This window comes from Oncorhynchus keta, unplaced genomic scaffold, assembly GCF_023373465.1.
Source record: "Oncorhynchus keta strain PuntledgeMale-10-30-2019 unplaced genomic scaffold, Oket_V2 Un_contig_3767_pilon_pilon, whole genome shotgun sequence".
NCBI classification, from domain to species: Eukaryota; Metazoa; Chordata; class Actinopteri; order Salmoniformes; family Salmonidae; genus Oncorhynchus; species Oncorhynchus keta.
Genome location: NW_026287419.1, coordinates 5001 through 141409, shown reverse-complemented (window position 1 = coordinate 141409; position 136409 = coordinate 5001). Strand labels below are relative to the sequence as shown.

The 136409-nt window shown below is 44.9% G+C and overlaps 3 protein-coding genes and 1 long non-coding RNA gene across 4 annotated transcripts; 3 read left to right on the top strand and 1 right to left on the bottom strand.

Moving 5' to 3' along the window:
• Positions 1 to 48869: 48869 nt before the first annotated feature.
• On the top strand, positions 48870 to 50037 carry LOC127924174 (C-type lectin BML-1-like). The gene has a single exon (XM_052508632.1). It carries the CDS (start codon positions 48983 to 48985, stop codon positions 49739 to 49741), a length of 759 nt encoding a protein of 252 aa, XP_052364592.1. The 5' UTR covers positions 48870 to 48982; the 3' UTR covers positions 49742 to 50037.
• Positions 50038 to 58063: 8026 nt separating this feature from the next.
• LOC127924175 (cathepsin D-like) lies at positions 58064 to 79812 on the top strand. The gene is given in 10 exon segments (XM_052508634.1): positions 58064 to 58232; positions 59614 to 59776; positions 67641 to 67751; positions 67753 to 67768; positions 69565 to 69683; positions 74040 to 74239; positions 74568 to 74690; positions 76849 to 76993; positions 78040 to 78138; positions 79064 to 79812. Coding segments are annotated over 10 exon segments (1200 nt in total). The 5' UTR covers positions 58064 to 58170; the 3' UTR covers positions 79226 to 79812.
• On the top strand, positions 62226 to 64523 carry LOC127924176 (uncharacterized). The gene is made up of 4 exons (XR_008117044.1): positions 62226 to 62597; positions 63046 to 63101; positions 63687 to 63910; positions 64301 to 64523. It is a non-coding gene; the product is annotated as an uncharacterized LOC127924176 (long non-coding RNA).
• An 8533-nt stretch (positions 79813 to 88345) lies between the features above and the next one.
• Positions 88346 to 123503, bottom strand: LOC127924173 (cadherin-related family member 5-like). The gene is made up of 12 exons (XM_052508631.1): positions 123301 to 123503; positions 106902 to 107074; positions 106431 to 106496; positions 104435 to 104524; positions 104228 to 104323; positions 100968 to 101054; positions 100656 to 100760; positions 99986 to 100171; positions 98159 to 98249; positions 92595 to 92693; positions 89026 to 89232; positions 88346 to 88597 (listed from the first exon to the last, which is right to left on the bottom strand). Exons 1-11 carry the CDS (start codon positions 123398 to 123400, stop codon positions 89144 to 89146), a joined length of 1182 nt encoding a protein of 393 aa, XP_052364591.1. The 5' UTR covers positions 123401 to 123503; the 3' UTR covers positions 88346 to 88597; positions 89026 to 89143.
• Positions 123504 to 136409: the final 12906 nt, after the last annotated feature.

The following is a 136409-nucleotide window of genomic DNA, read 5'->3' as shown; positions in this document are numbered from 1 at the left end:
ACTGTGGAGAGATGTCCATCAACGTTTTGGATGAAGTTCATTTTAGACTTGTCAGGCCATGAGATCTTCATTGTGTCTTTAGTATAACATTGCAAAAATCTGTTTACTTTCCTAAACTTCCAGGTTCCAGGTTGCACTGCTTCATTGTCTGTAAGGATTCTCTATTTAGTTAATTTGTGTGCAGGTAAAAACAGAAGATCTGTCTAATAACCAGCCAGTACGTACAGGTGGTGGGATGGGTATACAGGTGAGCTAAGGAAGCCTCTCTGATTGGTGGGATGGGTATACAGGTGAGCTAAGGAAGCCTCTCTGATTGGTGGGATGGGTATACAGGTGAGCTAAGGAAGCCTCTCTGATTGGTGGGCTGGGTATACAGGTGAGCTAAGGAAGCCTCTCTGATTGGTGGGATGGGTATACAGGTGAGCTAAGGAAGCCTCTCTGATTGGTGGGATGGGTATACAGGTGAGCTAAGGAAGCCTCTCTGATTGGTGGGATGGGTATACAGGTGAGCTAAGGAAGCCTCTCTGATTGGTGGGCTGGGTATACAGGTGAGCTCTGATTGGTGGGATGGGTATACAGGTGAGCTAAGGAAGCCTCTCTGATTGGTGGGATGGGTATACAGGTGAGCTAAGGAAGCCTCTCTGATTGGTGGGCTGGGTATACAGGTGAGCTAAGGAAGCCTCTCTGATTGGTGGGATGGGTATACAGGTGATTGGTGGGATGGGTATACAGGTGAGCTAAGGAAGCCTCTCTGATTGGTGGGATGGGTATACAGGTGAGCTAAGGAAGCCTCTCTGATTGGTGGGCTGGGTATACAGGTATGCTAAGGAAGCCTCTCTGATTGGTGGGCTGGGTATACAGGTGAGCTAAGGAAGCCTCTCTGATTGGTGGGCTGGGTATACAGGTGAGCTAAGGAAGCCTCTCTGATTGGTGGGATGGGTATACAGGTGAGCTAAGGAAGCCTCTCTGATTGGTGGGCTGGGTATACAGGTGAGCTAAGGAAGCCTCTCTGATTGGTGGGCTGGGTATACAGGTGAGCTAAGGAAGCCTCTCTGATTGGTGGGCTGGGTATACAGGTGAGCTAAGGAAGCCTCTCTGATTGGTGGGCTGGGTGTAGAGTGGAGATAAGGAAGCATCTCTGATTGGTGGGTTGGGTGTAGAGTGGAGTGGAGGAAGCATCTCTGATTGGTGGGTTGGGTGTAGAGTGGAGCTAAGGAAGCATCTCTGATTGGTGGTTTGGGTGGAGTGGAGGAAGCATAGAGGTGAGGGGAGGGGCCAGGATGAGGTAGTTTGTAGTAATAAGAGCAGCGACAGGCTCAGCTCCACTACACACTGACTGAGTACTGGGACATCATGCAGAGGAAGAGCAGCTTCACTGGGCTCCTCATCACTGCTCTGTGTGCAGTGGTCTCCTGTTGTCTGAACAAACAGTTCCACTTTGTGGAGGAAGGAGGAAAGACCTGGGAAAAGGCTCAGCAGTACTGCAGAGAGAAGTACATTGACCTGGCCTTCATCAGCAACCAAGACGAAGTAGATGAGGTCAATGACATATCAACAACGGATGATGTTTGGATTGGCCTGTACAGAGATCCCTCTCCCCCAACAGAGTGGAAGTGGTCCGGAGGGTGGAACTCATCATTCAGGTTTTGGGGGAATGACCAGCCAAACAATAAATTTGGCAACCAGGACTGTGTCAGTGTGTGGAAGAATGAGATGAATGATTATCAATGCACTGAAAAATATCCCTTCTTGTGCTTTGATCTGAACGTGGTGCTGGTGAAGGAGAACAAGACGTGGGAGGAGGCTCTGGATCACTGCAGGAAGCACTACACTGACCTCACCAGCCTGCTGTCTGAGAATGAGCAGCTCCTCGTCCAGAGAATGATGAATTCTAAGGGGGCCCAGACGGACCATGTGTGGACGGGACTGCGCTTCCTGGCCAGCGAGTGGCTGTGGGTGAACGGGGACCCCCTGGAGTACCAGGCCTGGACCGGGGGGAGGCTGCCCCACTGCCCCGCCCAACACCTCCGCTGTGGGACCCTGGCCAGAGAGGGAGAGCTCTGGGGAACCAGGGGCTGCGAGGAGAGGAGGAACTTCCTCTGCTCCACATGACTGACTCCTAGAGGAGCAATGCTTTTATACCTTTGGTGATAACTGAAGTAAGAACGTATGAAAGATCAATATTTACTACAAGCAATACGTTTGTATTTAAACATGATTTAACCAGGAAGACCTCTTTACAACAGTGTGTTCTCTGTTGACAAAAAAAAAAAACTAAATTTGTCATGAAACCTGAGAGTAATTTAAATATTGAACATTTTACTCTATACTGTTGTAGCAAATGTAGAATAGTTAGCAGGTACTGTACAACCAACTCTGTTATACTGTAATACTGAAATAAACACTGTTAGGAAGAGTCATCTTTCTGTCTTCATCATTTGATTCATAGCTAAGGAATACTGTAATACACACTGTTAGAAAGAGTCATCTTTCTGTGTCTTCATCATTTGATTCATAGCTAAGGAATACAAAATCACCTTTTAGAAAGTCTAAAGTATATATCTTTCTGCATGTTCCTGTAAGAGATGAGTTTAGGACGATGATAAAGGAGGAAACCGGTACTAAGTCGTGTCAGGCAGTTAAACACAGAGTCCTAAAACCACGAGGAAATCAACATGATGGCTAAAATATTAGGTCTACATCTAGTCATAGTTCCTTCAATTACTGACAGTATGTTCAACATCAACACAGAGTCCTAAAACCACGAGGAAATCAACATGATGGCTAAAATATTAGGTCTACATCTAGTCATAGTTCCTTCAATTACTGACAGTATGTTCAACATCAACACAGCAGCACAGATCCCCCTTTGGAGAGAGTATAAGGTATATATGGTTGTTACGGATACAAGTATCCTGTGTGTGTATCCTGTGTGTGTGTTTCTTTTCTCTCCTTCTCCCCTCACAGGTGAAACTCATCACTCCCCAATCAGTCACCAATCAATCATCAATCATCAATCACACCTCCTGTTTCCTACCCAATCACACCTCCTCCTGTTTCCTACCCAATCACAGTTCCTTTCCCTTGGTTTAAAAACCCTGTCAGTTGTTTGCTCTGGAGCTCATTCTCTCTGTAAATGCCATCTCTGTAGTTCACTCTCTCTTTGTGTATTGACCTCTCTTTTGTTTGAGCACCTCCATAGCACTTTGTCGTCACCTGTGAGTATTGTTTTTGGTTATGGTGTTTGCCTGTGGGAAAAGGGGGAACCAAGACAAGTCACCCATGGGCATACACTACCCGGAGGTAGACTTTGTTAAATTCACTAGTTAGAACTGGGCGGAACCACCCACTGTATTTTTGGTTAGTTAGTTAGCTGTTGTTAAAGTAGGCTAGTCTAGCTTAGGGGTGTTTTTGAATACTTATTGTTTTTTCCTTGGGTCCAGCTCAGACCCTTTTCCTGCTCCCCCAATTACCGTGTGTTTTACAATAAACCCTGAGTTTGACGGTTGATTTCAGTAGTCGTGGTTATTTCGTTCTCCCTTTTACTTTGTCACTATTATAAATTGCATGAGTTATGTTACGCGTCTCATTACCATCCCCCTCTAGACTGTCGGGCCAAAAGGGATTCAGTAACAATGGTGGTCATAAGAGCAGCAGCAGCAGGGGACTCAGCTCCACACTGACTGAGTACTGGGACATCATGCAGAGGAAGAGCAGCTCCACTCCACACTGACTGAGTACTGGGACATCATTCAGAGGAAGAGTAGCTCCACTCCACACTGACTGAGTACTGGTACATCATTCAGAGGAAGAGCAGCTCCACTCCACACTGACTGAGTACTGGTACATCATTCAGAGGAAGAGCAGCTCCACTCCACACTGACTGAGTACTGGGACATCATTCAGAGGAAGAGCAGCTCCACTCCACACTGACTGAGTACTGGGACATCATTCAGAGGAAGAGCAGCTCCACTCCACACTGACTGAGTACTGGGACATCATTCAGAGGAAGAGTAGCTCCACTCCACACTGACTGAGTACTGGTACATCATTCAGAGGAAGAGCAGCTCCACTCCACACTGCAGCTCCACTCCACACTGACTGAGTACTGGGACATCATTCAGAGGAAGAGCAGCTCCACTCCACACTGACTGAGTACTGGGACATCATTCAGAGGAAGAGCAGCTCCACTCCACACTGACTGAGTACTGGTACATCATGCAGAGGAAGAGCAGCTTCACTCCACACTGACTGAGTACTGGGACATCATGTAGATGAAGAGCAGCTTCACTGGGCTCCTCATCACTGCTCTGTGTCCAGTGATCTCTGATCTGACCAAACACTTCCACTGTGTGTAGGAAGGAGTAAAGACCTGGGGAAACATCCAACTGTTATACTGGGAATAGCTAACGGGTACATCCACTCCGTTATACTGGGAATAGCTAACTGGTACATCCTACTGTTATACTGGGAATAGCTAACTGGTACATCCTACTGTTATACTGGGAATAGCTAACTGGTACATCCTACTTTTATACTGGGAATAGCTAACTGGTACATCCTACTGGTACATCCACTCCGTTATACTGGGAATAGCTAGCTGGTACATCCTACTGTTATACTGGGAATAGCTAGCTGGTACATCCAACTGTTATACTGGGAATAGCTAGCTGGTACATCCACTGTTATACTGGGAATAGCTAACTGGTACATCCAACTGTTATACTGGTATTAGCTAACTGGTACATCCACTCCGTTATACTGGGATTAGCTAACTGGTACATCCACTGTTATACTGGGAATAGCTAACTGGTACATCCAACTGTTATACTGGTATTAGCTAACTGGTACATCCACATCCAACTGTTATACTGGGAATAGCTAGCTGGTACATCCACTCTGTTATACTGGGAATAGCTAGCTGGTACATCCACTCCGTTATACTGGGAATAGCTAGCTGGTACATCCACTCCGTTATACTGGTAATAGCTAACTGGTACATCCAACTGTTATACTGGGAATAGCTAACTGGTACATCCACTGTTATACTGGGATTAGCTAATAGCTGGTACATCCACTGTTATACTGGGCTGGTACATCCACTCCGTTATATTAGCTAACTGGTACATCCACTCCGTTATACTGGTAATAGCTAGCTGGTACATCCATTCCGTTATACTGGGAATAGCTAGCTGGTACATCCACTCCGTTATACTGGTAATAGCTACTGCTGGTACATCCACTCCGTTATACTGGGAATAGCTAGCTGGTACATCCACTCCGTTATACTGGGAATGGCTGGCCGGTACATCCACTCCGTTATACTGGGAATAGCTGGCCGGTACATCCATACTGGGAATAGCTGGCCGGTACATCCACTCCGTTATACTGGGAATAGCTGGCCGGTACATCCACTCCGTTATACTGGGAATGGCTGGCGGTACATCCTGGGAATGGCTGGCGGTACTTATACTGGGAATAGCTGGCGGTACATCCACTCCGTTATACTGGGAATAGCTGGCGGTACATCCACTCCGTTATACTGGGAATGGCTGGCGGTACATCCACTCCGTTATACTGGGAATAGCTAGCTGGTATATCCACTCCGTTATACTGGCAATAGCTAGCCGGTACATCCACTCCGTCATACTGGGAATAGCTAGCTGGTACATCCACTCCGTTATACTGGGAATAGCTAGCCGGTACATCCACTCCGTTATACTGGGAATAGCTAGCCGGTACATCCATTCCGTTATACTGGGATAGCTGCCGGTACATCCACTCCGTTATACTGGGAATAGCTAGCCGGTACATCCACTCCGTTATACTGGGAATAGCTAGCTGGTACATCCACTCCGTTACTGGGAATGGCTGGGGTATAGCTGGGAATGCTGGCGGTACATCCATTCCGTTATACTGGCAATGGCTGGCCGGTACATCCACTCCGTTATACTGGGAATGGCTAGCCGGTACATCCACTCCGTTATACTGGGAATGGCTGGCCGGTACATCCACTCCGTTATACTGGGAATGGCTGGCCGGTACATCCACTCCGTTATACTGGGAATAGCTGGCCGGTACATCCACTCTGGGAATAGCTGTTATATACTGGGAATAGCTGGCCGGTACATCCACTCCGTTATACTGGGAATGGCTGGCCGGTACATCCACTCCGTTATACTGGGAATAGCTGGCTGGTACATCCACTCCGTTATACTGGCAATAGCTGGCCGGTACATCCACTCCGTCATACTGGGAATAGCTGGCTGGTACATCCACTCCGTTATACTGGGAATAGCTACTGGGCCGGTACATCCACTCCGTTATACTGGGAATAGCTGGCCGGTACATCCACTCCGTTATACTGGGAATAGCTGGCCCACTCCGGTACATCCACATCCACCCGTTATACTGGGAATAGCTGGCTGGTACATCCACTCCGTTATACTGGGAATAGCGTATACTGGGAATGGCTGGTACATCCATTCCGTTATACTGGGAATGGCTGGCCGGTACATCCACTCCGTTATACTGGGAATCTGGCACATCCACTCCGTTATACTGGGAATGGCTGGCGGTACATCCACTCCGTTATACTGGGAATGGCTGGTTATACTGGGAATGGCTGGTACATCCACTCCGTTATACTGGGAATGGCTGGCGGTACATCCACTCCGTTATACTGGGAATGGCTGGCCGGTACATCCACTCCGTCATACTGGGAATGGCTGGCGGTACATCCACTCCGTTATAATGGCTGGGAATGGCTGGGCCGGTACATCCACTCCGTTATACTGGGAATGGCTGGCGGTACATCCACTCCGTTATACTGGGAATGGCTGGCGGTACATCCACTCCGTTATACTGGGAATAGCTGGCCGGTACATCCACTCCGTTATACTGGGAATGGCTGGCGGTACATCCACTCCGTTATAATAGCTGGGAATCCACTCCGCTACTGGGAATAGCTGGCGGTACATCCACTCCGTTATACTGGGAATGGCTGGCCTGGCCGGTACATCCACTCCGTTATACTGGGAATAGCTGGCGGTACATCCACTCCGTTATACTGGGAATGGCTGGCGGTACATCCACTCCGTTATACTGGGAATGGCTGGCCGGTACATCCACTCCGTTATACTGGGAATAGCTGGCGGTACATCCACTCCGTTATACTGGGAATAGCTGGCGGTACATCCACTCCGTTATACTGGGAATAGCTGGCCGTATACATCCACATCCACTGTTATACTGGGAATAGCTGCTGGGGACATCCACTCCGTTATACTGGGAATAGCTGGTACATCCACTCCGTCATACTGGGAATGGCTAGCCGGTACATCCACTCCGTTATACTGGGAATATACTGGGAATAGCTGGCCGGTACATCCACTAGCTGGCGTTATACTGGGAATAGCTGGCCGGTACATCCACTCCGTTATACTGGGAATAGCTGGCCGGTACATCCACTCCGTTATACTGGGAATAGCTGGCCGGTACATCCACTCCGTTATACTTTTCCCGTTTGATTCGATATACAGTTTGTTCAATCTGAGAAATGCAATGTTTCAAAGGCATAGTAATTAACAAGAGAGATCAGTCCAATTAACAGTATTTTCAACATGTGGATAGACTCGGCAACATGTGGAAAACATAATGTAGCAGGAAATGTGCTGTATGTGTGGAATTGGTTGCAACATGTGGAAAACAGGTTCAACAGCAGTGTAGCCTGTGATGAGCCAGGCCCTCTATTCAAAGACAGGCCCTTGATTCTGTCAGCATATAAGGACTTGATTGGTCAAAATATCGGGACTTCATTGGTCAGCAGATTTTAATCTCGGAACCCAGGACTAAGTCTCAGTTGTCTGTCACGGTAACTAGGCCCTAGACTTCATTGGTCAGCAGATTTTAATCTCGGAACCCAGGACTAAGTCTCAGTTGTCTGTCACGAGTAACTAGTATAGACTTCATTGCTCAAAAGGCATACTTGCTTTCTTCTCGAAATATTTGCAGAGTGAGAGAAAGGCTTTTTAAGGAAGTGAGCCACGTTTGTTGAGTCATTGAGGCTAATTTACAAGACATAATGTTCCCAAATGTTTTAGCTATTGATTGTGTAACATCTATTCAAACCACAGGTTCTAGGTTCAATTCAGGGTCGTTATTGCAGGGTCGTTATTGCAGGGTCGTTATTGCAGGGTCGTTATTGCATGATAGAATTGCAGGGTCGTATTGCAGGGTCGTATTGCAGGGTCGTATTGCAGGGTCGTATTGCAGGGTAGTATTGCAGGGTCGTTATTGCAGGGTCGTATTGCAGGGTAGTATTTTGCAAAGTTTCAGAATGAGAGCAGGATATCTTACCATTATTACCAGTAACTGTAGACGTTAATGGAAATTCTAAGTTAAACAAAAAGGTATACAGCCTCTTTCACTTAGAGGTAGTTGAATATCTCTGACAAACAGTTGTCTGTTCACATCATTAACAGAATATCTCTGAGAAACAGTTGTCTGTTCACATTATCAACAGAATATCTCTGAGAAACAGTTGTCTGTTCACATTATCAACAGAATATATACAGGTGGGACCAGTACAGAGTCAATGTGGAGGCTATATACAGGTGGTACCAGTACAGAGTCAATGTGGAGGCTATATACAGGTGGTACCAGTACAGAGTCAATGTGGAGGCTATATACAGGTGGGACCAGTACAGAGTCAATGTGGAGGCTATATACAGGTGGTACCGGTACAGAGTCAATGTGGAGGTTATATACATGGGGTACCGGTACAGAGTCAATGTGGAGGCTATATACAGGTGGTACCAGTACAGAGTCAATGTGGAGGCTGTATACAGGTGGTACCAGTACAGAGTCAATGTGGAGGCTATATACAGGTGGGACCAGTACAGAGTCAATGTGGAGGCTATATACAGTACAGAGTCAATGTGGAGGCTATATACAGGTGGGACCAGTACAGAGTCAATGTGGAGGCTATATACAGGTGGTACCAGTACAGAGTCAATGTGGAGGCTATATGGGACCAGGTCAATGGGAGGCTATATACAGGTGGTACCAGTACAGAGTCAATGTGGAGGCTATATACAGGTGGTACCAGTACAGAGTCAATGTGGAGGCTATATACAGGTGGTACCAGTACAGAGTCAATGTGGAGGCTATATACAGGTGGTACCAGTACAGAGTCAATACAGTGGGAGGCTATATACAGGTGGGACCAGTACAGAGTCAATCAATGTGGAGGCTATATACAGGTGGTACCAGTACAGAGTCAATGTGGAGGCTATATACAGGTGGTACCAGTACAGAGTCAATGTGGAGGCTATATACAGGTGGTACCGGTACAGAGTCAATGTGGAGGTTATATACATGGGGTACCGGTACAGAGTCAATGTGGAGGTTATATACAGGGGGTGCCGGTACAGAGTCAATGTAGGGGTTACCGGTACCGAGTCAATGTGGAGGCTATATACAGGGGGTACCGGTACCGAGTCAATGTGGAGGCTATATACAGGGGGACCATGATAGTTTGTTGGTGATGTGGACAACAAGGAACTTGAAACTATCGACCGCCAGGGTAGCCTAGTGGTTAGAGCGTTGGACTAGTAACCGGAAAGTTGCAAGTTCAAATCCCGAGCTGACAAGGTACAAATCTGTTGTTCTGCCCCTTGTCCAAATGATATCGGTTTTACTGGTTGTTAGGAAAAATAACGCGTTTCTGATAAGAATTCAGTTCGGCTTCGATACACATTTTTGTGGACGAATTACTATCAGCTTTTATGGTGCTTTTATGATGAATCCAGAACATTTACAGATATCTGACTGAGCATTGCATTCTCTCAAGATGCAGAAACAAACCAATCATATTTGTCCTTTTCCCAGGTCCTAATTTTGTCTACATTATGTGTATCGTTTTACTGCTTAATGCTGCAGGAGTTATTTTAAAGGCTATGCGAGAGGTTATAGACCTACAATCAGTCCAGATTTCAGTTTCCATATAGCATATCTAAACAGTATAGGCTACAGTTCCCTTGAAATGCCATAGGCCTATTTGATGTCCAGTCATCTTGTGACTCGAATTTGTATAGTGCCTCACAATGATCACAGGGAAAGTAGCTGGCACTGCTACCATCCTCTTTTAATTTCCCTAATGGTCTTTGAAGCATGTCTACATATCCTACATTACTCATCTCGTATGTGTATACTGTTATTTTATACCATCTGCTGCATGTTGCCTCCACGGACATCGCTCATCCATATAATTATATGTGCATATTCTCATTCATCCCTTTACATTTGTGTGGATAAGGTTTTGGTTGTGAATTTGTTAGAATACTTGTTTAGATATTACTGCACGGTCGGGAACTAGAAGCACAAGCATTTCATAACACGAGCTTTAACATCTGCTAACCATGTGTATGTGACCACCTTTTCCGAAACATTATTTTTCTGGGCCTCCCTTCTCTTCATTTTCAACTCCTCTTTTTGTAATTCTTATTGAATTACATTTTGACAGTGTCATTTTTGCCTCCGTGAATTGCTGTTAACTTTATCTACCAGTTTCCAAAATCATTATTTGGCGATTGGCTGTGTAGGCTATTTGGTGCGTACAGCTAAGCCCTAAAGTTTAGGTTGATGCAGTAAGACCAGAAATCCTGAAATAACGAAAGAACAATCTCTGTGTAAAAGCAGCACTTGTTATGACACAGCTCTGGCCAGGGGCCTAACTTTGGTCTCAGAGGTGTTATCCTGTCACTACAGTGGTTTCAGAGGTGTTATCCTGTCACTACAGTGGTTTCAGAGGTGTTATCCTGTCACTACAGTGGTGTCAGAGGTGTTATCCTGTCACTACAGTGGTTTCAGAGGTGTTATCCTGTCACTACAGTGGTTTCAGAGGTGTTATCCTGTCACTACAGTGGTTTCAGAGGTGTTATCCTGTCACTACAGTGGTTTCAGAGGTGTTATCCTGTCACTACAGTGGTTTCAGAGGTGTTATCCTGTCACTACAGTGGTTCCAGAGGTGTTATCCTGTCACTACAGTGGTGTCAGAGGTGTTATCCTGTCACTACAGTGGTTCCAGAGGTGTTATCCTGTCACTACAGTGGTTTCAGAGGTGTTATCCTGTCACTACAGTGGTTTCAGAGGTGTTATCCTGTCACCACAGTGGTTTCAGAGGTGTTATCCTGTCACCACAGTGGTTTCAGAGGTGTTATCCTGTCACTACAGTGGTTTCAGAGGTGTTATCCTGTCACCACAGTGGTTTCAGAGGTGTTATCCTGTCACCACAGTGGTTTCAGAGGTGTTATCCTGTCACCACAGTGGTTTCAGAGGTGTTATCCTGTCACCACAGTGGTTTCAGAGGTGTTATCCTGTCACTACAGTGGTTTCAGAGGTGTTATCCTGTCACCACAGTGGTTTCAGAGGTGTTATCCTGTCACTACGGTGGTTTCAGAGGTTATCCTGTCAGAGGTGTTATCCTGTCACTACAGTGGTTTCAGAGGTGTTATCCTGTCACTACAGTGGTTTCAGAGGTTATCCTGTCACTACGGTGGTTTCAGAGGTGTTATCCTGTCACTACGGTGGTTTCAGAGGTGTTATCCTGTCACTACAGTGGTTTCAGAGGTGTTATCCTGTCACTACAGTGGTTTCAGAGGCGTTATCCTGTCACTACGGTGGTTTCAGAGGTGTTATCCTGTCACCACGGTGGTTTCAGAGGTGTTATCCTGTCACCACGGTGGTTTCAGAGGTGTTATCCTGTCACTACGGTGGTTTCAGAGGTGTTATCCTGTCACTACGGTGGTTTCAGAGGTGTTATCCTGTCACCACGGTGGTTTCAGAGGTGTTATCCTGTCACCACAGTGGTTTCAGAGGTGTTATCCTGTCACTACAGTGGTTTCAGAGGTGTTATCCTGTCACTACAGTGGTTTCAGAGGTGTTATCCTGTCACTACAGTGGTTTCAGAGGTGTTATCCTGTCACTACAGTGGTTTCAGAGGTGTTATCCTGTCACTACAGTGGTTTCAGAGGTGTTATCCTGTCACTACAGTGGTTTCAGAGGTGTTATCCTGTCACTACAGTGGTTTCAGAGGTGTTATCCTGTCACTACAGTGGTGGTTTCAGAGGTGTTATCCTGTCACTACAGTGGTTTCAGAGGTGTTATCCTGTCAGAGGTGTTATCCTGTCACTACAGTGGTTTCAGAGGTGTTATCCTGTCACTACAGTGGTTTCAGAGGTGTTATCCTCCTGTCACTACGGTGGTTTCAGAGGTGTTATCCTGTCACTACGGTGGTTTCAGAGGTGTTATCCTGTCACTACGGTGGTTTCAGAGGTGTTATCCTGTCACTACGGTGGTTTCAGAGGTGTTATCCTGTCACTACGGTGGTTTCGAGGTGTTATCCTGTCACTACGGTGGTTTCAGAGGTGTTATCCTGTCACTACGGTGGTTTCAGAGGAGTTATCCTGTCACTACAGTGGTTTCAGAGGTGTTATCCTGTCACTACGGTGGTTTCAGAGGAGTTATCCTGTCACTACGGTGGTTTCAGAGGAGTTATCCTGTCACTACGTGGTTTCAGAGGTGTTATCCTGTCACTACAGTGGTTTCAGAGGTGTTATCCTGTCACTACGGTGGTTTCAGAGGTGTTATCCTGTCACTACGGTGGTTTCAGAGGTGTTATCCTGTCACTACGGTGGTTTCAGAGGTGTTATCCTGTCACTACGGTGGTTTCAGAGGTGTTATCCTGTCACTACGGTGGTTTCAGAGGTGTTATCCTGTCACTACAGTGGTTTCAGAGGTGTTATCCTGTCACTACAGTGGTTTCAGAGGTGTTATCCTGTCACTACAGTGGTTTCAGAGGAGTTATCCTGTCACTACGGTGGTTTCAGAGGTGTTATCCTGTCACCACAGTGGTTTCAGAGGTGTTATCCTGTCACCACAGTGGTTTCAGAGGTGTTATCCTGTCACTACGGTGGTTTCAGAGGTGTTATCCTGTCACTACGGTGGTTTCAGAGGTGTTATCCTGTCACTACGGTGGTTTCAGAGGTGTTATCCTGTCACTACGGTGGTTTCAGAGGAGTTATCCTGTCACTACGGTGGTTTCAGAGGAGTTATCCTGTCACTACAGTGGTTTCAGAGGTGTTATCCTGTCACTACGGTGGTTTCAGAGGTGTTATCCTGTCACTACGGTGGTTTCAGAGGTGTTATCCTGTCACTACGGTGGTTTCAGAGGTGTTATCCTGTCACTACGGTGGTTTCAGAGGTGTTATCCTGTCACTACGGTGGTTTCAGAGGTCACTACGGTGGTTTCAGAGGCGTCCTGTCACTACGGTGGTTTCAGAGGCGTTATCCTGTCACTACGGTGGTTTCAGAGGTGTTATCCTGTCACCACGGTGGTTTCAGAGGTGTTATCCTGTCACCACAGTGGTTTCAGAGGTGTTATCCTGTCACTACGGTGGTTTCAGAGGTGTTATCCTGTCACCACAGTGGTTTCAGAGGTGTTATCCTGTCACCACAGTGGTTTCAGAGGTGTTATCCTGTCACTACAGTGGTTTCAGAGGTGTTATCCTGTCACTACAGTGGTTTCAGAGGTGTTATCCTGTCACTACAGTGGTTTCAGAGGTGTTATCCTGTCACTACAGTGGTTTCAGAGGTGTTATCCTGTCACTACAGTGGTTTCAGAGGTGTTATCCTGTCACTACAGTGGTTTCAGAGGTGTTATCCTGTCAGAGGTGTTATCCTGTCACTACAGTGGTGGTTTATCCTGTCAGAGGTGTTATCCTGTCACTACAGTGGTTTCAGAGGTGTTATCCTGTCACTACAGTGGTTTCAGAGGTGTTATCCTGTCACTACAGTGGTTTCAGAGGAGTTATCCTGTCACTACGGTGGTTTCAGAGGTGTTATCCTGTCACTACAGTGGTTTCAGAGGTGTTATCCTGTCACTACGGTGGTTTCAGAGGTGTTATCCTGTCACTACGGTGGTTTCAGAGGTGTTATCCTGTCACTACGGTGGTTTCAGAGGTGTTATCCTGTCACTACGGTGGTTTCAGAGGTGTTATCCTGTCACTACGGTGGTTTCAGAGGTGTTATCCTGTCACTACAGTGGTTTCAGAGGTGTTATCCTGTCACTACGGTGGTTTCAGAGGTGTTATCCTGTCACTACGGTGGTTTCAGAGGTGTTATCCTGTCACTACGGTGGTTTCAGAGGTGTTATCCTGTCACTACGGTGGTTTCAGAGGAGTTATCCTGTCACTACAGTGGTTTCAGAGGTGTTATCCTGTCACCACAGTGGTTTCAGAGGTGTTATCCTGTCACCACAGTGGTTTCAGAGGTGTTATCCTGTCACTACAGTGGTTTCAGAGGTGTTATCCTGTCACTACAGTGGTTTCAGAGGTGTTATCCTGTCAGAGGTGTTATCCTGTCACCACAGTGGTTTCAGAGGTGTTATCCTGTCACCACAGTGGTTTCAGAGGTGTTATCCTGTCACTACAGTGGTTTCAGAGGTGTTATCCTGTCACTACAGTGGTTTCAGAGGTGTTATCCTGTCACTACAGTGGTTTCAGAGGTGTTATCCTGTCACTACAGTGGTTTCAGAGGTGTTATCCTGTCACTACAGTGGTTTCAGAGGTGTTATCCTGTCACTACAGTGGTTTCAGAGGTGTTATCCTGTCACTACAGTGGTTTCAGAGGTGTTATCCTGTCACTACAGTGGTTTCAGAGGTGTTATCCTGTCACTACAGTGGTTTCAGAGGTGTTATCCTGTCACTACAGTGGTTTCAGAGGTGTTATCCTGTCACTACAGTGGTTTCAGAGGTGTTATCCTGTCACTACAGTGGTTTCAGAGGTGTTATCCTGTCAGAGGTGTTATCCTGTCACCACAGTGGTTTCAGAGGTGTTATCCTGTCACCACAGTGGTTTCAGAGGTGTTATCCTGTCACCACAGTGGTTTCAGAGGTGTTATCCTGTCACCACAGTGGTTTCAGAGGTGTTATCCTGTCACTACAGTGGTTTCAGAGGTGTTATCCTGTCACTACAGTGGTTTCAGAGGTGTTATCCTGTCACTACAGTGGTTTCAGAGGTGTTATCCTGTCACTACAGTGGTTTCAGAGGTGTTATCCTGTCACTACAGTGGTTTCAGATGTGTTATCCTGTCACTACAGTGGTTTCAGAGGTGTTATCCTGTCACTACAGTGGTTTCAGAGGTGTTATCCTGTCACTACAGTGGTTTCAGAGGTGTTATCCTGTCACTACAGTGGTTTCAGAGGTGTTATCCTGTCACTACAGTGGTTTCAGAGGTGTTATCCTGTCACTACAGTGGTTTCAGAGGTGTTATCCTGTCACTACAGTGGTTTCAGAGGTGTTATCCTGTCACTACAGTGGTTTCAGAGGTGTTATCCTGTCACTACAGTGGTTTCAGAGGTGTTATCCTGTCACTACAGTGGTTTCAGAGGTGTTATCCTGTCACTACAGTGGTTTCAGAGGTGTTATCCTGTCACTACAGTGGTTTTAGATGTGTTATCCTGTCACTACAGTGGTTTCAGATGTGTTATCCTGTCACTACAGTGGTTTCAGAGGTGTTATCCTGTCACTACAGTGGTTTCAGAGGTGTTATCCTGTCACTACAGTGGTTTCAGAGGTGTTATCCTGTCACTACAGTGGTTTCAGAGGTGTTATCCTGTCAGAGGTGTTATCCTGTCACTACAGTGGTTTCAGAGGTGTTATCCTGTCACTACAGTGGTTTCAGAGGTGTTATCCTGTCACTACAGTGGTTTCAGAGGTGTTATCCTGTCACTACAGTGGTTTCAGAGGAGTTATCCTGTCACTACGGTGGTTTCAGAGGTGTTATCCTGTCACTAGTGGTTTCAGAGGTGTTATCCTGTCACTACGGTGGTTTCAGAGGTGTTATCCTGTCACTACGGTGGTTTCAGAGGTGTTATCCTGTCACTACAGTGGTTTCAGAGGTGTTATCCTGTCACTACGGTGGTTTCAGAGGTGTTATCCTGTCACTACGGTGGTTTCAGAGGTGTTATCCTGTCACTACGGTGGTTTCAGAGGTGTTATCCTGTCACTACAGTGGTTTCAGAGGTGTTATCCTGTCACTACGGTGGTTTCAGAGGCGTTATCCTGTCACTACGGTGGTTTCAGAGGCGTTATCCTGTCACTACGGTGGTTTCAGAGGCGTTATCCTGTCACTACGGTGGTTTCAGAGGTGTTATCCTGTCACTGGTCAGAGGCGTTATCCTGTCACTACGGTGGTTTCAGAGGTGTTATCCTGTCACCACGGTGGTTTCAGAGGTGTTATCCTGTCACCACAGTGGTTTCAGAGGTGTTATCCTGTCACTACAGTGGTTTCAGAGGTGTTATCCTGTCACCACAGTGGTTTCAGAGGTGTTATCCTGTCACCACAGTGGTTTCAGAGGTGTTATCCTGTCACTACAGTGGTTTCAGAGGTGTTATCCTGTCACTACAGTGGTTTCAGAGGTGTTATCCTGTCACTACAGTGGTTTCAGAGGTGTTATCCTGTCACTACAGTGGTTTCAGAGGTGTTATCCTGTCACTACAGTGGTTTCAGAGGTGTTATCCTGTCACTACAGTGGTTTCAGAGGTGTTATCCTGTCAGAGGTGTTATCCTGTCACTACAGTGGTTTCAGAGGTGTTATCCTGTCACTACAGTGGTTTCAGAGGTGTTATCCTGTCACTACAGTGGTTTCAGAGGTGTTATCCTGTCACTACAGTGGTTTCAGAGGTGTTATCCTGTCACTACGGTGGTTTCAGAGGTGTTATCCTGTCACTACAGTGGTTTCAGAGGTGTTATCCTGTCACTACGGTGGTTTCAGAGGTGTTATCCTGTCACTACGGTGGTTTCAGAGGTGTTATCCTGTCACTACGGTGGTTTCAGAGGTGTTATCCTGTCACTACAGTGGTTTCAGAGGTGTTATCCTGTCACTACAGTGGTTTCAGAGGTGTTATCCTGTCACTACAGTGGTTTCAGAGGTGTTATCCTGTCACTACAGTGGTTTCAGATGTGTTATCCTGTCACTACAGTGGTTTCAGAGGTGTTATCCTGTCACTACAGTGGTTTCAGAGGTGTTATCCTGTCACTACAGTGGTTTCAGAGGTGTTATCCTGTCACTACAGTGGTTTCAGAGGTGTTATCCTGTCACTACAGTGGTTTCAGAGGTGTTATCCTGTCACTACAGTGGTTTCAGAGGTGTTATCCTGTCACTACAGTGGTTTCAGAGGTGTTATCCTGTCACTACAGTGGTTTCAGAGGTGTTATCCTGTCACTACAGTGGTTAGAGGTGTTATCCTGTCACTACAGTGGTTTCAGAGGTGTTATCCTGTCACTACAGTGGTTTCAGAGGTGTTATCCTGTCACTACAGTGGTTTCAGAGGTGTTATCCTGTCACTACAGTGGTTTTAGATGTGTTATCCTGTCACTACAGTGGTTTCAGATGTGTTATCCTGTCACTACAGTGGTTTCAGAGGTGTTATCCTGTCACTACAGTGGTTTCAGAGGTGTTATCCTGTCACTACAGTGGTTTCAGAGGTGTTATCCTGTCACTACAGTGGTTTCAGAGTGTTATCCTGTCACTACAGTGGTTTCAGAGGTGTTATCCTGTCAGAGGTGTTATCCTGTCACTACAGTGGTTTCAGAGGTGTTATCCTGTCACTACAGTGGTTTCAGAGGTGTTATCCTGTCACTACAGTGGTTTCAGAGGTGTTATCCTGTCACTACGGTGGTTTCAGAGGTGTTATCCTGTCACTACAGTGGTTTCAGAGGTGTTATCCTGTCACTACGGTGGTTTCAGAGGTGTTATCCTGTCACTACGGTGGTTTCAGAGGTGTTATCCTGTCACTACAGTGGTTTCAGAGGTGTTATCCTGTCACTACAGTGGTTTCAGAGGTGTTATCCTGTCACTACAGTGGTTTCAGAGGTGTTATCCTGTCACTACGGTGGTTTCAGAGGTGTTATCCTGTCACTACGGTGGTTTCAGAGGTGTTATCCTGTCACTACGGTGGTTTCAGAGGTGTTATCCTGTCACTACGGTGGTTTCAGAGGTGTTATCCTGTCACTACAGTGGTTTCAGAGGTGTTATCCTGTCACTACAGTGGTTTCAGAGGTGTTATCCTGTCACCACAGTGGTTTCAGAGGTTTATCCTGTCACTACAGTGGTTTCAGAGGTGTTATCCTGTCACTACAGTGGTTTCAGAGGTGTTATCCTGTCAGTGTTATCCTGTCACCACAGTGGTTTCAGAGGTGTTATCCTGTCACCACAGTGGTTTCAGAGGTGTTATCCTGTCACCACAGTGGTTTCAGATCCTGTCACTACAGTGGTTTCAGAGGTGTTATCCTGTCACTACAGTGGTTTCAGAGGTGTTATCCTGTCACTACAGTGGTTTCAGAGGTGTTATCCTGTCACTACAGTGGTTTCAGAGGTGTTATCCTGTCACTACAGTGGTTTCAGAGGTGTTATCCTGTCACTACAGTGGTTTCAGAGGTGTTATCCTGTCACTACAGTGGTTTCAGAGGTGTTATCCTGTCACTACAGTGGTTTCAGAGGTGTTATCCTGTCACTACAGTGGTTTCAGAGGTGTTATCCTGTCACTACAGTGGTTTCAGAGGTGTTATCCTGTCACTACAGTGGTTTCAGATGTGTTATCCTGTCACTACAGTGGTTTCAGAGGTGTTATCCTGTCACTACAGTGGTTTCAGAGGTGTTATCCTGTCACTACGGTGGTTTCAGAGGTGTTATCCTGTCACTACGGTGGTTTCAGAGGTGTTATCCTGTCACTACAGTGGTTTCAGAGGTGTTATCCTGTCACTACGGTGGTTTCAGAGGTGTTATCCTGTCACTACGGTGGTTTCAGAGGTGTTATCCTGTCACTACGGTGGTTTCAGAGGTGTTATCCTGTCACTACAGTGGTTCAGAGGTGTTATCCTGTCACTACGGTGGTGTCAGAGGTGTTATCCTGTCACTACGGTGGTGTCAGAGGTGTTATCCTGTCACTACGGTGGTTTCAGAGGTGTTATCCTGTCACCACGGTGGTTTCAGAGGTGTTATCCTGTCACTACAGTGGTTTCAGAGGTGTTATCCTGTCACCACAGTGGTTTCAGAGGTGTTATCCTGTCACCACAGTGGTTTCAGAGGTGTTATCCTGTCACCACAGTGGTTTCAGAGGTGTTATCCTGTCACTACAGTGGTTTCAGAGGTGTTATCCTGTCACTACAGTGGTTTCAGAGGTGTTATCCTGTCAGAGGTGTTATCCTGTCACCACAGTGGTTTCAGAGGTGTTATCCTGTCACCACAGTGGTTTCAGAGGTGTTATCCTGTCACCACAGTGGTTTCAGAGGTGTTATCCTGTCAGTGGTTTCAGGGTGTTATCCTGTCACTACAGTGGTTTCAGAGGTGTTATCCTGTCACTACAGTGGTTTCAGAGGTGTTATCCTGTCACTACAGTGGTTTCAGAGGTGTTATCCTGTCACTACAGTGGTTTCAGAGGTGTTATCCTGTCACTACAGTGGTTTCAGATGTGTTATCCTGTCACTACAGTGGTTTCAGAGGTGTTATCCTGTCACTACAGTGGTTTCAGAGGTGTTATCCTGTCACTACAGTGGTTTCAGAGGTGTTATCCTGTCACTACAGTGGTTTCAGAGGTGTTATCCTGTCACTACAGTGGTTTCAGAGGTGTTATCCTGTCACTACAGTGGTTTCAGAGGTGTTATCCTGTCACTACAGTGGTTTCAGAGGTGTTATCCTGTCACTACAGTGGTTTCAGAGGTGTTATCCTGTCACTACAGTGGTTTCAGAGGTGTTATCCTGTCACTACAGTGGTTTCAGAGGTGTTATCCTGTCACTACAGTGGTTTCAGAGGTGTTATCCTGTCACTACAGTGGTTTCAGAGGTGTTATCCTGTCACTACAGTGGTTTCAGAGGTGTTATCCTGTCACTACAGTGGTTTCAGAGGTGTTATCCTGTCACTACAGTGGTTTCAGAGGTGTTATCCTGTCACTACAGTGGTTTCAGAGGTGTTATCCTGTCACTACAGTGGTTTCAGAGGTGTTATCCTGTCACTACAGTGGTTTCAGAGGTGTTATCCTGTCACTACAGTGGTTTCAGAGGTGTTATCCTGTCACTACAGTGGTTTCAGAGGTGTTATCCTGTCACTACAGTGGTTTCAGAGGTGTTATCCTGTCACTACAGTGGTTTCAGAGGTGTTATCCTGTCACTACAGTGGTTTCAGAGGTGTTATCCTGTCACTACAGTGGTTTCAGAGGTGTTATCCTGTCACTACAGTGGTTTCAGAGGTGTTATCCTGTCACTACAGTGGTTTCAGAGGTGTTATCCTGTCACTACAGTGGTTTCAGAGGTGTTATCCTGTCACTACAGTGGTTTCAGAGGTGTTATCCTGTCACTACAGTGGTTTCAGAGGTGTTATCCTGTCACTACAGTGGTTTCAGAGGTGTTATCCTGTCACTACAGTGGTTTCAGAGGAGTTATCCTGTCACTACAGTGGTTCCAGAGGTGTTATCCTGTCACTACAGTGGTTTCAGAGGTGTTATCCTGTCACTACAGTGGTTTCAGAGGTGTTATCCTGTCACTACAGTGGTTTCAGAGGTGTTATCCTGTCACTACAGTGGTTTCAGAGGTGTTATCCTGTCACTACAGTGGTTTCAGAGGTGTTATCCTGTCAGAGGTGTTATCCTGTCACTACGGTGGTTTCAGAGGTGTTATCCTGTCACTACAGTGGTTTCAGAGGTGTTATCCTGTCACTACAGTGGTTTCAGAGGTGTTATCCTGTCACTACGGTGGTTTCAGAGGTGTTATCCTGTCACTACGGTGGTTTCAGAGGTGTTATCCTGTCACTACGGTGGTTTCAGAGGTGTTATCCTGTCACTACGGTGGTTTCAGAGGTGTTATCCTGTCACTACGGTGGTTTCAGAGGTGTTATCCACTACAGTGGTCAGAGGTGTTATCCTGTCACTACGGTGGTTTCAGAGGTGTTATCCTGTCACTACGGTGGTTTCAGAGGTGTTATCCTGTCACTACAGTGGTTTCAGAGGTGTTATCCTGTCACTACAGTGGTTTCAGAGGTGTTATCCTGTCACTACAGTGGTTTCAGAGGTGTTATCCTGTCACCACAGTGGTTTCAGAGGTGTTATCCTGTCACCACAGTGGTTTCAGAGGTGTTATCCTGTCACTACAGTGGTTTCAGAGGTGTTATCCTGTCACTACAGTGGTTTCAGAGGTTTATCAGAGGTGTTATCCTGTCACTACAGTGGTTTCAGAGGTGTTATCCTGTCACTACAGTGGTTTCAGAGGTGTTATCCTGTCACTACAGTGGTTTCAGAGGTGTTATCCTGTCACTACAGTGGTTTCAGAGGTGTTATCCTGTCACTACAGTGGTTTCAGAGGTGTTATCCTGTCACTACAGTGGTGTCAGAGGTGTTATCCTGTCAGAGGTGTTATCCTGTCACTACGGTGGTTTCAGAGGTGTTATCCTGTCACTACAGTGGTTTCAGAGGTGTTATCCTGTCACTACAGTGGTTTCAGAGGTGTTATCCTGTCACTACAGTGGTTTCAGAGGTGTTATCCTGTCACTACAGTGGTTTCAGAGGTGTTATCCTGTCACTACAGTGGTTTCAGAGGTGTTATCCTGTCACTACGGTGGTTTCAGAGGTGTTATCCTGTCACTACGGTGGTTTCAGAGGTGTTATCCTGTCACTACAGTGGTTTCAGAGGTGTTATCCTGTCACTACAGTGGTTTCAGAGGTGTTATCCTGTCACTACAGTGGTTTCAGAGGTGTTATCCTGTCACCACAGTGGTTTCAGAGGTGTTATCCTGTCACCACAGTGGTTTCAGAGGTGTTATCCTGTCACCACAGTGGTTTCAGAGGTGTTATCCTGTCACTACAGTGGTTTCAGAGGTGTTATCCTGTCACTACAGTGGTTTCAGAGGTGTTCAGAGGTGTTATCCTGTCACTACAGTGGTTTCAGAGGTGTTATCCTGTCACTACAGTGGTTTCAGAGGTGTTATCCTGTCACTACAGTGGTTTCAGAGGTGTTATCCTGTCACTACAGTGGTTTCAGAGGTGTTATCCTGTCACTACAGTGGTTTCAGAGGTGTTATCCTGTCACTACAGTGGTTTCAGAGGTGTTATCCTGTCACTACAGTGGTTTCAGAGGTGTTATCCTGTCACTACAGTGGTTTCAGAGGTGTTATCCTGTCACTACAGTGGTTTCAGAGGTGTTATCCTGTCACTACAGTGGTTTCAGAGGTGTTATCCTGTCACTACAGTGGTTTCAGAGGTGTTATCCTGTCACTACAGTGGTTTCAGATGTGTTATCCTGTCACTACAGTGGTTTCAGATGTGTTATCCTGTCACTACAGTGGTTTCAGATGTGTTATCCTGTCACTACAGTGGTTTCAGAGGTGTTATCCTGTCACTACAGTGGTTTCAGAGGTGTTATCCTGTCACCACAGTGGTTTCAGAGGTGTTATCCTGTCACTACAGTGGTTTCAGAGGTGTTATCCTGTCACTACAGTGGTTTCAGAGGAGTGTTATCCTGTCACTACAGTGGTTTGTTATCAGAGGTGTTATCCTGTCACTACAGTGGTTTCAGAGGTGTTATCCTGTCACTACAGTGGTTTCAGAGGTGTTATCCTGTCACTACAGTGGTTTCAGAGGTGTTATCCTGTCACTACAGTGGTTTCAGAGGTGTTATCCTGTCACTACAGTGGTTCCAGAGGTGTTATCCTGTCAGAGGTGTTATCCTGTCACTACAGTGGTTTCAGAGGTGTTATCCTGTCACTACAGTGGTTTCAGAGGTGTTATCCTGTCACTACAGTGGTTTCAGAGGTGTTATCCTGTCACTACAGTGGTTTCAGAGGTGTTATCCTGTCACTACAGTGGTTCAGAGGTGTTATCCTGTCAGAGGTGTTATCCTGTCACTACGGTGGTTTCAGAGGTGTTATCCTGTCACTACAGTGGTTTCAGAGGTGTTATCCTGTCACTACGGTGGTTTCAGAGGTGTTATCCTGTCACTACAGTGGTTTCAGAGGTGTTATCCTGTCACTACGGTGGTTTCAGAGGTGTTATCCTGTCACTACGTCACCTGTCACTACGGTGGTTTCAGAGGTGTTATCCTGTCACTACGGTGGTTTCAGAGGTGTTATCCTGTCACTACGGTGGTTTCAGAGGTGTTATCCTGTCACTACGGTGGTTTCAGAGGTGTTATCCTGTCACTACAGTGGTTTCAGAGGTGTTATCCTGTCACTACAGTGGTTTCAGAGGTGTTATCCTGTCACTACAGTGGTTTCAGAGGTGTTATCCTGTCACCACAGTGGTTTCAGAGGTGTTATCCTGTCACCACAGTGGTTTCAGAGGTGTTATCCTGTCACTACAGTGGTTTCAGAGGTGTTATCCTGTCACTACAGTGGTTTCAGAGGTGTTATCCTGTCAGAGGTGTTATCCTGTCACTACAGTGGTTTCAGAGGTGTTATCCTGTCACTACAGTGGTTTCAGAGGTGTTATCCTGTCACTACAGTGGTTTCAGAGGTGTTATCCTGTCACTACAGTGGTTTCAGAGGTGTTATCCTGTCACTACAGTGGTGTCAGAGGTGTTATCCTGTCACCTACAGTGGTTTCAGAGGTGTTATCCTGTCACTACAGTGGTTTCAGAGGTGTTATCCTGTCACTACAGTGGTTTCAGAGGTGTTATCCTGTCACTACAGTGGTTTCAGAGGTGTTATCCTGTCACTACAGTGGTTTCAGAGGTGTTATCCTGTCACTACAGTGGTTTCAGAGGTGTTATCCTGTCACTACAGTGGTTTCAGAGGTGTTATCCTGTCACTACAGTGGTTTCAGAGGTGTTATCCTGTCACTACAGTGGTTTCAGAGGTGTTATCCTGTCACTACAGTGGTTTCAGAGGTGTTATCCTGTCACTACAGTGGTTTCAGAGGTGTTATCCTGTCACTACAGTGGTTTCAGAGGTGTTATCCTGTCACTACAGTGGTTTCAGAGGTGTTATCCTGTCACTACAGTGGTTTCAGAGGTGTTATCCTGTCACTACAGTGGTTTCAGAGGTGTTATCCTGTCACTACAGTGGTTTCAGAGGTGTTATCCTGTCACTACAGTGGTTTCAGAGGTGTTATCCTGTCACTACAGTGGTTTCAGAGGTGTTATCCTGTCACTACAGTGGTTTCAGAGGTGTTATCCTGTCACTACAGTGGTTTCAGAGGTGTTATCCTGTCACTACAGTGGTTTCAGAGGTGTTATCCTGTCACTACAGTGGTTTCAGAGGTGTTATCCTGTCACTACAGTGGTTTCAGAGGTGTTATCCTGTCACTACAGTGGTTTCAGAGGTTATCCTGTCACTACAGTGGTTTCAGAGGTGTTATCCTGTCACTACAGTGGTTTCAGAGGTGTTATCCTGTCACTACAGTGGTTTCAGAGGTGTTATCCTGTCACTACAGTGGTTTCAGAGGTGTTATCCTGTCACTACAGTGGTTTCAGAGGTGTTATCCTGTCACTACAGTGGTTTCAGAGGTGTTATCCTGTCACTACAGTGGTTTCAGAGGTGTTATCCTGTCACTACAGTGGTTTCAGAGGTGTTATCCTGTCACTACAGTGGTTTCAGAGGTGTTATCCTGTCACCACAGTGGTTTCAGAGGTGTTATCCTGTCACTACAGTGGTTTCAGAGGTGTTATCCTGTCACTACAGTGGTTTCAGAGGTGTTATCCTGTCACTACAGTGGTTTCAGAGGTGTTATCCTGTCACTACAGTGGTTTCAGAGGTGTTATCCTGTCACTACAGTGGTTTCAGAGGTGTTATCCTGTCACTACAGTGGTTTCAGAGGTGTTATCCTGTCACTACAGTGGTTTCAGAGGTGTTATCCTGTCACTACAGTGGTGTCAGAGGTGTTATCCTGTCACTACAGTGGTTTCAGAGGTGTTATCCTGTCACTACAGTGGTTTCAGAGGTGTTATCCTGTCAGAGGTGTTATCCTGTCACTACAGTGGTTCCAGAGGTGTTATCCTGTCACTACAGTGGTTTCAGAGGTGTTATCCTGTCACTACAGTGGTTTCAGAGGTGTTATCCTGTCACTACAGTGGTTCCAGAGGTGTTATCCTGTCACTACAGTGGTTCCAGAGGTGTTATCCTGTCAGAGGTGTTATCATGTCACTACAGTGGTTTCAGAGGTGTTATCCTGTCACTACAGTGGTTTCAGAGGTGTTATCCTGTCACTACAGTGGTTTCAGAGGAGTTATCCTGTCACTACAATGGTTTCAGAGGTGTTATCCTGTCACTACAGTGGTTTCAGAGGTGTTATCCTGTCACTACGGTGGTTTCAGAGGTGTTATCCTGTCACTACGGTGGTTTCAGAGGTGTTATCCTGTCACTACAGTGGTTTCAGAGGTGTTATCCTGTCACTACGGTGGTTTCAGAGGTGTTATCCTGTCACTACGGTGGTTTCAGAGGTGTTATCCTGTCACTACAGTGGTTTCAGAGGTGTTATCCTGTCACTACAGTGGTTTCAGAGGTGTTATCCTGTCACTACAGTGGTTTCAGAGGTGTTATCCTGTCACCACAGTGGTTTCAGAGGTGTATCCTGTCACCACAGTGGTTTCAGAGGTGTTATCCTGTCACTACAGTGGTTTCAGAGGTGTTATCCTGTCACTACAGTGGTTTCAGAGGTGTTATCCTGAGGGTGTTATCCTGTCACTACAGTGGTTTCAGAGGTGTTATCCTGTCACTACAGTGGTTTCAGAGGTGTTATCCTGTCACTACAGTGGTTTCAGAGGTGTTATCCTGTCACTACAGTGGTTTCAGAGGTGTTATCCTGTCACTACAGTGGTTTCAGAGGTGTTATCCTGTCACTACAGTGGTTTCAGAGGTGTTATCCTGTCACTACAGTGGTTTCAGAGGTGTTATCCTGTCACTACAGTGGTTTCAGAGGTGTTATCCTGTCACTACAGTGGTTTCAGAGGTGTTATCCTGTCACTACAGTGGTTTCAGAGGTGTTATCCTGTCACTACAGTGGTTTCAGAGGTGTTATCCTGTCACTACAGTGGTTTCAGAGGTGTTATCCTGTCACTACAGTGGTTTCAGAGGTGTTATCCTGTCACTACAGTGGTTTCAGAGGTGTTATCCTGTCACTACAGTGGTTTCAGAGGTGTTATCCTGTCACTACAGTGGTTTCAGAGGTGTTATCCTGTCACTACAGTGGTTTCAGAGGTGTTATCCTGTCACTACAGTGGTTTCAGAGGTGTTATCCTGTCACCACAGTGGTTTCAGAGGTGTTATCCTGTCACTACAGTGGTTTCAGAGGTGTTATCCTGTCACTACAGTGGTTTCAGAGGTGTTATCCTGTCACTACAGTGGTTTCAGAGGTGTTATCCTGTCACTACAGTGGTTTCAGAGGTGTTATCCTGTCACTACAGTGGTTTCAGAGGTGTTATCCTGTCACCACAGTGGTTTCAGAGGTGTTATCCTGTCACTACAGTGGTTTCAGAGGTGTTATCCTGTCACTACAGTGGTTTCAGAGGTGTTATCCTGTCACTACAGTGGTTTCAGAGGTGTTATCCTGTCACTACAGTGGTTTCAGATGTGTTATCCTGTCACTACAGTGGTTTCAGAGGTGTTATCCTGTCACTACAGTGGTTTCAGAGGTGTTATCCTGTCACTACAGTGGTTTCAGAGGTGTTATCCTGTCACTACAGTGGTTTCAGAGGTGTTATCCTGTCACCACAGTGGTTTCAGAGTGTTATCCTGTCACTACAGTGGTTTCAGAGGAGTTATCCTGTCAGTGTTATCCTGTCACTACAGTGGTTTCAGAGGTGTTATCCTGTCACTACAGTGGTTTCAGAGGTGTTATCCTGTCACTACAGTGGTTTCAGAGGTGTTATCCTGTCACTACAGTGGTTTCAGAGGTGTTATCCTGTCACTACAGTGGTTTCAGAGGAGTTATCCTGTCACTACAGTGGTTCCAGAGGTGTTATCCTGTCAGAGGTGTTATCCTGTCACTACAGTGGTTTCAGAGGTGTTATCCTGTCACTACAGTGGTTTCAGAGGTGTTATCCTGTCACTACAGTGGTTTCAGAGGTGTTATCCTGTCACTACAGTGGTTTCAGAGGTGTTATCCTGTCACTACAGTGGTGGTTTCAGAGGTGTTATCCTGTCACTACAGTGGTTTCAGAGGTGTTATCCTGTCACTACAGTGGTTTCAGAGGTGTTATCCTGTCACTACAGTGGTTTCAGAGGTGTTATCCTGTCACTACAGAGGTGTTATCCTGTCACTACGTGGTTTCAGAGGTGTTATCCTGTCACTACAGTGGTTTCAGAGGTGTTATCCTGTCACTACAGTGGTTTCAGAGGTGTTATCCTGTCACTACAGTGGTTTCAGAGGTGTTATCCTGTCACTGTGGTTTCAGAGGTGTTATCCTGTCACTACGTGGTTTCAGAGGTGTTATCCTGTCACTACAGTGGTTTCAGAGGTGTTATCCTGTCACTACAGTGGTTTCAGAGGTGTTATCCTGTCACTACAGTGGTTTCAGAGGTGTTATCCTGTCACTACAGTGGTTTCAGAGGTGTTATCCTGTCACCACAGTGGTGTCAGAGGTGTTATGCTGTCACTACAGTGGTTTCAGAGGTGTTATCCTGTCACTACAGTGGTTTCAGAGGTGTTATCCTGTCAGAGGTGTTATCCTGTCACTACAGTGGTTCCAGAGGTGTTATCCTGTCACTACAGTGGTTTCAGAGGTGTTATCCTGTCACTACAGTGGTTTCAGAGGTGTTATCCTGTCACTACAGTGGTTTCAGAGGTGTTATCCTGTCACTACAGTGGTTTCAGAGGTGTTATCCTGTCACTACAGTGGTTTCAGAGGTGTTATCCTGTCACTACAGTGGTTTCAGAGGTGTTATCCTGTCACTACAGTGGTTTCAGAGGTGTTATCCTGTCACTACAGTGGTTTCAGAGGTGTTATCCTGTCACTACAGTGGTTTCAGAGGTGTTATCCTGTCACTACAGTGGTTTCAGAGGTGTTATCCTGTCACTACAGTGGTTTCAGAGGTGTTATCCTGTCACTACAGTGGTTTCAGAGGTGTTATCCTGTCACTACAGTGGTTTCAGAGGTGTTATCCTGTCACTACAGTGGTTTCAGAGGTGTTATCCTGTCACTACAGTGGTTTCAGATGTGTTATCCTGTCACTACAGTGGTTTCAGAGGTGTTATCCTGTCACTACAGTGGTTTCAGAGGTGTTATCCTGTCACTACAGTGGTTTCAGAGGTGTTATCCTGTCACTACAGTGGTTTCAGAGGTGTTATCCTGTCACTACAGTGGTTTCAGAGGTGTTATCCTGTCACTACAGTGGTTTCAGAGGTGTTATCCTGTCACTACAGTGGTTTCAGAGGTGTTATCCTGTCACTACAGTGGTTTCAGAGGTGTTATCCTGTCACTACAGTGGTTTCAGAGGTGTTATCCTGTCACTACAGTGGTTTCAGAGGTGTTATCCTGTCACTACAGTGGTTTCAGAGGTGTTATCCTGTCACTACAGTGGTTTCAGAGGTGTTATCCTGTCACTACAGTGGTTTCAGATGTGTTATCCTGTCACTACAGTGGTTTCAGAGGTGTTATCCTGTCACTACAGTGGTGTCAGAGGTGTTATCCTGTCACTACAGTGGTTTCAGAGGTGTTATCCTGTCACCACAGTGGTTTCAGAGGTGTTATCCTGTCACTACAGTGGTTTCAGAGGAGTTATCCTGTCAGAGGTGTTATCCTGTCACTACGGTGGTTTCAGAGGTGTTATCCTGTCACTACAGTGGTTTCAGAGGTGTTATCCTGTCACTACAGTGGTTTCAGAGGTGTTATCCTGTCACCACAGTGGTTTCAGAGGTGTTATCCTGTCACCACAGTGGTTTCAGAGGTGTTATCCTGTCACTACAGTGGTTTCAGAGGTGTTATCCTGTCACTACAGTGGTTTCAGAGGTGTTATCCTGTCACTACAGTGGTTTCAGAGGTGTTATCCTGTCACTACAGTGGTTTCAGAGGTGTTATCCTGTCACTACAGTGGTTTCAGAGGTGTTATCCTGTCACTACAGTGGTTTCAGAGGTGTTATCCTGTCACTACAGTGGTTTCAGAGGTGTTATCCTGTCACTACAGTGGTTTCAGAGGTGTTATCCTGTCACTACAGTGGTTTCAGAGGTGTGGTTTCAGAGGTATCCTGTCACTACAGTGGTTTCAGAGGTGTTATCCTGTCACTACAGTGGTTTCAGAGGTGTTATCCTGTCACTACAGTGGTTTCAGAGGTGTTATCCTGTCACTACAGTGGTTTCAGAGGTGTTATCCTGTCACTACAGTGGTTTCAGAGGTGTTATCCTGTCACTACAGTGGTTTCAGAGGTGTTATCCTGTCACTACAGTGGTTTCAGAGGTGTTATCCTGTCACTACAGTGGTTTCAGAGGTGTTATCCTGTCACTACAGTGGTTTCAGAGGTGTTATCCTGTCACTACAGTGGTTTCAGAGGTGTTATCCTGTCACTACAGTGGTTTCAGAGGTGTTATCCTGTCACTACAGTGGTTTCAGAGGTGTTATCCTGTCACTACAGTGGTTTCAGAGGTGTTATCCTGTCACTACAGTGGTTTCAGAGGTGTTATCCTGTCACTACAGTGGTTTCAGAGGTGTTATCCTGTCACTAGAGGTGTTATCCTGTCAGTGGTTTCAGAGGTGTTATCCTGTCACTACAGTGGTTTCAGAGGTGTTATCCTGTCACTACAGTGGTTTCAGAGGTGTTATCCTGTCACTACAGTGGTTTCAGAGGTGTTATCCTGTCACTACAGTGGTTTCAGAGGTGTTATCCTGTCACTACAGTGGTTTCAGAGGTGTTATCCTGTCACTACAGTGGTTTCAGAGGTGTTATCCTGTCACTACAGTGGTTTCAGAGGTGTTATCCTGTCACTACAGTGGTTTCAGAGGTGTTATCCTGTCACTACAGTGGTTTCAGAGGTGTTATCCTGTCACTACAGTGGTTTCAGAGGTGTTATCCTGTCACTACAGTGGTTTCAGAGGTGTTATCCTGTCACTACAGTGGTTTCAGATGTGTTATCCTGTCACTACAGTGGTTTCAGATTGTTATCCTGTCACTACAGTGGTTTCAGAGGTGTTATCCTGTCACTACAGTGGTTTCAGAGGTGTTATCCTGTCACCACAGTGGTTTCAGAGGTGTTATCCTGTCACCACAGTGGTTTCAGAGGTGTTATCCTGTCACTACAGTGGTTTCAGAGGAGTTATCCTGTCAGTGTTATCCTGTCACTACAGTGGTTTCCTGTCAGAGGTGTTATCCTGTCACTACAGTGGTTTCAGAGGTGTTATCCTGTCACTACAGTGGTTTCAGAGGTGTTATCCTGTCACTACAGTGGTTTCAGAGGTGTTATCCTGTCACTACAGTGGTTTCAGAGGTGTTATCCTGTCACTACAGTGGTTCCAGAGGTGTTATCCTGTGTGTATCCTGTCACTACAGTGGTTTCAGAGGTGTTATCCTGTCACTACAGTGGTTTCAGAGGTGTTATCCTGTCACTACAGTGGTTTCAGAGGTGTTATCCTGTCACTACAGTGGTTTCAGAGGTGTTATCCTGTCACTACAGTGGTTTCAGAGGTGTTATCCTGTCACTACAGTGGTTTCAGAGGTGTTATCCTGTCACTACAGTGGTTTCAGAGGTGTTATCCTGTCACTACAGTGGTTTCAGAGGTGTTATCCTGTCACTACGTGGTTTCAGAGGTGTTATCCTGTCACTACAGTGGTGGTGTCAGAGGTGTTATCCTGTCACTACAGTGGTTTCAGAGGTGTTATCCTGTCACTACAGTGGTTTCAGAGGTGTTATCCTGTCACTACAGTGGTTTCAGAGGTGTTATCCTGTCACTACAGTGGTTTCAGAGGTGTTATCCTGTCACCACAGTGGTTTCAGAGGTGTTATCCTGTCACCACAGTGGTTTCAGAGGTGTTATCCTGTCACTACAGTGGTTTCAGAGGTGTTATCCTGTCACTACAGTGGTTTCAGAGGTGTTATCCTGTCACTACAGTGGTTTCAGAGGTGTTATCCTGTCACTACAGTGGTTTCAGAGGTGTTATCCTGTCACTACAGTGGTTTCAGAGGTGTTATCCTGTCACTACAGTGGTTTCAGAGGTGTTATCCTGTCACTACAGTGGTTTCAGAGGTGTTATCCTGTCACTACAGTGGTTTCAGAGGTGTTATCCTGTCACTACAGTGGTTTCAGAGGTGTTATCCTGTCACTACAGTGGTTTCAGAGGTGTTATCCTGTCACTACAGTGGTTTCAGAGGTGTTATCCTGTCACTACAGTGGTTTCAGAGGTGTTATCCTGTCACTACAGTGGTTTCAGAGGTGTTATCCTGTCACTACAGTGGTTTCAGAGGTGTTATCCTGTCACTACAGTGGTTTCAGAGGTGTTATCCTGTCACTACAGTGGTTTCAGAGGTGTTATCCTGTCACTACAGTGGTTTCAGAGGTGTTATCCTGTCACTACAGTGGTTTCAGAGGTGTTATCCTGTCACCACAGTGGTTTCAGAGGTGTTATCCTGTCACCACAGTGGTTTCAGAGGTGTTATCCTGTCACTACAGTGGTTTCAGAGGTGTTATCCTGTCACTACAGTGGTTTCAGAGGTGTTATCCTGTCACTACAGTGGTTTCAGAGGTGTTATCCTGTCACTACAGTGGTTTCAGAGGTGTTATCCTGTCACTACAGTGGTTTCAGAGGTGTTATCCTGTCACTACAGTGGTTTCAGAGGTGTTATCCTGTCACTACAGTGGTTTCAGAGGTGTTATCCTGTCACTACAGTGGTTTCAGAGGTGTTATCCTGTCACTACAGTGGTTTCAGAGGTGTTATCCTGTCACTACAGTGGTTTCAGAGGTGTTATCCTGTCACTACAGTGGTTTCAGAGGTGTTATCCTGTCACTACAGTGGTTTCAGAGGTGTTATCCTGTCACTACAGTGGTTTCAGAGGTGTTATCCTGTCACTACAGTGGTTTCAGAGGTGTTATCCTGTCACTACAGTGGTTTCAGAGGTGTTATCCTGTCACTACAGTGGTTTCAGAGGTGTTATCCTGTCACTACAGTGGTTTCAGAGGTGTTATCCTGTCACTACAGTGGTTTCAGAGGTGTTATCCTGTCACTACAGTGGTTTCAGAGGTGTTATCCTGTCACTACAGTGGTTTCAGAGGTGTTATCCTGTCACTACAGTGGTTTCAGAGGTGTTATCCTGTCACTACAGTGGTTTCAGAGGTGTTATCCTGTCACTACAGTGGTTTCAGAGGTGTTATCCTGTCACTACAGTGGTTTCAGAGGTGTTATCCTGTCACTACAGTGGTTCCAGAGGTGTTATCCTGTCACTACAGTGGTTTCAGAGGTGTTATCCTGTCACTACAGTGGTTTCAGAGGTGTTATCCTGTCACTACAGTGGTTTCAGAGGTGTTATCCTGTCACTACAGTGGTTTCAGAGGTGTTATCCTGTCACTACAGTGGTGTCAGAGGTGTTATCCTGTCACTACAGTGGTTTCAGAGGTGTTATCCTGTCACTACAGTGGTTTCAGAGGTGTTATCCTGTCAGAGGTGTTATCCTGTCACTACAGTGGTTTCAGAGGTGTTATCCTGTCACTACAGTGGTTTCAGAGGTGTTATCCTGTCACTACAGTGGTTTCAGAGGTGTTATCCTGTCACTACGTGGTTTCAGAGGTGTTATCCTGTCACTACAGTGGTTTCAGAGGTGTTATCCTGTCACTACAGTGGTTTCAGAGGTGTTATCCTGTCACTACAGTGGTTTCAGAGGTGTTATCCTGTCACCACAGTGGTTTCAGAGGTGTTATCCTGTCACCACAGTGGTTTCAGAGGTGTTATCCTGTCACTACAGTGGTTTCAGAGGTGTTATCCTGTCACTACAGTGGTTTCAGAGGTGTTATCCTGGTGTTATCCTGTCACTACAGTGGTTTCAGAGGTGTTATCCTGTCACTACAGTGGTTTCAGAGGTGTTATCCTGTCACTACAGTGGTTTCAGAGGTGTTATCCTGTCACTACAGTGGTTTCAGAGGTGTTATCCTGTCACTACAGTGGTTTCAGAGGTGTTATCCTGTCACTACAGTGGTTTCAGAGGTGTTATCCTGTCACTACAGTGGTTTCAGAGGTGTTATCCTGTCACTACAGTGGTTTCAGAGGTGTTATCCTGTCACTACAGTGGTTTCAGAGGTGTTATCCTGTCACTACAGTGGTTTCAGAGGTGTTATCCTGTCACTACAGTGGTTTCAGAGGTGTTATCCTGTCACTACAGTGGTTTCAGAGGTGTTATCCTGTCACTACAGTGGTTTCAGAGGTGTTATCCTGTCACTACAGTGGTTTCAGAGGTGTTATCCTGTCACTACAGTGGTTTCAGAGGTGTTATCCTGTCACTACAGTGGTTTCAGAGGTGTTATCCTGTCACTACAGTGGTTTCAGAGGTGTTATCCTGTCACTACAGTGGTTTCAGAGGTGTTATCCTGTCACTACAGTGGTTTCAGAGGTGTTATCCTGTCACTACAGTGGTTTCAGAGGTGTTATCCTGTCACTACAGTGGTTTCAGAGGTGTTATCCTGTCACTACAGTGGTTTCAGAGGTGTTATCCTGTCACTACAGTGGTTTCAGAGGTGTTATCCTGTCACTACAGTGGTTTCAGAGGTGTTATCCTGTCACTACAGTGGTTTCAGAGGTGTTATCCTGTCACCACAGTGGTTTCAGAGGTGTTATCCTGTCACTACAGTGGTTTCAGAGGAGTTATCCTGTCAGAGGTGTTATCCTGTCACTACAGTGGTTTCAGAGGTGTTATCCTGTCACTACAGTGGTTTCAGAGGTGTTATCCTGTCACTACAGTGGTTTCAGAGGTGTTATCCTGTCACTACAGTGGTTTCAGAGGTGTTATCCTGTCACTACAGTGGTTTCAGAGGTGTTATCCTGTCACCTGTCACTACAGTGGTTTCAGAGGTGTTATCCTGTCACTACAGTGGTTTCAGAGGTGTTATCCTGTCACTACAGTGGTTTCAGAGGTGTTATCCTGTCACTACAGTGGTTTCAGAGGTGTTATCCTGTCACTACAGTGGTGTCAGAGGGTGTTATCCTGTCACTACAGTGGTTTCAGAGGTGTTATCCTGTCACTACAGTGGTTTCAGAGGTGTTATCCTGTCACTACAGTGGTTTCAGAGGTGTTATCCTGTCACTACAGTGGTTTCAGAGGTGTTATCCTGTCACTACAGTGGTTTCAGAGGTGTTATCCTGTCACTACAGTGGTTTCAGAGGTGTTATCCTGTCACTACAGTGGTTTCAGAGGTGTTATCCTGTCACTACAGTGGTTTCAGAGGTGTTATCCTGTCACTACAGTGGTTTCAGAGGTGTTATCCTGTCACTACAGTGGTTTCAGAGGTGTTATCCTGTCACTACAGTGGTTTCAGAGGTGTTATCCTGTCACTACAGTGGTTTCAGAGGTGTTATCCTGTCACTACAGTGGTTTCAGAGGTGTTATCCTGTCACTACAGTGGTTTCAGAGGTGTTATCCTGTCACTACAGTGGTTTCAGAGGTGTTATCCTGTCACTACAGTGGTTTCAGAGGTGTTATCCTGTCACTACAGTGGTTTCAGAGGTGTTATCCTGTCACTACAGTGGTTTCAGAGGTGTTATCCTGTCACTACAGTGGTTTCAGAGGTGTTATCCTGTCACTACAGTGGTTTCAGAGGTGTTATCCTGTCACTACAGTGGTTTCAGAGGTGTTATCCTGTCACTACAGTGGTTTCAGAGGTGTTATCCTGTCACTACAGTGGTTTCAGAGGTGTTATCCTGTCACTACAGTGGTTTCAGAGGTGTTATCCTGTCACTACAGTGGTTTCAGAGGTGTTATCCTGTCACTACAGTGGTTTCAGATGTGTTATCCTGTCACTACAGTGGTTTCAGAGGTGTTATCCTGTCACTACAGTGGTGTCAGAGGTGTTATCCTGTCACTACAGTGGTTTCAGAGGTGTTATCCTGTCACCACAGTGGTTTCAGAGGTGTTATCCTGTCACTACAGTGGTTTCAGAGGAGTTATCCTGTCAGAGGTATCCTGTCACTACAGTGGTTTCAGAGGTGTTATCCTGTCACTACAGTGGTTTCAGAGGTGTTATCCTGTCACTACGGTGGTTTCAGAGGTGTTATCCTGTCACTACGTGGTTTCAGAGGTGTTATCCTGTCACTACAGGTTTCAGAGGTGTTATCCTGTCACTACGGTGGTTTCAGAGGTGTTATCCTGTCACTACAGTGGTTTCAGAGGTGTTATCCTGTCACTACAGTGGTTTCAGAGGTGTTATCCTGTCACTACAGTGGTTTCAGAGGTGTTATCCTGTCACTACAGTGGTTTCAGATGTGTTATCCTGTCACTACAGTGGTTTCAGAGGTGTTATCCTGTCACTACAGTGGTTTCAGAGGTGTTATCCTGTCAGAGGTGTTATCCTGTCACTACAGTGGTTTCAGAGGTGTTATCCTGTCACTACAGTGGTTTCAGAGGTGTTATCCTGTCACTACAGTGGTTTCAGAGGTGTTATCCTGTCACTACAGTGGTTTCAGAGGTGTCATCCTGTCACTACAGTGGTTTCAGAGGTGTTATCCTGTCACTACAGTGGTGTCAGAGGTGTTATCCTGTCACTACAGTGGTTTCAGAGGTGTTATCCTGTCACTACAGTGGTTTCAGAGGTGTTATCCTGTCACTACAGTGGTTTCAGAGGTGTTATCCTGTCACTACAGTGGTTTCAGAGGTGTTATCCTGTCACTACAGTGGTTTCAGATGTGTTATCCTGTCACTACAGTGGTTTCAGAGGTGTTATCCTGTCACTACAGTGGTTTCAGAGGTGTTATCCTGTCACTACAGTGGTTTCAGAGGTGTTATCCTGTCACTACAGTGGTTTCAGAGGTGTTATCCTGTCACTACAGTGGTTTCAGAGGTGTTATCCTGTCACTACAGTGGTTTCAGAGGTGTTATCCTGTCACTACAGTGGTTTCAGAGGTGTTATCCTGTCACTACAGTGGTTTCAGAGGTGTTATCCTGTCACTACAGTGGTTTCAGAGGTGTTATCCTGTCACTACAGTGGTTTCAGAGGTGTTATCCTGTCACTACAGTGGTTTCAGAGGTGTTATCCTGTCACTACAGTGGTTTCAGAGGTGTTATCCTGTCACTACAGTGGTTTCAGAGGTGTTATCCTGTCACCACAGTGGTTTCAGAGGTGTTATCCTGTCACTACAGTGGTTTCAGAGGAGTGTCAGAGGTATCCTGTCACTACAGTGGTTTCAGAGGTGTTATCCTGTCACTACAGTGGTTTCAGAGGTGTTATCCTGTCACTAGTGGTTTCAGATGTGTTATCCTGTCACTACAGTGGTTTCAGATGTGTTATCCTGTCACTACAGTGGTTTCAGAGGTGTTATCCTGTCACTACAGTGGTGTCAGAGGTGTTATCCTGTCACCACAGTGGTTTCAGAGGTGTTATCCTGTCACCACAGTGGTTTCAGAGGTGTTATCCTGTCACTACAGTGGTTTCAGAGGTGTTATCCTGTCACTACAGTGGTTTCAGAGGTGTTATCCTGTCACTACAGTGGTTTCAGAGGTGTTATCCTGTCACTACAGTGGTTTCAGAGGTGTTATCCTGTCACTACAGTGGTTTCAGAGGTGTTATCCTGTCACTACAGTGGTTTCAGAGGTGTTATCCTGTCACTACAGTGGTTTCAGAGGTGTTATCCTGTCACTACAGTGGTTTCAGATGTGTTATCCTGTCACTACAGTGGTTTCAGATGTGTTATCCTGTCACTACAGTGGTTTCAGAGGTGTTATCCTGTCACTACAGTGGTTTCAGAGGTGTTATCCTGTCACTACAGTGGTTTCAGAGGTGTTATCCTGTCACTACAGTGGTTTCAGAGGTGTTATCCTGTCACTACAGTGGTTTCAGAGGTGTTATCCTGTCACTACAGTGGTTTCAGAGGTGTTATCCTGTCACTACAGTGGTTTCAGAGGTGTTATCCTGTCACTACAGTGGTTTCAGAGGTGTTATCCTGTCACTACAGTGGTTTCAGAGGTGTTATCCTGTCACTACAGTGGTTTCAGAGGTGTTATCCTGTCACTACAGTGGTTTCAGAGGTGTTATCCTGTCACTACAGTGGTTTCAGAGGTGTTATCCTGTCACTACAGTGGTTTCAGAGGTGTTATCCTGTCACTACAGTGGTTTCAGAGGTGTTATCCTGTCACTACAGTGGTTTCAGAGGTGTTATCCTGTCACTACAGTGGTTTCAGAGGTGTTATCCTGTCACTACAGTGGTTTCAGAGGTGTTATCCTGTCACTACAGTGGTTTCAGAGGTGTTATCCTGTCACTACAGTGGTTTCAGAGGTGTTATCCTGTCACTACAGTGGTTTCAGAGGTGTTATCCTGTCACTACAGTGGTTTCAGAGGTGTTATCCTGTCACTACAGTGGTTTCAGAGGTGTTATCCTGTCACTACAGTGGTTTCAGAGGTGTTATCCTGTCACTACAGTGGTTTCAGAGGTGTTATCCTGTCACTACAGTGGTTTCAGAGGTGTTATCCTGTCACTACAGTGGTTTCAGAGGTGTTATCCTGTCACTACAGTGGTTTCAGAGGTGTTATCCTGTCACTACAGTGGTTTCAGAGGTGTTATCCTGTCACTACAGTGGTTTCAGAGGTGTTATCCTGTCACTACAGTGGTTTCAGAGGGAGTTATCCTGTCACTACAGTGGTTCCAGAGGTGTTATCCTGTCAGAGGTGTTATCCTGTCACTACAGTGGTTTCAGAGGTGTTATCCTGTCACTACAGTGGTTTCAGAGGTGTTATCCTGTCACTACAGTGGTTTCAGAGGTGTTATCCTGTCACTACAGTGGTTTCAGAGGTGTTATCCTGTCACTACAGTGGTTTCAGAGGTGTTATCCTGTCACTACAGTGGTTTCAGAGGTGTTATCCTGTCACAGGTGTTATCCTGTCACTACAGTGGTTTCAGAGGTGTTATCCTGTCACCACAGTGGTTTCAGAGGTGTTATCCTGTCACCACAGTGGTTTCAGAGGTGTTATCCTGTCACCACAGTGGTTTCAGAGGTGTTATCCTGTCACTACAGTGGTTTCAGATGTGTTATCCTGTCACTAGTGGTTTCAGATGTGTTATCCTGTCACTACAGTGGTGTCAGAGGTGTTATCCTGTCACTACAGTGGTTTCAGAGGTGTTATCCTGTCACCACAGTGGTTTCAGAGGTGTTATCCTGTCACCACAGTGGTTTCAGAGGTGTTATCCTGTCACCACAGTGGTTTCAGAGGTGTTATCCTGTCACCACAGTGGTTTCAGAGGTGTTATCCTGTCACTACAGTGGTTTCAGAGGTGTTATCCTGTCACTACAGTGGTTTCAGAGGTGTTATCCTGTCACTACAGTGGTTTCAGAGGTGTTATCCTGTCACTACAGTGGTTTCAGAGGTGTTATCCTGTCACTACAGTGGTTTCAGAGGTGTTATCCTGTCACTACAGTGGTTTCAGAGGTGTTATCCTGTCACTACAGTGGTTTCAGATGTGTTATCCTGTCACTAGTGGTTTTCAGATGTGTTATCCTGTCACTACAGTGGTTTCAGAGGTGTTATCCTGTCACTACAGTGGTTTCAGAGGTGTTATCCTGTCACTACAGTGGTTTCAGAGGTGTTATCCTGTCACTACAGTGGTTTCAGAGGTGTTATCCTGTCACTACAGTGGTTTCAGATGTGTTATCCTGTCACTACAGTGGTTTCAGATGTGTTATCCTGTCACTACAGTGGTTTCAGAGGTGTTATCCTGTCACTACAGTGGTTTCAGAGGTGTTATCCTGTCACTACAATGGTTTCAGAGGTGTTATCCTGTCACTACAGTGGTTTCAGAGGTGTTATCCTGTCACTACAGTGGTTTCAGAGGTGTTATCCTGTCACTACAGTGGTTTCAGAGGTGTTATCCTGTCACTACAGTGGTTTCAGAGGTGTTATCCTGTCACTACAGTGGTTTCAGAGGTGTTATCCTGTCACTACAGTGGTTTCAGAGGTGTTATCCTGTCACTACAGTGGTTTCAGAGGTGTTATCCTGTCACTACAGTGGTTTCAGAGGTGTTATCCTGTCACTACAGTGGTTTCAGAGGTGTTATCCTGTCACTACAGTGGTTTCAGAGGTGTTATCCTGTCACTACAGTGGTTTCAGAGGTGTTATCCTGTCACTACAGTGGTTTCAGAGGTGTTATCCTGTCACTACAGTGGTTTCAGAGGTGTTATCCTGTCACTACAGTGGTTTCAGAGGTGTTATCCTGTCACTACAGTGGTTTCAGAGGTGTTATCCTGTCACTACAGTGGTTTCAGAGGTGTTATCCTGTCACCACAGTGGTTTCAGAGGTGTTATCCTGTCACCACAGTGGTTTCAGAGGTGTTATCCTGTCACTACAGTGGTTTCAGAGGTGTTATCCTGTCACTACAGTGGTTTCAGAGGTGTTATCCTGTCACTACAGTGGTTTCAGAGGTGTTATCCTGTCACTACAGTGGTTTCAGAGGTGTTATCCTGTCACTACAGTGGTTCCAGAGGTTTATCCTGTCAGAGGTGTTATCCTGTCACTACAGTGGTTTCAGAGGTGTTATCCTGTCACTACAGTGGTTTCAGAGGTGTTATCCTGTCACTACAGTGGTTTCAGAGGTGTTATCCTGTCACTACAGTGGTTTCAGAGGTGTTATCCTGTCACTACAGTGGTTTCAGAGGTGTTATCCTGTCAGAGGTGTTATCCTGTCACTACAGTGGTTTCAGAGGTGTTATCCTGTCACTACAGTGGTTTCAGAGGTGTTATCCTGTCACTACAGTGGTTTCAGAGGTGTTATCCTGTCACTACAGTGGTTTCAGAGGTGTTATCCTGTCACTACAGTGGTGTCAGAGGTGTTATCCTGTCACTACAGTGGTTTCAGAGGTGTTATCCTGTCACTACAGTGGTTTCAGAGGTGTTATCCTGTCACTACAGTGGTTTCAGAGGTGTTATCCTGTCACTACAGTGGTTTCAGAGGTGTTATCCTGTCACTACAGTGGTTTCAGAGGTGTTATCCTGTCACTACAGTGGTTTCAGAGGTGTTATCCTGTCACTACAGTGGTTTCAGAGGTGTTATCCTGTCACCACAGTGGTTTCAGAGGTGTTATCCTGTCACCACAGTGGTTTCAGAGGTGTTATCCTGTCACCACAGTGGTTTCAGAGGTGTTATCCTGTCACCACAGTGGTTTCAGAGGTGTTATCCTGTCACTACAGTGGTTTCAGAGGTTATCCTGTCAGAGGTGTTATCCTGTCACTACAGTGGTTTCAGAGGTGTTATCCTGTCAGAGGTGTTATCCTGTCACCACAGTGGTTTCAGAGGTGTTATCCTGTCACTACAGTGGTTTCAGAGGTGTTATCCTGTCACTACAGTGGTTTCAGAGGTGTTATCCTGTCACTACAGTGGTTTCAGAGGTGTTATCCTGTCACTAGTGGTTTCAGATGTGTTATCCTGTCACTACAGTGGTTTCAGAGGTGTTATCCTGTCACTACAGTGGTTTCAGAGGTGTTATCCTGTCACTACAGTGGTTTCAGAGGTGTTATCCTGTCACTACAGTGGTTTCAGAGGTGTTATCCTGTCACTACAGTGGTTTCAGATGTGTTATCCTGTCACTACAGTGGTTTCAGATGTGTTATCCTGTCACTACAGTGGTTTCAGAGGTGTTATCCTGTCACTACAGTGGTTTCAGAGGTGTTATCCTGTCACTACAGTGGTTTCAGAGGTGTTATCCTGTCACTACAGTGGTTTCAGAGGTGTTATCCTGTCACTACAGTGGTTTCAGAGGTGTTATCCTGTCACTACAGTGGTTTCAGAGGTGTTATCCTGTCACTACAGTGGTTTCAGAGGTGTTATCCTGTCACTACAGTGGTTTCAGAGGTGTTATCCTGTCACTACAGTGGTTTCAGAGGTGTTATCCTGTCACTACAGTGGTTTCAGAGGTGTTATCCTGTCACTACAGTGGTTTCAGAGGTGTTATCCTGTCACTACAGTGGTTTCAGAGGTGTTATCCTGTCACTACAGTGGTTTCAGAGGTGTTATCCTGTCACTACAGTGGTTTCAGAGGTGTTATCCTGTCACTACAGTGGTTTCAGAGGTGTTATCCTGTCACTACAGTGGTGTCAGAGGTGTTATCCTGTCACTACAGTGGTTTCAGAGGTGTTATCCTGTCACTACAGTGGTTTCAGAGGTGTTATCCTGTCACCACAGTGGTTTCAGAGGTGTTATCCTGTCACTACAGTGGTTTCAGAGGTGTTATCCTGTCACTACAGTGGTTTCAGAGGTGTTATCCTGTCACTACAGTGGTTTCAGAGGTGTTATCCTGTCACTACAGTGGTTTCAGAGGTGTTATCCTGTCACTACAGTGGTTTCAGAGGTGTTATCCTGTCACTACAGTGGTTTCAGAGGTGTTATCCTGTCACTACAGTGGTTCCAGAGGTGTTATCCTGTCAGAGGTGTTATCCTGTCACTACAGTGGTTTCAGAGGTGTTATCCTGTCACTACAGTGGTTTCAGAGGTGTTATCCTGTCACTACAGTGGTTTCAGAGGTGTTATCCTGTCACTACAGTGGTTTCAGAGGTGTTATCCTGTCACTACAGTGGTGTCAGAGGTGTTATCCTGTCACAGGTGTTATCCTGTCACTACAGTGGTTTCAGAGGTGTTATCCTGTCACTACAGTGGTTTCAGAGGTGTTATCCTGTCACTACAGTGGTTTCAGAGGTGTTATCCTGTCACTACAGTGGTTTCAGAGGTGTTATCCTGTCACTACAGTGGTTTCAGAGGTGTTATCCTGTCACTACAGTGGTTTCAGAGGTGTTATCCTGTCACTACAGTGGTTTCAGAGGTGTTATCCTGTCACGACAGTGGTTTCAGAGGTGTTATCCTGTCACGACAGTGGTTTCAGAGGTGTTATCCTGTCACTACAGTGGTTTCAGAGGTGTTATCCTGTCACTACAGTGGTTTCAGAGGTGTTATCCTGTCACTACGGTGGTTTCAGAGGTGTTATCCTGTCAGAGGTGTTATCCTGTCACCACAGTGGTTTCAGAGGTGTTATCCTGTCACCACAGTGGTTTCAGAGGTGTTATCCTGTCACCACAGTGGTTTCAGGTGTTATCCTGTCACCACAGTGGTTTCAGAGGTGTTATCCTGTCACTACAGTGGTTTCAGAGGAGTGTCAGAGGTATCCTGTCACTACAGTGGTTTCAGAGGTGTTATCCTGTCAGAGGTGTTATCCTGTCACCACAGTGGTTTCAGAGGTGTTATCCTGTCACTACAGTGGTTTCAGAGGTGTTATCCTGTCACTACAGTGGTTTCAGAGGTGTTATCCTGTCACTACAGTGGTTTCAGAGGTGTTATCCTGTCACTACAGTGGTTTCAGAGGTGTTATCCTGTCACTACAGTGGTTTCAGAGGTGTTATCCTGTTGGTTTCAGAGGTGTTATCCTGTCACTACAGTGGTTTCAGAGGTGTTATCCTGTCACTACAGTGGTTTCAGAGGTGTTATCCTGTCACTACAGTGGTTTCAGAGGTGTTATCCTGTCACTACAGTGGTTTCAGATGTGTTATCCTGTCACTACAGTGGTTTCAGAGGTGTTATCCTGTCACTACAGTGGTTTCAGAGGTGTTATCCTGTCACTACAATAGTTTCAGAGGTGTTATCCTGTCACTACAGTGGTTTCAGAGGTGTTATCCTGTCAGTTATCCTGTCACTACAGTGGTTTCAGAGGTGTTATCCTGTCACTACAGTGGTTTCAGAGGTGTTATCCTGTCACTACAGTGGTTTCAGAGGTGTTATCCTGTCACTACAGTGGTTTCAGAGGTGTTATCCTGTCACTACAGTGGTTTCAGAGGTGTTATCCTGTCACTACAGTGGTTTCAGATGTGTTATCCTGTCACTACAGTGGTTTCAGATGTGTTATCCTGTCACTACAGTGGTTTCAGATGTGTTATCCTGTCACTACAGTGGTTTCAGAGGTGTTATCCTGTCACTACAGTGGTTTCAGAGGTGTTATCCTGTCACTACAGTGGTTTCAGAGGTGTTATCCTGTCACTACAGTGGTTTCAGAGGTGTTATCCTGTCACTACAGTGGTTTCAGAGGTGTTATCCTGTCACTACAGTGGTTTCAGATGTGTTATCCTGTCACTACAGTGGTTTCAGATGTGTTATCCTGTCACTACAGTGGTTTCAGAGGTGTTATCCTGTCACTACAGTGGTTTCAGAGGTGTTATCCTGTCACTACAGTGGTTTCAGAGGTGTTATCCTGTCACTACAGTGGTTTCAGAGGTGTTATCCTGTCACTACAGTGGTTTCAGAGGTGTTATCCTGTCACTACAGTGGTTTCAGAGGTGTTATCCTGTCACTACAGTGGTTTCAGAGGTGTTATCCTGTCACTACAGTGGTTTCAGAGGTGTTATCCTGTCACTACAGTGGTTTCAGAGGTGTTATCCTGTCACTACAGTGGTTTCAGAGGTGTTATCCTGTCACTACAGTGGTTTCAGAGGTGTTATCCTGTCACTACAGTGGTTTCAGAGGTGTTATCCTGTCACTACAGTGGTTTCAGAGGTGTTATCCTGTCACTACAGTGGTTTCAGATGTGTTATCCTGTCACTACAGTGGTTTCAGATGTGTTATCCTGTCACTACAGTGGTTTCAGAGGTGTTATCCTGTCACTACAGTGGTGTCAGAGGTGTTATCCTGTCACTACAGTGGTTTCAGAGGTGTTATCCTGTCACCACAGTGGTTTCAGAGGTGTTATCCTGTCACTACAGTGGTTTCAGAGGAGTTATCCTGTCAGAGGTGTTATCCTGTCACTACAGTGGTTTCAGAGGTGTTATCCTGTCACTACAGTGGTTTCAGAGGTGTTATCCTGTCACTACAGTGGTTTCAGAGGTGTTATCCTGTCACTAGTGGTTTCAGATGTGTTATCCTGTCACTAGTGGTTTCAGATGTGTTATCCTGTCACTACAGTGGTTTCAGAGGTGTTATCATGTCACTACAGTGGTGTCAGAGGTGTTATCCTGTCACCACAGTGGTTTCAGAGGTGTTATCCTGTCACCACAGTGGTTTCAGAGGTGTTATCCTGTCACCACAGTGGTTTCAGAGGTGTTATCCTGTCACCACAGTGGTTTCAGAGGTGTTATCCTGTCACTACAGTGGTTTCAGAGGAGTTATCCTGTCAGAGGTGTTATCCTGTCACTACAGTGGTTCCAGAGGTGTTATCCTGTCAGAGGTGTTATCCTGTCACTACAGTGGTTTCAGAGGTGTTATCCTGTCACTACAGTGGTTTCAGAGGAGTTATCCTGTCACTACAGTGGTTCCAGAGGTGTTATCCTGTCAGAGGTGTTATCCTGTCACTACAGTGGTTTCAGAGGTGTTATCCTGTCACTACAGTGGTTTCAGAGGTGTTATCCTGTCACTACAGTGGTTTCAGAGGTGTTATCCTGTCACTACAGTGGTTTCAGAGGTGTTATCCTGTCACTACAGTGGTGTCAGAGGTGTTATCCTGTCAGAGGTGTTATCCTGTCACTACAGTGGTTTCAGAGGTGTTATCCTGTCACTACAGTGGTTTCAGAGGTGTTATCCTGTCACTACAGTGGTTTCAGAGGTGTTATCCTGTCACTACAGTGGTTTCAGAGGTGTTATCCTGTCACTACAGTGGTTTCAGAGGTGTTATCCTGTCACTACAGTGGTTTCAGAGGTGTTATCCTGTCACTACAGTGGTTTCAGAGGTGTTATCCTGTCACTACAGTGGTTTCAGAGGAGTTATCCTGTCACTACAGTGGTTTCAGAGGTGTTATCCTGTCACTACAGTGGTTTCAGAGGTGTTATCCTGTCACTACAGTGGTTTCAGAGGTGTTATCCTGTCACTACAGTGGTTTCAGAGGTGTTATCCTGTCACTACAGTGGTTTCAGAGGTGTTATCCTGTCACTACAGTGGTTTCAGAGGTGTCATCCTGTCACTACAGTGGTTTCAGAGGTGTTATCCTGTCACTACAGTGGTTTCAGAGGTGTTATCCTGTCACTACAGTGGTTTCAGAGGTGTTATCCTGTCACTACAGTGGTTTCAGATGTGTTATCCTGTCACTACAGTGGTTTCAGATGTGTTATCCTGTCACTACAGTGGTTTCAGATGTGTTATCCTGTCACTACAGTGGTTTGAGATGTGTTATCCTGTCACTACAGTGGTTTCAGAGGTGTTATCCTGTCACTACAGTGGTTTCAGAGGTGTTATCCTGTCACTACAGTGGTTTCAGAGGTGTTATCCTGTCACTACAGTGGTTTCAGAGGTGTTATCCTGTCACTACAGTGGTTTCAGAGGTGTTATCCTGTCACTACAGTGGTTTCAGAGGTGTTATCCTGTCACTACAGTGGTTTCAGAGGTGTTATCCTGTCACTACAGTGGTTTCAGAGGTGTTATCCTGTCACTACAGTGGTTTCAGAGGTGTTATCCTGTCACTACAGTGGTTTCAGAGGTGTTATCCTGTCACTACAGTGGTTTCAGAGGTGTTATCCTGTCACTACAGTGGTTTCAGATGTGTTATCCTGTCACTACAGTGGTTTCAGAGGTGTTATCCTGTCACTACAGTGGTTTCAGAGGTGTTATCCTGTCACTACAGTGGTTTCAGAGGTGTTATCCTGTCACCACAGTGGTTTCAGAGGTGTTATCCTGTCACTACAGTGGTTTCAGAGGTGTTATCCTGTCACTAGTGGTTTCAGATGTGTTATCCTGTCACTAGTGGTTTCAGATGTGTTATCCTGTCACTACAGTGGTGTCAGAGGTGTTATCCTGTCACTACAGTGGTTTCAGAGGTGTTATCCTGTCACCACAGTGGTTTCAGAGGTGTTATCCTGTCACCACAGTGGTTTCAGAGGTGTTATCCTGTCACCACAGTGGTTTCAGAGGAGTTATCCTGTCAGAGGTGTTATCCTGTCACTACAGTGGTTCCAGAGGTGTTATCCTGTCAGAGGTGTTATCCTGTCACTACAGTGGTTTCAGAGGTGTTATCCTGTCACTACAGTGGTTTCAGAGGTGTTATCCTGTCACTACAGTGGTTTCAGAGGTGTTATCCTGTCACTACAGTGGTTTCAGAGGTGTTATCCTGTCACTACAGTGGTTTCAGAGGTGTTATCCTGTCACTACAGTGGTTTCAGAGGTGTTATCCTGTCACTACAGTGGTTCCAGAGGTGTTATCCTGTCAGAGGTGTTATCCTGTCACTACAGTGGTTTCAGAGGTGTTATCCTGTCACTACAGTGGTTTCAGAGGTGTTATCCTGTCACTACAGTGGTTTCAGAGGTGTTATCCTGTCACTACAGTGGTTTCAGAGGTGTTATCCTGTCACTACAGTGGTTTCAGAGGTGTTATCCTGTCACTACAGTGGTTCAGAGGTGTTATCCTGTCAGAGGTGTTATCCTGTCACTACAGTGGTTTCAGAGGTGTTATCCTGTCACTACAGTGGTTTCAGAGGTGTTATCCTGTCACTACAGTGGTTTCAGAGGTGTTATCCTGTCACTACAGTGGTTTCAGAGGTGTTATCCTGTCACTACAGTGGTTTCAGAGGTGTTATCCTGTCACTACAGTGGTTTCAGAGGTGTTATCCTGTCACTACAGTGGTTTCAGAGGTGTTATCCTGTCACTACAGTGGTTTCAGAGGAGTTATCCTGTCAGAGGTGTTATCCTGTCACTACAGTGGTTCCAGAGGTGTTATCCTGTCACTGTGGTGGTTTCAGAGGTGTTATCCTGTCACTACAGTGGTTTCAGAGGTGTTATCCTGTCACTACAGTGGTTTCAGAGGTGTTATCCTGTCACTACAGTGGTTTCAGAGGTGTTATCCTGTCACTACAGTGGTTTCAGAGGTGTTATCCTGTCACTACAGTGGTTTCAGAGGTGTTATCCTGTCACTACAGTGGTTTCAGAGGTGTTATCCTGTCACTACAGTGGTTCCAGAGGTGTTATCCTGTCAGAGGTGTTATCCTGTCACTACAGTGGTTTCAGAGGTGTTATCCTGTCACTACAGTGGTTTCAGAGGTGTTATCCTGTCACTACAGTGGTTTCAGAGGTGTTATCCTGTCACTACAGTGGTTTCAGAGGTGTTATCCTGTCACTACAGTGGTTTCAGAGGTGTTATCCTGTCACTACAGTGGTTCAGAGGTGTTATCCTGTCAGAGGTGTTATCCTGTCACTACAGTGGTTTCAGAGGTGTTATCCTGTCACTACAGTGGTTTCAGAGGTGTTATCCTGTCACTACAGTGGTTTCAGAGGTGTTATCCTGTCACTACAGTGGTTTCAGAGGTGTTATCCTGTCACTACAGTGGTTTCAGAGGTGTTATCCTGTCACTACAGTGGTTTCAGAGGTGTTATCCTGTCACTACAGTGGTTTCAGAGGTGTTATCCTGTCACTACAGTGGTTTCAGAGGTGTTATCCTGTCACTACAGTGGTTTCAGAGGTGTTATCCTGTCACTACAGTGGTTTCAGAGGTGTTATCCTGTCACGACAGTGGTTTCAGAGGTGTTATCCTGTCACTGGTTCAGTGGTTTCAGAGGTGTTATCCTGTCACTACAGTGGTTTCAGATGTGTTATCCTGTCACTACAGTGGTTTCAGAGGTGTTATCCTGTCACTACGGTGGTTTCAGAGGTGTTATCCTGTCAGAGGTGTTATCCTGTCACCACAGTGGTTTCAGAGGTGTTATCCTGTCACCACAGTGGTTTCAGAGGTGTTATCCTGTCACCACAGCGGTTTCAGAGGTGTTATCCTGTCACTACAGTGGTTTCAGAGGTGTTATCCTGTCACTACAGTGGTTTCAGAGGTCCTGTCAGAGGTGTTATCCTGTCACTACAGTGGTTTCAGAGGTGTTATCCTGTCACCTGTCACTAGTGGTTTCAGAGGTGTTATCCTGTCACTACAGTGGTTTCAGAGGTGTTATCCTGTCACTACAGTGGTTTCAGAGGTGTTATCCTGTCACTACAGTGGTTTCAGAGGTGTTATCCTGTCACTACAGTGGTTTCAGAGGTGTTATCCTGTCACTACAGTGGTTTCAGAGGTGTTATCCTGTCACTACAGTGGTTTCAGAGGTGTTATCCTGTCAGTGGTTTCAGAGGTGTTATCCTCTACAGTGGTTTCAGAGGTGTTATCCTGTCACTACAGTGGTTTCAGAGGTGTTATCCTGTCACTACAGTGGTTTCAGAGGTGTTATCCTGTCACTACAGTGGTTTCAGAGGTGTTATCCTGTCACTACAGTGGTTTCAGAGGTGTTATCCTGTCACTACAGTGGTTTCAGAGGTGTTATCCTGTCACTACAGTGGTTTCAGAGGTGTTATCCTGTCACTACAGTGGTTTCAGAGGTGTTATCCTGTCACTACAGTGGTTTCAGAGGTGTTATCAAGTCACTACAGTGGTTTCAGAGGTGTTATCCTGTCACTACAGTGGACATTTCTCTCTGTGGATCTCTGTTTGTTCAGAGATGGCAGGCAAATCACACTTCAGGCAAAAACCTACATTTACATATTTCCTATAAACACATGGAAAGCGTTGTTTTTCTTTCTTCCCCTGTCTTCCCAAGGTCACATTATGCAAATTACCTTGACCCAGATATTATAAGGCTACGAAAGCCCAAACTTCATTTAAAGCTTCAAATACCATTAGGGAAATTAAAACGATTACGTTTATGTACTGACAGTATCTTCAACATCAACACAGCAGCACTGAGCCCTGCACAGATTCACTGTGGAGAGATTTCCATCAACATTAGGGATAAATGCAGACTGACTCCACACTCCACACTGACTGAGTACTGGGACATCATTCAGAGGAAGAGCAGTTCCACTCCACACTGACTGAGTACTGGGACATCATGCAGAGGAAGAGCAGCTTCACTGGGCTCCTCATCACTGCTCTGTGTGCAGTGGTCTCCTGCTGTCTGAACAAACAGTTCCACTTTGTGAATGAAGGAGGAAAGACCTGGGAAAAGGCTCAGCAGTACTGCAGAGAGAAGTACATTGACCTGGCCTTCATCAGCAACCAAGACGAAGTAGATGAGTTCAATAACATATCAACAACGGATTATGTTTGGATTGGTCTGTACAGAGATCCCTCTCCCCCAACAGAGTGGAAGTGGTCTGGAGGGTGGAACTCATCATTCAGGTTTTGGGAGAAAGGCCAGCCAAACAATCTCAATGGCAACCAGAACTGTGTCGATGTGAAGAACCATGAGATGAATGATAAGCAATGCACTGAAAAATATCCCTTTGTGTGCTTTGATCTGAACGTGGTGCTGGTGAAGGAGAACAAGACGTGGGAGGAGGCTCTGGATCACTGCAGGAAGCACTACACTGACCTCACCAGCCTGCTGTCTGAGAATGAGCAGCTCCTCGTCCAGAGAATGATGAATTCTAAGGGGGCCCAGACGGACCATGTGTGGACGGGACTGCGCTTCCTGGCCAGCGAGTGGCTGTGGGTGAACGGGGACCCCCTGGAGTACCAGGCCTGGACCGGGGGGAGGCTGCCCCACTGCCCTGCGCAACACCTGTATTGTGGGACCCTGGCCAGAGAGGGAGAGCTCTGGGGAACCAGGGGCTGCGAGGAGAGGAGGAACTTCCTCTGCTCCACATGACTGACTCCTAAAGGAGCAATGCTTTTATACCTTTGGTGATAACTGAAGTAAGAACGTATGAAATATCAATATTTACTAGAGCAATAATTTGCATTAAAACACTATTTAACCAGAAAAACCTCTTTCCCAAGGTGTGTTCTCTGTTTGACTATATCTATTCACACTGCATTTTAAACTAAATGTTCATTAAACCTATAGTGATTAAAATAATGGACATTTTACTCTATACTGTTGTAGCAAATGTAGAATAGTTAGCAGGTACTGTACAACCAACTCTGTTCTACTGTAATACTGAAATACACACTGTTAGGAAGAGTCATCTTTCTGTCTTCATCATTTGATTCATAGCTAAGGAATACTGTAATACACACTGTTAGGAAGAGTCTGTCTGTCTTCATCATTTGATTCATAGCTAAGGAATACAGTAATACACACTGTTAGGAAGAGTCGCCTGTCTGTCTTCATCATTTGATTCATAGCTAAGGAATACAAAATCACCTTTTAGAAAGTCTAAAGTATATATTTTTCTGCATGTTCCTGTAAGAGATGAGTTTAGGACGATGATAAAGAAGGAAACCGGTACTAAGTCATGTCAGGCAGTTAAACACAGAGTCCTAAAACCACGAGGAAATCACGAGGAAATCAACATGATGTAAAATATTAGGGCTACATGATGGATAAAATATTAGGCCGACATCTAGTCATAGTTCCTTTAATTACTGACAGTATGTTCAACATCAACACAGAGTCCTAAAACCACGAGGAAATCAACATGATGGCTAAAATATTAGGCCTACATTATCGTTATGCGTCTATTACAGGCATTAGTTGAAGCTCAGTGTTAAATTCAAACCTCCCTACAATCATACCTAAGCCAAAATGACACCAATTTCGATTAAAATTCGCAAATACCCCCCCTAACTAGCTCTATGGTGGTATTCAAGCTGAGGTTAATCCATAAATGCAAGCAGATGTATTGATTAGCCTGTTAGCTAACTAGCTAATGTTAGCTTGCTTGTACAAAGTCCAGTGGTTAGCCTCAGTAGCTGGCTAATACCAGTCAGCTGAAAGCTAGCTAGCTATCAAACAGGCAAATAAAGGTAGCTAGACAATACATGTACATTCTCGACTTGTGGTCATTACGTGTGGTAATGAGAAGTGGTGTAAAGTACTTACGTTAAAAATACTTTCAACTACTTAAGTCTTTTGGGGGGGGAGTGTATCTGTACATTATTATTTATATTTTTGACAACTTTTACTTCACTACATTCCTAAAGAAAACAATGTACTTTTTACTCCATACATTTTCCATGACATGGTAGGGTGGAACAGGCATTGTTGTCCTCATGTGAATTTCCTTTATTTTTCGGCTTCAGACCAATGCCTATTCTCACTTAAAATGTTGTTTTTGTTTTTTAATCTTGGACTTCTTTCTTTAATTACTGACAGTATCTTCAACAGCAGCACTGAGCCCTGCACAGATCCCCCGTGGATCCTATTTCCATCAACATTTTGGATACCATTGATTTTGGACCACATTTTGGATCAAGTTTATTTTGGACCATTGGACTGTGATAGATTGTCAATGTGTCTCGGGCAACACTTTACTTTATAGATACAGGCCTTATTTTACAGCTGTATTCCAGGTTGAGAAAGAGCAGTGTGTGTTTTTTAATGTGTTTTTAAGGACTATTTATCTGTTTGTTCATTTGTGTACAACAACATAAAAGCTTTCTAATTGATTGCCAGTGTGTAGGTGAGCTATTGACGCGTTCTAATTGGTGAGTTTGGTGAACAGGTGAGTTAAGGAATCCACTCTGATTGGTGGGCTGGGATCAGTATAAAGTATATATGGTGGTCATAAGAGCAGCAGCAGGCTCAGTTCCACTCCACACTGACTGAGTACAGGGACATCATTCAGAGGAAGAGCAGCTTCACTGGGCTCCTCATCACTGCTCTGTGTGCAGCGGTCTCTGATCTGCTGGTTGAAGACAGGTGCTCTATAGTGCTGACTGCTGGTAGAAGACAGGTGCTCTATAGTGCTGACTGCTGGCAGAAGACAGGTGCTCTATAGTGCTGACTGCTGGTAGAAGACAGGTGCTCTATAGTGCTGACTGCTGGCAGAAGACAGGTGCTCTATAGTGCTGACTGCTGGCAGAAGACAGGTGCTCTATAGTGCTGACTGCTGGCAGAAGACAGGTGCTCTATAGTGCTGACTGCTGGCAGAAGACAGGTGCTCTATAGTGCTGACTGCTGGCAGAAGACAGGTGCTCTATAGTGCTGACTGCTGGCAGAAGACAGGTGCTCTATAGTGCTGACTGCTGGCAGAAGACAGGTGCTCTATAGTGCTGACTGCTGGCAGAAGACAGGTGCTCTATAGTTCTGACTGCTGGCAGAAGACAGGTGCTCTATAGTTCTGACTGCTGGCAGAAGACAGGTGCTCTATAGTTCTGACTGCTGGCAGAAGACAGGTGCTCTATAGTGCTGACTGCTGGCAGAAGACAGGTGCTCTATAGTGCTGACTGCTGGCAGAAGACAGGTGCTCTATAGTTCTGACTGCTGACAGAAGACAGGTGCTCTATAGTTCTGACTGCTGGCAGAAGACAGGTGCTCTATAGTTCTGACTGCTGGCAGAGACAGGTGCTCTATAGTGCTGACTGCTGGCAGAAGACAGGTGCTCTATAGTGCTGACTGCTGGCAGAAGACGGTGCTCTATAGTGCTGACTGCTGGCAGAAGACAGGTGCTCTATAGTTCTGACTGCTGGCAGAAGACAGGTGCTCTATAGTGCTGACTGCTGGCAGAAGACAGGTGCTCTATAGTTCTGACTGCTGGTAGAAGACAGGTGCTCTATAGTTCTGACTGCTGACAGAAGACAGGTGCTCTATAGTGCTGACTGCTGGCAGAAGACAGGTGCTCTATAGTGCTGACTGCTGGCAGAAGACAGGTGCTCTATAGTGCTGACTGCTGGCAGAAGACAGGTGCTCTATAGTTCTGACTGCTGGCAGAAGACAGGTGCTCTATAGTGCTGACTGCTGGCAGAAGACAGGTGCTCTATAGTGCTGACTGCTGGCAGAAGACAGGTGCTCTATAGTTCTGACTGCTGGCAGAAGACAGGTGCTCTATAGTGCTGACTGCTGGCAGAAGACAGGTGCTCTATAGTTCTGACTGCTGGCAGAAGACAGGTGCTCTATAGTTCTGACTGCTGGCAGAAGACAGGTGCTCTATAGTTCTGACTGCTGGCAGAAGACAGGTGCTCTATAGTTCTGACTGCTGGCAGAAGACAGGTGCTCTATAGTGCTGACTGCTGGCAGAAGACAGGTGCTCTATAGTGCTGACTGCTGGCAGAAGAGAGAACAGCACCTTGATCAATGGTATGATCCTCTTGTCCAGTAACAAACTCTCAGCACTTCATGTAATGTGAAATCATTTGTTAAAACTAGCTACTCAATACGGATGGTAGCTCCACACTGTCCTCTGGTCAGCTTGGTGGCATGTCCACCATATTTCTTTAAAAACCTACCCATTCTTTTTAGAAGTGTCTTTTGGCCGGGCGAAAGAGCAATGGAGTTCAATCAAGCATCCATCCAACTGTCAAAGGGTCTTTTCATTTTCTCTCTGAATAATAAACAACATCCTATAATAGATAGGAGAGCAGGAACATGTCTACCTACGTACAGCAACAGTTAACCCATGTTACACATTCACGTCAATGAATCAGCAGTATCACAGGTCTAACACACTATAGACTTGATTGGTCAGCATATAGGGACTTCATTGGTCAGCATATAATCTCGTCACCCATGACCAAATCTCAGCTGTCTGTCACGAGTAACCATCAGTATACGGACTTCATTGCTCAAAAGGCATACTTGCTTTCTTCTCTAAATATTTGCAATGTCAAGAGTGGAATAAAGGCTTTTTTTAGAGAAGTGAGTCACGTTTGTTGAGTCATTGAGGCTAATAGGTTACAAGACATAATGTCCCCACATGATTTAGCTATTGATTATGTAACATCTATTCAAACCACAGGTTCTAGGTTCATGTATAGAGAAACAGTCAGCGTGCAGACTGTATACTGGATATATGTTTTAAAAGCAGCATTTATTCAATGATTAGGATTGTTTGTAATGGGTACTGTACACAACATGTTCTTTGTTCTACTTTTACTGAGGTTATATCACTTCCTGTAGCACAACAGTGTCTTCACATAGGCAGGGCTGAGGTTATATCACTTCCTGTAGCACAACAGTGTCTTCACATAGGCAGGGCTGAGGTCCTATCACTTCCTACAGCACAACAGTGTCTTCACATAGGCAGGGCTGAGGTTATATCACTTCCTACAGCACAACAGTGTCTTCACATAGGCAGGGCTGAGGTCCTATCACTTCCTACAGCACAACAGTGTCTTCACATAGGCAGGGCTGAGGTCCTATCACTTCCTACAGCACAACAGTGTCTTCACATAGGCAGGGCTGAGGTTATATCACTTCCTACAGCACAACAGTGTCTTCACATAGGCAGGGCTGAGGTCCTATCACTTCCTACAGCACAACAGTGTCTTCACATAGGCAGGGCTGAGGTCCTATCACTTCCTACAGCACAACAGTGTCTTCACATAGGCAGGGCTGAGGTTATATCACTTCCTACAGCATGAGGTCCTATCACAGGGCTGAGGTCCTTCCTACAGCACAACAGTGTCTTCACATAGGCAGGGCTGAGGTCCTATCACTTCCTACAACACAACAGTGTCTTCACATAGGCAGGGCTGAGGTTATATCACTTCCTACAGCACAACAGTGTCTTCACATAGGCAGGGCTGAGGTTATATCACTTCCTACAGCACAACAGTGTCTTCACATAGGCAGGGCTGAGGTCCTATCACTTCCTACAACACAACAGTGTCTTCACATAGGCAGGGCTGAGGTTATATCACTTCCTACAGCACTGAACAGTGTCTTCACATAGGCAGGGCTGAGGTTATATCACTTCCTACAGCACAACAGTGTCTTCACATAGGCAGGGCTGAGGTCCTATCACTTCCTACAACACAACAGTGTCTTCACATAGGCAGGGCTGAGGTCCTATCACTTCCTACTGTCTTCACATACAACACAACAGTGTCTTCACATAGGCAGGGCTGAGGTCCTATCACTTCCTACAACACAACAGTGTCTTCACATAGGCAGGGCTGAGGTTATATCACTTCCTACAACACAACAGTGCCTTCACATAGGCAGGGCTGAGGTTATATCACTTCCTACAGCACAACAGTGCCTTCACATAGGCAGGGCTGAGGTTATATCACTTCCTACAACACAACAGTGTCTTCACATAGGCAGGGCTGAGGTCCTGAGGTCCTATCACTTCCTACAACACAACAGTGTCTTCACATAGGCAGGGCTGAGGTCCTATCACTTCCTACAGCACAACAGTGTCTTCACATAGGCAGGGCTGAGGTCCTATCACTTCCTACAGCACAACAGTGTCTTCACATAGGCAGGGCTGAGGTCCTATCACTTCCTACAACACAACAGTGTCTTCACATAGGCAGGGCTGAGGTTATATCACTTCCTACAGCACAACAGTGTCTTCACATAGGCAGGGCTGAGGTTATATCACTTCCTACAGCACAACAGTGTCTTCACATAGGCAGGGCTGAGGTCCTTCATCAGGGCTGAGGTCCACTTCCTACAACACAACAGTGTCTTCACATAGGCAGGGCTGAGGTCATCACTTCCTACAACACAACAGTGTCTTCACATAGGCAGGGCTGAGGTCCTATCACTTCCTACAGCACAACAGTGTCTTCACATAGGCAGGGCTGAGGTTATATCACTTCCTACAGCACAACAGTGTCTTCACATAGGCAGGGCTGAGGTCCTATCACTTCCTACAACACAACAGTGTCTTCACATAGGCAGGGCTGAGGTCCTATCACTTCCTACAACACAACAGTGCCTTCAATAGGCAGGGCTGAGGTCCTAGTGTCTTCACATAGGCAGGGCTGAGGTCCTATCACTTCCTACAACACAACAGTGTCTTCACATAGGCAGGGCTGAGGTTATATCACTTCCTACAGCACAACAGTGTCTTCACATAGGCAGGGCTGAGGTTATATCACTAGGCAGGGCTGAGGTTATATCCTACAGCACAACAGTGTCTTCACATAGGCAGGGCTGAGGTCCTATCACTTCAACACAACAGTAGGCAGGGCTGAGGTCCTATCACTTCCTACAACACAACAGTGCCTTCACATAGGCAGGGCTGAGGTGTCCTTCATCACTGAGGTCCTATCAACACACAACAGTGTCTTCACATAGGCAGGGCTGAGGTCCTATCACTTCCTACAACACAACAGTGTCTTCACATAGGCAGGGCTGAGGTCCTATCACTTCCTACAGCACAACAGTGTCTTCACAACACAACAGTGTCTTCACATAGGCAGGGCTGAGGTCCTATCACTTCCTACAACACAACAGTGTCTTCACATAGGCAGGGCTGAGGTTATATCACTTCCTACAGCACAACAGTGTCTTCACATAGGCAGGGCTGAGGTTATATCACTTCCTACAGCACAACAGTGTCTTCACATAGGCAGGGGGCTGAGGTTATATCACTTCCTACAGCACAACAGTGTCTTCACATAGGCAGGGCTGAGGTTATATCACTTCCTACAGCACAACAGTGTCTTCACATAGGCAGGGCTGAGGTTATATCACTTCCTACAGCACAACAGTGTCTTCACATAGGCAGGGCTGAGGTTATATCACTTCCTACAGCACAACAGTGTCTTCACATAGGCAGGGCTGAGGTTATATCACTTCCTACAACACAACAGTGTCTTCACATAGGCAGGGCTGAGGTCCTATCACTTCCTACAACACAACAGTGCCTTCACATAGGCAGGGCTGAGGTCCTATCACTTCCTACAACACAACAGTGCCTTCACATAGGCAGAGCTGTGGTCCTATCACTTCCTACAACACAACAGTGCCTTCACATAGGCAGGGCTGAGGTTATATCACTTCCTACAACACAACAGTGTCTTCACATAGGCAGGGCTGAGGTCCTATCACTTCCTACAGCACAACAGTGTCTTCACATAGGCAGGGCTGAGGTTATATCACTTCCTACAGCACAACAGTGTCTTCACATAGGCAGGGCTGAGGTTATATCACTTCCTACAACACAACAGTGTCTACACATAGGCAGGGCTGAGGTCCTATCACTTCCTACAACACAACAGTGTCTTCACATAGGCAGAGCTGTGGTCCTATCACTTCCTACAACACAACAGTGCCTTCACATAGGCAGGGCTGAGGTTATATCACTTCCTACAACACAACAGTGTCTTCACATAGGCAGGGCTGAGGTCCTATCACTTCCTACAGCACAACAGTGTCTTCACATAGGCAGGGCTGAGGTTATATCACTTCCTACAGCACAACAGTGTCTTCACATAGGCAGGGCTGAGGTTATATCACTTCCTACAACACAACAGTGTCTTCACATAGGCAGGGCTGTCTTCACATAGGCAGAGCTGAGGTCCTATCACTTCCTACAACACAACAGTGTCTTCACATAGGCAGGGCTGAGGTTATATCACTTCCTACAACACAACAGTGTCTTCACATAGGCAGGGCTGAGGTCCTATCACTTCCTACAGCACAACAGTGCCTTGACATCCTATCCTGATATATCCTATCCTCAAATTTCCTATCCAGTCCCACAATATACATGACTTGTAGCCTATGCAGTACAAAGCCATCAAGACCATTTTATTGTCTGCAAACAGTGTCAAATATCAAATATATTCATGTCAAATTCTGGTCTGGATTAACGATACATTGTGTCTTGGTTTTACACATTACTTTATTGAGTTTATTTTTGCAGGGACAGAGCACATCACGGGAGGTTGGCGGTATTGGCTGGAGCTGAATCAGTGGAATTACATTCGCTCAGTTCCAGACATTATTATGAGTCGTCCTCCCCTCAGCAGCCTCCACTGGTGCACATTAATCAACATTTCAGTAAAAGTGCTGGTTTTAGCCAGCTGGCTAATTTTCAACTATAGTCCCTGGACAGGTTACCCACAATTTGATAGACACACACATCTCTGACAGCATGCCAGCACGGATTGGGTGTGTTCAAGAAATACACATTTGAAGACCGTAAACGCTTTTGCAGATATTGTAAATCTATGATATTCAGCGCAGGTCTGCGCCAAGTGTGTGTTTCTGGAACGCACCAATTGGCAATGCGCATGCGCAGCTGCCTTAACTCCTGGAACGCACCCATCGTCACATGATTTTGACACGACGTCGACACAGTCAGGTGATAACATTCTGTTGTTGTTATCTCAAGTCAAATTGTCCAGTCATTGTGCTGGCGGATCAGGTTGTAGCTAAAGTTATTCTGCAGCTGGAAAATGAAGGTTTTATACCTGTGTCTTTTCGCGGCACTTGCTTTGGCATCTGATGCACTCGTCCGGTAAGTAAAGTCAAGTTATATTAGCCGAGCGAGCTTGTCAGCTAGAAAACAGTTGAGCCACCAGTTACGTCCTCAGTCAAATAGCTAGCTAGTATTACAACATAGATAGGCTGAGCTAGGTTTGTGAATATTTACTTTGCTGAATGAATAGTGAAGACGACCTTGGGCTACAAAGTGACGTTAATTACATTTTATCAAGTCGCACTTTAGCAAGGTGTTTGTTGTTTTCCATTAGCGAGTGTTAAGTTTCTCGCCCAGGCAAACATGTTGTGACAATGTCAACATAGAATAGTTAAGGTCAATATCCCAAACGCGATTTAAGGCTGGTTTACAGACCGTCTGACCTGTGTCCATGCAGTAGTAGTAAATTACATTAAGGCTGGTTTACAGACCGTGTTTCATGTAGTAACAACTGTCGTAGCGAGATCATTATATTATATCAAACTTGTAGCATTAAATCAGCACAGTAGCCCGGTGCTCCAAATTGTAGACTTTCTCTATTTTAACAAAAATAAACCAATCCGTTCAAAAGTGAATTAATGGAAACCTAGCAAGCCAGGCAACTAAAAGCTATTTTCTAAACAATGTTTTGGTTCGTTGCTAGCTAGTTCAAATAACGTTAATGACCATAGTATAGCTGACGTCTTAACTTTAGCAATTGTATTATTATTCATTATTACAGGAAACTAAACCCACAACATTATTTACAAGGTAGTGGTGAACTTACAGAGAATTGGTGGGATGAAATAAAAATGTAATTCAATTGGAGGATTTTATAACTCCTGCATCAATTTGTCACAGTAAGATTTGGTCTGGTTGCTGTGGCTGTCCGGTAACCACGACAACGGACGTTGCGACAGTTGCCGATAATTGTTTTCTAAGTGTCGTTCAGACCAGTGACACTTGTCGCATTATAAATGTCTACAGACATGGCGTTAGACCAAGTAATAAACTGGCCTTAACCTGTCTGATAACAATAGTCATGATTAGTGTTTGCCTCATTGATTGTTACATTGTTCATGTTTCCCATTCGGCAGTGTCCTTGTAAAACAGATATTACACATAGCTAGGTTGCCACATACAGCACTTGTTCTAGCTTGCAAAGGATGTTGGCACCAGTGTTCTTCACTGTGTCTGTCTGAGATTAGGAGACCTGTAACTATTCAGAAGTTCTTTCCCAGCAGGAACTTGGTTGAGTAGATCCTAGAAAGGGCTGACCAGTAGACCTGCTGAGATTCTGCTTGACCTACCAACTGTTCAGGGCTGGCTAACCATTTCAAAGGAGTTCTCTAATAAATGCTTTCTTGCTATGTCTCCTTCTCTTTCCCTCCCCCTGTATCTCTCTCTTCCCCGTCCTCTCCTTCTTCTCTCTCTCCCACAGAATTCCGTTGAGGAAGTTCCGTTCCATCAGGCGTACCCTGACTGACTCGGGCAGGGCAGCAGAAGAGCTGTTGGCCGGGCAGGAACACACCAAGTACAACAACCTGGGCTTCCCCTCCTCCAGTAATGGACCCACTCCAGAAACCCTGAAGAACTTTATGGATGTAAGAAGATCCTCTAGTCGCTACTAACCAGAGACCTGGGAGTGGAGTAGTTACCCTTGGGATGCGTCCCAGATGGCACCCTATTCCCTACGTAGTGCACTACATTTGATCAGAGCCGTGCTATGGGCCCCGGTCAAAAGTAGTGCACTTTAATAGGAAGTAGGGTGCCATTTTGGAACGTAGGTGACCTGTGCCAATGGAGTGGTCACCCTTGACTTCCCTAATGCACTGTAGCACAAAGCTAAAAGCCAAGCAGGCAGGCCAGGAAAGAATCCAACAAAGAGTCTGTTGTCTCCAGTCCGGCCTTTCCTTCTAGTCCTCCTAGCGAGCTGAATTAGTAGCGTTTCAAGGCCCAATCCCCCTCTCTGTCCTGAGGGGAAGATGGAAGATGCCTTCTGATTTCACATTTCCCCATTTTAAAAGTCGGGTAATCAGATTTGTTAGTTTATGTGTGACGGAACAAGAACGTTGGTCATATGACGAGTAACTCAGCTTCCCATCAGTGTTGGGTCTTTTCTCTGTGTGACCGAACAGGAACTAGGAATAGTCGGTCATATGACTGACTGAGAGCAAGGAAGGCCTGATCTTCTAAGCTCCCTGAGCCTGATCAGCTGTCAATTTGTAGACCTAATGTACGGTTTATCCTCGGCAAATCCACGAGGCTTTGTGTTTTTATGTAGTTTCATCTAAACACTGGAAAGAAATAGGGCCTTGTACTCTAGTTGTTTTAGGTCACCATCTAGTACTGGGTCAGAACATCCAGAACAACTTGAATTCTTGGGGCATAGCATGTAGCTCAATTGGTATCAAGGGACCTAACCTGTGCCATGAAAACATTCCCCACCCCATTACGCCACCAGCCTGTACTGTTGACACCAGGAGACGGGGCCAGACCATTATACCAACGCCACCAGCCTGTACTGTTGACACCAGGCCAGACGGGGCCATTATACCAACACCACCAGCCTGTACTGTTGACTCCAGGAGACGGGGCCAGACCATTATACCAACACCACCAGCCTGTACTGTTGACACCAGGCCAGACGGGGCCATTATACCAACACCACCAGCCTGTACTGTTGACTCCAGATGAGACGGGGCCAGACCATTATACCAACACCACCAGCCTGTACTGTTGACACCAGGTGAGACGGGGCCAGACCATTATACCAACACCACCAGCCTGTACTGTTGACACCAGGTGAGACTGGGCCAGACCATTATACCAACACCACCAGCCTGTACTGTTGACACCAGGTGAGACGGGGCCAGACCATTATACCAACACCACCAGCCTGTACTGTTGACACCAGGTGAGACGGGGCCAGACCATTATACCAACACCACCAGCCTGTACTGTTGACACCAGGCCAGACGGGGCCAGACCATTATACCAACGCCACCAGCCTGTACTGTTGACACCAGGCGAGACGGGGCCAGACCATTATACCAACGCCACCAGCCTGTACTGTTGACACCAGGCCAGACGGGGCCAGACCATTATACCAACGCCACCAGCCTGTACTGTTGACTCCAGGCCAGACGGGGCCATTATACCAACGCCACCAGCCTGTACTGTTGACACCAGGCCAGACCATTATACCAACACCACCAGCCTGTACTGTTGACTCCAGATGAGACGGGGCCAGACCATTATACCAACACCACCAGCCTGTACTGTTGACACCAGGTGAGACGGGGCCAGACCATTATACCAACACCACCAGCCTGTACTGTTGACACCAGGCCAGACGGGGCCAGACCATTATACCAACACCACCAGCCTGTACTGTTGACACCAGGCCAGACGGGGCCAGACCATTATACCAACACCACCAGCCTGTACTGTTGACACCAGGTGAGACGGGGCCAGACCATTATACCAACACCACCAGCCTGTACTGTTGACACCAGGCCAGACGGGGCCAGACCATTATACCAACACCACCAGCCTGTACTGTTGACACCAGATGAGACGGGGCCAGACCATTATACCAACACCACCAGCCTGTACTGTTGACACCAGATGAGACGGGGCCAGACCATTATACCAACGCCACCAGCCTGTACTGTTGACACCAGATGAGACGGGGCCAGACCATTATACCAACACCACCAGCCTGTACTGTTGACACCAGGCCAGACGGGGCCAGACCATTATACCAACACCACCAGCCTGTACTGTTGACACCAGGCCAGACGGGGCCAGACCATTATACCAACACCACCAGCCTGTACTGTTGACACCAGGCCAGACGGGGCCAGACCATTATACCAACACCACCAGCCTGTACTGTTGACACCAGGCCAGACGGGGCCAGACCATTATACCAACACCACCAGCCTGTACTGTTGACTCCAGATGAGACGGGGCCAGACCATTATACCAACACCACCAGCCTGTACTGTTGACACCAGGAGACGGGGACACCAGGCCAGACCAGACCATTATACCAACACCACCAGCCTGTACTGTTGACACGGGGCCAGACGGGGCCAGACCATTATACCAACACCACCAGCCTGTACTGTTGACACCAGGCCAGACGGGGCCAGACCATTATACCAACACCACCAGCCTGTACTGTTGACACCAGGTGAGACGGGGCCAGACCATTATACCAACACCACCAGCCTGTACTGTTGACTCCAGATGAGACGGGGCCAGACCATTATACCAACACCACCAGCCTGTACTGTTGACACCAGGTGAGACGGGGCCAGACCATTATACCAACACCACCAGCCTGTACTGTTGACTCCAGGCGAGACGGGGCCAGACCATTATACCAACACCACCAGCCTGTACTGTTGACACCAGGTGAGACGGGGCCAGACCATTATACCAACACCACCAGCCTGTACTGTTGACTCCAGGCGAGACGGGGCCAGACCATTATACCAACACCACCAGCCTGTACTGTTGACACCAGTTGAGACGGGGCCAGACCATTATACCAACACCACCAGCCTGTACTGTTGACTCCAGGCGAGACGGGGCCAGACCATTATACCAACACCACCAGCCTGTACTGTTGACACCAGTTGAGACTGGGCCAGACCATTATACCAACACCACCAGCCTGTACTGTTGACACCAGGCCAGATGGGGCCAGACCATTATACCAACACCACCAGCCTGTACTGTTGACACCAGGCCAGATGGGGCCAGACCATTATACCAACACCACCAGCCTGTACTGTTGACACCAGGTGAGACGGGGCCAGACCATTATACCAACACCACCAGCCTGTACTGTTGACACCAGATGAGACGGGGCCAGACCATTATACCAACACCACCAGCCTGTACTGTTGACACCAGGTGAGACGGGGCCAGACCATTATACCAACACCACCAGCCTGTACTGTTGACACCAGGCCAGACGGGGCCAGACCATTATACCAACACCACCAGCCTGTACTGTTGACACCAGGCCAGACGGGGCCAGACCATTATACCAACACCACCAGCCTGTACTGTTGACACCAGGCCAGACGGGGCCAGACCATTATACCAACACCACCAGCCTGTACTGTTGACACCAGGCCAGACGGGGCCAGACCATTATACCAACACCACCAGCCTGTACTGTTGACTCCAGATGAGACGGGGCCAGACCATTATACCAACACCACCAGCCTGTACTGTTGACACGGGGCCAGACGGGGCCAGACCATTATACCAACACCACCAGCCTGTACTGTTGACACGGGGCCAGACGGGGCCAGACCATTATACCAACACCACCAGCCTGTACTGTTGACACGGGGACCATTATACCAACACCACCAGCCAGACGGGGCCAGACCATTATACCAACACCACCAGCCTGTACTGTTGACACCAGGCCTGTAGACGGGGCCAGACCATTATACCAACACCACCAGCCTGTACTGTTGACACCAGGTGAGACGGGGCCAGACCATTATACCAACACCACCAGCCTGTACTGTTGACACCAGGTGAGACGGGGCCAGACCATTATACCAACACCACCAGCCTGTACTGTTGACACCAGGTGAGACGGGGCCAGACCATTATACCAACACCACCAGCCTGTACTGTTGACACCAGGTGAGACGGGGCCAGACCATTATACCAACACCACCAGCCTGTACTGTTGACACCAGGTGAGACGGGGCCAGACCATTATACCAACACCACCAGCCTGTACTGTTGACACCAGGAGACGGGGCCAGACCATTATACCAACACCACCAGCCTGTACTGTTGACTCCAGATGAGACGGGGCCAGACCATTATACCAACACCACCAGCCTGTACTGTTGACACCAGGCCAGACGGGGCCAGACCATTATACCAACACCACCAGCCTGTACTGTTGACACCAGATGAGACGGGACCAGACCATTATACCAACACCACCAGCCTGTACTGTTGACACCAGATGAGACGGGGCCAGACCATTATACCAACACCACCAGCCTGTACTGTTGACACCAGATGAGACGGGACCAGACCATTATACCAACACCACCAGCCTGTACTGTTGACACCAGGCCAGACGGGGCCAGACCATTATACCAACACCACCAGCCTGTACTGTTGACACCAGATGAGACTGGGCCAGACCATTATACCAACACCACCAGCCTGTACTGTTGACACCAGGCCAGACGGGGCCAGACCATTATACCAACACCACCAGCCTGTACTGTTGACACCAGGTGAGACTGGGCCAGACCATTATACCAACACCACCAGCCTGTACTGTTGACACCAGATGAGACCCAGACCATTATACCAACACCACCAGCCTGTACTGTTGACACCAGGCCAGACGGGGCCAGACCATTATACCAACACCACCAGCCTGTACTGTTGACTCCAGGTGAGACGGGGCCAGACCATTATACCAACACCACCAGCCTGTACTGTTGACACCAGGCCAGACCATTATACCAACACCACCAGCCTGTACTGTTGACTCCAGGCGAGACGGGGCCAGACCATTATACCAACACCACCAGCCTGTACTGTTGACACCAGGAGACGGGGCCAGACCATTATACCAACGCCACCAGCCTGTACTGTTGACTCCAGGCGAGACGGGGCCATGGACTGCTGCTGCTTACGCCAAATCCTGACTCTGCCATCAAGTGACGCTTTTCCTCCTCAATTGTCCAGTGTTGGTTAATGTGTTTTCCCCTCTGGAGCTTCTTCTTGTTGTTAGCTGATGGGAGTGGAATCCGGTGTGGTCGTCTGCTGCAATGGCCCATTTGTGCCGAAGGCTGACGAGTGGTGCGTTCCGAGATGCCGTTCTGCACACCACTGTTGTACTGCGCCGTTATTTCCCTGTTTGTGGTGTAACAGTATGACTTTAGACCGTCCCCTCGCCCCTACCCGGACTCGAACCAGGGACCCCTCTGCACACATCAACAACTGACACCCCACGAAGCATCGTTACCCATCGCTCCACAAAAGCCAAGGCCCTTGCAGAGCAAGGTGAAACTACTACTTCAAGGTCTCAGAGCGAGTGACGTCACCGATTTGAAATGCTATTAGCGCACCACCACCGCTAACTAGCTAGCCGTTTCACATCCGTTACAGTGGCACGCCTGTTAACTTGCACGATTTGTCGTTCTCCTTTGACCTCTCATCAACGAGCTGATTTCACCCACAGGACTGCTGCTGTCTGGATGTTTGTCGCATCATTCTCGGGAAACCTTAGACCCAGGCGAGGCAAACCCTGGTCCTGGAATGCCGCGGGCACTTCCTGTTTTTGATTTAACAGACCAGGTGTGGTGCCTTGTTGCAGTACCTGTGGCACTGCAAGAACAAGGTTGGCTAGCCCTGCCCTAGACACCGTCGTGCGTAAAAAGCCCAGGAGGCCGGATGTTTCTGAGATACTGGAATCGGCGTGCCTGGCACGGACTCATACCACGCTCAGTCGCTTAGGTCCAGGTCCATTTCTAACGTTCCATCGAACAGTAACTGAATGGCTCGATGCCTGTCTGCCTGCTTTATATAGCAAGCCAATGGCCACCTGACTCACTGTCTGTAGGAGTGAACCATTTCTGTGAATGGAGGGGTGTACCTAATAAACTGGCCAACGAGTGTGTTCATGATATCAGTTCCACCAGCATTAGATCAACATTCTGAGTAGCCTACACGGTATAGTAATCGTTGTGGTTTCTGAGTGTTTTTGTCCGGGACTCTGATAGTTCCTTCCACTGAGCTGAGGGATGTGCTGCACACAGGAAAAGGTTGTGGTTTACACTGTTTCCTAGAGACTCTCACAGAAAACCAGTTACGGTATGTAGATTAATCCAACGGTAGGCACAAGGTTACACACACACCTAACATATAAAATGTAATGTAAATCCTCCTATGAAGCTTGAAAAGTTGGAACTGTGAATGAATACCGTTTTCAACATGGAATGGTTTCAGACACTTCATAACATCTTGCAGATTAATTGAAACTTTCACATCAAACCACTTCGATATCAACCAACCACAATACAACCACAGTGAATGAATGAACCCGTTGTCCCTTCAATAGTCAGCTCTTTAATAAGAGAAAGGTTTGTGTCCACAAATGGCCCCCTATTCCCCAACAAGGCTCTGCTCAAAAGTAGTGCACTATATAGGGAGTAGAGCCTTTTTGGTACGCACACACTAAGACTGCTAATATAATCACAATGAAGTGATCAAGCAGTCTCTCAAGAGGATTGAATTGACTGAAGAGTTTCATTTCCTATGAGTCCTAGAAAAAAGGAAGTTGAGTAATAGTGTTGAGTAATCGTTCATTCTCTGCTTACAACAGAAGGTTCGCTGATCGTTAGAACGTGACTAGGAGAAGATAAATCACTGAGACCTATTGGATTGACCGAAGATATAAAGTGCTAGATTGGAGTCCTAGAAAGAGTGAAGTTGACTCTGTGTAAATACTAAACTGTGTAGTTATTATTTAAGATATAAAGTGCTAGATTGGAGTCCTAGAAAGAGTGAAGTTGACTCTGTGTAAATACTAAACTGTGTAGTTATTATTTAAGATATAAAGTGCTAGATTGGAGTCCTAGAAAGAGGGAAGTTGACTCTGTGTAAATACTAAACTGTGTAGTTATTATTTAAGATATAAAGTGCTAGATTGGAGTCCTAGAAAGAGGGAAGTTGACTCTGTGTAAATACTAAACTGTGTAGTTATTATTTAAGATATAAAGTGCTAGATTGGAGTCCTAGAAAGAGGGAAGTTGACTCTGTGTAAATACTAAACTGTGTAGTTATTATTTAAGATATAAAGTGCTAGATTGGAGTCCTAGAAAGAGGGAAGTTGACTCTGTGTAAATACTAAACTGTGTAGTTATTATTTAAGATATAAAGTGCTAGATTGGAGTCCTAGAAAGAGGGAAGTTGACTCTGTGTAATTATTAAACTGTGTAGTTATTTGCTCTTGAACAGAAGGTTAGCTGACTTGTATGTTCAACAGCGTGACGAGGAGAAGAGATCATCACTCTGACCTGTTTTACTTCAGACAAACCGTTTCTGACACTTGGCAGAGCCAACTTCTCTATCAGTCTTGGATGTAGAATGGACTGAACTACTCGCATGACGTGCATGAACAGACACGTGTAGGTAGATGGTGCCAGATGTGTTCAGCTCAACCTGTTGGAAGGGATTGTCTTCAGTGTATCCCTACAACGTGACCAAAGCATAGTGGAGCTTGTTCTTCTGAGGGAATAGGTATATGAAGAACCAGCTGAAACTGGGCCTCTGACCTCCACCAGTTTGGGAGTCTACTTTAATGTAAAGATCCTACTTCCTGCTTTTTAGTCCAGGAGTCGTTTGATTGGCTCCTAGAAACCACAGTTGTTTTTAGTGTGTTTGTGTGTTTTCCAGGCTCAGTACTACGGCGAGATCGGCCTGGGGACTCCCGTCCAGACATTCACTGTAGTGTTTGATACAGGCTCCTCTAACTTGTGGGTCCCTTCCATCCACTGCTCCTTCAAATACAGACATCGCCTGCTGTAAGTCGACACTACACTGACTCAATCCCACTGGTTTTTATAAGCAGCGTGAATATTAACGAGCTGTATGTGCCTCTTAGTCCAATTCTAGGTTTAATCTGTTTCTAAGAATCATCTGTTTTATTCTTTGTTTGTTCTTTCTGCCAAATGCCTTTCCTCCATTTAGTTAAATTATTTCATTTGTTTGTTTCACCTTTATTTAACCAGGTTTCACCTTTATTTAACCAGGTAGACCAGATCACCTTTATTTAACCAGGTAGACCGGATCACCTTTATTTAACCAGGTAGACCGGATCACCTTTATTTAACCAGGTAGGCCGGATCACCTTTATTTAACCAGGTAGGCCGGATCACCTTTATTTAACCAGGTAGGCCGGATCACCTTTATTTAACCAGGTAGGCCGGATCACCTTTATTTAACCAGGTAGGCCGGATTTTTATTTAACCAGGTAGGCCGGATCACCTTTATTTAACCAGGTAGGCCGGGTGAGATCACCTTTATTTAGACCAGGTAGGCCGGATCACCTTTATTTAACCAGGTAGGCCGGATCACCTTTCACCCAGGTAGGCCGGACACCTTTATTTAACCAGGTATCACCTTTATTTAACCAGGTAGGCCGGATCACCTTTATTTAACCAGGTAGACCGAATCACCTGTATTTAACCAGGTAGTTTGTTCACCTTTATTTAACCAGGTGACCGGATCACCTTTATTTAACCAGGTATTTCAGATCACCTTTATTTAACCAGGTAGACCAGATCACCTTTATTTAACCAGGTAGACCAGATCACCTTTATTTAACCAGGTAGACCGGATCACCTTTATTTAACCAGGTAGACCGGATCACCTTTATTTAACCAGGTAGGCCGGATCACCTTTATTTAACCAGGTAGGCCGGATCACCTTTATTTAACCAGGTAGGCCGGATCACCTTTATTTAACCAGGTAGGCCGGATCACCTTTATTTAACCAGGTAGGCCGGATCACCTTTATTTAACCAGGTAGGCCGGATCACCTTTATTTAACCAGGTAGGCCGGATCACCTTTATTTAACCAGGTAGGCCGGATCACCTTTATTTAACCAGGTAGGCCGGATCACCTTTATTTAACCAGGTAGGCCGGATCACCTTTATTTAACCAGGTAGGCCGGATCACCTTTATTTAACCAGGTAGGCCGGATCACCTTTATTTAACCAGGTAGGCCGGATCACCTTTATTTAACCAGGTAGGCCGGATCACCTTTATTTAACCAGGTAGGCCGGATCACCTTTATTTAACCAGGTAGACCGGATCACCTTTATTTAACCAGGTAGACCGGATCACCTTTATTTAACCAGGTAGACCGGATCACCTTTATTTAACCAGGTAGGCCAGTTGAGAACAAGTTCTCATTTACAACTGTGACCTGGCCAAGATAAAGCAAAGCAGTTCGACAGATACAACGACACAGAGTTACACATGGAGTAAAACAAACATACAGTCAATAATACAGTAGAAACAAGTCTATATACAATGTGAGCAAATTAGGTGAGAAGGGAGGTAAAGGCAAAAAAAAGCCATGGTGGCAAAGTAAATACAATATAGCAAGTAAAACACTGGAATGGTAGTTTTGCAATGGAAGAATGTGCAAAGTAGAAATAAAAATAATGGGGTGCAAAGGAGCAAAATGTCCTCTCTCAAAATGTCCTCTCTCAAAATGCTTCAGTGTTCTTCCTTCTAGGTTATAGAACTATTGATATTGACCATGTTTGACAGATTTTAAAGAAGTGACACTTCTCTTCTCTCTGTCTGTCAGTGCTTCACCACAAGTATAACGGTGCCAAGTCCAGTACGTATGTGAAGAACGGAACGGCCTTCGCCATCCAGTATGGGTCTGGCAGTCTGTCTGGGTACCTCAGCCAAGACACGTGCACGGTAGGTTCCAGTATGGGTCTGTCTGGGTACCTCAGCCAAGACAGGTGCACGGTAGGTTCCAGTATGGGTCTGGCAGTCTGTCTGGGTACCTCAGCCAAGACACGTGCACGGTAGGTTCCAGTATGGGTCTGTCTGGGTACCTCAGCCAAGACAGGTGCACGGTAGGTTCCAAGGTTACACTCTTGTTTAAATAGACCTCTGAAAAGGTGCTGTATAAATCAAATCCATTGTCACTATTCTCCAAAACAATTCTGTTTTTTTAAGGCTGTTTTTTTGTTCTTAATGATTTTTAACATCGTTTCCACTTTTCTGCCTTAAATTTGATTTTATTTGACGATATAAAAAAGAAATCTCTGTTAGGTGTCAGTTTGGAGACCTGACGGTCTATAGATGTGTTTATAATGGCTGTTCATCTCTGGGTAGATTGGAGGTCTGTCCATAGTGTTTATAATAGATGTACTGCTCATCTCTCTGGTAGATTGGAGGTCTGTCCATAGTGTTTATAATAGATGTGCTGCTCATCTCTCTGGTAGATTGGAGGTCTGTCCATAGTGTTTATAATAGATGTACTGCTCATCTCTCTGGTAGATTGGAGATCTGTCCATAGTGTTTATAATAGATGTACTGTTCATCTCTCTGGTAGATTGGAGGCCTGTCCATAGAGGAGTGTCTATAATAGATGTGCTGCTCATCTCTCTGGTAGATTGGAGGTCTGTCCATAGTGTTTATAATAGATGTACTGCTCATCTCTCTGGTAGATTGGAGGTCTGTCCATAGTGTTTATAATAGATGTACTGCTCATCTCTCTGGTAGATTGGAGGTCTGTCCATAGTGTTTATAATAGATGTACTGCTCATCTCTCTGGTAGATTGGAGGTCTGTCCATAGTGTTTATAATAGATGTACTGCTCATCTCTCTGGTAGATTGGAGGTCTGTCCATAGTGTTTATAATAGATGTACTGCTCATCTCTCTGGTAGATTGGAGGCCTGTCCATAGTGTTTATAATAGATGTACTGTTCATCTCTCTGGTAGATTGGAGGTCTGTCCATAGAGGAGTGTTTATAATAGATGTACTGCTCATCTCTCTGGTAGATTGGAGGTCTGTCCATAGAGGAGTGTTTATAATAGATGTACTGTTCATCTCTCTGGTAGATTGGAGGTCTGTCCATAGAGGAGTGTTTATAATAGATGTACTGTTCATCTCTCTGGTAGATTGGAGGCCTGTCCATAGTGTTTATAATAGATGTACTGTTCATCTCTCTGGTAGATTGGAGGTCTGTCCATAGAGGAGTGTTTATAATAAATGTACTGCTCATCTCTCTGGTAGATTGGAGGTCTGTCCATAGTGTTTATAATAGATGTACTGTTCATCTCTCTGGTAGATTGGAGGTCTGTCCATAGTGTTTATAATAGATGTACTGCTCATCTCTCTGGTAGATTGGAGGCCTGTCCATAGTGTTTATAATAGTTGTACTGCTCATCTCTCTGGTAGATTGGAGGTCTGTCCATAGTGTTTATAATAGATGTACTGTTCATCTCTCTGGTAGATTGGAGGCCTGTCCATAGTGTTTATAATAGATGTACTGTTCATCTCTCTGGTAGATTGGAGGCCTGTCCATAGTGTTTATAATAGATGTACTGCTCATCTCTCTGGTAGATTGGAGGTCTGTCCATAGTGTTTATAATAGATGTACTGTTCATCTCTCTGGTAGATTGGAGGTCTGTCCATAGAGGAGTGTTTATAATAGTTGTACTGTTCATCTCTCTGGTAGATTGGAGGTCTGTCCATAGAGCAGTGTTTATAATGGATGTACTGTTCATCTCTCTGGTAGATTGGAGGTCTGTCCATAGTGTTTATAATAGATGTACTGCTCATCTCTCTGGTAGATTGGAGGTCTGTCCATAGTGTTTATAATAGATGTACTGCTCATCTCTCTGGTAGATTGGAGGTCTGTCCATAGTGTTTATAATGGCTGTACTGCTCATCTCTCTGGTAGATTGGAGGTCTGTCCATAGTGTTTATAATAGATGTACTGCTCATCTCTCTGGTAGATTGGAGGTCTGTCCATAGTGTTTATAATAGATGTACTGCTCATCTCTCTGGTAGATTGGAGGTCTGTCCATAGAGGAGTGTTTATAATAGATGTGCTGCTCATCTCTCTGGTAGATTGGAGGTCTGTCCATAGTGTTTATAATAGATGTACTGCTCATCTCTCTGGTAGATTGGAGGTCTGTCCATAGTATTTATAATAGATGTGCTGCTCATCTCTCTGGTAGATTGGAGGTCTGTCCATAGTATTTATAATAGATGTGCTGCTCATCTCTCTGGTAGATTGGAGGTCTGTCCATAGAGGAGTGTTTATAATAGATGTGCTGCTCATCTCTCTGGTAGATTGGAGGCCTGTCCATAGTGTTTATAATAGATGTACTGCTCATCTCTCTGGTAGAGTGGAGGTCTGTCCATAGTGTTTATAATAGATGTGCTGCTCATCTCTCTGGTAGATTGGAGGCCTGTCCATAGTGTTTATAATAGATGTACTGCTCATCTCTCTGGTAGATTGGAGGCCTGTCCATAGTGTTTATAATAGATGTGCTGCTCATCTCTCTGGTAGATTGGAGGTCTGTCCATAGAGGAGTGTCTATAATAGATGTACTGTTCATCTCTGGTAGACTGGAGGACTGTCCATAGAGGAGTGTTTATAATAGATGTGCTGCTCATCTCTCTGGTAGATTGGAGGCCTGTCCATAGAGGAGTGTTTATAATAGATGTGCTGCTCATCTCTCTGGTAGATTGGAGGCCTGTCCATAGAGGAGTGTTTATAATAGATGTACTGCTCATCTCTCTGGTAGATTGGAGGTCTGTCCATAGAGGAGTGTTTATAATAGATGTACTGTTCATCTCTCTGGTAGATTGGAGGCCTGTCCATAGAGGAGTGTTTATAATAGATGTGCTGCTCATCTCTCTGGTAGATTGGAGGCCTGTCCATAGAGGAGTGTTTATAATAGATGTGCTGCTCATCTCTCTGGTAGATTGGAGGCCTGTCCATAGAGGAGTGTTTATAATAGATGTACTGTTCATCTCTCTGGTAGATTGGAGGTCTGTCCATAGTGTTTATAATAGATGTACTGCTCATCTCTCTGGTAGATTGGAGGTCTGTCCATAGAGGAGTGTTTATAATAGATGTGCTGCTCATCTCTCTGGTAGATTGGAGGCCTGTCCATAGAGGAGTGTTTATAATAGATGTACTGCTCATCTCTCTGGTAGATTGGAGGTCTGTCCATAGTGTTTATAATAGATGTACTGCTCATCTCTCTGGTAGATTGGGGGCCTGTCCATAGTGTTTATAATAGATGTGCTGCTCATCTCTCTGGTAGATTGGAGGCCTGTCCATAGTGTTTATAATAGATGTGCTGCTCATCTCTCTGGTAGATTGGAGGCCTGTCCATAGAGGAGTGTCTATAATAGATGTACTGTTCATCTCTCTGGTAGATTGGAGGTCTGTCCATAGTATTTATAATAGATGTACTGCTCATCTCTCTGGTAGATTGGAGGTCTGTCCATAGAGGAGTGTTTATAATAGATGTGCTGCTCATCTCTCTGGTAGAGTGGAGGTCTGTCCATAGTGTTTATAATAGCTGTACTGCTCATCTCTCTGGTAGATTGGAGGTCTGTCCATAGAGGAGTGTTTATAATAGATGTGCTGCTCATCTCTCTGGTAGAGTGGAGGTCTGTCCATAGTGTTTATAATAGATGTACTGTTCATCTCTCTGGTAGATTGGAGGTCTGTCCATAGAGGAGTGTTTATAATAGATGTGCTGCTCATCTCTCTGGTAGAGTGGAGGTCTGTCCATAGTGTTTATAATAGCTGTACTGCTCATCTCTCTGGTAGATTGGAGGTCTGTCCATAGTGTTTATAATAGATGTGCTGCTCATCTCTCTGGTAGATTGGAGGTCTGTCCATAGTGTTTATAATAGATGTACTGCTCATCTCTCTGGTAGATTGGAGGTCTGTCCATAGAGGAGTATTTATAATAGATGTACTGCTCATCTCTCTGGTAGATTGGAGGCCTGTCCATAGTGTTTATAATAGATGTACTGTTCATCTCTCTGGTAGATTGGAGGTCTGTCCATAGAGGAGTGTTTATAATAGATGTACTGCTCATCTCTCTGGTAGATTGGAGGTCTGTCCATAGAGGAGTGTTTATAATAGATGTACTGTTCATCTCTCTGGTAGATTGGAGGTCTGTCCATAGAGGAGTGTTTATAATAGATGTACTGTTCATCTCTCTGGTAGATTGGAGGCCTGTCCATAGAGGAGTGTTTATAATAGATGTACTGCTCATCTCTCTGGTAGATTGGAGGACTGTCCATAGAGGACCAGGGGTTCGGTGAGGCCATCAAGCAGCCTGGCGTAGCCTTCATCGCTGCAAAGTTTGACGGCATCCTGGGCATGGCCTACCCCCGTATCTCTGTGGACGGGGTCGCTCCGCCGTTCGACAACATCATGAGCCAGAAGAAAGTAGAGCAGAACGTGTTCTCCTTCTACCTCAACAGGTGAGACGGAGAGGAGTGCCTCACCTATTTGGCTCCAGAGTCCTTGTTGGAGATTTAGGGCTGGTTTCCTGGACATGGATAAGATAAGCCTATACTGTAACTAAACAGCCCCATGTCTATTGAAATAGTTGGTTATTTTTATTTTACTAGGCAAGTCAGTTAAGAAATAAATATGATTTACAATGACGGCCTACCAAAACGCCTCAAAGTAGCAGGTTTAATCTGTATCCAGGAAACTAGCACAACAAGTCTGAGTTTGTCTCTGCTCTGCAAAGACATTATTATAAAAATAGTAAAAGGACTGTTTGGTCTCGTTTGTGTGTGTCAGGAACCCAGACTCTGAGCCCGGCGGGGAGCTCCTGCTGGGAGGAACTGACCCTAAGTACTACAGTGGAGACTTCCAGTACCTCGACGTCAGCCGCCAGGCCTACTGGCAGATCCACATGGACGGGTGAGTTCTCTTCCTCCTCCTGTTGTTTATGTGCTGTCACTTCTGCTTGTGGAGTAACTATCTCCTTCTACATTAACCATCTGTTGGTGGACACAATATTAGTATCTCTGTGGTAGTTCTGGTGGAGTAACTATCTCCTTCTACATTAACCATCTGTTGGTGGACACTATATTAGTATATCTGCGGTAGTTCTGGTGGAGTAACTATCTCCTTCTACATTAACCATCTGTTGGTGGACACAATATTAGTATCTCTGTGGTAGTTATGGTGGAGTAACTATCTCCTTCTACATTAACCATCTGTTGGTGGACACTATATTAGTATCTCTGGTAGTTCTGGTGGAGTAACTATCTCCTTCTACATTAACCATCTGTTGGTGGACACTATATTAGTATCTCTGGTAGTTCTGGTGGAGTAACTATCTCCTTCTACATTAACCATCTGTTGGTGGACACTATATTAGTATCTCTGTGGTAGTTCTGGTGGAGTAACTATCTCCTTCTACATTAACCATCTGTTGGTGGACACTATATTAGTATCTCTGTGGTAGTTCTGGTGGAGTAACTATCTCCTTCTACATTAACCATCTGTTGGTGGACACTATATTAGTATCTCTGTGGTAGTTCTGGTGGAGTAACTATCTCCTTCTACATTAACCATCTGTTGGTGGACACTATATTAGTATCTCTGTGGTAGTTCTGGTGGAGTAACTATCTCCTTCTACATTAACCATCTGTTGGTGGACACTATTAGTATCTCTGTGGTAGTTCTGGTGGAGTAACTATCTCCTTCTACATTAACCATCTGTTGGTGGACACTATTAGTATCTCTGTGGTCAGTTCTGTGTCAGAATTATTCAGTTTATTCAACTTTTTTTTGAGGACTTTTTTTGAGCAGGTGAAATGGACGCCACAAACATTTTGTGAATACCCTTCGACCTTACCCTTCGACCTTACCCTTCGACCTTACCCTTCGACCTTACCCTTCGACCTTACCCTTCGACCTTACCCTTCGCTCCACACGTCAAACAGAAGCTTCCGGAAAACAACATTCTGCGAGCTAGAAGCCTTCTAAGAGGAACCAAGGCTGGCCGAGGTAAACAACGATTTGCACTGTTGCTTTCGGTCTCATGTAGAAGTGCCAAGGGACCGAGTCTTAACTGCAATTAAGAAAGCATAAGATGCTAAACCTCCCCACTGTCTGCTAAATATCCTAACCTGCAATTCTAAATCTCTGCAAAACAAAGTGGATGAGTTTGAACTTTTGCTCACATCATCCAGGACAGAAGTTGGTTGTTTAACAGAAACATGGACACATGGAGAACATTCCAGATGAATCTCTAAACATAGAGGCTGTTCAGAAAGGACAGAAATCTGTCTTAATGTGAAAGGAAGAGTGGCCGTATGTGTGTGTATAGTCCCCAGGTTAGGAGACGGGCGGACCTAAAGAGAAGAGTGTGTGTCTGGATACAGCTGCACCCGGAGCGGCCAATGAGAAGGAACTGCAACAGGAAGCCGTTGATGATCTCATCAACACCATCGACTCTGAAGTTGAAGTCACCTGAAGCAGGTGTTGTTGTCTTATGTGGGGATTTCAATCATCTACCTACCAAGACCCTCGTCAAATCCCACCCAGGTTTAAAACCGGTTGACAAAAACAAGACCTGTGGAGACTCCATGATTTGATCTTGATGATCACAAACCAAATTGAAAACAGGCAAGGAACTCTGTTCAAAGGCTCATCTGAGGGACTAAGAATCCACTAGACGACAAAATGTAAATTCAAGCACTGAGAAGAATCCAGAAGGGTTGTGGGACGTCATCACCAACACAGAGCTGGTCGAGGAAAATCACCTGGAGGCTTTTTGAATTGAATTGAATGTTTTATATTGTTTTGTCTTGTTTTAAAGTATTGTCTAGATGTAACTGCATTCTGCAAAATTCAGTTTTGTGGACTGCGAGCATGAATGAAATCAACGCTGTTTTCACTGTGTCGGGAGGGAACTGTAAACCTAAATGAGTTATTGGTTTAGTGTTTTAAATAGAGAAGCCTGTGAAAAGGCATTTACTGCTCTGAGGACAGATCTATTGTTACCTTGTGTAACTATGCAGCCCTCTCATCAAGAGAGCTGGATTAAAACCTGTGTGTGTTTGTACAGGATGGGTGTGGGGAGCCAGCTGAGTCTGTGTAAGGGAGGCTGTGAGGCCATCGTGGACACCGGCACGTCCCTCATCACCGGCCCCGCGGCCGAGGTCAAGGCCCTGCAGAGGGCCATCGGAGCAACACCACTCATCCAGGGAGAGGTAAGACACAGACTCCTCTAGTTCAACACTGTGGTCCCCGACTACAGCTACGTTCCTCCTTTAGTTCAACACTGTGGTCCCCGACTACAGCTACGTTCCTCCTCCTCCTCTAGTTCAACACTGTGGTCCCCGACTACAGCTACGTTCCTCCTCCTCCTCAACACTGTGGTCCCCGACTACAGCTACGTTCCTCCTCCTCTAGTTCAACACTGTGGTCCCCGACTACAGCTACGTTCCTCCTCCTCTAGTTCAACACTGTGGTCCCCGACTACAGCTACGTTCCTCCTCCTCTAGTTCAACACTGTGGTCCCCGACTACAGCTACGTTCCTCCTCCTCTAGTTCAACACTGTGGTCCCCGACTACAGCTACGTTCCTCCTCCTCCTCTAGTTCAACACTGTGGTCCCCGACTACAGCTACGTTCCTCCTCCTCCTCTAGTTCAACACTGTGGTCCCCGACTACAGCTACGTTCCTCCTCCTCTAGTTCAACACTGTGGTCCCCGACTACAGCTACGTTCCTCCTCCTCTAGTTCAACACTGTGGTCCCCGACTACAGCTACGTTCCTCCTCCTCTAGTTCAACACTGTGGTCCCCGACTACAGCTACGTTCCTCCTCCTCTAGTTCAACACTGTGGTCCCCGACTACAGCTACGTTCCTCCTCCTCTAGTTCAACACTGTGGTCCCCGACTACAGCTTCGTTCCTCCTCCTCCTCTAGTTCAACACTGTGGTCCCCGACTACAGCTACGTTCCTCCTCCTCCTCTAGTTCAACACTGTGGTCCCCGACTACAGCTTCGTTCCTCCTCCTCTAGTTCAACACTGTGGTCCCCGACTACAGCTACGTTCCTCCTCCTCCTCTAGTTCAACACTGTGGTCCCCGACTACAGCTACGTTCCTCCTCCTCTAGTTCAACACTGTGGTCCCCGACTACAGCTAAATGAAGTCCCTCTTGACCTGGCCCGTCTCCTATTACTTAGAGAACTGTACTCCACTTTATTTCCTGAATACAGTAGCATCTTCAATGACTGTTTCTGGTTGTGTTTCAGTACATGGTGAACTGTGATAAGATTCCCACCATGCCTGTCATCACATTCAACCTGGGAGGACAGTCCTACAGTCTGACTGCAGAGCAGTACGTCCTCAAGGTTAGTCTTTGGCTTTATTTTTTTCTCTCCTCTCTGTCTCTATCTGGAGAATCTACTGGACATCTTACTTTGAGCAAAACAATGTTGAGGCAGATATCCAGCAGGGGGGAGGAGGGGGTGCAGATATGCAGGGGGTGCAGATATGCAGGGGGTGCAGATATGCAGGGGGAGGGGGGCAGATATCCAGCGGGGAGGGGGGCAGATATACAGCGGGGGGGCAGATATCCAGATATCCAGCAGAGGGCAGTAGTCTAATTCAACAATCATAGGAACAGTGTTCGCTCAGTCAGTCATTATACCACACAAACAGGGCGTTGTTCAGTTCACTAAGCCATTCTCAGAACCATGGGAGACCACGTACATTGATTTGAATGTTTGTCTCAGAATGTAATTGTTATTTCAACAATTATTACTGTGTAATAATGGCCCATTGAACTTTCCTTACAAACCGTCCCTCTGTTGGCTACGATGTTAGTATTTCTGTCGTTTGGTCATTTACATATCGGGCTCTTGTTCATTCGTGCACACCGTAGCAAAACCTTGTGCAACAGAAAATAAAAATGAGCATTTCAGCAATGAACAAGTTAGTACCTTTCTGTTTCAAACTGTTTGGTGCTTACTGGACACGATCTGGGACTCTGTGCGTCTCTGTATTCCTTCCCCTTCTGCTGTGTGTCTGACTGTGTGCGTCTCTGTATTCCTTCCCCCTTCTGCTCTGTGTCTGACTGTGTGCGTCTCTGTATTCCTTCCCTGCTCTGCGTCTGACTGTGTGCGTCTCTGTATTCCTTCCCCCTTCTGCTCTGCGTCTGACTGTGTGCGTCTCTGTATTCCTTCCCCCTTCTGCTCTGCGTCTGACTGTGTGCGTCTCTATTCCTTCCCCCTTCTGCTCTGCGTCTGACTGCGTCTATTCCTTCTCCCACCCCAGGAGAGCCAGGCTGGTAAGACCATCTGCCTGAGTGGCTTCATGGGCCTGGACATCCCCGCCCCCGCCGGGCCGCTGTGGATCCTGGGAGATGTATTCATTGGCCAATACTACACTGTGTTCGACCGTGACAACAACAGGGTGGGCTTCGCTAAGTCCAAGTAGAACTACAACCATTGGCTACGTCCTCATTCTCCACTATCCATCATCTACCCTTTTCCTGAAGTGTACACTTGTTCTGCACACTACTTGTCATGGATTTGGAGAATTGGGAAGCAGTCAATGTTTTAGGGTGTTTTGCGGTACATTTAAAAGTGGATCAAGATGTTATGATTTTAGACAGGCAAAATCCACGTGTGGGGGAAAGACACTACTTGTAAAAGTTGCACAAGTTTCCGTTTTGCTTTTCTGACATCTTTTAAACTAGCAATGTAGATGTGTGTAGAGTTCAAATGCACTGATCTAAACAAGCATTTAATGTCTTGAGTTATTTGCTGTGGAAGTGAAACAGAAAACATGGTGTTGGAGGAACAGGATCGGGAGTCAAAGATGACGATCAGAACGGACCTTTTGACTTTTACCATCTGAGTGATCTGCTGTACGTGTTAAATCAGGGACTTGTTTGTTTTTTTAAAGCAACCGAACAATATAACATTTTTAATTTGCGTTTTGAGGCAATGCACCTCTTGTCAGTGACTTTTAAGATGCATCTTCAAATGATTGGATTCAATAAAATAATTGTAAAAAGTGAAGTGCCCCATTTCTTTGAAATTCACTGAGTCCCCCTTCTAATAGATGCTGTAGAGGAGGGGTACTCTACTCCTGTTTCAGAAGATCAGCTCACACTAATGTCACTGGTCAGGGGTTGAGGGGTTGAGGCCTCTGGTCATGTGATCTGGATGACGACTAGATTTCAGATGGTTAAGTTAGGCTAACCAGCTATCTAGCTAACATGACAAGTAGTTGATCAACTGGACATTTCAGACAGGGTTATAAACAGCTCCATAAGATCTGTCTGAATGACATAACAAGAGGGAAAAACTGCTCGAGCGCAACCACATTTCAAAATTAAACCTTGTACATTTTCCCACATCAGGCACTTCAATCAAACTTTTATTATTTTATCAAATATCTCTTAATAACCAGGGTTTGTGGTCCATTCAATTCATAAGAGTAAACGAAATGAGGAATGTTCCCCTTTTTTTTAAATGCATTGAAGAGAATTGTAATGTCTGTGTACTTCCTGAATTGACCACAAGCCTGCTTAGTAACTCATAAATAGTATAAAATGTCAGAATTTGTATCCACATACTTTACATACTGTAATAAGGTTATTACATTTCATACTTATTTTCTAACAACATAAATAAAAATACACACGTCCTCCATTTGTTTAGTATTCAGGAGATGTGTTCTCCGTCCAAACTTTTTTCTGTGGTAAAAAAAAAAAATGTCCACATTTTAAATAGTATTTGTTTTTTTCCCTCATTAGTAATACTCAATCTTTCCCAAGGACTTGATAGATTCGCTCTCAGAACGATCATTAAAAGATACCAAGTTAAAAAGTATTGTATCCAACTTGATCCCCTTCTTGTGGTACTTCATGGAAATGGTCTTTTATATACTGAATAAATCACAATATATTGAAAGGAATATCTCCCCATATATTGAAAGGAATATCTCCCCATATATTGAAAGGAATATCTCCCCATATATTGAAAGGAATATCTCCCCATATATTGAAAGGAATGTCTCCCCATATATTGAAAGGAATATCTCCCCATATATTGAAAGGAATATCTCCCCATATATTGAAAGGAATGTCTCCCCATATATTGAAAGGAATATCTCCCCATATATTGAAAGGAATATCTCCCCATATATTGAAAGGAATGTCTCCCCATATATTGAAAGGAATGTCTCCCCATATATTGAAAGGAATATCTCCCCATAGTGCGGAATGGAAGCCACATGATGTAGACACACTTATCCAAAAAAGGGTAATTCCCCCAATCTGTGATGAACTAATGTCCATGTTCCAGAATCCCACTCTGGGGTCTCCATAGTATAATAGTCAGGTTTTCCCATGATGATGGAAACTCCATTTCTCTTCCCGGCTGGGGTATGTTCTTCAGAGTGGGCAGTTCGTACTGGACATCTTCAGACACCTTCCTGTTTTACTCTGTTTTGTGCCTTTAACACAGATATCATCTCCTACAGATATCCTCTCCCTATAGACTGTAACCCAGATATCATCTTCCTATTGAATATAACCCATAGAATATAACCCAGATATCCTCTCCCTATAGACTGTAACCCAGATATCATCTTCCTATTGAATATAACCCAGATATCCTCTCCCTATAGAATATAACCCAGATATCCTCTCCCTATAGACTATAACCCAGATATCCTCTCCCTATAGACTGTAACCCAGATATCATCTTCCTATTGAATATAACCCAGATATCCTCTCCCTATAGAATATAACCCAGATATCATCTCCCTATAGACTATAACCCAGATATCATCTCCCCATAGACTATAACCCAGATATCCTCTCCCTATAGAATATAACCCAGATATCCTCTCCCTATAGACTATAACCCAGATATCCTCTCCCTATAGAATATAACCCAGATATCATCTCCCTATTGAATATAACCCAGATATCCTCTCCCCATAGAATATAACCCAGATATCCTCTCCCTATAGAATATAACCCAGATATCCTCTCCCTATAGAATATAACCCAGATATCCTCTCCCTATAGACTATAACCCAGATATCCTCTCCCCATAGAATATAACCCAGATATCCTCTCCCTATAGAATATAACCCAGATATCCTCTCCCCATAGAATATAACCCAGATATCCTCTCCCCATAGAATATAACCCAGATATCCTCTCCCTATAGAATATAACCCAGATATCATCTCCCTATAGAATATAACCCAGATATCATCTCCCTGTAGAATATAACCCAGATATCATCTCCCTGTAGAATATAACCCAGATATCATCTCCCTATTGAATATAACCCAGATATCATCTCCCTATTGAATATAACCCAGATATCATCTCCCTATTGAATATAACCCAGATATCCTCTCCCCATAGAATATAACCCAGATATCCTCTCCCTATAGACTATAACCCAGATATCATCTCCCTGTAGAATATAACCCAGATATCCTCTCCTTGTAGAATGTAACCCTTATATCCTCTCCCTGTAGAATATAACCCAGATATCCCCTCCCTATAGACTATAACCCAGATATCCTCTCCCTATTGAATATAACCCAGATATCCTCTCCATATTGAATATAACCTAGATATCCTCTCCTTATAGAATATAACCCAGATATCATCTCCCTATAGACTATAACCCAGATATCCTCTCCCTATAGACTATAACCCAGATATCCTCTCCCTATAGAATATAACCCAGATATCCTCTCCCTATAGACTATAACCCAGATATCCTCTCCCTATAGACTATAACCCAGATATCCTCTCCCTATAGAATATAACCCATATATCCTCTCCTTATAGAATATAACCCAGATATCCTCTCCCTATAGACTATAACCCAGATATCCTCTCCCTATAGACTATAACCCAGACATCCTCTCCTTATAGAATATAACCCAGACATCATCTCCCTATAGAATATAACTCAGATATCATCTCCCTATAGACTATAACCCAGATATCCTCTCCCTATAGAATATAACCCAGATATCCTCTCCCTATAGAATATAACCCAGATATCATCTCCCTATAGACTATAACCCAGATATCATCTCCCTATAGACTATAACCCAGATATCCTCTCCCTATAGACTATAACCCAGATATCCTCTCCCTATAGACTATAACCCAGATATCCTCTCCTCATAGAATATAACCCAGATATCATCTCCCTATAGAATATAACCCAGATATCATCTCCCTATAGACTATAACCCAGATATCCTCTCAACCCTCCTTCTCTTTTATCATCTCTTTAGCAGCTGAATCAGACCTCTCAACCCTCCTTCTCTTTTTTCCTCTTTAGCAGCTGAATCAGACTCTCCACGGCTCTCCTGGTCCCCATGTCCACCATCGATCTCTGTCTGACTAGACATGCTCCTGTCTCCCCCTCCACCTCCTCCATGTCCAACACCTCCTCCTCAGTCTCCTCCTCCTGACCCAGAGTATCCGGGATGATCTCCACCTCGATCCCAGACGCATCCTCGTTCTCCTTAAACCACACTGACTTCACTCCTTCCTTCCTTCCCCCTTGGCGAGGATGGACCTCACCCCGTCCTTGTCTCCTCCTTCTCCTCTCCCACCCCCCATAGCAGGGCTGCAGGCCGGGCCGGGCTTGGCGTTGTGGTTGGCGTACAGGCCGCAGAAGCCACAGTGGCGGTCGCTCCGGCGTCGCTCCAGGGGGATGGCTCTGCCTCTGTCCCCAGGGACAGTAGCACCTCGGCCCCTCTTGTCTACCAGCTCTGGGCGTCTGGGTCTGCAGCGCAGGGCATCACCCTCGGTACCCTGGTAGCCATCGTTGGTGTACTGCAGGGTGTCCTTGGGTCTCCCTTGGGGCCTTGTCATCTTCAGACATGGAGCCAGACACTACAGACAAGACAGGAGACAGGACAGCAACCATGTTAAATCTGTCAAGTACAAGGATCACAGGATACGAGATGTATGTGTTGTGTGTGTATATAATTTGGTTGAATAAATAGAGAGAGGAGTAGAGAGAGAGGAGTAGAGAGAGAGAGAGAGCAAGCTGTCATTTACACACAAGTTAATGAACCACTGATCTCTAGGCTCATAGTTCAATGTCACAGATGCTTCTGCCTTCCCATAGTGTTAGGTTCATTTATTCTGCTTTAACACACAGAGCCCTTCTGTGAAGCACGACTCATAAATATTCAGTGAAACTGTTCAATTCAATCAGTATAAATGCCTTGTTCACAGGCCTTCTAATCAGCGTCTAATCCTATCCAGGGTTATTCAACCAGCCATCACCACTCCATCCAACAGCCCCGGCTACCCTGATCCCAGATCTGTTTGTTAAGTCCTGCCAAGGTGTTGGCAAGACAACACAAACAGTTCTGACACTAGGTTACCTTCCTGTTAGGGCAAAGGCCGTCTCAAAAACACACGCAGGACAGGACTTTCACCAAGTGTCATGCTGCGGGACTTCCTCAATACCAGCATTCCCCTGGGAGAAACCCACATGAAGGACCTTCATCAATACCAGCATTCCCCTGGGAGAAACCCACATGAAGGGCCTTCCTCAATACCAGCATTCCCCTGGGAGAAACCCACATGAAGGGCCTTCCTCAATACCAGCATTCCCCTGGGAGAAACCCACATGAAGGGCCTTCCTCAATACCAGCATTCCCCTGGGAGAAACCCACATGAAGGGCCTTCCTCAATACCAGCATTCCCCTGGGAGAAACCCACATGAAGGGCCTTCCTCAATACCAGCATTCCCCTGGGAGAAACCCACATGAAGGGCCTTCCTCAATACCAGCATTCCCCTGGGAGAAACCCACATGAAGGGCCTGCCTCAATACCAGCATTCCCCTGGGAGAAACCCACATGAAGGGCCTTCCTCAATACCAGCATTCCCCTGGGACAAAACCCACATGAAGGGCCTTCCTCAATACCAGCATTCCCCTGGGAGAAACCCACATGAAGGGCCTTCCTCAATACCAGCATTCCCCTGGGAGAAACCCACATGAAGGGCCTTCCTCAATACCAGCATTCCCCTGGGAGAAACCCACATAAAGGGCCTTCCTCGATACCAGCATTCCCCTGGGAGAAACCCACATGCAGGACCTTCCTCAATACCAGCATTCCCCTGGGAGAAACCCACATAAAGGGCCTTCCTCGATACCAGCATTCCCCTGGGAGAAACCCACATGCAGGACCTTCCTCAATACCAGCATTCCCCTGGGAGAAACCCACATAAAGGGCCTTCCTCGATACCAGCATTCCCCTGGGAGAAACCCACATGCAGGACCTTCCTCAATACCAGCATTCCCCTGGGAGAAACCCACATGAAGGGCCTTCCTCAATACCAGCATTCCCCTGGGAGAAACCCACATGAAGGGCCTTCCTCAATACCAGCATTCCCCTGGGAGAAACCCACATGAAGGGCCTCCCTCAATACCAGCATTCCCCTGGGAGAAACCCACATGAAGGGCCTTCCTCAATACCAGCATTCCCCTGGGAGAAACCCACATGAAGGGCCTTCCTCAATACCAGCATTCCCCTGGGAGAAACCCACATGAAGGGCCTTCCTCAATACCAGCATTCCCCTGGGAGAAACCCACATGAAGGGCCTCCCTCAATACCAGCATTCCCCTGGGAGAAACCCACATGAAGGGCCTTCCTCAATACCAGCATTCCCCTGGGAGAAACCCACATGCAGGGCCTCCCTCAATACCAGCATTCCCCTGGGAGAAACCCACATGAAGGGCCTTCCTCAATACCAGCATTCCCCTGGGAGAAACCCACATGCAGGGCCTCCTCAATACCAGCATTCCCCTGGGAGAAACCCACATGAAGGGCCTCCCTCAATACCAGCATTCCCCTGGGAGAAACCCACATGAAGGGCCTTCCTCAATACCAGCATTCCCCTGGGAGAAACCCACATGCAGGGCCTTCCTACTGGTGTTTACTAGTGGGGGAAACTCATCTATCATCTCTGACTTCTCCCACATACTGACCTCTTAACAATTTTGGCAGTTAAATACAACAATAAAACATTATTCATGAAAATAAATAATGTATGAATATGTTTTTTGCACATTATAATGAGTTTGCGTGTCTGAAAGCTGTGCTGTTAGTGTATGGTTGACGCTGCTTGTTTGCCATTAGCCAATCGGCATGCTCAACGTGTTTACAGCACATCAACACATACAACTCGTTGATCCCAGTCTACAAGTAGTATTATCGGAGTTTCCCCACTTGTCGTCAACGCAGCATCAGTTCTGAGCTGAACTCACAGAATGGTGCTGACCTCAGTTATCTTATCCAGGTTGGCACCTCCTTTCTTCAGGCGGGAGATCAGGAAGCCAATCACGATGAAGCAGAGAACCAAGATGGCTGCCATGATCAATCCCAGAAGAGCCATGTCCCCCGCCCGGTACCCTGCCCCCGAGGGCAAAGGAACCGCCACAGCTGTAGAGAGTCAGAGGTCAGGGAAAATAATAGTCAAGGCAACCAGTCAAGAAATCAATCAACTGTTATCAACCAACCAACCAATATATTAATCAATCAATCAAGTTATCAACCAACCAATCAATATATTAATCAATCAATTTATCAACCAACCAATCAATATATTAATCAATCAATCGATTTATCAACCAACCAATAAATATATTAATCAATCAATCAAGTTACCAACCAACCAATGAATATATTAAATCAATCAATCAAGTTACCAACCAACCAATGAATATATTAATCAATCAATCAAGTTACCAACCAACCAATGAATATATTAATCAATCAATCAAGTTACCAACCAACCAATGAATATATTAATCAATCAATCAAGTTACCAACCAACCAATGAATATATTAATCAATCAATCAAGTTACCAACCAACCAATGAATATATTAATCAATCAATCAAGTTACCAACCAACCAATGAATATATTAATCAATCAATCAAGTTACCAACCAACCAATGAATATATTAATCAATCAATCAAGTTACCAACCAACCAATGAATATATTAATCAATCAATCAAGTTACCAACCAACCAATGAATATATTAATCAATCAATCAAGTTACCAACCAACCAATGAATATATTAATCAATCAATCAAGTTACCAACCAACCAATGAATATATTAATCAATCAATCAAGTTACCAACCAACCAATGAATATATTAATCAATCAATCAAGTTACCAACCAACCAATGAATATATTAATCAATCAATCAAATTATCAACCAACCAATCAATATATTAATCAATCAAGTTATCAACCAACCAATCAATATATTAATCAATCAAGTTATCAACCAACCAATCAATAAATTAATCAATCAATCCAGCCGTTACAGCAGACAATGGCCTTTGAGATGTACCTAAACTCTATTCCACTTCACTTCTACCTTGAACCCCACCAATAATACCGGCTTTAATATGGAGAGTACAGATCCTACTGTTGGTAGGAGTAGATCATCACCATAGTATATTAATACAGGCTTTAATATGGAGAGTACAGATCCTACTGTTGGTAGGAGTAGATCATCTGAACAATCAGTCACCAAGGGCTCATTCCCTTTGCTGTGAGTTAACCTTCCCTTGTGGTGCTGTGTGGAAGTCTTACCTGGTATAACCAGGACAGAGAGGGCCGCTGTACCAAACTCCCTGTAGACAGGTCCATAGCACGAATCTACACACACATCACAAGGGAAAATACAATATTATAATTTCTCGGAATGTCTCTGCAACCCCCAGCATTAACCAAAACATTCATCAAAACAATTATAGTAGTCTAGTAATAGGCAGGTAACCACTCAGGTGAAGAGCGAAGGACTCTGCCTTCACAACCCTCTTCAGAAGAACAATGAGGCAAGTATCCACTCACCTGCAGAGCGAAGGACTCTGCCTTCACAATCCTCTTCAGAAGAACAATGAGGCAAGTATCCACTCACCTGCAGAGCGAAGGACTCTGTCTTCACAACCCTCTTCAGAAGAACAATGAGGCTGGTAACCACTCACCTGCAGAGCGAAGGACTCTGCCTTCACAACCCTCTTCAGAAGAACAATGAGACAGGTAACCACTCACCTGTAGAGCGAAGGACTCTGTCTTCACAACCCTCTTCAGAAGAACAATGAGACAGCTAACCACTCACCTGCAGAGCGAAGGACTCTGTCTTCACAACCCTCTTCAGAAGAACAATGAGACAGGTAACCACTCACCTGCAGAGCGAAGGACTCTGTCTTCACAACCCTCTTCAGAAGAACAATGAGGCAGGTAACCACTCAGGTGAAGAGCGAAGGACTCTGTCTTCACAACCCTCTTCAGAAGAACAATGAGGCAGCTAACCACTCACCTGCAGAGTGAAGGACTCTGCCTTCACAACCCTCTTCAGAAGAACAATGAGGCAGGTAACCACTCAGGTGAAGAGCGAAGGACTCTGTCTTCACAACCCTCTTCAGAAGAACAATGAGGCAGCTAACCACTCACCTGCAGAGCGAAGGACTCTGTCTTCACAACCCTCTTCAGAAGAACAATGAGACAGGTAACCACTCACCTGCAGAGCGAAGGACTCTGTCTTCACAACCCTCTTCAGAAGAACAATGAGACTGGTAACCACTCACCTGCAGAGCGAAGGACTCTGTCTTCACAACCCTCTTCAGAAGAACAATGAGGCAGCTAACCACTCACCTGCAGAGCGAAGGACTCTGTCTTCACAACCCTCTTCAGAAGAACAAACCCTTCGTTTGTCACATTGACATAACTGCTGTACTGCACCTCATATCTCATGTCTGGGTTTACACCCTAAAACACACACACACACAAACACCCACACACAAATAAACACACACACACACACACAAATAAACACCCACACACACACACACACACACACACACACACACACACACACACACACACAAATAAACAACCACACACAAATAAACACACACACACACACACACACAAATAAACACCCACACACAAACAAGCTGATTAAAGTTGTGTGTCAGTGTTTCAAATCTCACACAGAACAGAAGCGTAGCTACCCAGAATTGCAGGTAATTGTGTCATTTCTAGGACTTTCACAGTGCCAGACGAGTGTGTCTCTACTGTATATGAGACGTGACATTACATTTAGAGGTCCCATGAACAAACACAGACTGAGATTGTAAGACAAGTGTCTGCTAAAAGGATTCAAATGTTAAATGTTGATCTCTTTTGACTCTTACGGTGGCAAAGTCCTCGTCTCTGGCCCTGACCCTGAAGGGTCTGTTGGAGGTTCTGTCTCGTAGGATCATGGTCTCTGGGACTGAGTTACTGTAGATGTAACCTTCGTAACGCTCCTTCTCAAACCGCGGAGGGTTCCTGCTCTTCCTCAGCACCTCGATGGTGACCTGAGTCACCGCAAACTGGTCCCTGTTGGTGACCTGGGAGGCCTGGGAGAGAGGGAGAGATGGGAGAGATGGGAGAGATGGAGAGATGAGGAGAGATGGGAGAGAGGGAGAGATGGAGAGAGTATTGTCCATCTCCAGTCCTCGCATCTGGTCTCCCATCCAGGGACCGACCAGGACCAAGCCTGCTTAGCTTTAGAAGCAAGCCAGCAGTGGGATGCAGGGGGTATACTGGGTGGTATGCAGGGTGGTATGCTGGGTGGTAGGCAGGGTGGTAGGCAGGGTGGTAGGCAGGGTGATAGGCAGGGTGGTTGCAGGGTGGTATGCATTTTTTTTTTTTTTTTTTTTTTTATTTAACCAGGCAAGTCAGTTAAGAACATATTCTTATTTTCAATGACGGCCTGGGAACAGTGGGTTAACTGCCTGTTCAGGGGCAGAACGACAGATTTGTACCTTGTCAGCTCGGGGGTTTGAACTCACAACCTTCCGGTTACTAGTCCAACGGTTACTAGTCCAACGCTCTAACCACTAGGCTACGCTGCCGCCCTGCATGGTGGTATACAGGGTGGTATGCAGGGTGGTAGGCAGGGTGGTATACTGGGTGGTATGCAGGGTGGTTGCAGGGTGGTATGCATGGTGGTATGCATGGTGGTATACAGGGTGGTAGGCAGGGTGGTATACTGGGTGGTATGCAGGGTGGTATACTGGGTGGTATGCAGGGTGGTATACAGGGTGTTATACAGGGTGGTATACAGGGTGGTATGCAGGGTGGTATACAGGGTGGTATGCAGGGTGGTATGCAGGGTGGTATGCATGGTGGTATACAGGGTGGTTGCAGGGTGGTATGCATGGTGGTATACAGGGTGGTATGCAGGATGGTATACTGGGTGGTAGGCTGGGTGGTATGCAGGGTGGTTGCAGGGTGGTATGCATGGTGGTATACAGGGTGGTATGCAGGGTGGTATGCAGGGTGGTATACAGGGTAGTATGATGGGTGGTAGGCAGGGTGGTAGGCAGGGTGGTATGCAGGGTGGTAGGCTGGGTGGTATGCTGGGTGGTATGCAGGGTGGTTGCTGGGTGGTATGCATGGTGGTATACAGGGTGGTATGCAGGGTGGTAGGCAGGGTGGTATACTGGGTGGTATGCAGGGTGGTATACTGGGTGGTATGCAGGGTGGTATACAGGGTGGTATGCAGGGTGGTATACAGGGTGGTATGCAGGGTGGTATGCAGGGTGGTATGCATGGTGGTATACAGGGTGGTTGCAGGGTGGTATGCATGGTGGTATACAGGGTGGTATGCAGGGTGGTATACTGGGTGGTATGCAGGGTGGTATGCTGGGTGGTATGCAGGGTGGTAGGCAGGGTGGTAGGCTGGGTGGTATGAAGGGTGGTAGGCTGGGTGGTATGCAGGGTGGTTGCAGGGTGGTATGCATGGTGGTATGCAGGGTGGTATACAGGGTAGTATGATGGGTGGTATGCAGGGTGGTATGCATGGTGGTATGCAGGGTGGTATACAGGGTAGTATGATGGGTGGTATGCAGGGTGGTATGCAGGGTGGTATGCTGCTGGCTGTCTGTAGTCTCCTGTGACAGACCGTTCATATAAACATCAAATAGCATGAGCAGCACACTAGCAATATTTAGTTCTGGGTTTCCAGATTACTATGTCATAAACTAGATGAACTATGTGATAAACTAGATAAACTATGTGATAAACTAGATAAACTATGTCATAAACTAGATGATAAACTAGATAAACTATGTCATAAACTATGTGATAAACTAGATAAACTATGTCATAAACTAGATAAACTATGTCATAAACTATGTGATAAACTAGATAAACTATGTCATAAACTAGATAAACTATGTCATAAACTAGATGATAAACTATGTCATAAACTAGATAAACTATGTAAACTAAAAACTAGATAAACTATGTCATACTATGTGATAAACTATGTCATAAACTAGATAAACTATGTCATAAACTAGATAAACTATGTCATAAACTAGATGATAAACTATGTCATAAACTAGATAAACTATGTCATAAACTAGATAAACTATGTCATAAACTAGATAAACTATGTCATAAACTAGATAAACTATGTCATAAACTAGATAAACTATGTCATAAACTAGATAAACTATGTCATAAACTAGATAAACTATGTCATAAACTAGATAAACTATGTCATAAACTAGATAAACTATGTCATAAACTAGATGATAAACTATGTCATAAACTAGATAAACTATGTCATAAACTAGATAAACTATGTCATAAACTAGATAAACTATGTCATAAACTAGATAAACTATGTCATAAACTAGATAAACTATGTCATAAACTAGATAAACTATGTGATAAACTAGATGATAAACTATGTCATAAACTAGATGATAAACTATGTCATGAACTAGATGATAAACTATGTCATGAACTAGATGATAAACTATGTCATGAACTAGATGATAAACTATGTCATGAACTAGATGAACTATGTCATAAACTAGATGAACTATGTCATAAACTAGATAAACTATGTGATAAACTAGATAAACTATGTGATAAACTAGATAAACTATGTCATAAACTAGATAAACTATGTCATAAACTAGATGATAAACTATGTCATAAACTAGATGATAAACTATGTCATGAACTAGATGATAAACTATGTCATGAGATAAACTATGTCTAGATGAACTATGTCATAAACTAGATAAACTATGTGATAAACTAGATAAACTATGTGATAAACTAGATAAACTATGTCATAAACTAGATAAACTATGTCATAAACTAGATAAACTATGTCATAAACTAGATAAACTATGTGATAAACTAGATAAACTATGTCATAAACTAGATAAACTATGTCATAAACTAGATAAACTATGTCATAAACTATGTGATAAACTAGATAAACTATGTCATAAACTAGATGATAAACTATGTCATGAACTAGATGATAAACTATGTCATAAACTAGATAAACTATGTCATAAACTAGATAAACTATGTCATAAACTAGATAAACTATGTCATAAACTAGATAAACTATGTCATAAACTAGATAAACTATGTCATAAACTAGAATTCTTCTCAAACCCAAATAAGATCAGATCAAGTCACCACAATGTATTTTATATTAGTGACTTTTAGAAATATATTTTAGAAAGTTTATAGCTACTTTATGAACTATATGTTTATAAAAATGTTTTCTGAAACCCAAAATTATTTTCTAGTAAGATGATCTCATTCATCATCATTTGAAAAGATCCATGATCCGAAGATCAATTTCAATGTTGAACACAATCATAGCTTTCAATCGATTATATGCCAAAAGAAGTAATTGATCTGCACAGATGGAAATACAGATTGAAAAGACATCTCTTACCAGGACAGTGAGGGATATTGGGCCTGCTATGTCTGCTGCTTTGGTCATGGAGATGTTCCCTAGTCTCCTCATCGATCTGGAAGATGCTGCCTTCATTCCCTGAGAGGGAAAGATACACAAACCGTGAAGTCAACATCAGTCTGCTATGAGATACAGAGGAGAAACCGTGAAGTCAACATCAGTCTGCTATGAGATACAGAGGAGAAACCGTGAGGGCAAGATCAGTCTGCTATGAGATACAGAGGAGAAACCGTGAAGTCAAGATCAGTCTGCTATGAGATACAGAGGAGAAACCGTGAAGTCAACATCAGTCTGCTATGAGATACAGAGGAGAAACCGCGAGGTCAATATCAGTCTGCTATGAGATACAGAGGAGAAACCACGAGGTCAAGATCAGTCTGCTATGAGATACAGAGGAGAAACCGTGAGGGCAAGATCAGTCTGCTATGAGATACAGAGGAGAAACCGCGAGGTCAAGATCAGTCTGCTATGAGATACAGAGGAGAAACCATGAGGTCAATATCAGTCTGCTATGAGATACAGAGGAGAAACCGCGAGGTCAAGATCAGTCTGCTATGAGATACAGAGGAGAACCCGTGAAGTCAAGATCAGTCTGCTATGAGATACAGAGGAGAAACCGTGAAGTCAATATCAGTCTGCTATGAGATACAGAGGAGAAACCGCGAGGTCAAGATCAGTCTGCTATGAGATACAGAGGAGAACCCGTGAAGTCAAGATCAGTCTGCTATGAGATACAGAGGAGAAACCGTGAAGTCAAGATCAGTCTGCTATGAGATACAGAGGAGAAACCGTGAAGTCAAGATCAGTCTGCTATGAGATACAGAGGAGAAACCGTGAAGTCAACATCAGTCTGCTATGAGATACAGAGGAGAAACCATGAGGTCAATATCAGTCTGCTATGAGATACAGAGGAGAAACCGTGAAGTCAACATCAGTCTGCTATGAGATACAGAGGAGAAACCGTGAAGTCAAGATCAGTCTGCTATGAGATACAGAGGAGAAACCGTGAAGTCAACATCAGTCTGCTATGAGATACAGAGGAGAAACCGTGAAGTCAAGATCAGTCTGCTATGAGATACAGAGGAGAAACCGTGACGTCAAGATCAGTCTGCTATGAGATACAGAGGAGAAACCGTGAAGTCAAGATCAGTCTGCTATGAGATACAGAGGAGAAACCGTGAGGTCAAGATCAGTCTGCTATGAGATACAGAGGAGAAACCGTGAGGGCAAGATCAGTCTGCTATGAGATACAGAGGAGAAACCGTGAGGGCAAGATCAGTCTGCTATGAGATACAGAGGAGAAACCATGAGGGCAAGATCAGTCTGCTATGAGATACAGAGGAGAAACCATGAGGGCAAGATCAGTCTGCTATGAGATACAGAGGAGAAACCGTGAGGTCAAGATCAGTCTGCTATGAGATACAGAGGAGAAACCATGAGGGCAAGATCAGTCTGCTATGAGATACAGAGGAGAAACCGTGAGATCAAGATCAGTCTGCTATGAGATACAGAGGAGAAACCGTGAGGTAGCTCAGTTGGTAGAGCATGGCGCTTGTAACGTAGTGGGGTCGATCCCCGGGACCACCCATACGTAGAATGTATGCACAGATGACTGTAAGTCGCTTTGATACAGAGGAGATAAAAGCATCTGCTAAATGGCATATATTATTATTATTATTAGGTCAAGATCAGTCTGCTATGAGATACAGAGGAGAAACCAGTATGATGATATCTGATCAATTCTGATATATTTTTATAATATAGAAAACTTTGTGGTCCTACGCACATCCTTATGAAAAATGTTGATGCTCAGCTGATAATGTAAAGAGAACAGGAAGTCCCTGACATTGTATATGCTCCCAGTTACCCCCTTTACTGGCAGCGTCTCCATCTTCATAAGGTCAAATACATCTTACTGTGAGGAGAACATCAACACTAGATTACTGTGAGGAGAACATTAAAACTAGATTACTGTGAGAACATCAACACTAGATTACTGTGGAGAGAACATCAACACTAGATTACTGTGAGGAGAACATCAACACTAGATTACTGTGGGGAGAACATCAACACTAGATTACTGTGAGGAGAACATCAACACTAGATTACTGTGAGGAGAACATCAACACTAGATTACTGTGAGGAGAACATCAACACTAGATTACTGTGAGGAGAACATTAACACTAGATTACTGTGGGGAGAACATCAACACTAGATTACTGTGAGGAGAACATCAACACTAGATTACTGTGAGGAGAACATTAAAACTAGATTACTGTGAGGAGAACATCAACACTAGATTACTGTGAGGAGAACATCAACACTAGATTACTGTGAGGAGAACATCAACACTAGATTACTGTGAGGAGAACATTAAAACTAGATTACTGTGAGGAGAACATCAACACTAGATTACTGTGAGGAGAACATCAACACTAGATTACTGTGAGGAGAACATTAACACTAGATTACTGTGGGGAGAACATCAACACTAGATTACTGTGAGGAGAACATCAACACTAGATTACTCTCATCAACACTAGATTACTGTGAGGAGAACATCAACACTAGATTACTGTGAGGAGAACATTAAAACTAGATTACTGTGAGGAGAACATCAACACTAGATTACTGTGGGGAGAACATCAACACTAGATTACTGTGAGGAGAACATTAAAACTAGATTACTGTACAGAGGAGAACATCAACACTAGATTACTGTGAGGAGAACATCAACACTAGATTACTGTGAGGAGAACATCAACACTAGATTACTGTGAGGAGAACATTAAAACTAGATTACTGTGAGGAGAACATTAAAACTAGATTACTGTGAGGAGAACATCAACACTAGATTACTGTGAGGAGAACATCAACACTAGATTACTGTGAGGAGAACATCAACACTAGATTACTGTGAGAACATCAACACTAGATTACTGTGGGGAGAACATTAACACTAGATTACTGTGAGGAGAACATCAACACTAGATTACTGTGAGGAGAACATCAACACTAGATTACTGTGGGGAGAACATCAACACTAGATTACTGTGAGGAGAACATCAACACTAGATTACTGTGAGGAGAACATCAACACTAGATTACTGTGAGGAGAACATTAAAACTAGATTACTGTGAGGAGAACATCAACACTAGATTACTGTGAGGAGAACATTAAAACTAGATTACTGTGAGGAGAACATCAACACTAGATTACTGTGAGGAGAACATTAAAACTAGATTACTGTGAGGAGAACATCAACACTAGATTACTGTGAGGAGAACATCAACACTAGATTACTGTGAGGAGAACATTAAAACTAGATTACTGTGAAGAGAACATCAACACTAGATTACTGTGAGGAGAACATCAACACTAGATTACTGTGGGGAGAACATTAAAACTAGATTACTGTGAGGAGAACATTAAAACTAGATTACTGTGAGAGAACATCAACACTAGATTACTGTGAGGAGAACATTAAAACTAGATTACTGTGAGGAGAACATCAACACTAGATTACTGTGAGGAGAACATTAAAACTAGATTACTGTGAGGAGAACATCAACACTAGATTACTGTGGGGAGAACATTAAAACTAGATTACTGTGAGGAGAACATTAAAACTAGATTACTGTGAGGAGAACATCAACACTAGATTACTGTGAGGAGAACATTAAAACTAGATTACTGTGAGGAGAACATCAACACTAGATTACTGTGAGGAGAACATTAACACTAGATTACTGTGAAGAGAACATCAACACTAGATTACTGTGAGGAGAACATCAACACTAGATTACTGTGAGGAGAACATTAAAACTAGATTACTGTGAGGAGAACATCAACACTAGATTACTGTGAGGAGAACATCAACACTAGATTACTGTGAGGAGAACATCAACACTAGATTACTGTGAAGAGAACATCAACACTAGATTACTGTGAGGAGAACATTAACACTAGATTACTGTGAAGAGAACATCAACACTAGATTACTGTGAAGAGAACATCAACACTAGATTACTGTGAGGAGAACATTAACACTAGATTACTGTGAAGAGAACATCAACACTAGATTACTGTGAAGAGAACATCAACACTAGATTACTGTGAGGAGAACATTAACACTAGATTACTGTGAAGAGAACATCAACACTAGATTACTGTGAAGAGAACATCAACACTAGATTACTGTGAGGAGAACATTAACACTAGATTACTGTGAAGAGAACATCAACACTAGATTACTGTGAGGAGAACATCAACACTAGATTACTGTGAGGAGAACATTAAAACTAGATTACTGTGAGGAGAACATTAACACTAGATTACTGTGAAGAGAACATCAACACTAGATTACTGTGAGAGAACATCAACACTAGATTACTGTGAGGAGAACATCAACACTAGATTACTGTGAGGAGAACATCAACACTAGATTACTGTGAGGAGAACATCAACACTAGATTACTGTGAAGAGAACATCAACACTAGATTACTGTGAAGAGAACATCAACACTAGATTACTGTGAGGAGAACATTAACACTAGATTACTGTGAAGAGAACATCAACACTAGATTACTGTGAGGAGAACATCAACACTAGATTACTGTGAGGAGAACATTAAAACTAGATTACTGTGAGAGAACATTAACACTAGATTACTGTGAAGAGAACATCAACACTAGATTACTGTGAGGAGAACATCAACACTAGATTACTGTGAGGAGAACATTAAAACTAGATTACTGTGAGGAGAACATTAAAACTAGATTACTGTGAGGAGAACATTAACACTAGATTACTGTGAAGAGAACATCAACACTAGATTACTGTGAGGAGAACATCAACACTAGATTACTGTGAGGAGAACATTAAAACTAGATTACTGTGAGGAGAACATTAACACTAGATTACTGTGAAGAGAACATCAACACTAGATTACTGTGAGGAGAACATTAACACTAGATTACTGTGAAGAGAACATCAACACTAGATTACTGTGAGGAGAACATCAACACTAGATTACTGTGAGGAGAACATTAAAACTAGATTACTGTGAGGAGAACATCAACACTAGATTACTGTGAGGAGAACATCAACACTAGATTACTGTGGGGAGAACATCAACACTAGATTACTGTGAGGAGAACATCAACACTAGATTACTGTGAGGAGAACATCAACACTAGATTACTGTGAGGAGAACATCAACACTAGATTACTGTGAGGAGAACATCAACACTAGATTACTGTGAGGAGAACATCAACACTAGATTACTGTGAGGAGAACATTAAAACTAGATTACTGTGAGGAGAACATCAACACTAGATTACTGTGAGGAGAACATCAACACTAGATTACTGTGGGGAGAACATCAACACTAGATTACTGTGAGGAGAACATCAACACTAGATTACTGTGAGGAGAACATCAACACTAGATTACTGTGAGGAGAACATTAAAACTAGATTACTGTGAGGAGAACATTAAAACTAGATTACTGTGAGGAAAACATAAAGACCTGTTGTACCTCTAATTATCCTGTAGCTGATCAGCTCACTCCTATTTCTGTCTCCATCCTTGGCGTATAACGGACCAGGCTCCAGGGATAAAGCACCGTCCTGTGGACAACAACAGACCAGGGTTCAGAGATAAACCACCGTCCTGTGGACAACAACAGACCAGGGTTCAGAGATAAACCACCGTCCTGTGGACAACAACAGACCAGGGTTCAGAGATAAACCACCGTCCTGTGGACAACAACAGACCAGGGTTCAGGGATAAAGCACCGTCCTGTGGACAACAACAGACCAGGGTTCAGAGATAAAGCACCGTCCTGTGGACAACAACAGACCAGGGTTCAGAGATAGGTACACAGATATACTGTAACACACCTCTCTCTCTCTGTTCAGGTACACCTCTCTCTGTTCAGGTACACAGATATACTGTAACACACCTCTCTCTGTTCAGGTACACAGATATACTGTATCACACCTCTCTCTGTTCAGGTACACAGATATACTGTAACACACCTCTCTCTGTTCACGTACACCTCTCTCTGTTCAGGTACACAGATATACTGTATCACACCTCTCTCTCTGTTCACGTACACCTCTCTCTGTTCAGGTACACAGATATACTGTAACACACCTCTCTCTGTTCAGGTACACAGATATACTGTAACACACCTCTCTCTCTGTTCAGGTACACAGATATACTGTAACACACCTCTCTCTGTTCAGGTACACAGATATACTGTAACACACCTCTCTCTGTTCAGGTACACAGATACACTGTATCACACCTCTCTCTGTTCAGGTACACCTCTCTCTGTTCAGGTACACAGATACACTGTATCACACCTCTCTCTGTTCAGGTACACAGATATACTGTAACACACAGCTCTCTCTGTTCAGGTACACAGATATACTGTAACACACACCTCTCTCTGTTCAGGTACACAGATATACTGTAACACACACCTCTCTCTGTTCAGGTACACAGATATACTGTAACACACACCTCTCTCTGTTCAGGTACACAGATATACTGTATCACACCTCTCTGTTCAGGTACACAGATATTATCACACCTCTCTCTGTTCACGTACACCTCTCTCTGTTCAGGTACACAGATATACTGTATCACACACCTCTCTGTTCAGGTACACCTCTCTCTGTTCAGGTACACAGATATACTGAATCACACCTCTCTCTGTTAAGTTACACAGATATACTGTATCACACCTCTCTCTGTTCAGGTACACAGATATACTGTATCACACCTCTCTCTGTTCAGGTACACAGATATACTGTATCACACACCTCTCTCTGTTCAGGTACACAGATATACTGTATCACACCTCTCTCTGTTCAGGTACACAGATATACTGTATCACACCTATCTCTGTTCAGGTACACAGATATACTGTATCACACCTCTCTCTGTTCAGGTACACAGATATTATCACACCTCTCTCTGTTCAGGTACACAAATATACTGTATCACACCTCTCTGTTCAGGTACACAGATATACTGTAACAAACCTCTCTCTGTTCAGGTACACAGATATACTGTATCACACCTCTCTCTGTTCAGGTACACAGATATACTGTAACACACACCTCTCTGTTCAGGTACACAGATATACTGTATCACACACCTCTCTCTGTTCAGGTACACAGATATACTGTATCACACACCTCTCTGTTCAGGTACACAGATATACTGTATCACACACCTCTCTCTGTTCAGGTACACAGATATACTGTATCAACACCTCTCTCTGTTCAGGTACACAGATATACTGTAACACACACCTCTCTGTTCAGGTACACAGATATACTGTATCACACACCTCTTTCTCTGTGAGGTTGACCTTTGCCCTGTAGCCGGAGCTGACACACAGTTTGGCTATCCCCAGGTTGGTTCTGACACAGGGCTGGAACCACGGTGGACGGTTGTCAACGTCCTTCACGTTAACCGTGATGGTCACCACGGCAGTGAACGAAGGCTCGCCGGACTCAGAAACGTTATACGTGTCCTGGGAAATGGTGTTAATAGATTGTCAAGGAAGGTCAAAGGGCATTGAGATGAGGACAGCAGATCCTGGTTCTCTACTATAGGATTATGTTATTTTACAGATTATAGTATATTTCTGGAATACTTTACAGATTGTAGTATATTTCTGGAATACTTTACAGATTCTAGTATATTTCTGGAATACTTTACAGATTCTAGTATATTTCTGGAATACTTTACAGATTCTAGTATATTTCTTGAATACTTTACAGATTCTAGTATATTTCTTTAATATTTTACAGATTAGAGTATATTTCTTGAATACTTTACAGATTCTAGTATATTTATTTAATATTTTACAGATTAGAGTATATTTCTGAAATACTTTACAGATTATAGTATATTTATTGAATACTTTAGAATATACATAAAATATATATATTTCTAGAATACTTTGTAATCCCATTTGACATAAACAGTAGGGAAGAATGTAAACAACAGTATACCTGTACATGTAAGACCAGGGAGATCTTTTGGACAGAGTCGTAGTCGATGATGTTTTGCACCAGTATGTTGGGGGTGTTGGCATTCTCCAGTCGTAGATACCTGTTCTGGTGACACCAACAATGACAAACGTGTTTAATCTGCTGAGCAATGATTTGACTGAACCTTTATTTATACCAGCTTCGTCTTGTTGAGATAAAAAAATATATATCTATTTTTCAGGAGAGACCTGGACCAAGACAACAGCATCAACAGATCAGTGTTAGTGTTCATAGTGTTCATAGTGTTCATCGGTGATGGAGGGAAGGTCTTACCGTGGCTGACTCTAAACGATAGTACAGGGGCTCAGAGTCAATGTCTGTGGCCTCTATCCGGCCAATACTGGTGTTCACAGGAGTCAGCTGTGGGAGAGAGAGGGCTCAGAGTCAATGTCTGTGGCCTCTATCCGACCAATACTGGTGTTCACAGGAGTCAGCTGTGGGAGAGAGAGAGGGCTCAGAGTCAATGTCTGGGGCCTCTATCCGACCAATACTGGTGTTCACAGGAGTCAGCTGTGGGAGAGAGAGGGCTCAGAGTCAATGTCTGGGGCCTCTATCCGACCAATACTGGTGTTCACAGGAGTCAGCTGTGGGAGAGAGAGGGGGCTCAGAGTCAATGTCTGGGGCCTCTATCCGACCAATACTGGTGTTCACAGGAGTCAGCTGTGGGAGAGAGAGGGGGCTCAGAGTCAATGTCTGGGGCCTCTATCCGACCAATACTGGTGTTCACAGGAGTCAGCTGTGGGAGAGAGAGGGGGCTCAGAGTCAATGTCTGGGGCCTCTATCCGACCAATACTGGTGTTCACAGGAGTCAGCTGTGGGAGAGAGAGGGGGCTCAGAGTCAATGTCTGGGGCCTCTATCCGACCAATACTGGTGTTCACAGGAGTCAGCCGTGGGAGAGAGAGGGGCTCAGAGTCAATGTCTGTGACCTCTATCCGACCAACACTGCTGTTCACAGGAGTCAGCTGTGGGAGAGAGAGGGCTCAGAGTCAATGTCTGTGGCCTCTATCTGACCAATACTGGTGTTCACAGGAGTCAGCTGTGGGAGAGAGAGAGGGCTCAGAGTCAATGTCTGTGGCCTCTATCCGACCAATACTGGTGTTCACAGGAGACAGCTGTGGGAGAGAGAGGGCTCAGAGTCAATGTCTGTGACCTCTATCCGACCAACACTGGTGTTCACAGGAGTCAGCTGTGGGAGAGAGAGGGCTCAGAGTCAATGTCTGTGGCCTCTATCTGACCAATACTGGTGTTCACAGGAGTCAGCTGTGGGAGAGAGAGGGGGCTCAGAGTCAATGTCTGTGGCCTCTATCTGACCAATACTGGTGTTCACAGGAGTCAGCTGTGGGAGAGAGAGGGGGCTCAGAGTCAATGTCTGTGGCCTCTATCTGACCAATACTGGTGTTCACAGGAGTCAGCTGTGGGAGAGAGAGGGGGCTCAGAGTCAATGTCTGTGGCCTCTATCTGACCAATACTGGTGTTCACAGGAGTCAGCTGTGGGAGAGAGAGGGGGCTCAGAGTCAATGTCTGTGGCCTCTATCTGACCAATACTGGTGTTCACAGGAGTCAGCTGTGGGAGAGAGAGGGGGCTCAGAGTCAATGTCTGGGGCCTCTATCCGACCAATACTGGTGTTCACAGGAGTCAGCTGTGGGAGAGAGAGGGCTCAGAGTCAATGTCTGGGGCCTCTATCCGACCAATACTGGTGTTCACAGGAGTCAGCTGTGGGAGAGAGAGGGCTCAGAGTCAATGTCTGGGGCCTCTATCCGACCAATACTGGTGTTCACAGGAGTCAGCTGTGGGAGAGAGAGAGAGGGCTCAGAGTCAATGTCTGTGGCCTCTATCCGACCAATACTGGTGTTCACAGGAGTCAGCTGTGGGAGAGAGAGGGCTCAGAGTCAATGTCTGTGGCCTCTATCCGACCAATACTGGTGTTCACAGGAGTCAGCTGTGGGAGAGAGAGGGCTCAGAGTCAATGTCTGTGGCCTCTATCCGACCAATACTGGTGTTCACAGGAGTCAGCTGTGGGAGAGAGAGAGGGCTCAGAGTCAATGTCTGGGGCCTCTATCCGACCAATACTGGTGTTCACAGGAGTCAGCTGTGGGAGAGAGAGGGCTCAGAGTCAATGTCTGGGGCCTCTATCCGACCAATACTGGTGTTCACAGGAGTCAGCTGTGGGAGAGAGAGGGCTCAGAGTCAACATATTATATTACAGAAATGTTACTTCATGGAAATGTACCGATATGGAAGGTTTATTCATACAAACTGATGTGGTATTGTATAAAAAAAAACATTTTATTTATTTATTTATATAGCCCTTTGTACATCAGCTGATATCTCAAAGTGCTGTACAGAAACCCAGCCTAAAACCCCAAACAGCAAGCAATGCAGGTGTAGAAGCACGGAGTCAATGTATGAAGGGTGCAAGTAGTTAATTACTATTGTCATCGTAACATAATCACCATGGTAATGTTGGGCCCACGGAGAAGTGTCTAATGCTGTTAGGTACATAGTAAATAGAAGAAGGTCTCACCTCGTTCACCTGGAGAACGTAATGACTCTGAGTGAAGTAAGGTACATAGTAAATAGAAGAGGGTCTCACCTCGTTCACCTGGAGAACGTAATGACTCTGAGCGAAGTAAGGTACATAGTAAATAGAAGAAGGTCTCACCTCGTTCACCTGGAGAACGTAATGACTCTGAGTGAAGTAAGGTACATAGTAAATAGAAGAGGGTCTCACCTCGTTCACCTGGAGATTGTAATGACTCTGAGCGAAGTAAGGTACATAGTAAATAGAAGAGGGTCTCACCTCGTTCACCTGGAGAACGTAATGACTCTGAGTGAAGTAAGGTACATAGTAAATAGAAGAGGGTCTCACCTCGTTCACCTGGACAACGTAATGACTCTGAGCGAAGTAAGGTACATAGTAAATAGAAGAGGGTCTCACCTCATTCGCCTGGAGAACGTAATGACTCTGAGTGAAGTAAGGTACTGTGGCAAAGAAGGGGGTCGAGTGATAAGTGGCAGATATGTGAGAGCAGAGCTAATAAACGGGCTCTGCCCGATCAATAAAATGCCCCCCCCTGTCAGAACTACAGATCACAAAATGGCCGACCGCCAAAACTACAAGTCCCAGAAGCAAGGGGAACCCTCAGAAGGTGGAGCCGACTCATAGATAAAGGTTCAAGAAAAACCAGGAAGAAAAAGGGAGGGTGCTGGAAGGAGCTATGAACAATAGAGAAAGAGACTATAGAGATTGGCTGGATTTACCGTGTATGAGCTGGATTGTTTGGACTTACCTGTTGGCGTTTGGAGCTGGACCTACTGAGAACCCGATTCGTGTACCGAACCCTGCTATCCTTGACCTCGCCTACGGCCTGGGTGGACCAGGACGGAGAAACAAACACACAGGTACTGTCCTGTTCGAAAGAACTCTCATTCTTGGGTGATTTGGTGACAGTTTACCACTTAGTTTGTGACAAACGCTCCTAACCTTGAAGAGGTTTGCCACAGTACATAGTAAATAGAAGAGGGTCTCACCTCGTTCACCTGGAGAACGTAATGACTCTGAGCGAAGTAAGGTACATAGTAAATAGAAGAGGGTCTCACCTCGTTCACCTGGAGAACGTAATGACTCTGAGAGAAGTAAGGTACATAGTAAATAGAAGAGGGTCTCACCTCGTTCACCTGGAGAACGTAATGACTCTGAGTGAAGTAAGGTACATAGTAAATAGAAGAGGGTCTCACCTCATTCACCTGGAGAACGTAATGACTCTGAGCGAAGTTTGGAGGATTATCGTTCACATTTTCAATGAAAACTTCAACAGACACGTTCACCTTAGAAAAGAGTGAATCGTATTAGTTGGCATTTGAAAGCAGCAAAGCATTTTATAGAACCTACTTATTTTTTAGAGTTGAAGACTTGATGTGAAAGCAACCAGATATGTTATACATTGTTCTTCACCCATGAGAGAACAGAAATATGGTTTGACCTGACAGGCACAGCCCAGAAATAGAGAGACCGACTGAGCTTAGGATTCCAGAGTCCTATTCCCTATATAGTGTACACTATAGACTAGAGCCCTATTCCCTATATAGTGGTACTGCTATAGACCAGAGCCCTATTCTATATAGTGGTACTACTATAGACTAGAGCCCTATTCCCTATATAGTGGTACTACTATAGACTAGAGCCCTCTCATTCCCTATATAGTGGTACTACTATAGACTAGAGCCCTATTCCCTATATAGTGGTACTACTTTAGACCAGTACATAGTACTACTATAGAAGAGCCCTCCCTCACCTAGAGCCCTATTCCCTATATAGTGGTACTACTTTAGACCAGAGCCTATTCCCTATATAGTGGTACTACTATAGACCAGAGCCCTATTCCCTATATAGTGGTACTACTATAGACCAGAGCCCTATTCCCTATAGTACTACTATAGACCAGAGCCCTATTCCCTATATAGGTCTATAGACCAGAGCCTATTCCCTATATAGTGGTACTACCTGGACCAGATATTCCCTATATAGTGGTACTACTATAGACTAGAGCCCTATTCCCTATATAGTGGTACTACTGTAGACCAGAGCCCTATTCCTATATAGTGGTACTACTATAGACCAGGGCCCTATTCCCTATATAGTGGTACTACTATAGACCAGGGCACTATTCCCTATATAGTGGTACTACTATAGACCAGAGTCCTATTCCCTATATAGTGGTACTACTATAGACCAGAGCCCTATTCCCTATATAGTGGCATTACTATAGACCAGAGTCCTATTCACTACTATAGACCAAAGCCCTATTCCCTATATAGTGGTACTACTATAGACCAGAGCCCTATTCCCTATATAGTGGTACTACTATAGACCAGAGACCTTTCCCTATTATAGTGGTACTACTATAGACCAGAACCCTATTCCTATTTTACTATAGACCAGAGCCCTATTCCCTATATTTACTACTATAGACCAGAGCCCTATTCCCTAAGTGGTACTTGATGTACTATAGACCAGAGTCCTATTCCTATAGTGGTACTACTATAGACCAGAGTCCTATTCCCTATATAGTGGTACTACTTGACCAGTAGTTCTATTCCCTATATAGTGGTACTACTATAGACCAGAGCCCTATTCCCTATATAGTGGCACCTATAGACCTATTCCCTATATAGTGGTACTACTATAGACCAAAGCCCTATTCCCTATATAGTGGTACTACTATAGACCAGAGCCCTATTCCCTATATAGTGGTACTACTATAGACCAGAGCCCTATTCCCTATATAGTGGTACTACTATAGACCAGAGCCCTATTCCCTATATAGTGGTACTACTATAGACCAGGGCACTATTCCCTATATAGTGGTACTACTATAGACCAGAGTCCTATTCCTATATAGTGGTACTACTATAGACCAGAGCCCTATTCCCTATATAGTGGTACTACTATAGACTACTAGAGCCCTATTCCCTATATAGTGGTACTACTATAGACCAGAGCCCTATTCCCTATTCCCTCCTATTCCCTATATAGTGGTACTACTATAGACCAGAGCCCTATTCCCTATATAGTGGTACTACTATAGACCAGAGCCCTATTCCCTATATAGTGGTACTACTATAGACCAGAACACTATTCCCTATATAGTGGTACTACTATAGGCCAGAGCCCTATAAGGTACAATTTGGGACATAACCCATGACCATGAGACATGTCATCACTACTACTCACTGATCTGGAGCCAGTTCTGTTGCAGCGCACCCTGACCCACAGAGCATCATCCACACGGGGCAGAGACTAGGAAACGAACACAAATGCAGCAGCTGTTATTTCACACCACAGACAGAATGCCTCATTGACCCTCGACCTTTCTTTTTTGTCAAAGGAAAAATGACCTTTGACCCCCCCGTAACTGAGTCAGTTCATGGCAATGTTCCAGGCCAACTACTTTGCAGTCGGCATGCAAGCCATACCTCACAACACTAGCTGAACTTGTCCAAGAAGAAAACACAGTTTTAAAATAAATCCACTTTGTGACATGTTAAAAATTGCTATGGATGTTAAGTTCTGACGCTGTACGTATCAAGTGTCTCAGAATAGAAGTTCTGATCCAGGATCAGCCCCCCCAGCTTGTATTCTTTCTATTCTACAAAGCAAAACTGATCCTAGATCAGCTTGATACATTGCCCCCTGAGCTCTCACCTCAAAGTCCAGTCCTCTCTTGGCGATGAGGTCCGTCCCCCGCAGGTAGAACGCCTCCGCAGGGTTCTCCGTGACGGTCAGCTGAACATCGTCACTACAGGTGATTCTGGCTACTAGAACGTCCACAGTGCTGTTCTCTTTTATAGACACGGGGTCAGGAGAAACTGTACAGACTGAGAGAGATGTGAAACAGACACAGATAGAGGGGTCAGGAAAAACTGTACAGACTGAGAGAGATGTGAAACAGACACAGATACAGGGGTCAGGAGAAACTGTACAGACTGAGAGAGATGTCAAACAGACACAGGTACAGGGGTCAGGAGAAACTGTACAGACTGAGAGAGATGTGAAACAGACACAGGTACAGGGGTCAGGAGAAACTGTACAGACTGAGAGAGATGTGAAACAGACACAGATACAGGGGTCAGGAGAAACTGTACAGACTGAGAGAGATGTCAAACAGACACAGATACAGGAGTCAGGAGAAACTGTACAGACTGAGAGAGATGTGAAACAGACACAGATACAGGGGTCAGGAGAAACTGTACAGACTGAGAGATGTCAAACAGACACAGATACAGGAGTCAGGAGAAACTGTACAGACTGAGAGAGATGTCAAACAGACACAGATACAGGGGTCAGGAGAAACTGTACAGACTGAGAGAGATGTGAAACAGACACAGATACAGGGGTCAGGAGAAACTGTACAGACTGAGAGAGATGTCAAACAGACACAGATACAGGGGTCAGGAGAAACTGTACAGACTGAGAGAGATGTGAAACAGACACAGATACAGGGGTCAGGAGAAACTGTACAGACTGAGAGAGATGTCAAACAGACACAGATACAGGGGTCAGGAGAAACTGTACAGACTGAGAGAGATGTCAAACAGACACAGATACAGGGGTCAGGAGAAACTGTACAGACTGAGAGAGATGTGAAACAGACACAGATACAGGGGTCAGGAGAAACTGTACAGACTGAGAGAGATGTGAAACAGACACAGATACAGGGGTCAGGAGAAACTGTACAGACTGAGAGAGATGTCAAACAGACACAGATACAGGGTCAGGAGAAACTGTACAGACTGAGAGAGATGTCAAACAGACACAGATACAGGGGTCAGGAGAAACTGTACAGACTGAGAGAGATGTCAAACAGACACAGATACAGGGGTCAGGAGAAACTGTACAGACTGAGAGAGATGTGAAACAGACACAGATACAGGGGTCAGGTTGAAACTGTACAGACTGGTTGAAGACTGTGCTGTATCAAAGAGATGTCAAACAGACACAGATACAGGGGTCAGGAGAAACTGTACAGACTGAGAGAGATGTATGCAGACACAGATACAGGGGTCAGGAGAAACTGTACACAGACTGAGAGAGATGTGAAACAGACACAGATACAGGGGTCAGGAGAAACTGTACAGACTGAGGAGAGATGTGAAACAGTCACAGGATACCTGACAGGAGGACTCCTTGCTGTACAGACTGAGAGAGATGTGAAACAGACACAGATACAGGGGTCAGGAGAAACTGTACAGACTGAGAGATGTCAAACAGACACCCCAGGTGATACAGGGGTCAGGAGAAACTGTACAGACTGAGAGAGATGTCAAACAGACACAGAACACAGGGGTCAGGAGAAACTGTACAGACTGAGAGAGATGTGAAACAGACACAGATACAGGGGTCAGGAGAAACTGTGCTTTTTACAGACTGAGAGAGGAGAAACTGTACAGACTGAGAGAGATGTCAAACAGACACAGATACAGGGGTCAGGAGAAACTGTACAGACTGAGAGAGATGTCAAACAGACACAGATACAGGGGTCAGGAGAAACTGTACAGACTGAGAGAGATGTCAAACAGACACAGATACAGGGGTCAGGAGAAACTGTACAGACTGAGAGAGATGTCAAACAGACACAGATACAGGGGTCAGGAGAAACTGTACAGACTGAGAGAGATGTCAAACAGACACAGATACAGGGGTCAGGAGAAACTGTACAGACTGAGAGAGATGTGAAACAGACACAGATACAGGGGTCAGGAGAAACTGTACAGACTGAGAGAGATGTCAAACAGACACAGATACAGGGGTCAGGAGAAACTGTACAGACTGAGAGAGATGTCAAACAGACACAGATACAGGGGTCAGGAGAAACTGTACAGACTGAGAGAGATGTCAAACAGACACAGATACAGGGTCAGGAGAAACTGTACAGACTGAGAGAGATGTGAAACAGACACAGATACAGGGGTCAGGAGAAACTGTACAGACTGAGAGAGATGTCAAACAGACACAGATACAGGGGTCAGGAGAAACTGTACAGACTGAGAGAGATGTCAAACAGACACAGATACAGGGGTCAGGAGAAACTGTACAGACTGAGAGAGATGTCAAACAGACACAGATACAGGGGTCAGGAGAAACTGTACAGACTGAGAGAGATGTCAAACAGACACAGATACAGGGGTCAGGAGAAACTGTACAGACTGAGAGATGTCAAACAGACACAGATACAGGGGTCAGGAGAAACTGTACAGACTGAGAGAGATGTCAAACAGACACAGATACAGGGGTCAGGAGAAACTGTACAGACTGAGAGAGATGTCAAACAGACACAGATACAGGGTCAGGAGAAACTGTACAGACTGAGAGAGATGTCAAACAGACACAGATACAGGGGTCAGGAGAAACTGTACAGACTGAGAGAGATGTCAAACAGACACAGATACAGGGGTCAGGAGAAACTGTACAGACTGAGAGAGATGTCAAACAGACACAGATACAGGGTCAGGAGAAACTGTACAGACTGAGAGATGTGAAACAGACACAGATACAGGGGTCAGGAGAAACTGTACAGACTGAGAGAGATGTCAAACAGACACAGATACAGGGGTTAAGGAGAAACTGTACAGACTGAGAGAGATGTCAAACAGACACAGATACAGGGTCAGGAGAAACTGTACAGACTGGAGGAGATGTGGAAACAGACACAGATACAGGGGTCAGGAGAAACTGTACAGACTGAGAGAGATGTCAAACAGACACAGATAAAGGGGTGTCACAGGAGACACTGTACAGACTGAGGAGGTGTGTGTCTATAGATACACTGTATTAAGGGGAGGTGTAGTGGAGAGGTGTCTAACAGACACACTGTATAAGGGGTGTGGGAGAAACTGTCTACTGAGATACATGTGTATTGATGGACACAGATGGAGGGGTCTATAGATACACTGTATTAGAGGTGTAGTGGAGGAGGTGTGTCTAAGATACACTGTATTAATGGGGTGTGGTGGAGGGGTGTACAGTGATAGATGTGTCAAACACTGTATTACAGGTGTGGTGGAGGGAGATGTCTATAGATACACTGTATAATGGAGGTGTGAGAAACTGTACAGAGGTGTGGTGGTCAAACAGATACACTGTATACAGGTGTCTATAGAAACTGTACAGACTGTACACTGTATTAATGGGGGTGTGGTGGAGGGGGTGTCTATAGATACACTGTATTAATGGAGGTGTGGTGGAGGGATGTCTAAAGGTAACATACACTGTATTAATGGAGGTGTGGTGGAGGAGGTGTGTCTATAGATACACTGTATTCAGAAAGTGTAGTGGAGGGGTGTGGCTACAGATACACTGTATTAATGGGGGTGTGGTGGAGGGCGTGTCTATAGATACACTGTATTAATGGAGGTGTATGGAGGTGTGGAGGAGGCGTGTCTATAGATACACTGTATTAATGGAGGTGTGGTGGAGGAGGTGTGTCTATAGATACACTGTATTAATGGAGGTGTAGTGGAGGAGGTGTGTCTATAGATACACTGTATTAATGGAGGTGTGGTGGAGGAGGTGTGTCACTGTATTAATGGAGGTGTGGTGGAGGAGGTGTGTCTATAGATACACTGTATTAATGGAGGTGTGGTGGAGGGGGCGTGTCTATAGATACACTGTATTAATGGAGGTGTGGTGGAGGAGGTGTGTCTATAGATACACTGTATTAATGGAGGTGTGGTGGAGGAGGTGTGTCTACAGATACACTGTATTAATGGAGGTGTGGTGGAGGAGGTGTGTCTACAGATACACTGTATTAATGGAGGTGTGGTGGAGGGGGCGTGTCTATAGATACACTGTATTAATGGAGGTGTGGTGGAGGAGGTGTGTCTATAGATACACTGTATTAATGGAGGTGGTGGAGGAGGTGTATCTACAGATACACTGTATTAATGGGGTGTGGTGGAGGGTGTGTCTATAGATACACTGTATTAATGGAGGTGTGGTGGAGGAGGTGTGTCTATAGATACACTGTATTAATGGAGGTGTAGTGGAGGAGGTGTGTCTATAGATACACTGTATTAATGGAGGTGTGGTGGAGGAGGTGTGTCTATAGATACACTGTATTAATGGAGGTGTGGTGGAGGAGGTGTGTCTATAGATACACTGTATTAATGGAGGTGTGGTGGAGGAGGTGTGTCTACAGATACACTGTATTAATGGAGGTGTGGTGGAGGAGGTGTGTCTATAGATACACTGTATTAATGGGGTGTGGTGGAGGGGAGGTGTAGTGGAGGAGTGTCTATAGATACACTGTATTAATGGAGGTGTGGTGGAGGGGGCGTGTCTATAGATACACTGTATTAATGGGGGTGTAGTGGAGGAGGCGTGTCTACAGATACACTGTATTAATGGAGGCGTGTCTACAGATACACTGTATTAATGAAGGTGTGGTAGAAGGTGTAGATGTATCTACACTGTATTCTGACCTCTACTTAATTCCCTCAGAATTCCACCACCTTTATGCGCCAGGAAACCATGAATAAGGTCTAGCGAACCTGTCAGCTCCAAGTGGAAAAAGAATATACTTTTTTTTCTCTATATATAAATAGCACCATTCTCCACGCACTGTAATTTACAACCTGATCAGAGCTATATATCAGAGCTATTGATCAGAGCTATTGATAAGAGCTATTGATCAGAGCTATTGATAAGAGCTATTGATCAGAGCTATTGATAAGAGCTATTGATCAAGCTATTGCTATTGATAAGAGCTATTGATAAGAGCTATTGATAAGAGCTATTGATAAGAGCTATTGATTGATGATCAGAGCTAAGAGCTATTGATAAGAGCTATTGATAAGAGCTATTGATAAGAGCTATTGATAAGAGCTATTGATAAGAGCTATTGATAAGAGCTATTGATAAGAGCTATTGATAAGAGCTATTTATAAGAGCTATTGATAAGAGCTATTGATCAGAGCTATTGATAAGAGCTATTGATAAGAGCTATTGATAAGAGCTATTGATAAGAGCTATTGATAAGAGCTATTGATAAGAGCTATTGATAAGAGCTATTTATAAGAGCTATTGATAAGAGCTAGGTAAATGAGTAATCCCGTTTGGACAAGGGGATTGTAAATAGAAATGACACTTCTCTTTATATTTATTTGACCTAATAATCCCAAGAGACAAATGTGAAACCAGTCATATGGCAACAAACTGAAGCATCAACTTTCCCACAATAAAGTTAATGAAAGGCTGTGTCATTATGCACAATTTAAATGACCTTTTATATGACCTTTTAACTTGCGGGGATGGGCACTCTCGAATGTCTTAATTATAGGCAACCCCGACTTTCTCTATCTCCTATCACGTCAAATAATAGCCATTATCAGTATCAACAGTCTGTAGGCGTAATAAACACACTAAAATTAAACTGTTAGTTCCTTCAGTTGGTATGTAGCCGACATTACCATTCCATTTAATTCCATTGTTTCGTTTACCTTCATTTGCCTCGTGGCCTTGTGGTTGTTGCTGAGGATCATTAGTGACGGAGGATGACGTCACAAAAGAAGGACCCACAGGCGTTACCCGCACGGTGGGAGACCCACGAGGTCTGGGGGCACACGCTCCTGTCATCGATATCTATGTTTTATATTTTGTATAATAAATCATTTTGAGAGTAGCCCTCCAACAAGTCATTCATTAACGTTTTTAATGTCCATATGTACTAGAGAGCTAAGTGTTTGTTTGTTTATTGGGCTTCAGGAATGTGACTGAAAAGGTGAAAAATAAAAAATAAACTGATTGAAAGTATAAGGGGGTATCGGTGAATATATGTCGTGGTCAAGACTACGACGGCGCCAGTGTAATGAGCAGAGTTTACTCAGGTGTTCAACAGCGCATATCAGACCCAGAGCTTAATGTTTCATATGTAGTTCTTTAATGAGTTTCAATTTAGAGAACAGATCTCTTCGCAGAAGCAACAAATACAGGGAAGGTAAACAAAAACCTGCTTGGTTGCCATAGCAACATCAGGGAACATGGGCAGACCGGAGTTGTTCTTCAAATACAGTATTTATCTTCTATTCTGTACCATCTACTTGAGCCTCGCATTCTCCTTCATTCCCGCTCTCAACACGTTACGGAAATAGATGAACTCTATAGGAAGCTCTTGGGACAGGTCGTCTGGCTACTGGAAATAGATTAACTCTATAGGAAGCTCTTGGGACAGGTCGTCTGGCTACTGGAAATAGATGAACTCTATAGGAAGCTCTTGGGACAGGTCGTCTGGGTACTGGAAATAGATGAACTCTATAGGAAGCTCTTGGGACAGGTCGTCTGGGTACTGGAAATAGATGAACTCTATAGGAAGCTCTTGGGACAGGTCGTCTGGGTACTGGAAATAGATGAACTCTATAGGAAGCTCTTGGGACAGGTCGTCTGGGTACTGGAAATAGATGAACTCTATAGGAAGCTCTTGGGACAGGTCGTCTGGGTACTGGAAATAGATGAACTCTATAGGAAGCTCTTGGGACAGGTCGTCTGGGTACTGGAAAGCCCATACATTTGCAGATGCGAACAGACCATAATCTTTAGCAGACAACAGTTCTTGAGGGCTTGAACAACAACAATAAAGTTGTTTGTAATTTCGTTCATAGGCTACTGGTGAACCGGCGTTTGAGTTGTGTGGTTACAATATCAACGGTCCCTTATCTCTGGTATATCTTGGCATCCATCATCCAACAATTCATTAGAATTATGTGCAGCGCAATGGACATATAATGCCCAATGTCTCAGGAATGTCTGGGTTTGCAATACTCAGCATAGAAAACAGTTGGGTCGGGAACTTGGGCCGACAGGCCGTGGTGGATTAAATGTGATTTAATTCAATTGAATTTCGCTCATTTGTTAAGGATATTAGCCAGACAAAACCCGTGGAGTTCAACCATAAATAGTGTCTGAAAGTACAGTATCCTCAAGCAGACTACTTTCCCCCTTATTGTTAGGCTATTTGAGATGTTACTTTGATAAAGAGTTTATAAACACTGTGTATAGCTGTAGATAGTACACTGCATAATGAAACAATACCTAGTAAACTAGTGTTTTGAGGGTAACTGACTCTATTATTTGCCATTAATTGACTGGTTTTACGCACAACAACGTTCTATTCAAGATGGGAGAGAGCGCGAGGACGGCTCATGTCATGCAGGTTCAGGAAGCTTATACAGGACAGTTGCTGTATATCCTATGAAAAAAATATATATATATATTGGTAGCTGATCAGTATGCTGCTGCAACAACCAATTATTTTATAATCTGCAATATTTCAATTCCAAACTTTATTGACTTAACAAGTAATTACATTATTGCCACTGTGTAGTGGTGTAAAGTACTTAAGTAGTATTTTGGGGAATCTGTACTTTACTTTACTATTTTTTTTATGTTTGACTACTTTTACTTCACTACATTCCTAAATAAAATGATGTACCTTTTACTCCATACATTTTCCCTGACACCCAAAAGTACGAGTTACAATTTGAGTGATTAGCAGGACAGGAAAAACGGTAAAATTCACACACTCATCAAGATAACGTCCCTGGTCGTCCCTACTGCCTCTGATCTGGTGAATTCACTCAATATAAAAGCTTCCTTTGTAAATGATGTCTGAGTGTTGGAGTGTGACCCTGACTGCCAAAAAATATATATATAAAAATAAAATTGTGCCGTGTGGTTTACTAAATGTCAGGAATTTGATGAGTAGCAGTGACTTTTACTTCATACTTGTACTCAAGTATAACAATGTAGTACTTTTTCCACCTCTGTACTTAAGTACATTTCAAATCTGATACTTTTAGATTTTTTCTCAAGTAGTATTTTACTAGGTTACTTTCACTTTTACTTGAGTCATTTTCTATTAAAGTATCTTTACTTTTACTCAAGTATGACAATTTGAGTACTTGTTCCACCTCTGCCACCGGGCAACAGTCTAAAAATGTCAGCATTGGGACACCCTGTAGAGCTTCGTGTACTGTTAGGATTTAAGAGGAAATGACGAACAAATAGGTCTACCAATAAACATTTACCCATTAGCTAAAACGAAGCGAAGCCTTGGCACCAAACAAGTCCTGTGATCGATTCGATTAGGCTGCGCAGCCGTATAGACATGTCGCAATTTCAGCACCATGGACAGCGATCAGCAGTCTACACCTTGCGGGGGACGAGAGAAGCAGCGTTATGCCAGTGCATGTAGTCTATTTAAATCGTTATGGAACGGAGGGCAGACCAAGACGTAACAGTTTGAGCCCGACACACATGGGGCGATACTTGGCTGTGCAATCCCACAGTTCCATGGTTAGTGCAGGCAATAGACGACGGCATAGCCTACTATTGTAAACTATTCACTATTCTCCCTATTCTAATTGTATATACACGAGGCGTCCAACATTACCATGGGTTAAATAACTATTTAAGGGGATGGCTTAAGATAAATGTACTGAAAACCCTTATCGAATTAAAACTCCATGAGACAATATGTTGACCAGCAAGTTGTGAGGCTTTTCAGTTATTGAATTAGGCCTACGTTTTTTTATTCAGCAAGCGCAAGGGATCCATACCTGCAAAACCCCGTTAATTACGCACCTTCATAAGGTAGGTCTGAATATCAGCTATGGAGAAGCGAGAAGGAAAGGCGTGATGCGGCGGTTTACTCATAACCGCATAACCCCGCAGTCTCCGGGTTGTCCGCGGGGCGGGTGTGTTTAGGGTTATGGAATATTGTGTGGATCAAGGCCGGGTGGGTGGCGAGCGGGTTGAATAAAGAGAAAACAAAACCTTTTAAAAAATCCATAAATGTAGAATTATTGTGCAATATATATCTATAGGCTACATTGAGGTTTTTCGTTCATTAGTTTCGGCTAACAGGCATGATTAGTAGCCTATTTAAGCCTAAACTTCCCGCGCACCAAATAGCCTACATATCTTATTGCCAAAGGCTTATGGGACGGGAATAAAAGGTTAATGTAGATCCACAGAGTTTAAAAGAACAATGTCAGAGTTTAATTAAATAAGTGAAAAGCTGCGGAATGTAGAGTTAAAAATAAAGAGTTGGGAGGCCCAGAGAAGAAGTCTAATGTTATAGAAGAGAGGACCAGAACAGTAGTCTAATGGTATAGAAGAGAGGACCAGAACAGTAGTCTAATGGTATAGAAGAGAGGACCAGAACAGTATTCTAATGGTATAGAAGAGAGGACCAGAACAGTAGTCTAATGGTATAGAAGAGAGGACCAGAACAGTAGTCTAATGGTATAGAAGAGAGGACCAGAACAGTAGTCTAATGGTATAGAAGAGAGGACCAGAACAGTAGTCTAATGTTATAGAAGAGAGGACCAGAACAGTAGTCTAATGTTATAGAAGAGAGGACCAGAGAAGTAGTCTAATGTTATAGAAGAGAGGACCAGAACAGTAGTCTAATGTTATAGAAGAGAGGACCAGAACAGTAGTCTAATGTTATAGAAGAGAGGACCAGAACAGTAGTCTAATGTTATAGAAGAGAGGACCAGAACAGTAGTCTAATCTTATAGAAGAGAGGACCAGAACAGTAGTCTAATGTTATAGAAGAGAGGACCAGAACAGTAGTCTAATGTTATAGAAGAGAGGACCAGAACAGTAGTCTAATGTTATAGAAGAGAGGACCAGAACAGTAGTCTAATGTTATAGAAGAGAAGACCAGAACAGTAGTCTAATGTTATAGAAGAGAGGACCAGAACAGTAGTCTAATGTTATAGAAGAGAGGACCAGAACAGTAGTCTTATGTTATAGAAGAGAGGACCAGAACAGTAGTCTAATGTTATAGAAGAGAAGACCAGAACAGTAGTCTAATGTTATAGAAGAGAGGACCAGAACAGTAGTCTTATGTTATAGAAGAGAGGACCAGAACAGTAGTCTAATGTTATAGAAGAGAAGACCAGAACAGTAGTCTAATGTTATAGAAGAGAGGACCAGAACACCATGCTACACAAAACACCATGCTACACGGCAGCACATCGTAGAAAAACCCTGAACAGTAGTCTAATGTTATAGAACACAGGAACACCCCTCCCTCCCAAACACAGGAACAGTAGTCCTAATGTTCCCCAACACAGGAACACCCCCTCCCTCCCCAACCACAGGAACACCCCTCCCTCCCCAACACAGGAACACCCCTCCCTACCGTTATTAGCTCTCTTATAGAAGAGAAGACAAGAAAAGAATGAACTACATTCAAGAAGTTAGAAAATAAATTATTCAACGAAAAACCAGAAATAATAATAATAATATGAATGAAGAAAATAATATTGAGTCAGAAGAGGTGACAGATGCTGCTGAAAGTCCCCCAGAACATCAGTCAATTCAAAGGGTTTATTACATACATTGTACAATATTTTCCCAGCTAGCAGTGTTATGTTGATGATTGTGAGGCCTATACAAATTCGACAGTGACACAATGGGAACTTCAGAACATGCCTGTGACCTGTGGCCTAGAAGGGAACCAGAACTGTAGTCTGATGGGTTAAATGAACAACTGAAATCTGACACTGATTGTAGGTCTATAAAGAGAGGACCAGCATAGCCTAATATTAACTCCTGCAGCATTTCTTGCAGTAAAACGAAGAGAGGACCAGCCATAAGCTAATTTTGACTAGAAGAGGAGGACCAGAACAGTAGATTTCTTTCTTTCAGCATCTTGAAACGGTATATGAAAACCAGCATACAAATGTTATAGAAGATAAACTAGAACAGTAGTCTAATATCAAGAAACCAGAACAGTAGTCTAATGTTATAGAAGGGGTATTGAACATGCTGAAACAAGAACGAGAGGACCAAACTGTAGCCTAATGTTGGAAGAAGAGAATCGACCAGAATATCAATGTTATCCTGAAGGAAGACCAGAACAGTAGTCTAATGTTATAAAGAGAGGACCAGAACATTATTCCTCCTCCACCAAACTTACAGTTAACACTATGAAGAGAGGACCAGAACAGTAGTCTAATATTATAGAAGAGAGGACCAGAACAGTAGTCTAATATTATAGAAGAGAGGACCAGAACAGTAGTCTAATATTATAGAAGAACCAGAACAGTAGTCTAATGTTATAGAAGAGAAGACCAGAACAGTAGTCTTATGGCTATAGAAGAGGGACCAGAACAGTAGTCCATTTCATAGAAAGAGGACCAGAACAGTAGTCTAATGTTATAGAAGAGAGGACCAGAACAGTAGTCTAATGTTTAGAAACCCGAGGACAGATGATGTTATAGAGAGGACCAGAACAGTAGTCTAATATTATAGAAGAGAGGCCAGAACAGTAGTCTGATGTTATAGAAGAGAGGACCTAGAACAGTTCTCTTCACTATAAGAGAACCAGAACAGTAGTCTGTTATAGAAGGGACCAGAACAGTAGTCTAATGTTATAGAAGGAGGACCAGAACAGTAGTCTAATGTTATAGAAGAGAGGACCAGAACAGTAGTCTAATGTTATGAAGGAGACCAGAACAGTAGTCTGATGTTATAGAAGAGAAGACCAGAACAGTAGTCTAATGTTATAGATAGGACCAGAACAGTAGTCTTTGTTATAGAAGGAGTGTCCAGAACAGTAGTCTGATGTTATAGAAGAGGGACCAGAACAGTAGTCTAATGTTATAGCAAGAAGGACCAGAACAGTAGTCTAATGTTATAGAAGAGAGGACCAGAGAAGCAGTCAAAACCTTGGGAATGATTTGGTGGTAAAAGAGGGATGAAAGCAGTGAAGCAGCTGTTTTTAAATGTTGTTTTACATCATAAAACCTGATATTACAGGGAACAATCCGCAAAAGGATAAATGTGCTTCTTTCCAGCATCACAAAACCCATGCTACACGGGAGTCCCAAACCGTCCCTCCCCAACAGGAACAATGTGCCCCTCCCTCCCAGCACAGGAACACCCCCTCCCCCTCCCCCAACACATAACACCCCCATCCCTCCCCAACACAGGAACACCCCCTCCCTCCCCAACACAGGAACACCCTTTATCCCCAACACAGGAACAGCCCCCTCCCTCCCCAACACAGGAACACCCCCATCCCTCCCCAACACAGGAACACCCCCTCCCTCCCCAACACAGGAACACCCCCTCCCCAACACAGGAACAGCCCCTCCCTCCCCAAACAGGAACACCCCCATCCTCCTCTCTATTATCATAAAACAATGACAACAACAAAAGAAAAGAATGAACTTCACATTCAAGGTTAGAAAATAAATTATTCAACATCAAAAACCACAAATAATAATAATAATATGAATGAAGAAAATAATATTGAGTCAGCTGAGGTGACCTGACTTCTGCTGAAAGTCCCCCAGACATCAGTCAATTCAAGGGTTTATTACATACATTGTACATTATTTTCCCAGCTAGCAGTGTTATGTGTGATGATTGTGAGGCATACAAATTATGACAGTGACACAATGGGAACTCTTATGCCTGTGGCCTGTCAAGGGAACTGTAGTCTACTGTTCTGATGGGTTAAATGAACAACTGAAATCTGGACACTGATTGTAGGTCTATAACCTCTCGCATAGCCTTAATATTACTCCTGCAGCATTTCTTGCAGTAAAACGATGGGCTTACGCCAAATGTAAGCTACATTTTGACTTGGGAAGAGGAGTGGAGAAATATGATTTCTTTCTTTCAGCATCTTGACGGTATGTGAAAACTCAGCATACAAATACATAGTTAGATAAACTACATGGCCACTACTCAACAAACCATTTCTGTAATGACAGAAGAGACTCCCCTGCTTTAAGCACGGGGTATTGTCATGCTGAAACAAGACACGGCCTTCCCAAACTGTTGCCACAAAGTTGGAAGAACAGAATCGTCTAGAATATCATTGTATCCTGGGGGCTATCCTGCAGCTCCTGAACCATGAAAAACAGCCCCTGACCATTATTCCTCCTCCACCAAACTTTACAGTTGACACTATGCATTCGGGCAGATAGCGATCTCCTGGCATCCGCCAGACCCTGATTCGTCCATCAGACTACCAGATTCGTCATTCCAGAGAACGCGTTTCCACTGCTCCAGAGTCCAATGATGGTGAAGATTTACACCACTCCAGCCAACATTTGGCATTGCTCATGGTGATCTTAGGCTTGTGTGTGGCTGCTCAGCCATGGAAACCCATTTCATGAAACTCTCGACAAACAGTTATTGTGTTGACGTTGCTTCCAGAGGCAGTCGGTGGTGAGTGTTGCAACCCGAGGACAGATGATTTTTGACGAGCTATGGTGATTCAGCCCTCTGCGTTCCTATCCTGTCAGCTTGTGTGGCCTACCACTTCACGGTTGAGCCGTTGTTGCTCCTAGACATTTCCACTTCACTATAACAACAACAGCCTAGCTCTTTAGCAGGGCAGAAATTTGACGAACTGGCTTGGCATGACGGTTCCACGTTGAAAGTGACTGAGCTCTTCAGTGCGGCCCATTCTACTGCCAATGTTTGTCTATGCCTAATTGTATGGCTGTGTGTTCGATTTTACAACTGTCAGCAATGGGTGTGGCTGACATAGCCAAATCTAGTCATTTCAAGGGGTGTCCACATACCTTTGGCCATACAGTGGAACATCTGTAGAGATGCTGTCTTTATCAGCATCATAAAACCTGATAGCGTGGTTAGGGACCGTCTCTAAAGGTGAATGTGCTGTCTTTATCAGCATCATAAAACCTGATAGCGTGGTTAGGGACCGTCTCTAAAGGTGAATGTGCTGTCTTTATCAGCATCATAAAACCTGATAGCGTGGTTAGGGACCATCTCTAAAGGTGAATGTGCTGTCTTTATCAGCATCATAAAACCTGATAGCGTGGTTAGGGACCGTCTCTAAAGGTAAATGTGCTGTCTTTATCAGCATCATAAAACCTGATAACATGGTTAGGGACCATCTCTAAAGGTGAATGTGCTGTCTTTATCAGCATCATAAAACCTGATAGCATGGTTTGGGACCATCTCTAAAGGTAAAGGTGCTGTCTTTATCAGCATCATAAAACCTGATAGTGTGGTTAGGGACCATCTCTAAAGATGAAGGTGCTGTCTTTATCAGCATCATAAAATAACGTGGTTAGGGACCGTCTCTAAAGATGAAGGTGCTGTCTTTATCAGCATCATAAAACCTTTTCAGTTAGGACCGTCTCTAAAGGTGAAGGTGCTGTCTTTATCAGCATCATAAAACCTGATAACGTGGTTAGGGACCATCTCTAAAGGTGAAGGTGCTGTCTTTATCAGCATCATAAAACCTGATAGCGTGGTTAGGGACCGTCTCTAAAGGTGAAGGTGCTGTCTTTTCACTGCAGCATCATAAAACCTGATAGCGTGGTTAGGGACCATCTCTAAAGATGAAGGTGCTGTCTTTATCAGCATCATTAAACCTCATACTATTTCAAACACATAAAATATGCATCTAAGCCAAACTGAAATCTTATCAGAAACATGTTTGGTCGTTTTCACATATTTCTATTTCCTTCCAACTGTTGAAAGTGGACATTTTGCACAGCAAAACTTTCCCGTTTTTAAATAATTATTGCATTTTATCGCTGGTCCCTAAAGGTCTTTGCTCCCGAGAAAGAATCAGAGATGACGGAGAAAACTTTACCGATCTCAACTGCATTGAATCATTCATTCTATCGATCACATTATTCTGTTGAGCAAAAGTGTTGACTTAATCTTCTAGGTCCATTTATAAATGACAGAAGAGAATCTGCATCTAATTACAGACAAGTTGACTAACAAATAGCCTACCAACATGCTGGAAATTATAAGCAGAAACATATCTATATCAGGCAACAACTAAAAATATCCTGCACCTCCTGTTAAAAATAACCTTCTGCTGTCTCTGACTGTAGCCTACAGCACATGTTGTATAGTAGTGGGTTAGGGTTGGGTGCGGGTCTCAGATTTTCCCTTTATCACATAGAGTCTGGCGGTTGCGTATGCGTTATCAGCAATGGCGGGTGGATGAGCCAACAGTTGACCTGCGCACCGCTAGCGCGTGGAGGAAAGGCATAACTTCCTAAACCAGAATCTGGCCCCGTGGTCAGTATGACGTGCAGGCCACAAGGCCCGTGAAACATTGACAGAGGTAGTTACCAATATATAAAACCCATTTTTGATAAGAGGTCAGATTGCACTGTGCTTGAGGACAGTGCGTTTGATTCATGTTTAATTATGCATTTTCTTAGCTTATGAAATGTTCAATCAATGTCCTATAATCCTGGATGTCTTTAGGGGGGTTAAGAACTGGTCCTAGGCAGACTTATTCACTTTAAACCAAATTAACCAAATCAGCCTGTGGAGCCTAAGATGGACACTGTGTGTATCCCCCTATTAAAAAAATAAACAACAATCCACAACCCCTCTCAACAACAGACCAAGATAACCACCTGACCGAAGCGGCCAATAGAACCGTCACTACTCACAATTACAACCATCACTACTCACAATAGAACCATCACTACTCACACTAGAACCATCACTACTCACAATAGAACCATCACTACTCACACTAGAACCATCACTACTCACACTAGAACCATCACTACTCACACTAGAACCATCACTACTCACACTAGAACCATCACTACTCACACTAGAACCATCACTACTCACACTAGAACCATCACTACTCACACTAGAACCATCACTACTCACACTAGAACCATCACTACTCACAATAGAACCATCACTACTCACAATAGAACCATCACTACTCACTAGAACCATCACTACTCACACTAGAACCATCACTACTCACACTAGAACCATCACTACTCACACTAGAACCATCACTACTCACACTAGAACCATCACTACTCACACTAGAACCATCACTACTCACAATAGAACCATCACTACTCACACTAGAACCATCACTACTCACACTAGAACCATCACTACTCACACTAGAACCATCACTACTCACACTAGAACCATCACTACTCACACTAGAACCATCACTACTCACACTAGAACCATCACTACTCACACTAGAACCATCACTACTCACACTAGAACCATCACTACTCACACTAGAACCATCACTACTCACGTTTCTCAGCTGGACAAAGTATAGAAAGTGAAAACAACACCAGACAACCCAGGAGGATATTTGCAGTTTGCTGTTTTCCTTGAACATTATATAGTTCCATGTCCTGGTTTTCAGACGACACGACAAATGAAGTCCGTAGAGAGGACGAGGAGAGGAGACGATGGTACCAGTTGGTACTCACTGGGCATAATGCTGTGTCTGTGTTGCCCTGCCTGACGTGTGGGAGTCGACTACAGTTGCAATGTCTGTGACTTCATCTTAGGGTCATATTATTGCCTAAAGAGCCAACAGTGGCCTGCGAGCCTCCTACTGAAATACTTGCATCTGATTTGCTGCTTGAAGACGGTTACACTGGAAGTGTATGAAATGGCATCCTATTCCTTATGGGCTCTGGTCTATAGTAGTACCACTATATAGGGAATAGGGCCCTGGTTAAAAGTAGTGTACTATATAGGGAATAGGGCTCTGGTCTATAGTAGTACCACTATATAGGGAATAGGGCTCTGGTCTATAGTAGTACCACTATATAGGGAATAGGGCTCTGGTCTATAGTAGTACCACTATATAGGGAATAGGGCTCTGGTCTATAGTAGTACCACTATATAGGGAATAGGGCTCTGGTCTATAGTAGTACCACTATATAGGGAATAGGGCTCTGGTCTATAGTAGTACCACTATATAGGGAATAGGGCTCTGGTCTATAGTAGTATCACTATATAGGGAATGGGGCTCTGGTCTATAGTAGTACACAATATAGGGAATAGGGCTCTGGTCTATAGTAGTGCACTATATAGGGAATAGGGATCTGGTCTATAGTAGTAGCACTATATAGGGAATATGGCTCTGCTCTATAGTAGTACACAATATAGGGAATAGGTCTCTGGTCTATAGTAGTACCACTATATAGGGAATAGGGCTCTGGTCTATAGTAGTACCACTATATAGGGAATAGGGCTCTGGTCTATAGTAGTACCACTATATAGGGAATAGGGCTCTGGTCTATAGTAGTACCACTATATAGGGAATAGGGCTCTGGTCTATAGTAGTACCACTATATAGGGAATTGATGGGTGGGTGGGTGGATGGATGGATGGATGGACGAATGGATGGATGGATCTAACCAGTCAGTTCTAACCAGTCAGATCTAACCAGTCAGATCTAACCAGTCAGGTCTAACCAGTCAGATCTAACCAGTCAGGTCTAACCAGTCAGCACTAACCAGTCAGGTCTAACCAGTCAGATCTAACCAGTCAGGTCTAACCAGTGTAATGTTCAGAAGTACTGACTCTACAACAACACGTGGATCACATTAACCCTAATCTCTGAAATCAAAAGCTCTGCATGCCATCATAAACACATTGTCATTTTATTAGTAAATCATATTGAGGTGTTTATAAAAAAAAATACTTATTTTCTGGACTCACTGAAGCATCAGTAGGACATAGTCCACATGTATATGACCACCACCATCCACTTTCTCCCATCCTCTCAAGGGGTTTGAAAATAGGTGCCCTATTCCCTATATAGCGCCTTACTTTTCACCAAAGCGTACTGTAAGGTATAGCGTGCCAAGTCAGACACAACCTAGGGGTTTCTCTGTCACTCTGGGTCTTTGTGGTCCCCAACCTGTCCCCTGTCTCTGTCCCGTTGGACATGTGATGACATAGACACTGGTCATAATGGGGGACACGTACCACTTCACACAGGAACCATATATCACTCCTCCACACACACACACGCACACACACACACACACGCACACGCACACGCACACGCACACGCACACACACTTCACACACCTCTCCCACGCCCGTCCACCACCCACTATAGACCTGCTGTGTGTGGGAATAACAGACACACAGTGTCATAGTGTCATATGAAACAAACACGTTGTGTTGTGGGAGGCTGCCAAACACCAGACACCATGGTATAATGACATGCTATAAGAGGGAGGGAGCCCCTAGGAACACCCAGCTGTTGGCTTGGAACAGTGTGGTCTCATTCTTCATGTCATTGCAGATTGAACTGAATGACTTACCTGGCTGAATTGAATGGATTTACCTGACTACCCAGTGCTTGACTTGGTCAGGAGCTCACAGGAACGGAGTACAAGGCCAGCACATCAAATGTTCTACTGAGTTCCCGGAACCTCTTATGAGGTCAAAAGTATTGTAGAGTTCCGGAACCTCTTATCAGGTCAAAAGTATTGTGGAGTTCCGGAACCTCTTATCAGGTCAAAAGTATTGTGGAGTTCCGGAACCTCTTATCAGGTCAAAAGTATTGTGGAGTTCCGGAACCTCTTATCAGGTCAAAAGTATTGTGGAGTTCCGGAACCTCTTATCAGGTCAAAAGTATTGTGGAGTTCCGGAACCTCTTATCAGGTCAAAAGTATTGTGGAGTTCCAGAACCTCTTATCAGGTCAAAAGTATTGTGGAGTTCCGGAACCTCTTATCAGGTCAAAAGTATTGTGGAGTTCCAGAACCTCTTATCAGGTCAAAAGTATTGTGGAGTTCCAGAACCTCTTATCAGGTCAAAAGTATTGTGGAGTTCCAGAACCTCTTATCAGGTCAAAAGTATTGTGGAGTTCCAGAACCTCTTATCAGGTCAAAAGTATTGTGGAGTTCCGGAACCTCTTATCAGGTCAAAAGTATTGTGGAGTTCCGGAACCTCTTATCAGGTCAAAAGTATTGTGGAGTTCCAGAACCTCTTATCAGGTCAAAAGTATTGTGGAGTTCCAGAACCTCTTATCAGGTCAAAAGTATTGTGGAGTTCCAGAACCTCTTATCAGGTCAAAAGTATTGTGGAGTTCCGGAACCTCTTATCAGGTCAAACGTATTGTGGAATTCCATATATAAACAGTACCACCACCTATTTCAGTTCCAAGTCAACCTAAAATGAAATGTAAAAACTGTTGACACTTTAAAAGGAGAAATCAAAATAGTTCATTGTCTCTCATGTAAGGCCTCTTAACCAGGAGACAAAGGAGGTGTGATGTCATTGTGAATATTAATGAAGCTTCATTTTCCATCCAAGGACTGTGGCATGGTGAGACAGACAGGGTTGCAGTAACCACTACCACCAGCCAGCAAAGCAGCACAGTAGAGTTTGAATAGAACAGCCTTGGATACAGTAAACAACACTTTCATTTTCAACATAGTTTAAGTTTCAGTACCACATGAAGCAAAAGCAGATATTCAGACTGGCCTATTTCAGGATAGGATTTGATTATGCCTGCCCTTACAGGCCCAAGACAAGAAAAGACTGTTCCATACCCGGTCAGTCTCAAAGTAGGAATACGAAAATAGGTTCCATACCCAGTCAGTTTTATACAGTAGGAATACGACCCAGGCCCAGGTTCCATACCCAGTCAGTCTCATACAGTAGGAATACGACCCGGGCCCAGGTTCTATACCCAGTCAGTCTCATACAGTAGAAATACAACCCGGGCCCAGGTTCCATACCCAGTCAGTCTTATACAGTAGGAATACGACCCGGGCCCAGGTTCCATACCCAGTCAGTCTCATACAGTAGAAATACAACCCGGGCCCAGGTTCCATACCCAGTCAGTCTCATACAGTAGGAATACAACCCGGGCCCAGGTTCCATACCCAGTCAGTCTCATACAGTAGAAATACAACCCGGGCCCAGGTTCTATACCCAGTCAGTCTCATACAGTAGGAATACGACCCGGGCCCAGGTTCTATAACCAGTCAGTCTCATACAGTAGGAATACGACCCGGTCCCAGGTTCTATACCCAGTCAGTCTTGTACAGTAGGAATACGACCCGGGCCCAGGTTCCATACCAAGTCAGTCTCATACAGTAGGAATACAACCCGGGCCCAGATTCTATACCCAGTCAGTCTCATACAGTAGGAATACAACCCGGGCCCAGGTTCTATACCCGGCCAGTCTGTCTCATACAGTAGGAATACGACCCTGTCCCAGGTTCTATACCCAGTCAGTCTTGTACAGTAGGAATACGACCCGGGCCCAGGTTCCATACCAAGTCAGTCTCGTACAGTAGGAATACGACCCGGGCCCAGGTTCTATACCCAGTCAGTCTCATACAGTAGGAATAGGACCCGGGCCCAGGTTCTATACCAAGTCTGTCTCATACAGTAGGAATAAGACCCGGGCCCAGGTTCCATACCAAGTCAGTCTCGTACAGTAGGAATACGACCCGGGCCCAGGTTCTATACCCAGTCAGTCTCATACAGTAGGAATAGGACCCGGGCCCAGGTTCTATACCAAGTCTATCTCATACAGTAGGAATACGACCCGGGCCCAGGTTCCATACCCAGTCAGTCTTATACAGTAGGAATACGACCCGGGCCCAGGTTCCATACCCAGTCAGTCTCATACAGTAGGAATACGACCCGGGCCCAGGTTCCATACCCAGTCAGTCTCATACAGTAGGAATACGACCCGGGCCCAGGTTCCATACCCAGTCAGTCTCATACAGTAGGAAAACAACCCGGGCCCAGGTTCCATACCCAGTCAGTCTCATACAGTAGGAATACGACCCGGGCCCAGGTTCCATACCCAGTCAGTCTCATACAGAAGAAATACGACCCGGGCCCAGGTTCCAGACCCAGTCAGTCTCATACAGTAGGAATACAACCCGGGCCCAGGTTCCATACCCAGTCAGTCTCATACAGTAGGAATAGGACCCGGGCCCAGGTTCCATACCCAGTCATCTCATACAGTAGAAAAACAACCCGGGCCCAGGTTCCATACCCAGTCAGTCTCATACAGTAGGAATACGACCCGGGCCCAGGTTCCATACCCAGTCAGTCTCATACAGTAGGAATACGACCCGGGCCCAGGTTCCATACCCAGTCAGTCTCATACAGTAGGAATACGACCCGGGCCCAGGTTCCATACCCAGTCAGTCTCATACAGTAGAAAAACAACCCGGGCCCAGGTTCCATACCCAGTCAGTCTCATACAGTAGAAATACAACCCGGGCCCAGGTTCTATACCCAGTCAGTCTCATACAGTAGGAATACGACCAGGGCCCAGGTTCCATACCCAGTCAGTCTCATACAGTAGAAATACAACCCGGGCCCAGGTTCTATACCCAGTCAGTCTCATACAGTAGGAATACGACCCGGGCCCAGGTTCTATACCAAGTCTGTCTCATACAGTAGGAATACGACCCGGGTCCAGGTGCCAGTCAGTCTCATACAGTACGCAGCTCCAGTATAGAGGTACACAGTCCAGGGCAACACAGTGTCAACAGCAGCAAATGAGCCTCAGCAGTCTTAAGACTCCCTCCCAGAATACTTTGCACTAATCTACAGTAGCTGCTTACAGTGGCTGGAGGCTCACCCGGGTTAGGGATAGAGTTAGAGTGGGGTCAGCCATGTATGAGTCCTGCTTGGGACAGGTTAGGTTAGGGTTAGAGCCATGTATGAATGCTCAGGGACAGGTTAGGGTTAGAGTTAGATGAGTCAGCCATGCTGCTTGGGCCGGGTTAGGGTTAGAGTTAGATGAGGTCAGCCATGTATGAGTCCTGCTTGGGCCGGGTTAGGGTTAGAGTTAGATGAGGTCAGCCATGTATGAGTCCTGCTTGGGCCGGTTAGGGTTAGAGTTAGACGAGGTCAGCCATGTATGAGTCCTGCTTGGGCCGGGTTAGGGTTAGAGTTAGATGAGGTCAGCCATGTATGAGTCCTGCTTGGGCCGGGTTAGGGTTAGAGTTAGATGAGGTCAGCCATGTATGAGTCCTGCTTGGGCCGGGTTAGGGTTAGAGTTAGACGAGGTCAGCCATGTATGAGTCCTGCTTGGGCCGGGTTAGGGTTAGAGTTAGACGAGGTCAACCATGTATGAGTCCTGCTTGGGCCGGGTTAGGGTTAGAGTTAGAGTTAGGTCAGCCATGTATGAGTCCTATTTGGGCCGGGTTAGGGTTAGAGTTAGACGAGGTCAGCCATGTATGAGTCCTGCTTGGGTCGGGTTAGGGATAGAGTTAGACGAGGTCAGCCATGTATGAGTCCTGCTTGGGCCGGGTTAGGGTTAGACGAGGTCAGCCATGTATGAGTCCTGCTTGGGCCGGGTTAGGGTTAGAGTTAGGTCAGCCATGTATGAGTCCTGCTTGGGCCGGGTTAGAGTTAGAGTTAGACGAGGTCAGCCATGTATGAGTCCTGCTTGGGGGCCGGCTTAGGGTTAGACGAGGTCAGCCATGTATGAGTCCTGCTTGGGCCGGGTTAGGGTTAGAGTTAGACGAGGTCAGCCATGTATGAGTCCTGCTTGGGCCGGGTTAGGGTTAGGGTTAGGGTTAGAGTTAGGTCAACCATGTATGAGTCCTGCTTGGGCCGGGTTAGAGTTAGAGTTAGACGAGGTCAGCCATGTATGAGTCAGGATCACTGCCTGGTCTGTTGTTGTCTGAGGACACTTATCTAGGTCAGCCATGTATGAGTCCTGTTTGGGACAGGATCACTGCCTGGCCTGGTGTTGTCTGAGGACACTTATCTAGGTCAGCCATGTATGAGTCCTGTTTGGGACAGGATCACTGCCTGGCCTGGTGTTGTCTGAGGACACTTATCTACTAAACTCTTATGAGGTGAGACAAGGAGATCCTATAAGTCTACTGTACATACAGTATATCCTCAGTGATAACTCTTATGGGGTGAGACAGGGTCCATCTGAGGACAAGGAGATTCTACATACAGTATAGAAATAATATTATGTCACTTAGAAGAGACTTACAGTAAGTCAATACATTACTGTAGAATGTGTCTGTGATCCCTGTGAAAACACTGTGAGGTGAATGTGTCTGTGAACCCAGACAGTGGTCTGGATGGTGGGTATCATGGAGGAGTAGGGGAGGACCGTGGGGAGGACCGAGGGTGAGACAGTGGGGGAGGACCGTGGGGGAGACAGTGGGGGAGGACCGTGGGGAGACAGTAGGGGAGGACCGTGGGTGAGACAGTAGGGGAGGACCGTGGGGAGACAGTGGGGGAGGACCGTGGGTGAGACAGTGGGGAGGACCGTGGGGGAGACAGTAGGGGAGGACCGTGGGGAGACAGTGGGGGAGACTGTGGGTGAGACAGGGGGGACCGTGGGGAGACAGTGGGGAGGACTGTGGGTGAGACAGTGGGGACCGTGGGGAGGACTGTGGGGAGACTGTGGGTGAGACAGTGGGGGAGGACCGTGGGGAGACAGTGGGGGAGGACTGTGGGTGAGACAGTGGGGGAGGACCGTGGGGGAGACAGTGGGGGAGGACTGTGGGAGACAGTGGGGAGGGTGGGTGAGACAGGGGGAGGACCGTGGGGAGACAGTGGGGAGGGACTGTGGGAGACAGTGGGGAGGACCGTGGGGAGACAGTGGGGGAGGACTGTGGGTGAGACAGTGGGGAGGACCGTGGGGGGAGACAGGTGAGACAGTGGGGGAGGACTGTGGGTGAGACAGTGGGGGAGGACCGTGGGGAGACAGTGGGGGAGGACCGTGATGGAGACAGTGGGGAAGGACTGTGGGTGAGACAGTAGGGGAGGACCGTGGGGGAGGACCGTGAGGGAGACAGTAGGGGAGGACCGTGGGGGAGACAGTAGGGGAGGACCGTGGGGGAGGACCGTGGGGGAGACAGTAGGGGAGGACCGTGGGGGAGGACCGTGGGGGTTGATGAGGGAACAGCAATGATACCAACACTGTCTCTGGTCTCTGGGTTGCATCCCAAATAGAACCGTAGTCACTGTATGAATTAGTGCACTACTTTGACCAGAAATAGGGTCCAATTTGGGACATCACTTAGTTGTTCCTGTTCCTTCACTTCCCGGTCGCCCTCCACTGCAGACTAGGTCCAAACTACATCCTTTACCTGTCTGTTGCTGACCTGACCAAGAGTATGGTATAGGTTATATCCCAAATGGAACTCCACTGCCTATATAGTCCACTATTTTTGACCAGGGCCAATAAGGCACTATTGTACACTATATAGGGAGTATTTTGCCATTTGTGACATAATCATGGAGAACATTGGCTGGTTTTGGGAACAGATTGTTCAGACCACAGCCAGCCTGACAGGTCTTCGTGAACACAGAGGTAAAGAGATCCTTTATAGAGTCTGACAGGTGATAGTTGTCTTTATAGAGCCTGACAGGTGATAGTTGTCTTTATAGAGTCTGACAGGTGATAGTTGTCTTTATAGAGTCTGACAGGTGATAGTTGTCTTTATAGAGTCTGACAGGTGATAGTTGTCTTTATAGAGTCTGACAGGTGATAGTTGTCTTTATAGAGTCTGACAGGTCATAGTCTTTATAGAGTCTGACAGGCGATAGTTGTCTTTATAGAGTCTGACAGGTGATAGTCTGTATAGAGCCTGACAGGTGATAGTTGTCTTTATAGAGCCTGACAGGTGATAGTCTTTATAGAGTCTGACAGGTGATAGTTGTCTTTATAGAGCCTGACAGGTGATAGTCTTTATAGAGCCTGACAGGTGATAGTTGTCTTTATAGAGTCTGACAGGTGATAGTTGTCTTTATAGAGTCTGACAGGTGATAGTTGTCTTTATAGAGTCTGACAGGTGATAGTTGTCTTTATAGAGTCTGACAGGCGATAGTTGTCTTTATAGAGTCTGACAGGTGATAGTTGTCTTTATAGAGTCTGATAGGTGATAGTTGTCTTTATAGAGTCTGACAGGTGATAGTTGTCTTTATAGAGTCTGACAGGTGATAGTTGACTTTATAGAGTCTGACAGGCGATAGTTGTCTTTATAGAGTCTGACAGGTGATAGTCTTTATAGAGTCTGACAGGTGATAGTTGTCTTTATAGAGTCTGACAGGTGATAGTTGTCTTTATAGAGTCTGACAGGTGATAGTTGTCTTCATAGAGTCTGACAGGTGATAGTTGTCTTTATAGAGTCTGACAGGTGATAGTTGTCTTTATAGAGCATGACAGGTGATAGTTGACTTTATAGAGCCTGACAGGTGATAGTTGTCTTTATAGAGTCTGACAGGTGATAGTTGTCTTTATAGAGTCTGACAGGTGATAGTTGTCTGTATAGAGCCTGACAGGTGATAGTTGTCTGTATAGAGCCTGACAGGTGATAGTTGTCTTTATAGAGTCTGACAGGTGATAGTTGTCTTTATAGAGCATGACAGGTGATAGTTGACTTTATAGAGCCTGACAGGTGATAGTTGTCTTTATAGAGTCTGACAGGTGATAGTTGTCTTTATAGAGTCTGACAGGTGATAGTTGTCTTTATAGAGTCTGACAGGTGATAGTTGTCTTTATAGAGTCTGACAGGTGATAGTTGTCTTTATAGAGTCTGACAGGTGATAGTTGTCTTTATAGAGCCTGACAGGTGATAGTTGTCTTTATAGAGTCTGACAGGTGATAGTTGTCTTTATAGAGCCTGACAGGTGATAGTCTTTATAGAGCCTGACAGGTGATAGTTGTCTTTATAGAGTCTGACAGGTGATAGTTGTCTTTATAGAGTCTGACAGGTGATAGTTGTCTTTATAGAGTCTGACAGGTGATAGTTGTCTTTATAGAGTCTGACAGGTGATAGTTGTCTTTATAGAGCCTGACAGGTGATAGTTGTCTTTATAGAGTCTGACAGGTGATAGTTGACTTTATAGAGTCTGACAGGTGATAGTTGTCTTTACAGAGTCTGACAGGTGATAGTTGACTTTATAGAGTCTGACAGGTGATAGTTGTCTTTATAGAGTCTGACAGGTGATAGTTGTCTTTATAGAGCCTGACAGGTGATAGTCTTTATAGAGCCTGACAGGTGATAGTTGTCTTTATAGAGTCTGACAGGTGATAGTTGTCTTTATAGAGTCTGACAGGTGATAGTTGTCTTTATAGAGTCTGACAGGTGATAGTTGTCTTTATAGTCTGACAGGTGATAGTTGTCTTTATAGAGTCTGACAGGTGATAGTTGTCTTTATAGAGTCTGACAGGTGATAGTTGTCTTTATAGAGTCTGACAGGTGATAGTTGTCTTTATAGAGTCTGACAGGTGATAGTTGTCTTTATAGAGTCTGACAGGCGATAGTTGTCTTCATAGAGTCTGACAGGTGATAGTCTGTATAGAGCCTGACTGGTGATAGTTGTCTTTATAGAGTCTGACAGGTGATAGTTGTCTTTATAGAGCCTGACAGGTGATAGTTGTCTTTATAGAGTCTGACAGGTGATAGTTGTCTTTATAGAGTCTGACAGGTGATAGTTGTCTTTATAGAGTCTGACAGGTGATAGTTGTCTTTATAGAGTCTGACAGGCGATAGTTGTCTTTATAGAGTCTGACAGGTGATAGTCTGTATAGAGCCTGACAGGTGATAGTTGTCTTTATAGAGTCTGACAGGTGATAGTTGTCTTTATAGAGTCTGACAGGTGATAGTTGTCTTTATAGAGTCTGACAGGTGATAGTTGTCTTTATAGAGTCTGACAGGTGATAGTCTTTATAGAGCCTGACAGGTGATAGTTGTCTTTATAGAGCCTGACAGGTGATAGTTGTCTTTATAGAGCCTGACAGGTGATAGTTGTCTTTATAGAGTCTGACAGGTGATAGTTGTCTTTATAGAGTCTGACAGGTGATAGTTGTCTTTATAGAGTCTGACAGGTGATAGTTGTCTTTATAGAGTCTGACAGGTGATAGTTGTCTTTATAGAGTCTGACAGGTGATAGTTGACTTTATAGAGTCTGACAGGTGATAGTTGTCTTTATAGAGTCTGACAGGCGATAGTTGTCTTTATAGAGTCTGACAGGCGATAGTTGTCTTTATAGAGTCTGACAGGTGATAGTTGTCTTTATAGAGTCTGACAGGTGATAGTTGTCTTTATAGAGTCTGACAGGTGATAGTTGTCTTTATAGAGTCTGACAGGTGATAGTTGTCTTTATAGAGTCTGACAGGTGATAGTTGTCTTTATAGAGTCTGACAGGTGATAGTTGTCTTTATAGAGTCTGACAGGTGATAGTTGTCTTTATAGAGTCTGACAGGTGATAGTTGTCTTTATAGAGTCTGACAGGTGATAGTTGTCTTTATAGAGCCTGACAGGTGATAGTTGTCTGTATAGAGCCTGACAGGTGATAGTTGTCTTTATAGAGCCTGACAGGTGATAGTTGTCTGTATAGAGCCTGACAGGTGATAGTTGTCTGTATAGAGCCTGACAGGTGATAGTTGTCTTTATAGAGTCTGACAGATGATAGTTGTCTTTATAGAGTCTGACAGGTGATAGTTGTCTGTATAGAGCCTGACAGGTGATAGTTGTCTTTATAGAGTCTGATAGGTGATAGTTGTCTTTATAGAGTCTGACAGGTGATAGTTGTCTTTATAGAGTCTGACAGGTGATAGTTGTCTTTATAGAGTCTGACAGGTGATAGTTGTCTTTATAGAGTCTGACAGGTGATAGTTGTCTTTATAGTCTTTATTTATAGAGTCTGACAGGTGATAGTTGTCTTTATAGAGTCTGACAGGTGATAGTTGTCTTTATAGAGTCTGACAGGTGATAGTTGTCTTTATAGAGTCTGACAGGTGATAGTTGTCTTTATAGAGCCTGACAGGTGATAGTTGTCTGTATAGAGCCTGACAGGTGATAGTTGTCTGTATAGAGCCTGACAGGTGATAGTTGTCTGTATAGAGCCTGACAGGTGATAGTTGTCTTTATAGAGTCTGACAGGTGATAGTTGTCTTTATAGAGTCTGACAGGTGATAGTTGTCTGTATAGAGCCTGACAGGTGATAGTTGTCTTTATAGAGTCTGACAGTCTGACAGGTGATAGTTGTCTTTATAGAGTCTGACAGGTGATAGTTGTCTTTATAGAGTCTGACAGGTGATAGTTGTCTGTATAGAGTCTGACAGGTGATAGTTGTCTTTATAGAGTCTGACAGGTGATAGTTGTCTTTATAGAGTCTGACAGGTGATAGTTGTCTTTATAGAGTCTGACAGGTGATAGTTGTCTTTATAGAGTCTGACAGGTGATAGTTGTCTTTATAGAGTCTGACAGGTGATAGTTGTCTTTATAGAGTCTGACAGGTGATAGTTCTCTTTATAGAGTCTGACAGGTGATAGTTGTCTTTATAGAGCCTGACAGGTGATAGTCTTTATAGAGCCTGACAGGTGATAGTCTTTATAGAGCCTGACAGGTGATAGTTGTCTTTATAGAGTCTGACAGGTGATAGTTGTCTTTATAGAGCCTGACAGGTGATAGTTGACTTTATAGAGTCTGACAGGTGATAGTTGTCTTTATAGAGTCTGACAGGTGATAGTTGACTTTATAGAGCCTGACAGGTGATAGTTGTCTTTATAGAGTCTGACAGGTGATAGTCTTTATAGAGTCTGACAGGTGATAGTTGTCTTTATAGATTCTGACAGGTGATAGTCTTTATAGAGTCTGACAGGTGATAGTTGTCTTTATAGAGTCTTATAGAGCCTGACAGGTGATAGTTGACTTTATAGAGCCTGACAGGTGATAGTTGTCTTTATAGAGTCTGACAGGTGATAGTTGTCTTTATAGAGCCTGACAGGTGATAGTTGACTTTATAGAGCCTGACAGGTGATAGTTGTCTTTATAGAGCCTGACAGGTGATAGTTGTCTTTATAGAGTCTGACAGGTGATAGTTGTCTTTATAGAGTCTGACAGGTGATAGTTGTCTTTATAGAGTCTGACAGGTGATAGTTGTCTTCATAGAGTCTGACAGGTGATAGTTGTCTTTATAGAGCCTGACAGGTGATAGTTGTCTGTATAGAGCCTGACAGGTGATAGTTGTCTTTATAGAGCCTGACAGGTGATAGTTGTCTGTATAGAGCCTGACAGGTGATAGTTGTCTGTATAGAGCCTGACAGGTGATAGTTGTCTGTATAGAGCCTGACAGGTGATAGTTGTCTGTATAGAGCCTGACAGGTGATAGTTGTCTTTATAGAGTCTGACAGGTGATAGTTGTCTTTATAGAGTCTGACAGGTGATAGTTGTCTGTATAGAGCCTGACAGGTGATAGTTGTCTTTATAGAGTCTGACAGGTGATAGTTGTCTTTATAGAGTCTGACAGGTGATAGTTGTCTGTATAGAGTCTGACAGGTGATAGTTGTCTGTATAGAGTCTGACAGGTGATAGTTGTCTTTATAGAGTCTGACAGGTGATAGTTGTCTTTATAGAGTCTGACAGGTGATAGTT

Bases quoted from the DNA above. Each gene is read 5' to 3' on its own strand.
- LOC127924174 (XM_052508632.1), top strand. From the start codon at position 48,983: ATGCAGAGGAAGAGCAGCTTCACTGGGCTCCTCATCACTGCTCTGTGT.
- LOC127924173 (XM_052508631.1), bottom strand. From the start codon at position 123,400: ATGGAACTATATAATGTTCAAGGAAAACAGCAAACTGCAAATATCCTC. The intron at 107,075-123,300 runs GTGAGTAGTGAT...CATCTCTCTCAG, and splicing joins ACTTTGTCCAGCTGAGAAAC to TCTGTACAGTTTCTCCTGAC. The intron at 100,761-100,967 runs GTAAGACCTTCC...TGGTGTCACCAG, and splicing joins ATCGTTTAGAGTCAGCCACG to AACAGGTATCTACGACTGGA.